At 37.3% G+C, this 144,179-nt stretch overlaps 1 long non-coding RNA gene across 2 annotated transcripts; it reads left to right on the top strand.

Moving 5' to 3' along the window:
* Window positions 1–49,393: 49,393 nt before the first annotated feature.
* Window positions 49,394–118,994, top strand: LOC141580723 (uncharacterized). Of its 2 annotated transcripts, XR_012513014.1 has the most exons (3): window positions 49,394–49,840; window positions 100,907–101,315; window positions 118,888–118,994. It is a non-coding gene; the product is annotated as an uncharacterized LOC141580723 (long non-coding RNA). The 2 variants fall into 2 exon arrangements; XR_012513013.1 differs by lacking the exon at window positions 118,888–118,994 and having other exon boundaries at window positions 100,907–102,160.
* The last annotated feature ends 25,185 nt before the right edge of the window (window positions 118,995–144,179 follow it).

Raw genomic sequence — 144,179 nt, 5'->3', positions numbered from 1 at the left:
TTCATAGCCCCTTTACAGCCCAGGTCTCATTGCCTGTAATTATTTACAGATAATGTTTAGTATCTGATCATTCCCTCCTTTCTACTCCATGGAGTTTTTCTTTTATTCTTCTTAGATTTACCAAGCGTAAAGAAAACATAACTTATTACCAAGAGAGAAAAACATGTATTTCATTTATATAATAGATCATTTATAGCATTAAGCAGAAATGAATTCCTGAATGTGATGGTTTCAAAACACTGTCATGAAATAGTCATGCACCGTACCTATTTTGCTATTGCTGCTCACCGTGGATGCCTCTCCTTCAGACTACAGCTAGGAAAGGGAATTTAGAACCTGACCAGGTGATATGCAGATTCATTGTCCCTGATTCTGAATTTCACCCATCATTATTTGTCTGAACTTTGGTCTACACAAATGAACAACTTTCACCAAGATGGTCTCTGACGACTCACTCAAGGACAACTCTGAGCATGAAAAATAGAAGTGTTTTCTTCAGAATTGTTCACGCTTATTGGAATAGGAGGCTGGATCTGTCCAGTATCAGTTTAACCAGGGATGAAGAACACTCCTTTCATACCTGCCTCTAGATGTCTAGGACAAGATCCCCTACTCCAAGATTGTGACAATGCTGTTTAAAGCTGAAGGAGGATTTGTTCACCAAAGGAACAGATGGGAACTGAACAATGATGAAATATTTTTAAGCTCTCAATCTTCTGGATGATCTAAAGGCAGTGTGGTAGCTGTAAAGATTACTGGGAGTCCTCAGAGTGACAATGAAAAACCAATTTCTGTCCTAAATCTAAGCAGCATATATTCTTTGATCTGGATAATATGGGAGGGAAGACTCTCAGAGTCAAACAATGAGAGTTTCTAGTGCACCCTTTGTAGGATACAGTGTGTATATACAGGGAATCCTTTATACACAGAAATACACGGAATGCGTCTTTTATCCCCTGCTGTTCTAACATGCGTGCATATAGTTCTTTGCTTTTTTTTTTTTTAAACTTAACATTTATCTTGAGGAATGTTTTCTATTAGCATACAATGAATGTCCTCATTTTCTGGCATATTATTTCACATGGAGCCATTAAATAAGACATCTGGTGATACATGTTTAGATTTTGGCTAATTAGATTTTAACACATTATTGTAAATATGCTGTGATATGCATACCATTTTTGGTATTTGTGGGAGTGTCCATTAATGATAAAATTCCCAACATACTGGTTATTAGATGCTGTGTTCTCCAACAATCTGAACATTTTTAAAAGAAAGTGATATCTTAGAGACTTTAAAATTTATCTTCTTGTTATTAGAGACTAAACAGTGTTTTACATTTTAAGGGTCATTGACATGCTTTTACCATTCATTTCTTTTATTGATTTTATTGACATGTTATTCTTTACAAATAAGAGCAATTAGAACTTTGTGACCTTTATTGCAAATATTCTGCACATTTAAAAAAATGTGGTTTTGGCTTTATATATTGTATTTCTTTCCCTAAAGACATGTTTGTTTAATCTTTTATGGCTTCTAGATTTGGGACCATACTTTCTAGTTTTTTACCATATTTTCACCACATTATATTAAAATTTAGTTGTGTTTACTTAATAGACAAAAACTATAATTTTTTGTGCCATACTTTGGGTATCTTTCCCACTCAAGGATATTTTTGTAAGTCCTCGTTGTTTTACTGTTTTATTTTCCACCTCTGTTACGGTGTTTTCCATTTAAATATTTTATCTAACTGTCATTTATTTTCCTCATAACATATGAGATATGAATTTAATTTTTACCCTATATAACTATGACTCTCTTCTGATTATTGTAGATTTATTGTAAATCTTGAAGTCAGGTAATGCAAGTCCTCCAACTTCGTTTTTTTCTTAAGATTATTTTAATACCTGGGGCCATTTTTATATAAATATTAATTTTAGACTTAGATAACCAATTACTACAATAAAACCTTGTTATAAATATTGCTTGGAATTCCATGAGGCTTACAGATCAATTTTGGAGTAATCAACATCTTATCGATTCGGAGTCTCTAAACAATATGTCATTTCATTACTTTCCTGTTTGCTAATCTTTCTGAGTACTATTTTTGTAGTTTGCAGTATATGATTTTTAGATATGTTTCATTAAATGTATCTCTTAATTTAGCTTGTTGACGATATTTTAAGAGAATGAGTGTTTTTGTTTCATATTTGACTTATTTGCTTTGAGTATGTAAATACGGGTATTTATTTTTGTATATTAACCTTGTGTTCTGTGACACTGTTAAAGTGACTTATTACTTAAAGTCATTGTTTTAGAAATTTTTAGGGTAGAAATTTCTAAATGTTGATATTTTCAGAAGTGACTTTAGAATTGGCTATTTCTATCTTTAATTCTATCAATTTTGCTTCATGTGGTTTTACAAATATAATTTGTACGTCTTGAATTGATTTTTTTTTTTTTTTTTTACAAAACAAAACGCTTTTATTTGGTCCATTGGAGCCTGAGTCGGAAGCCACTGTGGAGAATCCTACCGTAAAGGAACCGGCTGACAGTTGATAAAATAGTCTCTGTGTCACAAGAGCTGGCCATATTTACAGGGCTCAAAATATTCACAGCTCGGAGTACAGGGAGGCCAAAGGGGAGAGGGGAATGTTTCTTCAGGTGTCAAAGCCCCAGAAGCCCCTGAGGGGGCAGGGCGGGGGAGTGAGGGCAGGACTGGCCTGCTGCCGGGGGGCTAGGAGGGCTCGAGAGGTCTGCGCGTCTACACTCACAGGGCTGCGGGGGCCGGTGGGAGCAGCTGAGCCCTGCTGATGCCCTCGATGGGCCAGGCCGAGGGATGGGACTGACTGAGGAGCCTGCTGGTCCCCGGCCTGCTGGGCAGCGGAGAGCCGTGCTGAGGACTGGCATACCCACAGCAGGCCTGGCGCCAGCTGCACCTGTCATGGCTTCGATCCTGGCGTGCGCTCCAGGAGTTGCATAGTGTCGCTGGCGGGGAGTGGCTGGCCAAGGGCCCCCCCTTCTGAGACAGGCACAGCCCCCGGGATTTGCTGCTCCACGCCAGGGCTCCAGGGACCCCGCCTGCCTGCGGGGGACAGGGACCCAGGCTCTGGGGGAAAGCTGACCTCATGCCCGTCAGGGGTGGTCCCTGATCCCACCCCAGGGCCTTGGCCTCTGACACCCAGATTTGGTGTGGACAGAGCTGCTGGCCGCCTCCCTGGCAGGAGACCCTAAGCCCACAAGGAGGGGCGGCCTGACCTTGGCCCCCCCGACCCTGCAAGATGCTGGGCTCAAGGCTGGCAGGTCAGCTGGGCTGGCTCACAGCTCACCTGGTTCAAGGTATTCTGCGTGGCGGCTGGGAGGCCTGGCCAGGCGGACTGTGGGTGCTCAGGGAGGGGAGGGAAGGGGGCAGGGTGCCCATGGGAAGCTGCGCCCTGGGCTTGGCAGCTCCCTGGGCAGGGTCCTGAGATTCTGATTCAAGCGTCTTCTGTCGGGGTCTCCCTCATAAAGTGCGTGTGGGGGGTGGGGGTCCATCTGCGCACAGCCCCTGCCCAGGCATGGTGTTTACAGCGGCCGGGGTCCATGCAGACCGGCAATCTCTGGCGTGAGCGGAGGGCTGTGGGTGCCCTTCGAGGCCATCCAGTCGCTGAGGAAGTCCTGGGCTGCTTTGCGATGTGCCAGGCGGTGGGTGATGGAGAAGCCAGCATTGCCCTCCAGCTGGGACAGGATCACCAGGACCTGCCTGTGCAGGGGTAGCACACTGTCCTGGGTGCGAAGGCTGCCGCGCGTGGACACCACGTTGAAGCTGCCGCTGCAGTAGCACTTGAATTGATTTTTCTTTATCATTATAAAGTATTCTTTTTCGATCTCTGTCAGCTAACTTTGCCTTAAGGTCTATTTGATCTGATTTTAATATAATTATTTCAGCCTTTTTATGCTGATTGTCCACACGATATGTCTTCCTTTTATCGTTTATTTTCTACCTATATTTCTTTTTATATTTCAGATATTTTTGCACACAGTATTCAGGCAGATAATGCTTTTATTGACCATTTGACGATCTTGCATTTAAATTCTGTGACATTTAAATAAAATTTAAATGTTGTAAATAACATTTAAAATAATTCAACATCAATAATAATTTTTGATTATTTCATGGTTTACATACATTGTAATATTTATATTATTTTAATTATTTTATGTTAATAGTGAAATAAGCAATAACAAAACATTTAAAATAAATGAGCAATATTCATTTTATTCTTTGTTTTCTCAGATTTTTCTTTTTCTGCTTACCCTTTTTCTGCTTACCCTTAACTGCATTTTGAATTGTTTGACTCTTGAAATTTCATTTTAAATTATTTATTGTATTTTAACCATACCTTTTCACATTATTTTTTTAATTCTTGACATAAACGTTAATATGTGTTAGCCTTTTACAGCTGATTTAGACCTAATAGTGAACCACTTCAAGTAAACAGGGAAACCTTGTAACCATGCATGACCATTTATCTCCCTACAAAAACTTTGCACTAAAATTGTCGTATGTCTTATGTTTACGTAAATAAAATACTTACATTACAATGTTAGTATTATTGCCTATGCCTAGGTATAGTTATTCATTTTATTAATCCTACTTTGTATTCATTAAAGTTTTTTAAATTTGTAAATTTATGTTTTTCACCAAATACGTAAACTTTTTGGCCATTTTTTCTTGCCATGTTTTCTCTTTCCTCTTTTCTGGGAGTCCAATTACCAATATGTTACATCCTTTTATATTGTTTAACCATTACATGAAGCTGTCTTTCTAGTTATCTAGACTTTTATGTTTTATTCTGTTCTTCAAGTTAGATAATTTTTATTTAAAATCTTCAAATTTTCTTACCATTTCTTCTGTCATCATCATTCTGCTGTTTACTTGATCCTAGTGGGTTTCTTGCAGGGAAGACCTTATCACAGAATGCATGGCTCTGTAACTCTTACTCTCTGTTGACTAGGACCTACTCTTTGTTTTCTATTGGCAATTTTGCCTCAAACCCTGGTATTTCAAGTCAGTAAGACTACACATTTTCTATCACAGTTTGAATCACCCTACAAAGAATTGACTGTGGCCTACTCTCAACCAACACTCTGTAAAAAATAAATCATGAAATTTCATTAAATTTCATTTTCTTCTTTCAAGTGCCAACTCTCCTCCAATGACTGCAGTTGGCATAATGTTCTGGTATATTATTATATTTTTATATAGAGCTCAAACCCTACTTTTTAGAGTATATCATCTGCAAATAAATATAAATAAATATAAATTAATGTTTTCCCTTTCTTCCTGTTTATTTTTACCTTTAATTTTATCAATCACCTTCACCATATTAATTTAATCAATGTTCTTAATGTTCTTTTTGTTCTTAAATTTACTCATAATCAATTATTTTATCAGATTTAAATATGTTTTGAGTCCTAAGTGTATTTGTGAGTCCTAAGTATATTTATACTGCCTTTCAAACTCAATTATCCTTTTCTTCAAAACTCATGTTAGGGACAATTTACATAAGTGAAAATGCCTTTTCAGACACTAGACATCAGAAAATGAAGACCAGTGGTCACTAGGAGATGGAAAATAAATGAACGAATGAGTTCTCTTATTGCCCAGACTTAATGCTTTGAGAGTATTTTCATGCCATAGTGAGGGACTGTGAAGCCAGGTATACCAGGAAGAATCATTAAGCAGTGATGAAATTCCGTCTAAGAAAACTATGACGGCTAAAGCTGACTGGACACAGTATAAAAAGGTGACACAGAGCAAGGCTCCATAGAACTGCACAAGGTTCTGCAGAGAATTTTTATATTCAACAAAGTACTGGGTAATATAATACATCTATATGAGAAAATGATCCAACACTGTGGAAAGAATTGCCTGAAAAAATTTAGAGCGAGCTGTACTTGTTACACTAAGAGAGCAAAGACTAATGCCTATTCCCACCAGCTAGACTGGAAATAACGGTGCTGATTCTCACCTGAAGCCAGCAAGTTTCAGAAGCTCACCCAAGACCCTCCACGTTGGACTTGGGTCTTGCTGCTGGTTATTCAGGGCCCAGAGGGTCTTCAGTTTTCAAGTGGTGAATGGTGCCAACACTGGGTTCTTTCCTTCAAGGCAGTGGGTTCCCTTCTAGAAATGTCTGGGAGCTAGGGCCTGAAACAGGGGCCTCACGACTCTGACCAGTGCCCTATCTTGCTGTGGCTGAGCTGGTATCCAAGATGCAAGACAAAATCCTTTCCTCTCTTCCATCTTCTATCCTCAAGCAGAAAGATGGGGTATCTTTTGGAGCCATGAGCTTTGCAGCCTGGGGTAGGGGAGGGGCAATGCCAGCACTCCCTTGGCTGCCCCAACTGGTGTCTCAGTATGTCATGTGCCCCATCAGTCTACTGTCTCTGGGCCTAGTTCAGAACCAGACCTCACTTAAGAGTTGCAGTCCTTATGGCCAAGACTGCCTTTCAAGTTTACTTGGAGACACAGTGCTGTAGCCATCGGTGTCAAGGGTTTGCAGGTGCTATTGTTCTGGCCACTGGTATCAGCAATTCCCCTCTGGCTAGGGCTGGTTTTAATGCTACCTCCATGGACAGGCATCAGCTGAGTCGGTCTCGTTTTCCTTCCTGCTCTATTAGGATGCAGTGAGTTCATTGTCTCACAATTGCTGTGTTCTCCCTCCCCCAGGGCCCAGAGAGGCTCTCTGTACCATGCCAACCACCATGGAGAACACGGCAGGAGGGAGAGGTGACATCAGAGATTCAGGACTGCCTCTTGCAGCGATTTAAAGTTAAAACCAGGTGCTGTGAGCACTCACCTGATTTTTGGTTCTTAATGAAGGTGTTTTAGTCTGTGTAAATAGTTGTTAACTTGGTGTCCTTGCAGAGGAGACGATCAATGGAGCTTTCTATTCCACCACCTTGCTCCATCTCCGTCTGGAAAGTTTTCTTAAATGATACAGTTCAAGATAGATTCAATTTTTAAAAAAAATTTTTCAGTTATCCGACTCATGCATTTTTGGTATATTTCTTGCCTGTTTTCATTTTTAAATAATCCTTTAAAGAATAGTTATTGCCAGGCACGGTGGCTCAAGCCTGTAATTCCAGCACTTTGGGAGACCGAGGCGGATGGATCACGAGGTCAAGAGATGGAGACCATCCTGGTCAACATGGTGAAACCCCGTCTCTATTAAAAATACAAAAAATTAGCTGGGCATGGTGGTGCGTGCCTGTAATCCCAGCCACTCAGGAGGCTGAGGCAGGAGAATTGCCTGAACCCAGGAGGCGGAGGTTGCTGTGAGCCGAGATGGCGCCATTGCACTCCAGCTTGTGTAACAAGAGCGAAACTCCGTCTCAAAAAAAAAAAAGAAAAAGAATAGTTATTTATATCCATTTCATTTGGTTGCCTTTTAAAATCCTGTCCTTTATAACACTTCTATTTAGCAATGCATATTCTCCTATTGCTATTAATAATTTTGCCTTCATATCTGTAATTGTTCTTGTTCTTCTGTTTCTTTTCCTTTCTTTTCTCATGTTTTATTATATTCTAGTTTTGTCATCTTGTCCTAAGTTTTTGTGTCTGCCTATATCTGCTTGATTTTATTGACTTAAATTAAATTGCACGGTGAAGTACTTGTTTAGGGCTCTCTGTGTTGTTATTAATATTGTTATGGTGACTATCCTTCCTACACACTTTAGCTTTACTTATTGTTTCTTGTGACATCTTTCATCCCATGATTGTTCTTTTTTGAATACATATTTCTGAAGCAAGCAATTTATTTTCTGAAGCCATTGTTTTTACCAAGTTTATTGAATGAAAGGCTAGATCTGTGCCTCATATTAACAGACATGTTCTTTGAAAATCAAGACATTTCACGTGGCTACTTTTGTCTTTTGTGTGTAGCCAGTAGATGGAAACAGGTAGAAGGCCGAAGGACTAACCAGAAACTTTTTCTTGTTTCTTCATTTCTTTTGACATCCTTTCCACAACTGTCAACAATTTTGGAAGATGGTATTGTATTATTATTCTCATTAACTTTATTGTTTCTGAATGGTTTCTGTTAGACAATAAAGAAAAGGCTATTGTATATATTCAACTTCAAATTAGAAGTTCACAAGAATACATTTACAAGTTTGGGGAATATTATCCTGTGTTCTTATAAATGTTCTGTTCTTACAACTAGACCACAGATTTTGCAACATAAGAAATACAGTTTTGCTGTTATGGCATTCTAAATGTTCTGAGTATCCTTCCAAAAGAAAGAGGGAATGTCTCACTGGCCTATAGACAGGAGAATGTGTGATATCAGGTAAACCTACTTGCTTGTCTTTTAAAATAATTTCTCACTTAGTCTACAATCCCTTTCCTTTTTTCCTTCAACTTTTATTCTAAGTTCCAGGGTACATGTGCAAGATGTGCAGGTTTGTTACACAGGTACACCTGTGCCATAGTGATTTGCTGTACAGACCAACTCATCACCTAGGTATGAAGTCTAGCGCTTATTAGCTATTCTTCCTGATGCTCTTCCTCCCCCACCTGCCATACTTTTACTTTTCCAAGAAGTGACGTGCAAGAGAGCTAAGGGGAAGCTGTCTCTCTAGGCTCGAGCTCGGGAATAAGGAATATCAGATTCCAACATGTGTTGATATCACAAGAACAACAATAAAAAAATCAGATACTGGCCGGGTGCAGTGGCTCACGCCTGTAATCCCGGCACTTTGGGAGGCTGAGGCGGGTGGATCACGAGGTCAAGAGATCGAGACCATCCGGCTCAACATGGTGAAACCCCATCTCTACTAAAAATACAAAAAATTAGCTGGGCATGGTGGCGCGTGCCTGTAATCCCAGCTACTCAGGAGGCTGAGGCAGGAGAATTGCCTGAACCCAGGAGGTGGAGGTTGCAGTGAGCCGAGATGACGCCATTGCACTCCAGCCTGGGTAACAAGAGCGAAACTCCGTCTCGGGTGGCGGGTGGTGGGGAGAATCAGATACTTAAAATATTGTAGTAAAGGCCCCAGGAAATGATGCATCATTCTTATCTTTTTTTTATTTATCTTCTTAAATTTTGTTGATATATCTTCTTTTGGTTGAGATCCAAGGCCAGTTCTGTGGCCACAGATACCAATTTACCAGAGCAAATAGCTAGCTGAATGCATCATATTAGGCAATCAAAATGGAAGGCTTTGCTATGCCTGCGTGTGGGGGTGTGTGTAAGCCAATCCGTTGAAATAGGCCTTGAGGGATACTCTGATAAGACTCTAAAGAATGTACTGATGGATAAGATGTGGGTGGAGAAGGAAAATTACAGAATGATGCCAGATTTCTTGTTCAAACAGCAGAGTCAATAGTTATATCTTTTAGTGAAATCAGAAATAGAGAAGTGGCAGCAGGTCTGAGAGTATGAAAAAATGAATAAAGCTTTGGACAAGTTAAATTTTAGGTGTCTGAGGGATATCATGGTGATGTCCAGTAGGCAGTTGGATATATGATCAAGGGCTCAGGAGGGGGCTGTGGGCTGGAAAAGAGATTTGGATATTGTCAACATTATGTCAAGGGCTTGTCAAACAGAAAATCAAGCGAAGGCCCCAAGATTCATTGCGTATCCAACAGACTATATAAAACACCAGGAAATTCTTTCTGCAAACAGTGCATTTCTCTCTGAGGAAGGACATTCTAATAGTGGGAAACTTTCGGGTTTTAAAATCCATTGCAGTCCCCTTGTGAGGTGTAGCTTTTGATAAGTGATAATATTATCTCTGTGCCTGTAACATAAAAATCTTTATTTAACCAAGTAAAGTCATAATGCAGAAAATAAAGAGAAACCAGTACACAATATTTTAACTTAATAAAACCAGCTTAAGTATTTCATCCTAGTTTCTCTAATTATTGACAACCTTTAAAGAAAGGAAGTTATGAGAAAAAGTGGGAAAAGGAAGACTTGAAATTTGTTTATATATGTGTGTTTTTATTGTGATAAAATATAAACAACATAAAATTTACTTTTTTAACCAATTTAATGTGTGGTTAAGTATATTCTTAACATTGTACAACTATCACCATTATGAGAAGTTACTGCTAAATGGGTAGAGAGTTTCCATTTGGCCTTCCCCCTGCTCCGCCAAAATAAAGTTCTGAAACTAGATAGTGGTATAAGTATTTTAGGTAAAGTTTTATTTTAACAAGAAGCAAAGTAAAGTGAAAATTTACGGCCTTCAGAGTGGAGAGATTAGAGATCAAAGTTTGCCCTTCCAGATTGGGATCTGGCCCTGTTTGTGAGGCACCTCTCAAGGCTTCATTTTATCTTCTCTAAAAGGAATAGTATCAAAAGTATAGGTTTGTTATAATGATAAAATCAAATTGTGTGTATGTATGTATTTACTACAAAATAGGCATTTAATATATATCAGTTTATTTCAACCACTGGCCTCTGCCCCTAAATCCTAAAGGTTGAGTTGTATGTGTTTCTTGATAACCATACAACAGCCAGCTGTCCCCTGGCAGTGACCTGTTCTTGAGAGTTTGGCATCTCACAGGCAAAAGAAAATAGCTGAATTGAAAGAAGCCATCAAATGAATGGCAGAGGTTTGCCATGCTCTAATAGAAGAAAAGCAAGTTCTAAAATATGTAAATAAAATTTGAAATGTTGCAAAGAGATTTAGAGGATATGCAGAATTCCAGTTGAAGTTGCTAAAGAGGAATGGAGTTTCATCATTAAGATATAATGAGCCTCAATTGAGAAGTAAAGAAGGATTAGATATATTACTGACTAATTAGAAGGAAAACAAAAGGCAGAGAGGGCAGAGAGAGAGAGAGAAACAGAGACTGATTTAGACGGATTTAGGCATGCATGCAGTCTGTTTTTCCAGAGAGAGATGCAACATTATGTTTATCCAAAGGCCAGGGAAGTGGGTTAATCAGGACGGGGGCCTGGCTTTTCAATTTTCTGGGAACACAACTTTAAGAAAGGAGAGGTTTAGAGATCTTGGGGGCTGGGAAGAGGGCGGTGACTGCATCTCCAAGAAACAGAGAGAGAAGAAATGTTACCTACAAACCACAAGAGTGATTTGTTAACAATGCTGCCTCTCACTGTTTGGAGCTAAAAGAGTAAGTTTTAAATTTGGTTTAAGAAAAAGCAACTTTTCTGGTCATTGTTCATTCATTCATTCCTTCATTTACTGATTCATTAATTTATTTGATCAATAATTAAAAGCTGAAAATATACTTTATGGAAGATCAAAGATATTCCAAAACTTTTCTTTAGGGATTGGATAATATTTTAAAAAGGAAGGAAGAAGAACAAAATTTTAATGTGAGAGAAGGGGCTGGACACAAATGTAAGGAATTCAAAAAATTAAATATGTTTTCAGATATACTGAATGTGAAGTCAGGAGACACAATGAGTTTCCCCAAGTGCACAGTTCCCACACAGGTAGACCTTAAAAAGGATAAATTATAAAGCTTGGTTATATGTGTTTTGAGATTTAACTAATATTTCCACAAAAATACAATGCCATGAATGGTAGATCATTTCAATGTTTTCTCTGTAAGTACCTCATTCATCCCCTATGTGTCAGGAAACAAAACTATTAGTGGTTCTGCAAGTTTTCAGTGCATCTTCCTGTGATGTCCCCAGGGCTCTAGTCTAGAAATACTGCCTTAATTGGGTTACGGTGAAGTGGCATTTAACTGTGGAAATTCAACTGAACAACCCACAGGAAAAAGTTAAAGATTGGAGCCGAAAGAGAAAGAAAAATCTTGAACAGCTAGCATTGAGCCCATCTGACATTTTACTGGAGGAGATTATGTCCAAGAATGAGCATGAGATGAAGGCATGAGACTGTAGTACCCTCAGGGGTCTTATCCCCAAGTATCTGTGGTTCATGGAATGAACGACAGTACTTCTACTGTTAAAAGTGATTGCTCAACACCTGCCTATGAGTGAGAACATGCGGTGTTTGATTTTCTGCTCTTGTGTCAGTTTGCTGAGAATGATGGTTTCCAGGTTCATCCATGTCCCTACAAAGGACACGAACTCACCGTTTTTGATGGCTGCATAATATTCCATGGTGTATATGTACCACATTTTCCCTGTCCAGTCTATCATCGATGGGCATTGGGGGAGGGACGGGGGGTGGGGAGGTGGGGAGAGATAGCATGGGGAGAAATGACAGATATCGGTGAAGGGAAGGAAGGCAAGCAGATCACACTGCCATGTGTGTACCTATGCAACAATCTTGCATGTTTTTCACATGTACCCCAAAACACAAAATGCAATAAAAAAATAAAATAAAATAAAATAAAAAATGAAAAAAAATGATTGCTCAGGTAAAGATTTAAGGGAAGCTTTTTAAGACAGAAGTGTGAAGGGAGTTCTCCGGTGTACAGAAGTCAGAGTCACTATCCCATCTCCTAGAACTGCTTCAGTCTTTAAGATTTGTCTTTTGGAAAAATTGGTTTCTTCTGTAATATAGCGGGTTTTCCAATGAGAACACCTCTCTATTTCTCCCTTAAAACTCCCACTTTGCTCCTAGATGACCCAACTTTCCTGATCCTTGTCTCTGGATTCTTAATACAACCAGGATTCTGCTGCAAATCTCTGGGTGGCCCTGCTGTGCTCCCCCCGTCAGTGACAGCAGCCAGAGGTAGGACTGTCCTTGAGTTTATTTTAGAATTTTTTTTTAAACCACGTAGGTACAAATTGATATTATTTTAGTACTAGAGTTTTTATATTATTACTGCATCTACAAGATGACTTTGATAGATCTTTGAGGACTAGATGAAGTTTTTAACCCATAAGGAGTAGCATCTTTTCTATAAGAAAATGCATTCTTCTTCAGGAATTATTTCTACTAGGTGGCAGGGTCCACTTGTAAAGACTTCTGTATGAAGATAGACTCCAGTTTAATCACTGAATTCTTTTGCTCATAATAGCAGAAAAAGTCTAGGAACTATAAGCAAAAGTATAGCCACTGTAAATAATACTGAGAGGTCTTTATTTTGGATTAAATAAAAAGTTTTGGTTTCTGATGGAAGAAAAACACTACGCACAAGTAGATCTGACACATGCTTTGTGGTTAGTACATACTGCATTGAAGGACCATCGGCTTGCATGAAACAGGAAACCCTGGGAGAAAAGAGGCCCACATATTTCTTATGTGAACTACTATTTTATTTGAATTTAAGTTAGGTCGGGTGTGGTGACTCACCTGTAATCCCTTTGGGAGGCTGAGGCAGGCTGATCACCTGATGTTAGGAATTTGAGAACAGCCTGGTCAACATGGCAAAACCTCATCTCTACTAAAAAAAAAAATTCAAAAAAATTATCTGGGCATAGTGGCTCACATCTGTAATCCCAGCTACTCGGGAGCTTGAGACATGAGAATTGCTTGAACCCAGGAGGTGAAGGTTGCAGTGAGTCGAGACTGTGCCACTGCACTTCACTTTGGGTGATGGAGTGTGAGACTCTGTCTCAAAAAAAAAAAAAAAAAAAAAAAAAGAATTTAAGCTACCATCTATTATAGCACCATTATTTTGTGTATTACTGAAGAAAAAAATACAGTTAAATTCTGACACTGTGCTTTTTTATGTAGACATTTTATTTTAAATCTATTTAGACATAGAGTCCTAATATACATCATGCTGCTCAATTCTATAACTTTCTGAATATACAATGTCTTTGTTTTAAGCCTTAGTCATTGTGTATTCTTTTCACAGACATTTTAAATGGCAACTAAGCTCACCACATCTAGTACCAACAATGTGCATAATGCAAAGTCAAAGTGACGATATTGTGAATAGCTATGACCAAGTTGCCCACATCAAGTAGTAAAAACCTACCCCACAAGTAACTTCTTGCCTGCTGCTTGGCTGATGTGGATTGAAATACTCCATCAACTCTAAGGATTATCAGATTTCATAATTTGGTATTATGTAAAAATAATGTCCATCTTGGAATTTTTGAAATAGTATTCATGTAATAGAACAAGCTCTCTGCTTTGATTGGAATGAACTTCATAAACTTAAAGGTAGCTTTGCTCCAGTCAAATAATGTACAGATATGTGGGACAAGAATTAATGCTGAGGAAATTGATTCCAGCATTTAGAAATTTGTCACCAAGACAGGAAAATCATTACCCCCAAGGGATTTGCTGTCTGTACCTGGTAACAGTTACTAAGCTTGCCATTGTAGAGCGAAAACGGTGGTGTAGTGAAATCTTGAGAGCTGAGAGGGCAAGCTGCTTCCTGGAAACACGGATAGCTAACACTTGCTTAGGCAAGGTCTCTCATGCAGTGTTTCTTTTAAACTTCATAGCAATCTTATGAGTTAAGAGCCTTTTTAGTATATCTTATTGGTGAGGAGCTGAGACACAGAAAAGGTAAATAACTTGCCTGATATTCCAAAGCTAGTAAATAGAAATGCAGAATTCAAAATTAAGCAGTCTGATGGCAAAGCTCAAGAGTATTTTCTACTCTTTGATACAGTCCCCAGGCAAGTTAGCTTGGGCCAGTAGCCTTTCTCTTTATGAGCCAGGTGTTCATTAATTAGGCATTTGTGAGTTGGGAAGTAGCTCTAACTTTGGCTTTATATTAGAAAGCATCACAACTCTCTACTGGTTTTGCTGTGGAATCAGTCAATGCAGGTGCACTTGGTATTGGAATAATTGAGAGTGGATACAAAGGACCTGTTTGTTTTTCTTTATATGTTTTGCCTAGAATTTTTTTATGGCCTTTTAGAATTATTGTTTAATTATAAAATTAATAGATTAATTTTGGGAGGCTGAGGCAGACTGATCACCTGATGTCGGGAATGTAATCCTTAGATTATACAATTAATAGATTAATAGACAATACAATTATTGTCTAATTATAAAATTAATAGCTTTTTTTTTTTGAGATTGGCTCTCCCTCTGTAGCTCAGACTGGAGTGCAGTGCTGTGATTTCTGTCCACTGCAACCTCTGTCTCCTGGATCCAAGCAATTCTCCTGGCTTAGCCTCCTGGGTAGCTGGGACTATAGGCATGTGCCACCACATCCAGCTAATATTTGTATTTTTAGTAGAGATAGGATTTCACCATGTTGGCCAGGCTTGTCTCATTGCAAAAATTTTGCACAATATAGAAATATGCAACATAAACATGAGAGATATTCCTTCTCCCCTTCTTCACTATTCCAAAGGTAACTCAATGTTAACATTTTTCTGTTTATCTTCTATGATGACTTTTATATTCAAATACATATAAATCTTAAGTTTTATTAAAATTGTATCAAACTATTTATATTTTTATGAAACTTGTCTTTCTACTCGCCAATATAGTATTGAAACAGAAACTCAGTTGGATGCATTTCAGATAATGGAAATTACTGGTTCATATATTCCGAGGAAAGATTGAATAACTGAGTGATAAGAAAAGGAGATGGAGCTGGGCCTCAATATCTCCTGGATCCAATATCTTGAACATTCCACTCTACTCTCAAATTCTCGAAGATTGTCAGTTTGATTGGTCTCTTTAATGCAAAGTAGATTACAAGCTGAAAAATATGGCTACCAGCAATTCCCAGGTAGGGCACTGAAGAGAGCCAATCATTCTTTCTCAGTTACACTTCAAAAAATCCAAGATATGACTTGAATTCATTCAATTAAGGTTAGGCATTCATCTCTGTATCAATCAAACATATGTAGGAGCCTATAATATCATGACTGGCACACCTTTTTTCAGGTACCCTATCCTGGAGCATTTAACAGCAGCCTAAGGAGAAGTACCATTGCAAATATCCTAGCTTCTACTCAGCATCTACAGATCTGCTCTGCTTAAAAGGTTCTTCTTGGTGTTCATGTATCTGTTTGTCTCCATCATGGCATTAAATAATCTTTACAAGACAACAAAGTGTATTGATTATCTTGTGTTTTATATTTCTTCCTTATATTAATTATCTTGAATGATTCTTCCTCAACTCTGAATCCTGCCTCCAAGAATAACAGCAATAAAAAAGTTAAATAAATTGCTAATTAATTTATTTAATGACCTGTTTATGTATTCAATTTACAGTTAAGTAAATGGCATCAAGAAGGATGAGTACCAAGGCTTTCCTTCTCCTCATTTCTCATGGCTTCAAGTATATGCACTCATTTGGTGCTTAAAGTTCCAAGTTGTCCAGGAGCATTGACATGTAGAGAGATTTGTTTTTATCTGTGAGTAGCTCTTGTTCAGGTCTTTATAGTCAAAAAAATAAAACGAATGTTCTTTACTCTCTGTAATTTATTTCCATGCTTATTCATTTATTTTATCAACAAACATGTTTTAAAACTCCTATCTTTCAGGTGTTATTTTAGATGTGGAACCATAAGAATATAGTAGTTTGTGTTTATTTATTTGTGGTTTTGCTTGCCATAGTTTCAGTTACCTGGTCCACCATAGTCTGAAAACATAAAATGGAAAATTTCATAAATAAAAAGTAGTTTTAAATTGTGTGCCTCTCTGAGTAGCCTGATGAAATCTCATGCCCTGCCACTTCGGTTCACAAGGGAGGTGAATCATCTGTTTGTCCCGCATATCCATTCTGTATACACATTACCTTTTCCTTAGTCACTTAGTTACTTAGTCACTTCCTTAATTCCTTAGTCACTTAGTCGCATTCTCTGTTATTAGATAGATCACAGGAAGAAAGGGGGCAAGTGCAGTACAAGAAGATATTCTGAGAGAATGAGAGAAAAAACACATTCACATAATTTCATTACAGTATATATTTTAAATTTTTATATTTTATTATTAGTTTTTAAAATCTCTTTGCATGCTTAATTTACAAATTGAAGTTCATTGTAGGAATGTATGCAGTCCTACAATACAAGAATAAAGTTAATACACATAGAGTTCGGTACTATCTACAGCTGTAGGTATCCACTGGGGTTCTTGGAATGTATGTTCCACTGCAAAGAGGTGACTGCTGTGTGTATAAAAATGAGTCATTTGTCCTAGGAGCTCGTAAGCTAGTTGAAGAGACCAAGATGGAAACAAATTAACAGGACATGATGATGTTACAGCAGAGGCATCTGCAAAGCTTGGTGGGGCCACGAAAGAGCTAATGTTCCTCCAGATTTGAGGGGAGACCTCCAGTACGTTCTTTTAATAGTGGAAACACATTATATGTAGTCAGGGAATGTTCTTCCTTAGGGCCATTTAATGCTGTTAAGAAAAATTAACTAATGTGACCTTCCAGGATCTGGCTCTCCCACTTCAATCCCCATGCTCTGCTTCTTACATCCTAGCTGTATTAGTTTTCATTCAGTGTACTAATAATTCACTGATTTTGCACTACATGTTGCCATTGCCTGAACAGCTTGTTCTATGCCTTACATTCTTTACTTAATATCTCCACCTCTATATCTATCCATCCGTCCATCGATCTATCTGTTACATTAGTGCTTAGAAGTTCTTCCTCAATAACTTCTTCAGTCTACCCAAATAAGGTAATTCACCTTCTTTTAGGAACATCTATCATGTGATTAGATGAATTATTTGTTCAAAAAGTCTCTTTATCACCAAATCCAAGGCTCTTTGATGAGAAGATAATGTTCTTTTCACTTACCACAGGATAACCTCTGTCAATTATGATGTCTAAGACATAGTAGAATCTCAAAAAATAGTGAAAATTTTAAAAAATTATGAAAAAAATGTGCTTGGTCATATGAAGCAGATAGAAATAGGAAGAATAGTCTAGGGTGAAAAGAGGATGTTATATTCAATGTCTTGGAAAAATAAAAATTATTCTATGTTCTAGAGATTGTATGTAATTTGGCAAGTCTTAAATGTAGAATGTCAAAGTAGAACCAAGAGAAGATAAGACTGGGGTGGGATTTATCATAAAGATTCTTGAATGACATATCAAAGAGCTTGCAATATTTTTTTCTGTTGACAGAGGATAACTACTGAAGGATTTTAAGGAGAAGTAGTATAAACTTATTTGGGCTTATAAAATAATACCATTACTGAAACATAAAGAAATTGGAGGAAATAGAAGACATTTGAAGACTGGTAAAATTATCTATGCAGTTCAGGTGGACTCTAAGTACTTGAATATTTGTGTAGATAGAAGGAATAGATATAGTGTTAAGAAATGGTAAGACTCTATTTTCTGATTTGAATACCTTCAGCCTGATTGCTTTAAAAATGGAATAGAGATTATCACTCTAAAGATAATAGTATGGGTCTTTTCTCCAGCATATGAAAAAATATATTATTGTGTCTTTAATTTACATGAGAAATCTGGGGCCACGAGACATTATATTAAAATGTACTTGTGGAATTCACTTCTCAAGGCATTGTTAGGATTTCTGCTGACCCACTCCCCAGAAAAAAAGTCTAGCAGGAATGTTAAAGCCTTTGGATGTGGTGCCAGGAGCAAACAGCAAAGGAAGAATCATGTATTAAAGAAAATATTTCTAAGTTTAATAAGAAAAGTGGAAGTCTGTAATTACTGAAACAAGATTCCTTCTTTCCTCCTGGCTCATTTGAGATGGAGATCACACTCTAGAATACTGTAGCCAAGAACACAGAACACTGTCCCAAGCTCCCAATCAGACCAATCAGACATTTTTCTTAGGAGGAGCAGAATGTCAGCATTTCTTACTTTTCTCCCAGTTAATCTCTTTCTGAGGCTAAATCTGGGTGATTGCAGTTAAGAGGTGGGGGCTCCCTTTTTCCACCAGCTTCTCAACTTGTGAAATGGAGCCTGCATCTTGAATGCAAGATGCTGAGATGTAGGATTCCTGATCACTCTTGATGCAGTATGTAAGGTGATGGTTCCATGCTAGCAGAGGCAAGCCAAGAAGACTTCAGGCAGCTTCACCCCCATTCCTTCCCAAACCCTTAGGTCCTGGAGTAGGGGCATCAGAGAAAAGTTGGCCATTGTCCCCACTTTAACTTCAGAGCTGGCCAGAAATTTTGATATGGAGGTGTGGAGAGAATCAGACCTTCAAACAGATAGCTCCGGATCTCTTCCACAATAATTGACTTCATTTGCAATAGAATATAGAGAAGTGCACTCTCCAAGTGTATCCCACAGAGGCTATAGTAAAAGGCAACTGAGGTGAGAATCAAGATACAGGCTCAACTGTGAAATGGCTAGTTTTCAAGAGAATACTGGAGAGTAATATCACTGGGAAGAATCCTTCTGAGGTCAGAAAAACATACTGACCATTGACCTCAGAACATATTTCTTCAAAGTGGCCTTAATTTGATTGGATTAGTTTGCAGAGGGGTTTATTTTCCAGAGAAGTGTGGAAAACAGCAGTAGGAATGATCTGACAATTGATTGGAGTTTAAAAACTAGGTGTGGTCAGGAAAGAGGAATAGAGCCCTAACAAAACCACTATATTTCAGGGTAATAGTAAACCACTGTATTTCAGTGGGCAAACAACATGAACAGACATTTTCCAAAAGATATGGCTAACAAACACATGAAAAATTATTTAATATCATTAATCATTAGGAAATGCAAATTAAAACCACAATGAGTTATTATCTTACCCCAGTCAGAATGGCCATTATTAAAAAGTAAAAAAAAAAAAAAAAAAACAGATCTGGCTGTAGATGCAGTGAGAAGTGAACACTTATATGCTATTAGTGGGAATTTAAATTACTATAATCTCTATGGAAAACGGTATGGAGATTTCTCAAAGAACTAAAAGTAGGTTTGCTATTCAATCCAGTAATCCCACTACTCTGTATCTTGCCAAATAAAAAGAAGTTGTTTCATCAAAAAGACACCTGCACTCATATATTTATTGCAACACAATTTACAATGGCAAAGGTGTGGAATCAACCTGAGTGCCCATCAACCAATAAGAGAGAAAATGTCATGTGATGATGTGATGTGTTGTGATGTGATGTGAGGTGACGTGAGGTGATGTGAGGTGATGTGTGTGTATACTTATACTATAGAATATTACATAGCCATTAAAAATAACAAAACAATGTATGTTTTAGCAACTTTGATGGAACTGGAGGCTTTTATCATAAGTAAAGTAAATCAGAAGTGGAAAACCAAATGCTGCATGTTCTCACTTATATTTGGGAGCTAAACTATGTACCCATATGTGCAGGGGCATACAGAGTGTTATAATGGACATTGAGAATTCAGATGTGGGGAAGAGTGGAAGTGGGGCTGAGGGATAAAAATTTACTTGTTGAGTACAATGTACACTCTTTGGGTGATGGGTACAGTAAAAACCCAGAATTCACAATTATATGATTTATTCATATAACCAAAAATCACTTGTATTTCTAAAGCTATTGAGGTTTTTTTAAAGTGCTATATCCATACAGTGGAATATTATTCATTCATAAAAGTAATTAAGTGCTGATACATGCTACAACATGAATAAACCTCTAAAAACTTGTCCTAAATGAAAGGAGCCAGACACAAAAAGCCACGTAATATATTGTTTCATTCATATAATATGTACAGGTCAGTTTAACTTACAGAAACAAAAAGTAGTTTAGTGGTAGTTTAGGACTGGGAATGTGATGTAGGGATGTGGTGGGATTGGTAGGGAGATAATACGTATGAGTCTGAATTTGTTTTTTGAGGTGATAAAAATGTAAACTTAACTGGTGATGGGTGCACATATTTGTAAACATACTTAAAATGATTGCATTATACACTGTAAGCATATGAATTACATTGCATGTGAATTATATCTCATTAAAGCTATTTTCAAAAGTGAGAAAACCACTGTTGATCATCTCTAGCCTACATAGGTTAATTTCATGGTCTGACCTCGAAAGTAGTCCTTGTTTTGCAATTCTGTGTTCCTATTTACTCCACAGCTGGGCCTCATGAAGTTATTTGCTATCTAAGTTTGTAGTCTTTCTAGCTCAAGAAGCTGATCTCCAGTGACCTGAAAAACTTCCAACAACATTAGCTTGTCTCTTTCTTCAAATAAATCCCACTGACATGGTAATATTTTCATGTTTTATTTTACTTTTTTTCTTACCCTGTAATTTTTCCAATTTTTTCTTTTTCTTTGTTCTTTATTTTTTCTGTTTTTCAATTTTCATTTAATTGTTTTTTAATTTGAATTTTTTCTGGAATTGTGTTTTGACTTCATCAGAAAGATCTGTTTGGTAGGCTGGGAAATAATTTTCATTTCAGATAATTTGGACCCAACATCTCACCAGCTTTTCCTAATTTTAAGCCTATCCTGGGACACCTTGACCACAAGCCTAGTAGCAAGTCTAGCATACTGCAGGACCTGCTCATCTATGCTGAGGAAGAGACTATATTGACAACTGTTACTCCTTAATGATCATCACCAAGGGGAACTTGTCTAAGGTAAAGTTGGCCCAGCACATCCTGACTGGAAAAGAGGGACCCTTGACTATCAGCCCCTAGAAACTATCCCATGAAGTGGGAACCATGAAGGCTTTGAATCATCCCAACATAGTTAAATTATTTGAGCTGGCCAAGACTGAATAAACACTGTGTTGCCGAGGAGTACATCAGTGTAAGAGAGATGATTGATTACCTAGTGGTTCATGACAGTCTAAAAGGAGGAGAAAACTGAGTCCAATTCTCCTGGTTACGATCTACTGTGCAGTGCTGTGACTAAAAATGGATTGTTCATAAATACCTAAAGGCAGAAACTCTACTCTTAGAGACTGACATGAACATCAAGTTCGACAGATTTGGGCTTCAGCAATGAATTCGCCTTTGGCAACAAGTTAAATACCATCTGTGGCAACCCTCTGGGAGTTTGCCCCAGAACTCTTCCAGGGAAAAACTTACAATGGACTCGAATAAGATTTATGAAGATTGGGAGTCACACTATATGTACTGTTAATCTGAGTCCTGCCTTTTGATGCACGGAAATTCAAGGAGCCACAGTAGACAGTCCTTGGTGGAATATACCATATTCTCTTCTCTTTGTCCACAGAGGGTGAGAAAACCCTGCTCAAGAAATTTTTCATTCTCAATTTCACCTAAAAGGGCATTTTGTAACACATTATGAAAGAGTCATGGGTGAATATGGGCCAAAAGGATGCAGGCCTTATGTGAGCCACTCCCTAACCACAAGAACGTTCAGGGGACTAAGCTGACAGTGTTGTTGGATTATAACTGGAAGAAATTAAGGGCTCAATGATGGACCAGAAGTACAATGAGGCGACAGCCACCTGTCTGCTCCTGGGATGCGAGACCCAAGTTGGAGGGCTTCCCCGTCACCCTGAGTCCCCAGCATTCTACTCATCTGACCAATAGCAGCACTCCTTCCCTGTCTGATAAGGGACAGTATAGTGTCCCTACCAACCCTAAGAACTGTTATTTTTCAATGAACATGCTAGTCCTGCCATTTCCACTCAAATTCCCGGAATACTAAGAGCAGCAATGCAGAAAATCAGCAGCTGCAGAAGATCTAGAAATCAGAACAGAAGGTCAGCAGCATGGCCCACATACTTGCCCCTCTTTACCTGTCTTGCAGAGGAAGAGGTTAATACCTGTCTCCTCCATGAATAGTGGCCTTTCCACTAGTAAATATCAGAGTATAAATTCCCTGCTTTTAGAGAGGACCATCTTTGACCAGTGCTCCATCCAGACAACAAAAAGCCTAACTGTGCTAGGATCTGGAGCTTCCAGGGCTTCTGCTGCAGTCCACCTGGCCTAACCCCACCTGTACTAGAACTGCTTGGTACAACCCAGCCAGGCCTCTGGGCTTGGTCCTGCAAACTGAGATGTTTCCATACAGCCTCTTCAGCATGTCCCTGATGCCACCTCCCCAGCCTACCACATCAGCAGCAGTGGTAAAGCTCCAGACTGAACACATTTCCATCTGCTTGGCATCCAAAACTTGTTTTTTCACGCTAAGCAGCTTCGACAGGTGTGCAAGCAGCAGAATGTGCCCTATGCGGAGACCCCAGGCTTTCTTTCTGGAAATAGCCAGGCCTAGCAGGGGGGAATTGAAAGAGCTTCTTCAGCAAGTCAGCGTTCAAGTTACATGGAAACATCTGTGTTTCAGGTTGCCAGAGGTACCTAAATGAACCTGAAAGCAAAAACCTAGTAAAGATTTTCAAGCCACACATCATGAGCAGCAGAGACAATAATAAAAGAGAAAAAATGAGACTGAGTGATTTTTTTACTCACTGCACTTTACATGGAATATGAAGTTCACAACCTCTGTGGAGCCTACTGCAAAATCACCAAGGTACTGGACACGAATGGCTGCCAGTGTGAGCTAAACAAAAAGCACGTGCTCCCGTGCCTGCACTGCACACCCACCATTTCACGTGTGGGAAACAGAGTTCTGCAAGGTGCCAAGAAGCTCTATATTAGTCAGCATTCTCTAGACAGACAGAAGCAATGGAATAAATAGGATAGATTAGATAGATAGAAGATAGATGATAGAACGATAGATAGAGATATAGATGATAGGTAGATAGACAGATAGATGGAGATGAGATCAGTTCACATGATTATAGTTGCCGAGAAGCCCCACAACAGGCTATTTGTAAGCTGAAGACCCTGAGATGCCAGTAGCATAGCTCAGTCTAAGGCCAAAAGCATCAGAACCAGGGAAGCTGATGATGTAACTCTCAGTTCAAGCCCAAAGGAGTAAGAACTAGGTGCAGGATTGCAGTGCAAAGGGGAATTGAGGGGCAGAGGTGGTTGGTGCAAGTCCCAGAGTCCAAAGGCTGGAAAGCCTGGGGTTCTGATGTCCCAAGAACAGAAGAAGGGTATCCCTGCTTTAAGAATGAAAGAGTGAATTCTTTCCTCTGCCTGTTAGCTCTATCCAAGCCTCCCAGCCAATTGATTGGTGCTCACTCACATTGAGGATGGATCATCTCCACTCAGTCTACCTACTCACATGCCGATCTCCTCCAGAAACATCCTCACAGACACATCCTGATATAATGTTTTACTGGCCGTCTAGGTTTCCCTTAATCCAAGCAAGATGGTATCTAAAATTAACCATCACAAGATCTCTCAATGGGGTTCCATTTAAGAAAGCATTTCTGTATTCTTCAAAAGGCAATTCTGACTTGTCTCCAAAGTAGTTGCAACTTAAACTTTAAAAGGCTGCCAGCATTGCCCAAGGATGCAAGAGGAGATACCTGCTGGAACTAGCTGCCTGGCTGACCACTTTGCCCTCATCTGAGTGCAACTGCAGAGACTGGACTGATGAAGTTCCCCTGGGCCACTTCTCTCATCCCCTGACCTTCTGTGTATTTTTTTTTTCTCTTTTTGTAAGAAGGAAGACAGTTCTACAGAAATTAAGGCAGCTGATAAAGGCAGGAATATGCACCATATATAGCCTTGCATCCTACTTTTAGCTAATAGTATCTATTGGCATTTTTTTCAAGCTGACTAAAGTAAGGCAGTCTTTATAGCAGACTGCATATTGCATGGTAACGGTATTTTTGCCGTGGCATCTGGTCCAAGAGGGAAGCATATAGATTTAAAATCTCTGGGTCAGATGGTTTAAACTATCATCACTGAAAATTGGGGATGACATGAGAAGACAGGAAAGCACTGAGCTACTGCTTCAGAGAAAATAAATTTCTTTTCTCTGGAATAAGACAATAAGACTTAACCAAATGACCTCATGTACATAAATGTTTTCCAGGCAAACACTGTAAATGGCAAGATGAGCGTATATAACCTGTTGCACTAAAGCCGTTCGGTGGTAAAAGGCACTGGATTCTGTAGCTCTAGGATGGATTAAGTATTTTATCCTCTAAGCAACAACAGTCAGATAGGGAGGATGAAGGAATTGGCTTTATTTGTTATTCAATTTACTTTCCCTGCCATTTCAATAAGTCACCATTTGGTGTTGGTTTTCAATTCAGCTGCTTTTGTAGCACCAGAATCCTGAGTGATGAAAATAAAAGGGCGGCTTTATTTATAAGAAGTAAATATTCCAGTGGTTATGAACCTGGGATTTAAAAATCATTCTAACTTGCTGAAAGCAAACAGCCCCAGCACAGAGTCAAGTGAGAAAAATGGCAAAAATAGCTCTGTGAGTCCAGTCCTTGGGTACGAATATTTGGCTGGTTATTGGATTGCCTCTTCTTTTCTGCTTGTTTCTTCCCTCACATTCTCTAGGATCCCCTTAACCATTGCCTTTCCAACTCTGCCCCTACAGACCAAATTGTTCTTTCTATTCCTTCACTCATTTAACAAATACTTACTGAGTGGCTATCATGTAACAAGTAGTATGCTCATCCATGAAAATACAATAATTAAAGTCATTGACAGTAGGCAAATGCACAGACAAAGACATTTTGCTAAGTACTATTTCAGGGTATCTCCTGAGAGCTGTTGGAACCAAGATAATGGTGCGATTAATTGTAGGTGGAATTATCAACAGATGACAGAAATATGAGCTGCAAAAACATACGGAAGTACATTCTAGGAAGAGAGAGCTGGACAAAATTACAGAGTCTTGGAAGGTTCTTTAAGTTAGGTAATGGCAAAAATCAGTTGTAGGAAACGTGGCAGGAATGGTGGGAGATGATAAAGAAAGATAAATTGGGATCAGATTCTGAAGAACCCTGAAGAGCTGAAGAGTGTGGTTGTTATTGTGGAGGTGAATTTTCAAGGATCACCATCAGATGAGGCATGTGTTCTAGGGTGATCACTGCAGTTCCAGGTGAGGAAAAACTTACATTGAGAATTCCAGTTTCTATATTTTCCCACAATATGTAGAAAATAGAAAAAAAGTTTAAGATCAAAGTTTTTGTACATACATCTCAACTGCCAAGACTATTGCTTTTAAAAGAAAGACACATTTTTAGTGAAATTGCTGGTAAGTAGAAGTCTCCTCACTAACCAATAGGCTATAGGAAAATGGGTTTATTTCCACATATCTTGAAATTGAAGCAGAAGGTAATGTGGTGAGTAGGAAAGCTCTGAATGTCTGACTCTCTTTTGATCCTCAATGATGAAACTCACCAGTAGAGAAAGAGGCTGAACTAAAACCAATACTCAGTGGGAAGTAGCTATCTATAGGAGGCATAACCAGAATGCTGGCCCAATCCTAATCCATTCTTTGGTGAACGTTCACGTATGCAGCTTCTGTGGAAAGATCTATATTTGATACAATAAGGAGCTATCCCCAAACCCTGGCCCAGATAATCAGAACAATGAGAGACACATGACCTAAGATAATGAAGCCACTAAATTGGCCTAGTACACCTATTACCACCCAAATTGTGATACGTGGACAAGCATTTTAGTCATTCCCAGGTAGTTTGTCAGAAATGCAAAATCTCAGACTATCTAAAACCTCCTGAATCTGTCTGCATTTTACCGAGATTCCTAGATGATTCATAATCACATTAAGTTTTGAGAAGTATGACTCTAGACCAGCAGGTCTGACTCTCTTGAGAATTTGAGCAAGATACATGAAAAACACATGAGTTGTTGGCAGAGAAAGAAACAGACATACAGGTGATAACTATTCATATTCGTGACCAATTACTGGAATGGAAACCCCATGGCTCCTTTTGCCACTAAGGTACTTGGAACAATCAGATGTCTAGATTCTCCTTTTAGTTCCAAGTGTTCAGATTGTTCCTGTGATGTTTCTGTTCTTACATTTCTGTGAGAGCACCATCTTTCAAGTGGGCACTTATGATATCCTTTCTCCTTCTTGGAACCAACTTGAGACTTTTCGTTTGCTACAGCAAAAGTTACAAAACTAAAGCACTTCTTGTAGTAACAATCACTGAGGAGGAGTTAATGTGAGAAAATCTCCAATTCAACCCTGCAGCTCTAGGAAGAGCAACAATTTCTTTGGTGCCTAAAACTATATAGTAACAATAATATGCACATTACCATCCTGAGTGCTTCTAGACATTTCTAGAAAGAAGAGAAATCAGAACTGAGATCCTAACATTGAATAAATGTTATGTAGCAGAGTAATCAAAATTTGTACTATGATATGATTTTTAAATTTTTTATTGAAATAAGTACATATAAAATGATAGCTGGAATTTGCTTCAAAATAATTTTGGTGACAAAGAAGTAGGTAAGGGTTTATAAGAAACACAACCAGCCATTCATTGATAATTTTAGTATCTAGGTGATAGGTACATTAAGGTTAATTATACTAGTTTATCTAATTTGATATATGATTTAAATTTTCTATATTAAAACATAAAAACAAGCAAATAGCAAACGTATAAGGTAAATAAAATGTGGAACTCCAATTCAGTAGATGCAACAAAGAAGGAAAAACACTTCATGTTTCCTCAAAATGAACAAAACTTGCTACTTTGTTATCAACATGTTTTTAAAAAATTCCCCTTCTTCCGGCTCTGTAATTTTCAGCATCCAAAACTTCAATTGCATTTGCTTTTCCTCATTTCCCTATCAGAAGGCTAGACAAATGAAGAATCTCAGAAAACTTATTACAGGATTTATGACGACCAAGCTCAAATATCAAGATTTCTGCCTCTTTGCATCCTAATTTCTAACTGGTTAGTTGATATACATGAAGGGCATCAATGTTCTAAGCAAAATTGAAGTTTTTCAGTGGTTTTCTCTGGTTTACTTTTCTTTCTTTTTTCTTTTTTTTTTTTTTTTGAGACAGGGTCTCCCTCTGTTTCTCAAGTTGGAGTGCAGTGCAGTGGCACAATAATTGCTCACTGCAGCCTCAGCCTCCCAGGCTCAAGTATCATTCCGCCTCAATCTCCCAAGTAAACGGGACTGTAATTGTGTATCATTCCACCCGGCCAGTATTTTTTTTTTTTTTTTTTTTTTTTTTCATAGAGACAGGGTCTCACTCTGTTGACCAGGCATGGTTTTCTTTCATAAGAATGTTTTAGTTGATTCTCCTGAATTTCTAAGACACATATTACTGACAACTGCAGTAATAAAATAGTTTTCTTAACTTTTTCAGTATTTACATATTCCATTTTACACATTTCTCTGCTTGAGATGGTGATTGATTTCTGATTCATGTGAAATGTTAGCGGAGACAATAACCATTCTTGTTTGTTCTTCTCTTAGCTACTGAGAAGATAGTTAAGGGAGATTTTTTGAGCAATTGTACCATCTATATTTTAAAATAATATTTTATATTTGAAAAATAATACTATAATAATTTTAACAATACTTTAAAAAACATATGCTTTTTTTGTTTCTGCAAACAGTTTTGTTTTACTAAGAAAAGAATGATTTTCATGAAATGACTTTTTCCCAAAAATGTTATAAAATTTTTTCAAACATGCCAAGAATTGTATATAAATCACAAAAATTGTCATCATCATCATGAAAACACTCACTAAATACCAAACACACAATTAAGAAGTAGAATATTATTTTTGAAGCTATTTCAAATGACGTTTCATCACCTATATGCTGCATTTTCTGTTCTGTTTTGTTTTTGGTTATTGATTTTGTTTAGACTCATTAAAAGTGATCTTTAAAACACTAAAAAATATCAAGAATAAAATGAGCAATGTCAAATATTACCGCCTAGCCATGATTATCCTTAACCTTTTGTGCATGTTCAATATTTATTGTATGTGGCACGTTTATGCATTTACCAAATATAATATTTTAACTTGGGTTTTAAAAAATGCTTATGAATGTTTTACTATTATAAATATTATTATTAAAAGTTGTATCTCTGAAAATCTCTGGTTATTTTCTTATCAAAGATTTTTTATACTGAAGATAGTGGATTAATGAGTGCAAACATTTTTTGGTTACTAAGTGTTCCTACACAGCTTAGTAGGTGGAACACACATTTTATCAAGGATATATTGTGGCATGTATTGTATGCAAATTTCTTAAATATAAAAATATACAATGATTTTTAAGTTTCATAATTTATACATGTAGTGATATTTTAAATAGTCATTTGAAACATTCACACTGTTTTCTTAGGCTATCCACAGATTGCTCTCTATATATTTCTTAGGTTTGTTTTTATTTTACTCTCGTCAAACTTTTTAAAATTCACAGTTAAATGATGTCATTTTCTTATTAATGACTATGCAGTACAAATAAAACTGAAAAATCAGTTAAAGTTTTTATGGTTTCAATGTAAATGTGAAACGATGCATTCTTGATACTTCGGCTGTTTTAGGTCAGACTTGACAAAGTCGATTAAAGTTTCACAGAAGATACCAAACCAGGTGTACTATAATTCCTCAGTATCTGTACTGCACGTCATACTTGTCTGTGTTAAAATTCTATCCCACCATTTTTTCCCTTAATTTTGACATATTGAGAACCACAGAACAAAGTTAAAATGACAGATATTTATTAAACGTCTGGCTGCTCTAGCTAACAGAGCTAAGAATGTATTGGATTTCTAGTTTCAACTGCCAGTCACCAAGCAAGTGATTCTATGATAGAGAGTAGCTTGATGGGGAAGAAGAGAGGAAGGCAATAAGATTTGGGGAAATGCACAAGTTTAATGGAGAGTATTTTTAGAGCTGAAGTGAAAATGCTTTCAGAGCTTATTTGTCCTCTTAAGTTGCATACCATGACCACCTTCCTCATCAAATGAGGCAGGAGGAGGTCAAGAAAAGCTTGACCTCCCAGAGATTCAGAGCAGGCTTTCAACAAGTTGAAAATATGACTAACTTGGCAGGGGAGTTTATATGAGAATATGGGGACAATTCTTTGAAAGGCTCTTCTGACCGCATATTTTTAATATTTTATTGTATTGAATTAATGATTTTTAAAATTTTTCAACTAGGCCCTCTATGGTTCAAAAATGAAAAATACACTGAAAGTCTGACATGTAAAACAAGTTTGGGCAGATTTCATTAAATTTTTTAGCGCAGCTCATATTTAGTTGAATAGCATCTCCTTGGCCATCAGCACATTATAACATGGCCCGTTTGACCTCTTAACAAATATGCTGCCCACCTGGTTCAGTCTTCACACATACCTGAGCTCAGGTCGCCACTGCCGAATTTTTTTGAATCTTTTTCATGAATGCATTCCCCAGTCTCTATTTCTCTGACACTATCCACTTATTTTTTTTCCTGACCCATACTCCAACTCTAAATTTAATTTTTATAGCTATTCTCAACAGTTGTTAGGATCAATTTAACACATATGAGTGATTTTTTTAAATCTCCTTGAAAATACACTTCAATTATTACCAAGAAGAATGGTCGAGAGTGGTATACTTGCAGATCCTGCATTGCCCTGGTGGTTATCTCCCTAGGCACACCTGTAGCCATACTCCTCCTTGACCCTTCCAGGTGTGTGTACACCTACTTGCCATTTGTGGACCACAAATAGTGCCTGCTATGTAAGGGAACACAAGACTTCTCTTTCCCTGTCAGATTTAGCCTGACTTTCCTTCAATGCTTCTGTCCCTCCCCACCTCCTGCCCTTACATAATTTTATGCAGGAACTCAGGTCTAATAGAACTTTCAATCACCTTTTGATTTATTCTGGATCACAAACTTTCTCTGAATATATCTTGGGTTTGAAGATAAAAAAAGATGTGAAGCAACCTAAGAAGTAACAGGGTAGGACTCCGGGTAGGCGAGTCCTAAAAATGAACAGTCAATCCTCTTTCCTTTCTTGACATGTAATTTAGTTCTATTTGTGTGCATCTTTACTTCGGACACTGAGATATCTCAACCGTCAGACTCACCAATAACTGGGACTTTTCTTAGATGACTTGAGTTTAGATGCAAATATATTCAACATATATGAAATAGTTTTATTTCCGAAGACATATTAATAACACAGTGGCATTTTATATTCAACTCGAAGCTGTTGAACAGCATTAGAATTGGATATGATTGCACATTTCTGTTTTTTTTTTTTTTTTTTTTTTTTTTTTTTTTTTGTAGAAGCTCGTACCTTGGAACTTCTAGCCAGTGCTGAGATTTCAGCAAAATTTTTCAACTGAGTTGCAGTTTTAAAAGGACCCACCTAAACTCTAAATCTAGCAAAAAAAAAATAGTTGAAAATTTTTATTTAGTAATTAATTAATACATTTAATACGTATTCAAAATATACTTCTTTTGAAGGCAATGACAATGCAGTAAGAACAATAGGACAAACAAAATTACATTCAAAGCCAGTGAGATGTAATGGAAGGTGTCAGAAGTTCGTTTGTTCATCTACATTTTATATATTTGACCCGAGATTGAATACATGTAGGTATTGTTTAAGAACTACCTTTCTGTAAAAATACTAATTAATATTATTCATAAATCTGAAGATATTTAGAAATCACTTCTAGCCTACAAATAATAAAACGTAAGTGTAGGATGTAGGTTTTCCTCCCAATACAATGGGAAATTTTGTATTTGAACTGTTTCTACATGTACTTAAACTTTGATCAATTATTTCAAATGAGTTGACATTACCCACATTTTAAAAATAAATAAATTACAGAGATGTCCAATTTAAACATGCACACATAACCAATACCATAGGAATGTTACTTTAAAGTGATATATTGATTACCCTGTTAAAAGGAACCTGTACTACATGAAATATATTTTCCTCTCCCTGATCTCTACTCAACCAATAAGTAAAGTAGTAGCAATAAGCGCTCATTGATTGCTTATTATAAGTGTTGTAATATATTATTTTTTAAAGTCTGCACATGCCACAAGCATCAAATTGCTTTTGCCTGAAGTAGTGTTGTTGGGGCAATATGATGATATAGACCTGGGATCATTTCATTTCCCCCCTGTTCAAAGTAATAGATACTGAAGAAAGTAGATAAAGAACATCCTTAAAAAACGATTTTCTCAAGCAATGCCTTATTTAGAGAGGTAAGGCACAAAGACAAGCATGACCCAAGTATAGCAGATAGGGAAAATGCATTAAGTGGCCCAATTCCATTGTGTAAAAGTGAAAATAAGGTCAAGTGCAATGGCTCACACCCCTAATCCCAGCACTTTGGTAGGACCGTTTGAAGTCAGTGGTTCAAGACCAGCCTGGCCAATATAGTGAAACCCTGTCTCTACTAAAAATACAAAAATTAGCCAGGTGTGCTGTTGCACCCACCCGTATTCCCAGCTCCTCAAGAGGCCAAGGCAGGAAAAATCATTTGAACCAGGGGAGGCAGAGGTTGCAGTGAGCCAGGATCAGTCACTGCACTCCAGCCTGGGCAACAGAATGAGACTCCATCTCAAAACAATAAAATAAAGTAAAATGCATAATGTTAAAAAGATATTTCTTCTAGAACTCCATGAATTAATTCAATAATTATTTATTTTGGCTTCTGAACATCACACCCATTTAAGGTGTTTTATGGATTCTTTGGATAGAGTTGAAATAAGAAAATATTACTTATATGGAAGATGCATTTTGGTAACGAGATTATTATTGAATGAAAATAATATATAGATAAAATAATCACTATCTAAATTTGAAATGTATAATATATCAAATATTTTTTAAGCAAATGTGGAAAACATGAACAAAGGAATAGCCATAAAGAATTAACTTTAATAAACCATACGTGATGGCAGATGCCTGTAATCCCAGCTACTCAGGAGGCTGAGGTAGGAGAATCACTTGAACCTGGGAGGTGGAGGTTGTAGCGAGCCAAGACCGCACCATTGCACTCCAGCGTGGGTGACAGAGTGAGATTCCGTCTCAAAAAAAAAGTACAAAAATTAACTTTAATGAACACTACGTACTTCATTTCAGACAGTTAACAAAATCATGTCATCAGAATGTCTGGTGGTAAAATATCCTAAGATATCTGAATATCTTTGTGACTTTTTTGTGATAAAGTAAAATAAAAATGTATTTTATGCTTATAGGAGGAAATAGAGTGATACAGACGCTTAAATTAAGGTATTGCTTAACAAACCCTTAATATAGCAATTTGACAATTCATGTAACATTATTCTTTAAAAAATATAATTTAGCAAGTACAAGGACATTTAAAATACGTTGAAATCAGCCTGGAATTAATTTATAAATCTTAAATCACAATAAATTACAAATAACAATAGTCACCCATGTATTCATTGCAAAAATTTATATTTGTTGACTTATTAATCTTTGTATCATATAAATTTTAAATTAAATAAACAAAATATCACAGATAAATCTGAAGCCTCTTTTTTTTTTTTTTTTTCACTGTTCAAGGTTTATTGGGGGTTTTAGTTGGTGTAACACTTGGATAGTTGGTTGTATTGTTTATATGTAGATCTTTATACATTGTATGGTAATATACACTACTGATATATATAGTTCACAAAATAAGATCCTTTGGAACAAGACATGCGATATTGGATCTATACACTGAATGCCTCTTTTTTATTCTCTCCAGCTGCATTAACTTCCTTCTTTTTCTCAAGAGCAAATATTGCTGTGTACTTGTTTTGCATAATTTTGGTACATGTTTTGAAATGTTGTATATTTGTATTCATAAATAACCTATTTCTGTTTTATTTATGTAATTTTAACTTCCCTTTTTTATGTAATATTGTGTTTTCAGATAAAGTTGAGATAATAGTTCTATTTCAATTATTTCATTTTTTTTGTTTTATGAATACAGCATGTTGATTTATCTATTCTTCTATGGATGCTTTTTGCCCATTGAAATGAGGTTTTCAATGTTTTGCAAGATATAATTTAACAGGTTGGAAAATTTTTCTTTTAATCCTATTTTGCAGAGAATATTTAAAAATAAATGGCTATTAAATTTTACATATGTAACTTGGGCTTCTCTAATTGTGTTAATTTACCAGCAGTTTCATCAAATACAACTGTCACTGATGGTCATTTTCAGTATCATACAGCAAAAGTAATAAATATATACATTATCTTTTGTGCAACCAATTTCTCCAAATAGATAATACTCTTTTTAATTAACAACTTTATTGAGAAAATTTACATACTTTGAAGTTCACAAATTTAAAGTGGTTTTTAATGTTTTTTGATATATTTGTAAAGGAGTATAACCACCATCAAATCTAATTTTAAATTATTTTTATCATCCCCAAAGTAATATTGTGGTTTTTAAGAAATACTTCCCACCCCCTATACTTCCTTTTGCACCCACTCAGTTCCCACCCAGCCTTAGGAAACCACTAATCTACTTTTAGTATCTATAGATTTGCCGATTCTAGACATTTCATATTAATACGAATTTCATATAATGTGTGATATTTTACCTCTGGCTTCTTTCATTTAGTATATTATTTTATATCTTCAAATTCATCCATGTTATATTAGTCCTTCCTTCTCTATTATTTCCAAATGAATTTCATTGTGGAGACATGCTATATGTTGTATAGTCATGGATTCATGAATGGACACTTGTATTATCTTCACTTTTTGAGTGTTTTGATTAGGGATACTAGGAACATTTGTATATAAGGTTTTGTGTGGATGTATGTTTTGATTTTTCTCAAGTAGAGAACTAGGGGTGGAAATGTTGGGTCATATGTAATTCTATGTTTAACTTTCTGAGGAAAAACCAAACTGTTTCCCAAATGGCTGTACCATTTTGAATTCTCACCAGCAGTTTATAAGGGCTCAAATTTCTTGATATTCTTGTCAACAGTTGTTACTGTCATTTATTTGTTACTGTCATTTTAGTTGTAGCCATCTGAGTGTTTGTGAAGCGGTATCTCATTTTGGCTTTGATTTATACTTCCCTGATGACTGACGGTATTGAATATCTTTCCATGTGCTTCTTTGAATTTCTAATCTTCTGTGGAGAACAGTGTACTCACATCCTTTGCCCATCTTTAAATATGATTATTTGTCTTTTATTTTTTCTTCAGTTGTAAGGGTTTTAAAAACAAATACATTCTGAATGCAATTATCATCAGATCGTAATTTGCAAATAGTTCTCCCATTCCGTGGGTTGTCTTTTCACTTTCTTGATAGTGCTTTCTGAAGTGTAAATGTGTTTATTAAGTTCAACTTAATATTTTCTTTTATCATTCTTGCTTTTGGTATCATAACTAAGGTATGACTGTCTAATTCAAGATTATGATTTACTCCTGAATATTCTTCCAAACGTGTATAGTTTTAGCTAATACATTTAAGTCTATGATACACATTAACTTTTATGTATGTGTGAGATAAAAGACCAAATTTATTCTTTTTTATATGGATATCCATTTATCTCATCAACTTGTTTTTTCATATCTTGCCTATGCGTCTGTGATCATCATATTTATTTCCTTTAAATCTTAATGGACTGAATAATATTGATGTTTTCTGGTATTGTACCATCCTTCTACTTCTGTTATAAATCCAATTTGGTCATAATTCTTTAACACACTAGTGAATTTCATTTGTTAATATTGTATTTATGACATTTGTTAATATTTTCATCCATGTTTATAAGTAAAATCATTTTGTTATAATGAAACTATCCATTGTATTTATAGTACTAATCTTCATCAGACATCAATTATAAGAACTCATTAAATAAGGTGGGCAATTTTCTTATTTTTCTATGGTAAAGCAATTTTATTAATTGATATTCAATAAAATGTTAGTCGAATGAAGTAATTTTTCTTCGTGTGTGTGTGTGTGTGTGTGTGTGTGTGTGTGTGTTTGGAGGGGAGATGGAGGGGCTGAATTTTTTTTTAAATAAAATAACTATTAAAATTATAATTCAAATTTTTATTCCATTAATTTATTTTTGTTATGTTTTCCTAAAACTATTCAATTTAATATATTTTCAAATTTATTGAAACACATGAGTATTTATTATTCTAGATGATGTTCATTCAACATAGTTTTAAATATTTTTAAATTTTAATTCTATCTTCAGTCTTCAGATGTTTGTATATTTCAGTTTTTCTCAAGATCCAGCTCTCAGTTTTGTCTATTATTTCTATTATTGATTTTTGTTATTTTGTATTACATTAAGTCCTACTTCTTTCTTTCTTTCTTTTTTTTTTTTTAGTTTTTGAAGTTTAGTTAAGATGATTGATGGAAGTCACTCTTTCAATCTTTCTGAGTTGATTGTTTCAAATGGTACATGATTTCTTTTTTCTTATATTTAACTGAATTTAATGCTGGAATTCCTGTATTGCTTTAGCTGCAAGTCACACGTTTTGACATTACTTGTGCTGCTTTTTAAACTAAATATTTTATAATGTGTATCATATTTTCTTCTTTAAACTATGGGATAATTTCAGTTATCCAATATATAGAGTTTAAATTATAATTTAATTGTTGATATTTATTTTACTCTGATAAAATATGTAGTCAGGATAGTGCTGATTCTTTGAAATTGGTTGAAGCTTCACTTACAGACTACACTGTGGTCATTTCTTAAAGTGTTATATGTTTTTTAAAAGAAGCTTATTCTTTAGGATTGTTAATCGTCTATTTAACTTTACTTTTCAAATCCCTGTTAAAAGCTACCGCAACTTCAAAATATATAAGCCTGTGAGCCATTGTGGCCTCAGCTTCTCATATTTGCCCTAATGTTAATAATTCTCTTCATTTATTATACCTCATTATTCACATCTTTTAACTCTTAATGCTACTATGTACACCAAAGTAACTTTTATTATATTTATCCTGTTATTAGTTGTTTGAGAAAATCATTTTGAAAAATGAAGTTTCTAGAATAATCAGATTTCAAAATAGTCATAGAATAATGAGGTAGGACCTGTTCTCACAGATATTAAGTCATGTTGGGTTTCTCTAATTTGTGTACTTTGAACACAATGATTCCACACACACTGTCACCCTTAAACTGTGACTCAGTGGCCGAATCCACTCTTCCCTATAAATAACATTATGATTGATTGTATAGAGGTATTCTTTGTAGTGTTTTTATCAAGTCTATCAGTATCAACACTTTTGTACAATATTATTTGCACAGTAGTTAAAATAATTTACTTGCTTTTTTGTCTTATTTTATAAAAATTATAGTAGACTAAAAAATTTGTATCTCAGAGCCTTAATGTTGTTAAAGTGATGATGACGATCATTGAATGTAGAAAAGTAACTGACCTTATAGGCATTGGAACTACAGTCTTGATCTTATACTCAGTGGATTGAGCTTGATATACTACTATTTATAAAGATCCAATTTCAAGAACAAACAGCTGGCATGGGCCTTTGCATATACTGAGCCCATGAAGTTAGAGTAAAGCTGGGGTTGGTGCCTCTCTCACTTCTTATGCCTTTACACTTGCTTATCTTCTGCCTTAAGGATAGGGGCTTCGTTTATCTATTTCATATTTCTAGTTCTTGCTCCTGGAATAATGTCAGGCACAGTATGTACTCACTCAATACATGGAAGTGCAGGGGATGGATAACCTACTTGGTGTCTTGCATGGCACCATAGTATGCTGAGAACTGGGGATGGTGCAAAGATTGGACAAAAGTTGAGGGGCTAGTGAGTGAGCCAGAAGAGGTGTGTTGAAGTCCTGGTCTGTGGGAAGGGCCATTTCAGCTCTCTCAGCCTCATTTTCTTTCTTTAGATCAAAGACAGAAAAGCAGGTCTTGCAGGGAAGGCCACAAAGAAGCTGCTCACTGACATACAGCATTACAGTTTGAAGACACTGCCCAGAACCAATCCTGGAGGTGTCCTACCAGACTATAAAATCTTGTATCCATTCCTGGTAGTCCTGATGGTGGCCACACAAAAGTAGCAGGGGAGGATACTGCCCATGGAGTCCATCGCAGTGACCCAGAAACCCGTGGTCATGTGATCGCTACTGACAGTGATTATGTCGGTGTGCAACTGTGAGTTCACCTTAGACCTCCGTGCTAACTGAAGAGGGGCAACAAGAGAAAGCCAATACTTTATCAACCTGGCTGAAGGAGTGATGTGTCGAAGTGCTAACATTTACTGGCTTTTCTCAACCCACTGTATCTCCTCTCTCCTCTAGCCTGGGAAAACAACTGTTATGCTTGTATAGAGCTGGCCAATTTTTTTCTACTTTGTAAATGGAGATACAATCTCCTTTAGCCTTCAGAGTCTACATTTGAAGGGAAATCCCCTGCTTGTTTTCCTCATCTCTGTTTCCATTTCAAAATGTCTCTGCACGTTTTTCCTCCAAGCAAACTGTGCATAAATGAATGTATAGTAGCATTTGCAACACATTAGAGTCCAGGGTATTGTGGTACACATCTAAGAATTTTGCAGAGGAAATCCTCTAGGGTGAAGGCAAGAGCAAGCTAAGGCAGGCTCTGAGGATTAAAACCTGCAAGTTTGTCAGTATCACACTCTGGCTGACCCTGTGGAGCCCCATTCAAAAAGTGAAGATACATTCAAATTGGTAGGAAGGCTTTCCCATTAGGAAGAGATTTCAGACTGAAGGGGAGCAGTTACAGACCAAGTTTACCTTGTTACACATCAGCAGGGCAGGGAAGAATTGCAGCAGCAATTCCTCCTTAACAAATTGGGGCGGGGAAGGAGGGCTAGAGGCAGTTTGGAATATCATCTTTTACAATGTCACTAAAATAAACCAGTAAGAAGAAATTTATTTATAGAATATTAGAGCAGAATGAAAACTTTTTTAGAAAACTTGTTTTATAATATATAACACTTTACAAGTAATTTTGTGATACATAACACGATCCAAGTAAATTTGGTAATTGCAAATAGGAAGAAATAATTGTTGCTACTCTACCACCCATAGCTGACTTTTCTTACATCTTGGGGAATTTTATCTTACGGCTATTCTCTACTGATTGTCTTAATCGAAAAAGCATAATTTATATGTAAAGTTGTACCCCCTTTTAAGCAAATTTTTGCTAACAAATATTTATCTTTATTTCATAAGACGACATCTTCACAGCCATTATTTTAATAGATGTGAATGCTAAAAAACGGGGCAGTGGAGCCTTAGTCCACCCCGCTTCTTTGATAAATGAAGAAGCTTGGTGATACGGTTTGGCTCTGTCCCCGCCCAAACCTCACTTTGAATTGTAATGATCCCCACATGTCAAAGGCGGGACCAGGTGGAGATAATTGAATTATGGCGGCACTTATCCCGACGCTGTTCTCATGATAGTGAATGAGTTCGCACAAGAGCTGATGATCGTAAAAGGGACTTCCGCCTTCCCTCCGCACTCATTCTCTCTTCTGCTGCCCTGTGAAGAGGTGACTTCTGCCGTTAAGTTTCCAGAGGCCTCCCCTGCTATGCGGTACTGTGAATCAATTAAACCTCTTGTCTTTATAAATTACTCAGTCTTGGGTATTTCTTCATGTCAGCGTGAGAACAGATACACCTGGGAACCTTACAGAGCAGTGACCAGCACAAGACCTCGCAGCTAATGACAACTGCAAGCCTAAAGCTCACTTAGGATTCTTCCGTTCAGGTCACATTATCTGAGACAAGTGGGAGGAGAGTGAATAGAGCAGGTGAGATAGTGGCTCCAACAAGCTTAGGCACTCTGCATAAATCAGAATGTGCTCAAGGCAAAAGCAGTGACCACATGTTGCAAAATCTGAAGACACTCAGAGGAATTCAGTTGATGAATATCATGTATTTTTTTTAAGTATTCAGTAAGTGACTACTCTTCATGCTTGAGCCAGATCAAAGGTGATTTCTTAAGGGAAGCCCTGCTGAGCAGAATAATTTTATCCTTCATTTGCATTTCTATATCACTTTGTTCATAACCATATTATGACATTTACCACATTTATTTTAATTATCTGTTCAAATGTCACCCTCTAACTATACTGGGAATATATTAAACAGGGCACCATTTTTTAAATTAGTTTTTCTAGTCCTAATATTTAACTCTGACACATAGTAGGTGATTAATATATATTTGGTGAACTGAATTGTTACATATCATGATAATAGGCAACTTTAAGCATATATATATATATTTTCTTAGATTTTGCAAACGCATGGATTGGTTGAGTTTCTTCCAAAAGAACCAATTAATAAATATTAATGGGCCAGGAGTGGTGGCTCATGCCTGTAATTCCAGCACGTTGGGAGGCTGATGTGGGCGGATCATGAGGTCAGGAGATTGAGACCATCCTGGTCAACATGGTGAAACCCCATCTCTACTAAAAATACAAAAATTAGCTCAGTGTGCTGACCCACGCCTATAGTCCCAGATACCTGGGAGGCTGATGCAGGAGAATCACTTGAACCCAGGAGGCAGAGGTTGCAGAGAGCTAAGAATGTGCCACTACCTACAGCCTGGTGACAAAACCAAGACTCCATCTCAAAAAAATAAAAAAACATAAAATAAATAAATAAATATTAATGTTTGCTCTTTGTTGGGGATTGTGCTAAGACTGAGGATAAGAAAGATAAGCCAGTGCTAGAGTTCTTGTTTTCAGTGGGCTTTCCTTTTAACAAATGTAGAAAAAATAAAGTATGAAAAAAGTATAATAGAAAATATAGAGCCAAAGGACAGGTGCTGATTACACAGGGGAGCTCTTTCAGGAAGCTTTCAAGAAGATGATAAAATATAAGGTGAGCCTTGGCAGCCAGATGAGAAATGTAGTAGTGAAGAATACTTCATACAGGAAAAAATAGTATATTTCAAAAAGGACAGACATTAGTGTGGGTGGTAAGGAGGTGGAACAAGAACATTGAGGCTGGAACAAGTTAGTCTGGGTAGTGAGTGTTAATGGCAGAGCAGAGAAAAATCTTGTCACAATGTGGAATGCAAGAGTAGGGAGTGGAGATAAGTCTCCAGATTTTTGGTAGGAGTGTTGATTTCTAATCTCCTAAAATTAGCTATGAATTTTTCTTCCTAGGAAGGAAAAAAACTTTCCAGAACTTTTTCCTACATCAGTCTGCCTCCATCATAATGTGTGACACCATAATCTACTTAGTCTTGATGGATCCCAATCAGGATCACCAATATCTCACTTTTTCTTAACTACTTAGCCAGATGCCTTAAAGACATTCACTTCTCTGTACCTCCACTGTCATCATTCAGGTCTGAGCATTTTTTCTCTAACCTGGACTACTTTGCTGTCATCCTAACTTGTCTCCCTATTTCCATTCTTATTTTCCTTTAAATAAATTTCTAACACAATACTCATAATAATCTCCTAAAAATGCTAATAGAAAACTGCTTAGCTACCTCTTTGATTCTTTAATGGTTTCTTAATTCTTGCAAAATAAAATTCAAATGCCTTACTTGAACCTGTAACTCTCTGCAGGATGTGGCTCATATATTTATTACCAACTTAATTTCATGGTATTATCTCCCAACTTCATTCTGCTGCAGCAATAGTGACCCACTTTCATACATTTATTCTTGTCCTGTCATATTCTTCATAGGGATGGCTCACTCTCATCCTTCAAATCTCATCTGAAATGTGATACTTTCTGAGATGTGATCAAACATGATATGTAAGGAAGTTTCTCTGTTTTTAATTTTTAAATTTGTTTTTTATCCTTATTTTAAAGTAAAATATAGATACAAAAATGTCTATCAGTTGCCTTCACAGCTTAATTATTAAGAGGCTAACAAATGTTAAAAAAAAAAAAAAACAAACTTCAGACAAATTAAATGTAGCAGAGTTTATCTGAGTAAAAATGATTCATGAATTGGGCAGCACTTACAACCACAAGAGGTTCAGAGAGCTCTGCTTTAGCAGCACGAGCAATGAGTTTTGACACACTAAACACGGAAGCAAAGAAATTACTTGATTGGCTATAGTTTGCCTTATTAGAGCATTAATTGTCTATAATTTGCCTTCTTTGAGCATTTGCCTTATTGGAATATAATATGGTGCCTAATTGGAGGTTAGTTGTCAGTTTATGATTGATTAAGCTTAAGTTTCATTATACTGCTTACATTGGGCTTCGGTTTTCTCACTTGGGAACCCAAAACACTGGAGTTGTCTTAGCCTAATGACCTCCCACTTAAATATTTTCTTAACACATCTTTCTTAACAATTGACCAGTTAAGTAAAGAACTATTGCTAGCCACTCCAGAATCTCTGCAAAATTCCTTGTAAAGCTCTCCATTCTCCTTAAGCAAATATTCACTTCACTTTTAGGAATCATTTCCTTTGCATTGCTTTTGTTTTATCACATATGTATGCATCACAAAAACCTATGCTTTAGCCCTGTCGTTTTGTTACTGTTTATATACATAAATATTTTTTTGTGCATTTTAATTTTTAGATTCTAATTCTACTCTTTTTTTATATGTTTTAATGTTTGAAGTTGAATTAATTTAAGTAAAATAAAAGACACAGATTTTAAGTGTACATATCAGTAAGTTGCTCCAAATATATGCATCTTCGTAACTACTAGGTAATCAGCTCAAAAACTTCTTTCATCCTTTTTCCTATCAATCCCATTCCCCAGAGGCAACCACTGTCTACTCTTTATTATACCATAGATTTTATTTGTTTGTTTGTTTGTTTGTTTGTTTGTTTGTTTGTTTGAGACATAGTCTCACTCTGCTGCCCAGACTGGAGTGGAGTGGTGCAATCTTGGCTCACTGCAACCTCTGCCTCCCGGGTTCAAGCAAGTCTCCTGTCTCAGCTTCCCAAGTAGCTGGGATTATAGGCATGTGTCACCAGGCCTGGCTAATTTTGGATTTTGTTGTTGTTGTTGTTGTTGTTGTTGTCGTCGTGGAATGCTATATAAAGGGATTGATTCAGTGTCACATAAGGGAAATCTTTTGTTTAAAGGTTCTTTCATTCAGCATAATGCCGATTCATGTACTATTAATTTAATTTCATTTACTGCTCTATAGGATTCCACTATATGAATATATTATAGCATTTTAAAATCCATTTCCTTGTTCATGGACACATGCATTTATCACAGCTTTGGGAAAATATCAATAGAATGTGGACATTCTTTTACAGATATTTTTGTGAATATGTTTTCATTTCTCTTGGGAAAATCCATAAGTCTGGAATTACTGAATTGTGTAGTAAGCATATGTTAAACTTTCTAAGAAACCACCAACTGTTTTCCAAAACATTTGTACCACCTTTCCAAACAGTAATTCATGAGCCTGTAAATTGATTCCCATCTTTGCCAACAATTGGGATTATTCATAATAGTCAGTCTAGGGAATATGTGGTGGTATCACATTGTGGCTTATTTTGTATTTTCTTGATGACTAATTAGGTTGAACATTTTATCACATCCTTTAGAGAATCTTATTTGTAAAGTATCTTAAGTCTTCCTTATTTTAGTTAGATATTGGATACTTTGTCTATTTTTATGTTGTAGGAGTGCTTCACACATAACACACATGTCATGTCTTACAAACGTACCCTCCCATGTGTGTGGATGTGATGGTGGGTATGTGTCTGATGCATGTGTTGGGAATATTTTCTCCAAGTCCATGGCATGTCTTTTTGTTTTATTAAAAAAGAATAAACTGCTATATTTTAGAGATATCTAATTCATTTTACTTCTTCTTTGATGTTTATTTATTTTTGTTCATTCAAAGTATCATTGCATATTCTTAGGTCACAAAAACATTCACCTATGGTTTCATCTGAAATTGATTGTTTTGGTTTTTATGTTTATTTATATTGCTAGTCTCAAGTTGATTATTTTATATGATATAATTACAAGTCAAGTTTGGTTGTTTTTTCATATATGTAGATATCTGATGGTTTCAGTGCCATATTTTTCAGAGACTACTATCCTTTCCTTACTGAATTACCTTGGAAACCCAGTCAAAAACAATTGATTTAAACATATGACTGTATTTCTCTAATCTGTTCTAGTATTCCATTTTTTAACCCTTAGTTCAATACAGCTGTCTTGAGACCTCCAGATTTCTTCTTTTATGACTTTTTTTTTTATTTATCAAAAGGCTGCCAGAATTTTGACTGAGAGCATATTATATTTTTCAATTGCTGTTTTTCAACTTTGTTGTTATTATTATCACCTTGTCCCATGAGGAAAAATAAATTCTGCTTAAATTATCTTTAACCAGATAAATTAAAAAATAAGGAAACAACTTTATCAGGCAGGGATGAGTTTTGGAAGGTGGCAAGCCATTATAATATCTAAGTTTTTTTGCCCCCTGAGAACCAATTTTCTCCTTTGGGAGTTGGTATTGTTACTGTTGAGAACACAGGCATTAGATCAATCTGGGAAAAATCTCAACAATATTCAGTCTTCTGCTCCATTAGCTTGCTATCTCTTCCCATTATTAAATCCTTAATTTCTCTTGACAATGCTTTCATGGTTTAGTGTATAGATATTTCACCTATTTTTGCTAAATGTATTCCTAAGCAAGAGATTTAGTTTTCTTATACCATTAAAAAGGTACTAATTTTATCACTTTTTTCTAATTGCTTATTGTTTGTACATAGAAGTGCAATTAATCTTACATTGACATCATAACTTTTATTTTGAATTCTGGTAATAGATTTTATTCCTTTTTGATAAATTCTATACCTCAACTTTGAAGTTGCTGGCAAATGAAAATGACATCCTTTCTAGTCTTTATATATTGTATTTCTGTGTTAATTTAGTAACACCTTTCTGAGGGGACAGTTATACAAACTGAAGTGAGAAAATACTTTATAAAGGGGAAGTATTTTTGTCATTGCTTTCCCCTGTTGGTTACCTCTGAATATAAACCAGCAGTGAACCTGCCACAAACCAGTGCACTCATTATTGTCATTTTTCTTCTCACGAAACAAGATCTCTGCCAGGATGGATGGGGTGAGTTCCTGGACTCTCAAAGGAAAGATCACAAAGGTCTTTCTTTCCTAGAAGCCAGCTGAGGAAAGGGGAGCCTTCCCAGCTGGCCTCCAAAGAGAACACAACAGAAGGATTTGGCCAGTGACTGTTAAGTTTGTGCCAATGGTGCCTGCTTCTGAGAAGCTCCCTCAAGCATTCCTTTGCCATGTGGTCCATAGCCAAAGTGTCTCTCAAGATGGACAGAAGTTTATATCCTATGAGGCACATAAAAACTGGAGTCCTGGCTCAGCTAAGATCAGGAGAAAAAAAAAACAACAAATAAATAGGAGACACATTCTATTTTGTTTTTATCAACTTGTGTTTGTGTATGGCTGTGTTAGCTTCAATATTATGCAAACTTGATAATTAGTTCCTTGGAGATCTGTTGTGCTGCCTTGAATTACATTGAGGAAAAGACTTTTATTACATATTGTCATATCTAGATATAGAGGAATTGATGTGTAATACAGTGGGAAAAAGGAAAAACAGAAGTAAATGAACAAGAGACTAGAAATAGAGAGAGAGCTGGTAAAAGGGAGTATACAAGAGAAAAAAAGAGATAATAAAAATTTTAAAAACGTATCTTGAAAATCTTTTCTGTATCATACACATGTATTTTTTTCCTTTTTATATCATTTTTTAAAAACTTAGAACAAATGTATTATATACTCATTGTTAGTAAGTTTGTTGATTACAATGTTTGTCAATTACAAAGCCATAAAAATTACCAGAAATCCCTGTCATACCATAGTTAATATAATGTTGTATTCCCTTTTACTCACTCTTCAACATTTATCATCTCTAACATCTATCTTACAGAATTTAACAAGAAAGAATGTTATTTCATGTCTTATGTCTTATTTAACATTATACATTTTAATTACTATTATCAAGGTAAAATTTATGTAATGAGAGATCCATTCAAACTCATAGTCTGAGTACTGAAAAATGTTAATTTTTAGTTAATTTCATTAACATCAATTATTGATTTTTAACTAATTTAGGTAAAATTTAACACATTTAAATTTGTTAAACATAGCTTCTTCAAGATACAGAGCATTTCAGTACCGCAGAAAGTTACTTTATGGCTTTTGAATGGACTCATCCCTAATTTCTGCCTTAGACAACTACTGAATTATCTATGAATATATTATGTATATTTATGCTTTAAGTATACATGAGTCATATATTAGTACATTAGTTTTGCAAATTCTACCATTTCATATAAATCAAACCATACTGTATGTATTTTTACATGATTTATTTTGCTCTGCATGCTGTTTTTGATATTCAACTATGTATGGTGCTTGTATGTGTATGTGAAACATACACATGCATTATTTTATTCTGACTTATATTGCTGTATGGATGTATCACCATTTCATTATTTATTCACCTGTAGATGGTTAATTTAGACCTGTCATGAATAAAGCATTCCATAATATGTGTTTTGTAAATGCCACTATTGAGAAACAAAGATGTCTTCTATTCCTAATTTGCTGAAAGTATTTTTTTTTTTTTTTTTTTTTTTTTTTTTTAGATGGAGTCTGTCTCTGTGGGTTAGTCTGGAGTGCAATGGCACAGTCTTGGCTTACTGCAACCTCCTCCCCTCTGGGTTCAATCTATTCTCCTGCCTCAGCCCCCTGTCCTGAGTAGCTGGGATTACAGGGGTCTCTGCCACCATGCCCTGCTAATTTTTGTATTTTTAGTAGAGATGGGGTTTTACCATGTTGACCCCACTGGTCTAAAACTCCTGACCTCAGGTGAACCACCTGCCTCTGTGTCCCAAAGTGCTGGGATTACAGGTGTGAGTTGCTGCGCCTGGCCTGCTGAAAGTTCTTCAAATCATGTTGGATTTTTACATTTCTGCCTCAATTAAAGAATTACATAATTTTTCTCCTTTTACATGTTAAGGTGGCAAATCATATTGCTTGGTTTTCAAATGTTGAACCAACCTTGCATTATTAAGGTTACCTTATGTGTTCATTTTGAAGTATGCTTTTTGTATAAGTATATATTCATTTGCTACTATGATGTTTGATGTGAATTTTTAAGTCTATGATCATGACTAATAGTGGCCTATAATTAAAATGCCATAATGTCTCTCAGTTTTTGATATTAAGGTTGTGCTGGCTTTATAAAGTGATTGGGCAAGTTTTGTTGTGTTCGTGTGTGTATGCAAGTACGTATGTGTCAAAAAAAATTTGATTATAAATTCTTCAATAGATGTGGAGCTATTTTAATTTTCTATTGCTGCTTGTGTTACCTTTTGTAAGTGGGAATTTTTAAAGAATTTTTATTTCATAAGGTTTTCATATTTGAATACGATGTCCCTTATTCTCTTAATAGGTGTAGACTGGAGTGATTTTTTTTTTTTTTTGCTTGTTTGTGGAATTGGTAATTTGTATGCTTTTTCTTGATCATTCTTCTAAATTCTAATAAATTTTATTAACCTTTTTTAAAAATTAGGACTTTTATAATTTTTTTCTTTTGCTTGTCCATTTTCTATTTCATTAATTCATGCTCTACCCAGTATTAATTATTTTCTTCTTCTTACCTTTGATTTAATTTGCCTTTTTTTCTCCTCAGATTCTTAACAGGTATACCTACAGTGTTAATTTTCAATCTAAAAATTCAATCTACATCTTTAAGATGTAGATTTAAGATCTTAAGATTTGCTTTTACTGCAACAAATTAATTTGGATATGATACACTTCCATTATCTTTTAAAGACTGTTTTCTAATTGCTTTTGTTATTTATTTTATAATGCATTTGTTTTTAATTTATAGAAAAAATTTTAAAATATTTTGTGATTTTATATATGTATTATTATTAATGGTTTCTAATGAAGTTTGATTATGGTCAGAAAACATAGTCTTATTAGGTATACCCAGATTTAAGATTACTACATGTTTCTGATGATTTGTATTTCCATCTGTGAAAAGTTTTTCTTTAGCTCTGGTACTAGTTATTTCATCACAGCTTGAAGCAAAAGTCATAATATTTTATTTGGAACACAAACACATTATTAGACCTGTGTTAGTATTCTCCAGAGAAACAGCACCAATAAGAAAGAAGGAAGGAAAGAAAAAAAAGAAAAAGAAAGAAAGAAAGAAAATAAAGGAAAGAAAGGAGAAAGAAAGAAAGGGAAAGAGAGAGCGAGCTAGAAGGAAGAAGGAAGGAAGGAAAAGGGAGGGGAGGGGAGGGAACGGAGAGACTGAATGGGCTTACAAGATTATTGGGGTTGGCAGGGGCAAGATATGTAGGACAAGTCTACAGGGTGGAAATTCAACAAAGAGCTGATGGTGCATGTCAGTCTTGACTCAGAAATCTGCAAAGCAGACCAGGCAGGATAGAAACTCAAGCAAGGTTGCTGTGTTGCAGTCTTGACTCCAGATTCTTTCTTTTCCAGGACACTTCCGTTTTCTCTCATTAAGGCCTTCAACTGATTGGATGAAGCTCACCAACATTATGGAAGGTAATCTGTTTTACCTGAAGTATAATGACTTAAATGTTAATCACATTTAAAAAGTTCCTTCATAGCAACATCTAGGCTGGTATTTGAACAAACAACTGGGCACTACAGCCTAGCAAAGTTGGCACATAAAATTAATTAGCACAATACTCGAGATTTTTTTTTAGCCTCTATATGTGATCTTCAGTTGCCTACAATTTATTTTATTATTATTCACTTCTCAGAATTTTTATTTATTTCCTCCTTTTCAACAAAATAATGGAAAATAGTTCACATGTCTTTGTTCAAAATACTGATTATTTCCTACGGACAAGGTATAATCCTAATTAAAAGTATTAGGTCAAATAATTTAAAGGATATCCATATATCTTGCCATTTGGCCCCCAGAAGAAGTTTAGCATCTTATACATTACCACTAAAAATGTATGATGTCAATATCCTCACTGGTCCATATCCTCACAAATGCTCAGTGGTTTAAATATTTTTGTACTGACTTGAAGAAAATGATATATTGCTGGTATTTGAATTTGTTTAAATGTAATTCCAAGGAATTTACTCATTTTAATATTATTTTATTACCAATTTCAACTCTTAGTTTGAATATTTACATTGGGCTTATCAGTCGTATTCTTGCGAATTTGTAATAGACAGTTAGCTAGTTTGGATAAGTATGTTTTGTCTGCCATCTATATATTTCACACTTCATTAGTTGCTATTTTTATAATTAAAATTAGCAGTAGTCTTTAAGAGAATAATTTTTAGCATGGTAAATTCTGCAATTTCTCAGATACCTGATTTATGAAAATTTTTGTGCTTTCCTATTTTTATGTAATATTTCTTACATCATATTCCATGGTAGAGAAAGATTTTTTAAGAAATTAAATTATTTTTATTTGAAAAATATTTCAAGTATTAAATTTGCCATTTTTTTCAGTTTTTATATTACTTAACAGTAGATACTATTAATAGAATAAGGTGTTTTTCTGGGTCCATTATAATCCATACAACATCAAAAAGAATTCCAAAACCTTAGAAAAATTCCTAAATTTTTTTCCATGTCTAAACCTTAGAAAAAGTTCCTAAATTTTTTTCTCAAAGTACCTCATTGGATATACCCTTTATGTTTTGATATGTAGTTTTCTTACAGTCATTAATTTGGAAATAATAAAAAAATTCACATTGGATTCTTAATTCAGGAGAATTATGAAAATAATTTCTTATTTCCAAGGGCCTGAGAGCTTTGATTTTGTTTATGTTTATTTTTGTATTTACTTCTAATTCTGTCCAGAAAGATGGTGTAATAGCAAGAACGATGTTGGAAAGACAGATGTTGCCTGCAAGAATGCTGCTTTCTTTTCTGCTTTTACTTCAAAATTCTAAACCTGTGAGGAGGTTGTGTTGAACATCCAGGTATGATTTAGGACAGAGTAATTGTCTGTAAGGAGACCAGGAGAGACATAGAGAGAAATTCTTGTGGATTAAAGAGATAATTGGAGCCTAGAAGAAGGGGAAGGAGAGGTCCATGATTCCTGAAACACAAGGGAATGCATCCTGCTGTCTAATGCTGCAGAAGATGAAGAGACATAAGGAAAGGATAGCAGTGCATTTTCTGGTTTTACCTATATATCCTCTTGTCTCAAGCAGAAAGCCCATCGGCTTGAATAAAAAGTTAGAGCGGGGAAAATTTTTCATCTGATGGTTGTTATGCTGACTGATACCTGAGGACCAGTGAAGCCTTCCAAATTTATTGAGAACAGGTAAGTTCTCAGAATATCACACCCTGAGTGCTAGAAGTCCTGTAGGAGTCAGAGGTTAAATGATTAACTTACCATACAGACTAGAGCTAAGAATCAGAATTAGTTAATTCTCTGAAAATAAGTTACTATTTCTTAAAATTTGCAACGATGCACTAAAATTTCTAACCATTTTTATCTAATAAGATTGTTTCTCCATATATTTTACTTTTAATTTGTGTTAATACTTGATATGCTAAAGATTTTGTCGTGGGTTAAGTCTACCACTTTGATGGTGTGTCTGTCCATCTCTCCTTTATTTTCAACACTTTTTTTCTTGTCTTGTTATCTCGTTAAAAGAAAAAGTATCATTACAATATCTTCTCTATGTATTTCACATTTTTGTACATTTGTATGACATTGCTATTTTTGCTAGTACAAAATAACTTTCATTCTTTAATGCGTTAAACTTTACCTTGTTTTTTCTTGCCTGAACTATAGCTGTTTTTGGTCATCTGTTATGTTACCACAATTGCTTTTATACAGTAATCATTTAATTTAGGTGTCATATATAAACAATAGCAATAACTGTTTTTCATTCAAAGCTTGCCTTTTTCTAGGATATTTCATTTTGATTTATCAACTTAACTAATAAGTTTGGATTTTAGCCTCTTAAAAAATTCTCCTATTTCAGGCATCTACACTCTAAAATCTGTAGACCAAATTTGGTGCAGCACCTGTTTTTTTGTGAGCTAAAAATGTTTTTACATTTTTAAAGAGTTATCCCCCCAAAAAAAGGAAGAAGAAGAAAAAGAAAAATACGTGACAAAGACCATATGTAGCACACAAAGCTTAAAATATCTACCATCTGGCCCTTTACAAAAAAAAAAGTTTACTGACCCCTGCTCTGTTTTATTTCAAAACACCTTTTTGGCAGATTCTCTCTCTTATCCAATTGCTGGTATATGTGACTCCTTGACTTAGAGAGTGGGGTTCTATTTGCCACCTTCCATGGCTAGAGCAGGCTGTCAGTGCCAAGGAACGAATGCCTCCTGGCAGCAGTTCTCAAGCAATGGCTGTATAGTTTGATTAGAGGGTACGTATCCAGCTCCTGCTTCTCACGTGGAAGATACCTGAGGCACCTGTACACTGGCTTGTAGAGTTCACCAATGTAATCAAGCCCCAGCTGACTGCAGCAGTCATGTACTTGATAGCACATACTTTATGGCTTCCCCTGTCCTACTCTCAGTGTTTCCTGCTATTCTGTCCCAAATACACTATTTACACTCAATCCTTGCCTAAAAGGAATATTTTCTATTTTTTTCTGCTGCCTTGAATTTGACAGCGGTCCTTAGTTTCACACATAATGCATTCCTGAAAACATGTACTAGTTAAATATGTATCATTTGAAAAGAAGGCCTTATATTTTATACATTCTCAGAGAGCCAAATATATGATTTAAAATTTCTTGTGACATTAGCCTTTAGTCACAAATTTCAAAGACACATGTTAAACATATTATACCCAATTATTAATTTTTGAACTTATGCTTTTCACAATTTTTCACATGAGCTGGCCATGTTTGTCCAAATGACTGATTGATTTTAAAGACTCATCTCATTAGACACAGAGTAGTTTCCATACTTGTCTGAGATTATATTTGTGCTGCCTTTACTGATAACTTCAGTTATATTTTTTTTCTCTCTTCCCACTGTTTCCATAAATCAGGTCAAAATGAAATTAAGTTTTCAAATAACTGGAAAAAACTGTTCAGATAAAGGCAACAGTGCTGTTGCTAAACTGGAAAAAACTGTTCAGATAAAGGCAACAGTGCTGTTGCTAAAATGTACATTTGGCAAACAGGCAATTTTATCCTGAAATACTTCAATGTCTTTATTCATCAGATGAAAAATGAAAGCCATAATTGAGTGGAGAAAGATGTATGAATTTTCTGAAGAATTCCATGCACACACACAGACACACACACACACACACACACACACACACACACACACACACAATGTTTTTAAAAAGTAATTAAGAACTGTCTGCTAGCCATTTTCTCTGCTTCCTCCAGGTGTCCCTGTAGTTTTGAACTGCAGTAGCTCAATTCTGGTGATTTTTCCTGCTCTGCTTATTCTTGCAGAATGAGACAATTACTTACCCAGCATTTATTTATAGCAGTGGTTCACAACCATCACTGCACCATAAAATCCAGGATGCTTTAAAGACAGTAGGGAGATCTGGGTCCAACTTCCAGCAATTCTGATTTAGTTGATATGGGGTATGGCCTGGTCACTGGGAATTTTGAAGTTTCCCAAGAGGTTTTAATGTGCAGCTGAAACTGAGAACCATAGCAAACATCAGGGAGGAGTTCAGATGGATTCGATTGGACTTTAGTATTTCCTTGTTTGAATGTTTTCCCTAAGAAAAAAATGATGTATATAAATGCACAGTATAGTCCCAGTGGGTGTTCTGTTCCTCTTCTGAAGCACATCTTAGTCTTGTGCTTTATTTAGAAGGAGGACATTGCATGTTCTCAGTTCTTTGTGAGATGACCAGGTGCTCATTTGCTACCACTTTGTCTTCCAGGCTGTCCCTGTACTCCTAGTTCATTGCTCAGTGCTGCCATCCTGAGTACAAAGGGACTAGAGGATTCCTAGTGCCACTGCTGTACCACACGAGTTGACCCAGAAACTAAAGAGATTCCAAACTTTTTCCCTCCTCAAGCCCACCATCTCCTCTCTCTCTCTCTGCACCTCATTATTATGAGACAGCTCTCATAGACTGCAGAGTAGAAGAGTTTTGCCAGGTTCATGTCCACTGATTCTTTGATCATTTAAGGCAGAAGTGTTTCCAACCTTTTGTTTTTGAAGAAGTTTAAGGTAGCCATACCATTTCAGAGGCCCCTTTCTGTGTCTTTCTGTACATAGAAAGCATGCTGTTATTACCAGGTTCAAATGTTTATTTGGGATTGTTTTATAGAAGCTCATAGAGATTTCACTTACAGTTTTGGGTAAGGTTGCAGATCTTCTTTCAAATTTAATCTGATCATAATTTTCTAGTCAATATAATTGTTTTGGTACATGGCTGCCAAGATTTTCTCAATAATACAATGAAGATTCCTTTTTTCACCTTTATATTGTTCATTTCAATGGTGACGTAGGAATTGTGAAATAATTGTGGCCGTTATTTTACATTCTGTAAAAAATGTGATTAGTAACTTTTGATGAATCATATTGGGTGGTCAGAGTACTCTCCTAGGGCATGGTATTTTGCCAATAAAGTCAATGGTCTTGGGTCATCCTGAGAGAATATACTGTTCTAAGATCAGGGGAGCTGCCAACTCATCATATACATGTACAGTGTAAGAGATAGAACTTCCACTCCCACCTACTGCCATCTGTGTGGCCCAAGTTATTTCATGTAGCTACCACTGCCCTTCCTACCATCAAAGAGCATATGGCTAAGCAAGCAAGGACAACAATAATCATTTATTTGATAAGCACAGTTCAATGGTATGTGGACAAGAACCTGATCTGAGCTGGAACAATCAGAAATCTCCCCAGGATATTAACAGAGAGGCAGAGCCTTAATCCTAGTCTCTCCAGTGATGAAGCTTGGAAACCCGAGACACATGAGATATCAGTGATCTTACTGCTTGGCGTGTAGATGAATCCTTTAGACAAACTGACTGATGCTCTCAAGCCAAGTGAGAAGGAATAGAACTCAGAGAACATCCTGGGTACGTTCACGCTTTTGAGGCCCAGTCATTCAGTCAAATCTTAACTTCCATCTTCCCTAATTAAAACCAATAAATTCCCCTTTTAAGTAAAATGGTTTGAGTTGGGTTTTTGTCATTTCCAAACCAGCATCCTCATTAATAACAGCATGAAATCTTAATCAGAAGATTTGAGATTTGGCTCTGATCCAGAGAATTTATAGGCATGCCTATGAAATGACAGTAACAATACCACAACATTAAAAAAAAAAAAAAGAAAAGAAAAGAAAAGAAAAAGAGAGAGAAAATTCCTGTCTTGGTATCTGGCATATAATAACTGAATAGAGTAGCACAAAAAATGTGTTATTTTTCTTTTTCTGTCCATTTCTCTCCACTCACCAACAGCAAAATGAGATCCCAGAGACATTAATAAAAGTGTCTCTCCTTACTTTTAATCCTTTATGAAAGGGTCTGGTGTGTATGTTCTGTTTGGGGATTCAATATAGTTTGACTTGAATCAAGCTCCTACACCACTGAAGAAAAATCTAAAAGCAACTATTTCTGACGATTTTCCTTGCCCTAGAATCCTTACATTTTCCTGTCTCTGAACAACTACACGATTTTTCTTAATGTCTGTGATAACATGAATGACACATGTCCAGGGATTTAACAGATCTGCAACTGATTAACCTGCTCCTCTTGACTAGCTGTTCGGAACTGGGAAGTAAGCCATGGTAAAGTTTTAAAATACCTGCAGAAGTCAGACAATGTAACAGTCAACAGAAAAATAAAAGAACATTTCATGTTACTCAGTTTCAACAATCTCTGTAAACATCTTGAGGAAGCCAAAGCCTTCTATCGATCAGTTTAGTATGTCATTCTACTCCAGAGTAAAATGGTAATAAAATGAACACATTAAGTGTTCGGAGACTGCATCACAATATACTATGTGTGACAGGCCCCTCTGTGCTCAGAATGGCTCACATTTAAAGATAAAAATTCTCTTCTTCACTTCCTAAAATCGTTCTTTGTTATAAAATTATATCCGTGTAATTTTAAATTTCAAATTCTTACTTTGTTCTTATTTGTGGATTTGCCTCCTGCTTCTACTTTGGGGAGGGTGATATATTTATATCCACACTTTCAGTTCAGAGACAGCAGAGAGAATTGGATAAACACACCAGGGGCCTGGCAGGGCCATGGAATGCCTCACTCTGTTCCTGTATACTCATCTTATCACAGAAAGGCAACCTGTCCTTGGAAAAGTATCTGTTTGTGTCATACCTTTGGGCACCTCAATGTCTTCACACCACTCTATTAACAAAACCCCATCAGATTAAAAATATCTAAGCCAATGAAAACAAGACAGGCCTTGGTGTCTCAGAAAACATGGTCAATTAACATGGACCGTCATTACTCTGCATATGAATATAAACACCCTGTATTTAACCTGCATTTTTTGACTACTCATTTTTTCTTTTTTTAAAGAAAAAGTGGGGGCCTATGGTCAGTAGATAATTTTGTTTATTTTCTGTTGACTGATTATTTTTCTCTAAGATAAAACAATTTATCCTTCTGAGCTTACACATCTACCTTTCATAAAATAGGATTAATAATAACACATAACAAATAGTTGGTTTAACTTTAAAATTAGATAATGTATGTAAAATAAAACACAAAGCATTTTTTTCAAATATTACACTTTAGAATCGAATCAACTCAAGAAAAATTTCCAGAGAGTTCATTGCTATTGTCTTCAGGAAAAAATAGCCCCGACAAGATAAATGTCAAAGTGCTTCTTCTTTGAGGGAGAAATGGGAAGTTAAAACACACAATTAAACATTCATGTGCTCTTTGTTTTGTTTTGTTTTGTTTTGTTTTGTTTTGTTTTCCATCACTCTTATTTTCCAGTAATATTTGAATGACCTAAGTAAAATCACCTCTCAATTGCTAATGGAAGACAAGTATTGAGATGACTGCAGTAAAAACACCTGCTCATCCCTCTGCATTTTAAGACTGTGACAGAGCTGTTACTCATAATGATGCCAGAATCAAGAATAAATACCCTGTGTATCCGTCAGATGGGATTCTTATTTGGCATGGAGTTAAACCAATGGAGCTCTTGAGAATTTTAAGTAACCATTTTAGAATTTATCACATGCAGGCTTGACAGTCTGCAACATAGGATAGTGGAAAGTCAGAATGGTGCTTCTACAACCCAAGTACTAAGCATGCTATTTATCTGTTCTGCACTTGAAGTGACACCCCATGATTCTACTGAATGATATCCACACCCTTTTTATTTGGCTTTATTCTCTATCCTTTCATGCCTTTGTTTCTACACACCTTCACTCTGTCTGCTACACATTTATTTCAGTGCTCCTCACAGTCTAAGTGATGTGAGGAAAAGAGACTGGTTTTTGTGTGTGTGACACATAGCCTGTATTTTAGTATCTCTAAAACTATATTTCCCAGTAGAAATTGACTAAGTGCTGATGGCGGAAACTGTGAGGGCTGTATATTCTGTTCAATGTGAAAAAAAACAATCTCTTAAGAGCATTAAGATTAGATTGAGCACCTATTTTGATTTGCTTTTGCCATGTGGCTGTCACCAAGGTCATTTGGGCTCTTCTAGCTTTCAGTGGAAAATAACTCTCCATCAGGCAGTTGTCATTGACTTCATGATCCTTTCTTATGCCATAATTTTAACTATCACTATGCAGCAAAAGCCAGGGATAAACCATTTCATACCAAACCGAGCCAGGTAGTCATTTGTAAAATGTGAAAGGCTACAAGAGTGGCAGGGTATGATTCAGAAAAACATAAATGTTTGGTTAATGTTTGAAGGATGCCATACATTTGAAAACTGTATTAATTCACTGTAGACTCACTGAAATTTTTGTTCCCAGTGATGAAAAAACAGCAGTGAATACTATACATAAAAGCAGCATTTTGTGAAATAAATAAATGTATTTAATTATCAATGGAAATAACTCAGTAAATTCAGAAATGGTTGTGGAAAAGATTGTTGCTTAGACTGTGGTCATCTTACATTTTTTAATAGAGATATGTTAGTCCAGGGTAGATATGTATTCCTAACTGAAGTATGGGATTAGCAGCATTTGCCTCATAGGGCTACTGATGTCCTGGGAAGATCAATTCTAAATCTAGAATATATAAGCATTTTATTATTTTATGGAATATAATGCCTGTGTTAGCAGTTTTCATACCACATCCTTGTGTTTGTTTCAAATTATTTCTCTCTAAAAGAAGATTTAAATCAATGTATAGTTGAAGCTGAGGCTTATAAAATATATTTGGTGGGCCTTACACTGATGCGAATAAATATGCCAAAATTTACTCAAAGCTGTACGTTTATACGGTTCAATTGCTTTCTGATTGATTAGCAAGAAATCCATTCTTAAAACTACCCAACTGTGGAAAATAAATGATGAGAGAAGAAGTGAAGAACAAAGGACATACAAAAGAACCAGAAAACAATCAATAAAATGACAAGAGTAAGCCTTCACCTATCAATAATAACCTTGAATGTAAATGATTAAATTCCCCATTAAAAATATATGGACTGGCTAAACAGATTAAAAAACAAAAAACCCAACTATATGCTGCCTACAAGAAACTCACCTCTTCCATAAAAGTATGTAGACTGAAAGTGATGGCATTCAAACAGAAACAAAAGCAAGCAAGAGTAGCTATACTTATATCAGATAAAGTGGACTCCAAGTCAAAAACAATATGAGGAGACAAAGAAGAATATTATGTAATAACAAATGAATCAATTCTGAAAGAGAATATAGCAATTGTAAATATATATATGCACTGAACACCACAGTAGCTAGATCTATAAAGCAAATATTATTAAATATGATGGAAGAGATAGACCTCAATACAATAATATTGTGATACTTCAGCACTCCACTTTCAGCATTGGAAATGTCATGAAGACAGAAAATCAATAATGAAACATTGGATTTCAACTACATCATAGACCAAACAGAACTAACAGACATGTACAGCACAATTGGTCAAAGAGCTGTGGAAGGTACACATTTTTTTTTCAACAATACATGGAAAATTCTCTGGGATCATCCATATATTAGAACACAAGACAAGTCTCAAAAAATTTTTAAATTTGAAATCACATCAAATATCCTACCTGACAATAATAGAATAAACCTAGAACTAAATAACAAGAGGAACATTCAAAACTATAAAAAATACATGGAAATTCAGCAACATGCTCCTGAACAAACAATAAGAAAAGAAAAGGAATTAAGGAAAAAAGTTAGAAATTTCTTGAAACAAATAAAAATTAAACACAATGTGTCAAAACTTATGGGACATAGCAAAAGTAGTATTTAAAGGAAAATGTATAGCAATATATGTCTACATCAAAAATAGATTTTAAATAAACAAAATAACAATGATCTTGAAGAACTGAAAAAGCAACAACAAACCAAACTCCAAATTAGTAGAAGAAAATAAATAATAAAAATCAACGTGTATCAAATGAATGAAATTAAGACTAAAAGAATACAAAAGGTAAAAAAAAAAGTTTTTTTAAAGATAAATAAAATTGACAAGCTATTAATTACACTAAGAAAAAAGACAAAATTTGAAGCGGACAAAAGATATCACTTCAGATACTTTAGAAACACAAAGATTACTCAACTGCTAGCAGCATTTATATGCCAATAAATTTGAAAACCTGGAGGAAACTGATAAATTCTTGAACACAACATACAAGTGACTAAAGTGGAACCAAGAAGATGCAGGAAATTTAAACAGGCCAATGAAAAGTAACAAGATTAAATCAGTAAATAAAAAGTCTCCCATAAATAAAAGTCTGGGAGTAGACAGCTATAGCAAATAATTTCACAAAACATTAAAGAATAATTAGTACCAATTTTTTTCTCACACTATTCCAAAAATATTAAAGCAGAGGAAACTCTTTCTAGCTCCTTCTATGAGACCAGCACAACTCTGATACTAAAACCAGACAAGCATACAACAACAACAACAACAACAAAAATATACAGGCTAATATCCTTGATAAACAGAGATTAAATATCCTTAACAAAATACTTGTAAACCAAATTTAACAATACCTCAAAAAGATAATCTACCACAACCAAGTGGAATTTGTCCTAGGAATGCCAGGATGGTGCACCATAGGCAAATCAATCCAAGTGGTACATTACATCAACAGAATGGAGAACAAGAACTATCTTATCATCTCAATATATGCACAAAAAGCATTTGATAACATTCAATGTTTCTTTACAACAAAAAATCTCAATAAATTAGGTATAGAAGGAAAGTACCTCAACACAGTAAAGGCCATATATGGCAAACCCACAGCTAACATCATATAGAACAAAAAGAAGCTAAAAGCTTTCCCCCTAAATACTGAAACAAGAGAAGAATGCCCACTCTTCTCACTGTTATCCAACATAATACTGAAAGTTCTAACCAGAGCTATTAGACAAGGGAAATAAATAAAGCCCATCCAAATTGAAAGGAGGAAGGGAAATTGTTCATTTCCACACAACAAGCTCTTACATAGAGAAAAACCTAAAGACTACCAAAAAAACAGAATTGATAATGTCAGCAAAGTTGCAGGATACAAAACTAACATACAAAAATCACTAGCTTTTCTGTACGTGAACAACACACTAGCTGAAAAACAAATCAAGAGTACAATCTCGTTTAAAATAGTTACAAAAATAAAATACCTAGGGTCACATTAAATTCACTTACAAGGAAAACTACAAAACACTTAGAAATTGAAGAGAATGCAAACAAATGGAAAGAAATCCCATACCATGGAATGTAAGAATCAATGTTGTTAAAATGACCATAGTACTCAAAGCAATCTACAGATTCAGTGGTATTCTTAACAAAATCTATAGCTAACTGATTTTTGACAAAGCTGCCAAGAAAAACTATTGGGAAAAAGACAGTCTCTTCAATAAATGGTGCTGGGAAAACTGGATATCCATATGCCAAAGAATAAAACTAGACCCCCGCCTCTCACCCATAAAAACCAAGTTACTATGTATCAAAGACCTAAATGTAAGATCTGAAACTATAAAACTCCTAGAAGAAAACATGGGAGTAAATGCTTCAGAACACTAGTCTGGGAAAAGATTTTATGAGTAAGACCTCAAAAGCACAGGCAATATAAAACATAAACTACCGGGTTTATATCAAACTAAAAGCTTCTGTGCAGTAAAGGAAACAAACTGCAGTGTAAAGACAACCTACAGAATGGGAGAAAATATTTTCAAACTACTCCTCTGACAGGGAATTTATATCCAGAATATACAAGGAACTCAAATAAACAATCTGATTTAAAAATGGGCAAATAATCTGAACAGACATTTCTCAGAAGAAGACACAAATGCCAATAAATAATATATGAGAAAATGTTCAACATTACTAATCATCAGAGAAGTGAAAATCAAAGCCATAGTGATGTATGTTCTCACCCTGGTTAGAAAGGCTATTAAAGAAAAAAATAGCAAATGCCGGTGAGAATGTAGAGAAAGGGAAATTCTTACACACTGTTGTTAATGTAAACTAGTACAGCCACTGTGGAACAGTATGGAAGTTCAAGAAACTACAGAGTGCCCAGATGATCTAACAATTCCACTACTGGGAATTCATCCAAAGGAGAAGAAATCATTATACTGAAGAAAAATGTGCATCCCTATGTTTACTGCAGCACTATACACAATAGCCAAGATAAGAAATCAATCTAGGTTGATTTGATGCTGAATGGATTAAAAAACAGATGAATGAATAAAGAAAATGTGATATACTACTCAGCCATTTTTTTAAAAAAATGAAATCCTGTCTTCTGAGGCAACATGGATGGAACTGGAGGACATTATGTTAAGTGAAATAAGCCAGGAACAGAAAGTAAAACACCGCATGTTCTCATTCATATGGGGAAGCTAAAGAGAAAAGTTGATTTCACAGAAATAAAAAGTAGAACAGAGGATACTAGAGCCTGGGAAGGGTAGGAGAAGTGAGGGGTAGAGAGAGATTTGCTAAAGGACACAAAATTTTATCTAGATAGAAGGGATAAGTTTTAGTGTTTTATATCACTATAGTATGACTATAGTTTCTAATATGTTACAGAAGCAGGGTATTGAATTTTTAACAAATAAATGACAAATGTTTGTGATGATGTATATGCTAATTACATGGATTTGGTCACTATACATTATATGTACTGAAACATCATCACTATATACCCCGTAAATATGTATAATTATTATATTTCAATTTCTAAAGCTAAATAAAAAGAAAAGAAAAAGGAATCCGGTTCTTCCTTGTATCCTGCTCTTTCATCTCTCCCTTTAGGGTAGTATGCGGTGGTGAGGGGAACTGATGATTATCTTTTTAGGGCTCTCACACATCCTTAAATCCACTATGGGTGGGGATCTCTTTGCTTCCCTGTGGCCTGAGGCTTTGCCCACTCTGTAGCTCTGCTAGATGTACAACCCCCGAGTTCTAGGATGCTGGCTGCTCCCCTTTGGGCTGCTGATACACTCCAGCCTCTCTGGCCAGCAGAAGAGTTGTTTGTTCTTCATCTTTTCAGGTATTGTTTTCATAAGAAACTACTTAGGGATAGTTTCCAACAAAGGACTATTGAGTGCACAGTGCTTACGGGTATTTACGAGAAGAGGAAATCGTGGTGGGATGTGGCAAGGAGACTTGGCTGGGCAGAGAATAGTCAGGGAAGCTTTATACTAATCAGAGACTTCTGCATCCTGAGGGATTAACAGCAGAGACCACTGAGTCAAAAGTCTTGGCTTTAATCCTAATTAACAAGGTCTTTATCTCATTTTTTTCCAAAGGGAAATGAGAAGAATTCAAGTTCCTGCCTGATAGCCTAATTAGGGAGGACTGAGCCTCGTTATTAGTACAAAGTAAGCACCCTCTGAAAGCTTGACATAATAGCTTTCAAAAGTCAAGCCCTAGTCGGGCACCGTGGCTCAAGCCTGTAATCCCAGCACTTTGGGAAGCCAAGGCAGGTGGATCACGAAGTCAAGAGATCGAGACCATCCTGGTCAACATGGTGAAACCTCATCTCTACTAAAAATACAAAAAATTAGCTGGGCGTGGTGGCACATGCCTGTAATCCCAGCTACTCAGGAGGTTGAGGCAGGAGAATTGCCTGAACTCAGGAGGCGGAGGTTGCGGTGAGCCGAGATCGCGCCGTTGCACTCCAGCCTGGGTAACAAGAGCGAAACTCCGTCTCAAAAAAAAAAAAAAAAAGTCAAGCCCTGTGATGATGTACCTCCATTTTAACCATTACTGATCCATCAGTAATCCAGATTTGGTCAGCATTTCCTTCTTATAATGGACCAAATATAGCCTTTCATTAAGTTTATCCATGAATTCTGTCCTCAGTTTCTATGGTATATAAGGGTTTATGCTCTTTCAGATTGGCATTTTAAAAATCTAAAGGTAACTGTCCTTCCCTCTTGAGTTTTCACCCTTCTGGGTAAATTGGCCCAGCAATATCAAAGGAAAAATGTCAAATTTTGAAACCCTGTTGTTCTCCTTCATATTACACTGTGGTTTACCAGTAACTTACTAGAGGGTATTGCTCAGAATACTACAACTGTGCTTATAAACACAAAGTTCAACCAAACTTCTCAGAGCATATTGGCTTTTTCAGTACTCTTGGCACACTAATGATGCAAAGTCAGTTTTAACTCATCTAACCTTCTGGAGTTGTTTACGCTCCTGTATATCTTGCATTTGTGCAACCAGTTTTTTGAATTTACAAGCTGAATTTATACTCACGTTGGTTAAATTGCATTTGTTAAATTAAGTAGACTCAGCTCCATAATTTCAATGCTGATAACTTTTGACTCTCTGGTTTGATTATTCAGTATTGTATGCTTCTCCCACCTTTGTGTTGCCTTCGGATGTTACAAACATATCATGCATTTGTCTTATGCCATTTATAAAAATGTTATTTCCTATTCCTGGTTAAATCTGATGAATTAAATAAGATTATTTATCTCAGCTCCTTTGTAAAAATCTGCTATAATGTCAGTTGATGAAGAAAATATATTAATCCATAGTGTAAACAGAATGAAAGAGGAAAGATGTCAGCAAATTTTTGGAAGCTAAACAGTGGATGGAAGAATGGAAGAATGGTAGCTGACTCAAAGGGAAGAAAGCAAAAACCGAACTGTTTTAAGAGATGGTTGCTTACGAGAAACAAATTTATACCTGCTGCAGAACCTCAGAAAAGCTCTGGAACTGGAGACATCAGATAATCTGGAAGGCTGTGGGCAGGTTATGGGCTAGAATACAACGAGTTTTTTTTTTTTTTTTTTTTTTTTTTTTTTGTTTGTTTGTTTGTTTGTTTTTTGAGACAGAGTCTCGCTCTGTCACCCAGGCTGGAATGCAGTGGTGCAATCTCATCTCACTGCAAACTCTGCCTCCCAATTCAAGGGATTCTCCTGTCTCAGCCTCCTATGTAAGTGATACTACAGGCACGCACCACCATACCTGCCTAATTTTTGTATTTTTAGTAGAGATGGATTTCACCATATTGGTCAGACTGGTCTCGAACTCATAACCTCAGGTCATCCACCCTCCTGGTCCTCCAAAGTGCTGGGATTCCAGGAGTGAGCCACCACGCCCAGTCAGCAGTATGGTTTTAATTCCACATAAGGGTCAGTGTGACTTTCAGATCTTCCTCCTTCTATCATCTATCCTGGTGATTATCTCTCCACCATCCATCGCTTGTTGAAGCAACTTCTCTTTCTCCATAAAACTCCACTGCATCAGTAACATATCAAAGTACATGACCCAGAAAACTCCAGTTCCAAGTCCAATAAGCGTTTCAAAGAACACTTACTTTTGAAGACACAGAATCGAAGTGGTCCTGAATTTGGAAATAGTATGGGCAATTAAGGGTGAAGGTAGGGTGCCATACTGACAGCAGAAAGATACTGTTAAAATTATTAAACTAAATGATTAAAGTATCCCCCAACCACCACCCAGTCATCATTTTTTCCCTCAGGTTTAAAATGTTGAAGTGAGATTTCTCTCTAAGCAGAAAATTAGGAGAATTTTCTACAGAGTACTAACTACCACAAAAGAAAAAGATTTAGAGACCCAGAAACATAAAGTACCCACAGTGCTTCCCAGTGCCTCACTTTGATATGAATTAACAGTCTAGAACAAAGTGTGTGCAGAAAATGATGGCATGAAAGACAAGGATCAATAAAAGCTTTGAAAAGAAATAAATGTAACACAAAGAAAACAGAAAATACAATAATAGCATTTTAAGTATATTTTATTTATTACATATCTATATTATCTATAATGATGATACAGTGAACCCATAAAACAAGAAAATACAGGATGTTAGAAACAAGAAAGAGTTCTTGCCAACACAAACACACACACAGATATATATATATATATATATATATATATAAAATATAATATAAATATATAAATATGTATATACACACACTCATATATAGAGACACAAAATTTTAAATTGCAGTAGAAAGTTTGAAAGTTAAAAAAAATACGTACCTAAAAAGTAGAACAAAAAGACAAAATATGTCCTGTAGTTAGCAAGAGGTCCACGAAGATAAGAAAAAAAGGGGTAGGGTGGGGATTTTAAATAAATAATACAGGATAATTTCCCATTAATAAAAAAAAACCCTGAGATTATTGTGAAATGACTCAAAAATTGTCTAGCTCATTAAATAATTAAGTGTAAAAATAGCACATCAAGATACATTTTCATGATATTTCAAGATATATTATCGTGATATCCTAGGAATGCACATCTATTCAAGTCCCAGAGAGGGAAAGAAAAGGCAGGTTTCCTAGATCAGTGTCGAGGTTCGTGTCACTGAACATCTCTGTACTAGATTTTCTGGAACACTGGAAGTATAAGGATGATAAAGCAACACCTTCAAAATTCCAGGAGAAAATGATTTCCAAGCTAGAATTCAAATTTTTAAAAAACTGACCCCCAAAATGAATATAGTCTTTCTCAAAAAACTACCAGATGATAGGCTCTTGCCAATGGAAAGAATAGCCCAAGAAAAGGAATCTGATGGAATTGGCTGATGTAGGCTGGGCTCAGCAGGCTAACTCTGCTGCAAGCTATGGACTGGTCTCAGGTTTGACCTTTGTGTGTTCACTCTGAAGCTCAGGGTGAAGGAGGAGACTACCAGGGAAGGTCTTTTCGTGCTTCGGTACCATAGTGTAAGAGAAATAGCCTGATCATGCAAACAAGTTTCAAGCCTCTAATTATGACAAGTCCATAACATACCATTAGACCAGTGGTTCAGAACAAGGTAAATTGTATCCCCTGCCCTAGAGGATATTTGGCAATGCCTGGAGACATTTTTGGATTGTTACAACTTGGAGGGAGGCAGGGGTGCTACTGGTAACTAATGGGTAGAGGCTAGAGGTGATGGTAAACATCAGTCCTCCACAGCGAATAATCATCTGACGCAAAATTCAGCTTAGTGCTGAGATTGAGAAAAATTTATTAACCTTATCAAGCCAGATATACAAGTAAAATGTTAAGGGGTGGGGAAATACTGACCAAGAGGTTAGGGTAAGGACATAAATGTATAACACAGCCTCCAGAAAGTGAAGAATCGGACAAATGACTTGATCTGATATAACAGTGATAATAATGTGGACAAATTTTTCCTAGGAAGTAGATGTGGCCTATATTTTCTAGAAAGGAAATGAGTGGTGAATACTGCATTTTATTTACTCCAAGATGCATATTTCTTTTTCAAATTCTTACATCTCTGACATCTTAAGATCAATGTGATAAGAAAGTATTGTATTATGTTTTAACTGACCTATTAAAAAATTTCAGTAGAACAAGAAGTAATGGTGTCTCTTATTCTTGATGATGTGCATATTTAATGAAACACATTAAATGCTTATTGTATACTTGCCCTGTGAGAGAAGGCAGTTTCAAAAGTACTGTTGGAGGTAGAAATAATTGTATTTTGCAGATAAAACCGAGGCTCAGAGCTCCACCACCACTGAATCTCTGTGTATAAACAAGAGCCTGTTCTTTCACGCAGCTTTTAAGAGACAGAGTAATGAGGCCGGGCACAGTGGCTCACGCCTGTAATCCCAGCACTTTGGGAGGTGGAGGCAGGCAGATCATGAGGTCAAGAGATTGAGACCATCCGGACCAACATGATGAAACCCCATCTCTACTAAAAATACAAAAAAAATTAGTTGGGCATGGTGGCACGTGCCTGTAGTCCCAGCTACTCGGGAGGCTGAGGCAGGAAAATTGCTTGAACCCAGGAGGCGGAGGTTGCAGTGAGCCAAGGTCGTGCCACTGCACTCCAGCGTGGCGCCTGGTGACAGAGGGAGACTGTCTCAAAAAAACAAAAGAGAGTAGTGATAAAGACATTGCTCTATCAGCTCTAGAGCTGCATTTAGTAGCAATTAGGGACAGTAGAGCACAGTAGTAAATAATATGAGTTTTGGCTTCTGAGGTTAAAGGGAACAATAAATAAAAACATGTAATAATATTTGACATATAATATATACACAATAAATATTTATTCTCAGCACTGTATACCTGGTAGATATTTTGATAATTGTTTCATATGCATTATTTCATTTAAATATCCATATAGTCTATGATATGAGTAATTTATGTTTTCAACGATGGCACCCGGATAGCTAGAGATTAACCCAAAATGACACAGCTGACAGTGGTGTGTTGGGAGTAGGTTAGTTGGGCACTGGGATTTGAAAATCACATCTGTGATCTTAATGACTGTGCACTCCTCCCCTTCTTTTTCTTTGTGTTACCGTATTTCCCCTTTGTACCTTTCATTGTGCATAATTAATACAGGGGAAGTATTCTTCAACTTTTACATATAATGAAAACAGCTGTATCATTGGTTTCCTGAACAGATTTCTTCATTCACTTATGTAGAGAACAAAAAAGGAGATGACAGTGGGCCATACAAAGAAAATAAAACAATTGATGGTGTCCTTTCTAAGCGTTGTAATTTACAAAACATATTAATGAAAATAATAAGCACCTAATTCTTTCTCATTCAGCTTCTTAGTGAAATGCCCAAAGTGCAGCTTGAAAGTATCTATTTAAGGAAACCATGAGACATCTTAGAAAGTATATTTAATCTAAGAAAAATATTAGCTAAGCATAACATTACATTGGCTAGTCCTCAGCATTAATTTAGGACTAGATAATTGTGCAACATTGGGTAGATAAAAATGTTCTCTGTTCCATCAATATAAAGCGAAGAATTTCATTTATTTTCTAGCTTTAACTTTCAGTGCTTGGCAGGTGGACAACTCTGGAGAGGAGCTCTACTTTTAATTTTATTTGATACATCTTACTAGGCACACTGATAGTATTGCAGTATTTTTTACTTCATTAATATATGGTCAAAAGTTAAACCTGGCCGGGCGCGGTGGCTCAAGCCTGTAATCCCAGCACTTTCGGAGGCCGAGGAGGGTGGATCACAAGGTCAAGAGATCGAGACCATCCTGGTCAACATGGTGAAACCCCGTCTCTACTAAAAATACAAAAAATTAGCTGGGCATGGTGGCACGTGCCTGTAATCCCAGCTACTCAGGAGGCTGAGGCAGGAAAATTGCCTGAACCCAGGAGGCGGAGGTTGCGGTGAGCCGAGATTGCGCCATTGCACTCCAGCCTGGGTAACAAGAGCGAAACTCCGTCTCAAAAAAAAAAAAAAAAAAAAAAAAAGTTAAACCTATGACTTCATAAAATCAAAACGATAAGCTCAGTTAATTATTAGGTGGAAAACATTGAAGTCGTAGAATCTCTATTTGGTTTTCTCACCTACAAAACGAGGACACTGGCTTCTGTACTACTAATCTTACATTATGTAGAATAATACCTGCAAAATCACTTACCCTTTTTGCACAGAGAATATACTTGATAAAGTGCTACTGAGCTACAAATCACATGATTTGGACCCCTGACAACTTTTAACTAAATTTAGTAGTCTGATATTTTCATTTGCTTATAAGTCTTGGGCTTAATGCACATTTCTTTAGCATCTATAAACACAGTAAGCTAATCATTGCAGCTCTTTTGAAGTTCAGAAACACATTCATAAAGTAATGGTGGAGTCAGCATTTGTAAAGGGAGGCTAAAAAAATCTTGTGAAATATTTAAAGAAGACAAATGAGTAACACTTTAGCTGGCTTCAATATTTATTCCTCCAGAGAAAAACTTACATCAAATCTCCCATTAAAATTTCCTGTGAGCATCTTATGTATTTGTTAATATGAAAACACAATATTTCCTTATACTCTAAATTGTCATGAATATAAATACATGTAAGTGTAAATAGATAGACCATGGAAATTGACTGCATTTGTAAAAGGGAAAATGACATAACAATAACCTCCTATTACTATGGCTGTGGAAGAAAGAAAATTCTGTTACTTTGGTAAAAGAGTAAATTTATATTTAGTGATGAAAGATAAATGAAGTCATGAGGGGAAGCTGCCTCTTTCCTCTCATGATGGATCTTCCAGCCATATCTTATGTTTGTGTGTTTGCAAGATCAAATTCACTTCCAGCACATTTCTGTTTCTGAGTTAACATTTTAAGATTGACTGTGACATGGATCATCTGCCTTTCCAACTAGTTCTGGAGTGTGCAGATGCATACCAATGAAGACTGACAATTCCTTTCAGTTAGGCCCCAGGTCATGACAGCAACAGTCCAGAGCCATCACAGAAAGTACCCGTCCTCTACTGGGATCATTCCCTATGTCAGTTGGCCACTGAGTTACGATCAGTACCATGCACAGATTCCTGGCATGGTGGAGAGTGAGAGGAAAACATGGCTGGCACTATATTGTGATTATTGGAATGTAGCCTCAGTTCTTAAGAATACAATTTTTATTGGTTTATCTTTATATGTTGAACTAGTACAGTTTGCCAACTTAAGAAGGATGCTCCTAATAATTAAATGATGCACCCAGAAATAGTTTCTTCAGAGCTTTCTTTCAAATTTCAGAAGATACTGTAATGTCATAGTATCCTAATTTTGGCCATGTAATTATAATCAAGCTTTCAAGACAGACCCAGAGATAGTGTCATTGAATAGAGAGAAAGAATCATAAATTAAGAGAAGAAAGCTTGATTTTACCATTCCATGCTCATGGTTAGGAAGAATCAACATCATGAAAATGGCCATACTGCACAACATAATTTATAGATTCAATGCCATCTCCATCAAGCTACCAATGACTTTCTTCACAGAATTGGGAAAAAAAAAACAACACCTTAAACTTCATATGGAACCAAAAAGAGCCTGTATAGCCAAGACAATCTTAAGCAAAAAAAAAAAAAGAAAAAAAAAAAAAAAAAAAAAAACCAAAGCTGGAGGCATCACACTATCTGACTCCAAACTATATTACAAGACTACTATAATCAAAACAGCATGGTACTAGTACCAAAACAGAGATATAGGCCAATGGAACAGAAAAGAGGCCTCGGAAAGAATGCCACACAACTGCAACCATCTGATATTTGACAAACCTGACAAAAACAAGCAATAGGGAAATGATTCCCTATGTAATAAATGGTGCTGGGAAAACTGGCTAGCCATATGCAGAAAGCTGAAACTGGATCCCTTCCTTACACCTTACACAAAAATTAACTCTATATGGATTAAAGATTTAAACATGAGGCCTAATACCATAAAAACTCTAGAAGAAAACCTAGGCAATACCATTCAGGACATAGGCATGGGCAAGGACTTCATGACTAAAACACCAAAAGAAATGGCAACAAAAGCCAAAATAGACAAATGGAATCTAATTAACCTTAACAGCTTCTTCACAGCAAAAGAAACTATCAGTAGAGTGAACTGGCAACCATCAGAATGGGAAAATAATTTTGCAATCTACCCATCTGACAAAGGACTAATATCCAGAATCTATGGAGAACTTGAACAGATTTACAAGAAAAAACAGCCCCATCATAAAGTGGGCAAAGGATATGAACAGACACTTTTCAAAATAAGACATTTATGCAGCCAATGAATATATGAAAAAAAGCTCATCACTGGTCATTAGAGAAATGCAAATCAAAACCACATTAAGATACCATCTCATGCCAGTTAGAATGGTGATCATTAAAAAATCTGGAGATGGCCGGGCGCGGTGGCTCAAGCCTGTAATCTCAGCACTTTGGGAGGCCGAGGCGGGTGGATCACAAGGTCGAGAGATCGAGACCAACTTGGTCAACATGGTGAAACCCCGTCTCTACTAAAAATACAAAAAATTAGCTGGGCATGGTGGCACGTGCCTATAATCCCAGCTACTCAGGAGGCTGAGGCAGGAGAATTTCCTGAACCCAGGAGGCGGAGGTTGTGGTGAGCCGAGATCGTGCCATTGCACTCCAGCCTGGGTAACAAGAGCGAAACTCCGTCTCAAAAAAAAAAAAAAAAAAAAAAAAAATCTGGAGACAACAGATGCTGGAGAGGTTGTGGAGAAATAGAAACACTTTTACACTGTTGGTGGGAGTTTAAATTAATTCAACCATTGTGGAAGACAGTGTGGTGATTCCTCAAGGATCTAGAACTAGAAATACCATTTGACCCAGCAATCCCATTACCGGTTATATACCCAAAGGATTATAAATCATTCTCTTATAAAGACACATGCACATGTATGTTTATTGTGGCACTGTTCACAATAGCAAAGACTTGGAACCAACCCAAATGCCCATCAGTGATAGACTGGATAAAGAAAATGTGGCACATATACACCATAGAATACTATGCAGCCATAAAAAAGGTGAGTTCATATCTTTTTTAGGGACATTGATGAAACTGGAAACCATCATTCTCAGCAAACTGACACAAGAATAGAAAACCAAACACTGCATGTTCTCACTCATAAGTGGGTGTTGAACAATGAGAATATATGGACACAGGGAGGGGAGCATCACACACTAGGGCATGGGGGTTTGGTGACTAGGAGAAGAATAGCAGGGGATGGGGGGATTCGGGAGGGATAACATTAGGAGAAATACCTAAAGTAGAGGACGGGGTGAGGGAGGCAGCAAATCACCACCATGGCACGTGTATATCTATGTAAGAAACCTACACAATCTGTACATGTACCCCAGAACTTAAAGTCTAATAAATAAATTTTTTTAAAAGGGTATGCCAGCCATTATAGCAGAGGAGAAAAAAAGGAGTGGGGGCTCTCATTTTCTTCGCTGGAAGCTCATTTAAACTTGGTTAAAGATGTTAAAATGATATGAAACATAAACATTTAACAATAGCTGGGTTTGGACCCCTGGAAATGTTGATCAATGTAAAAAGGCAGAATTGGCCTTCAACATTTATGGAGTGAATTTTCATGTTAAAGAATAAAAGCATTTCCTAATCAAAAAAAATTAAAAATGAAAGAGAGAAAGCTTGGTTTTAGTTTTGAATGTGTGGCTCAGGACCACAAAGCTCTTTTAATTACTTAACCTCTTGTGATTTCCAAAATTGGGTTGACACAGTGACTATTCATTCTGGGTGCATATTGCAATCACTATAAAAGTCTGTAAAAAATGGTACTGCATGGTCACTTCCAAGCTATTTGGTGAGAAGCCTGTGGAAAAGTCCTGAGTGTTCAAATTCTTCAAACACCCCCCAGGTTGTTCTAATGGAAAGGACGATTAATACCACTTTGCTAACTGACTCTTAAGATCTTTTTCAGGCTGCTCAGTGTGTATGTGTTTGTGTGTGGGTGTGTGTGTGTGCGTGTGTGTGTGCGTGTGTGTGTGTGTGTGTGTGTGTGTGTTGGGGAGGATTTACCCTGTCTTCTTTCGTTTTTCTGCCAGTTTTATTTCATTCTTTACTTTTCTTTTTCTTCTTATTTGACTTACTCAGCAACCAGAAAGAAATAAAACTATTTTATCCCAAAGAATATTTCTTTGACATATTTTGAGATGGCTGTCAGAGAAACAGCAACAGATGTAGCCCTGAAAAATCTGTCTTTTGTGGAGGAAATTAGCATCTATATCCTCTATAGATTAACATCTATATCCTATATAGATTAGCATCTATATCCATCTATATTCTCTATATAGAGAATCTGCATGATGCGGCCAGTCCTTCCCTTGTCTGTTTCTAGGAAAGATTAACCAAGAGTCTAAGATCTCTAAACAACTGAAAGAAAAATGCATCATTTATTCTTCCTGAGGTCTGCTACCTGTAAGGTTTCATTGACCTATCAAGAGCATCTTTGGTAGCCAAGTGTTCTCTCTCTCCCACAACCTATTTGCCACTATAACCTAATTTGCCACCATAACTTTTGATATTGTTTGGATGTTTGTCTCCTCCAAATCTCATGTTGAAAAGTGATCCCCGACAGGGTGCAGTGGCTCACGCCGACAATCCCAGCACTTTGGGAGGCCAAGGCAGGTGGATCACCTGAGGTCAGGGGTTCAGAACCAGCCTGGCCAACATGACGAAACCCATCTCTACTAAAAATACAAGAGTTAGCCAGGTGTGGTGGTGCATGCCTGTACTCCCAAATACTCAGAAGGCTGTGGCAAGAGAATCGCTTGAATTCAGGAGGCGGAGGTTTCAGTAAGCCTAGGTCATGCCACTGCACTCCAGCCTGGGTGATAGAGTGAGACTCTGTCTCAAAAAAAATAAAAAGAAAGAAGAAAGAAAGAAAGAAAAGAAAGAAAGAAAGAGAAAGAGAAAGAAAGAAAGAGAAAGAAAGAAAGAAAGAAAGAAAGAAAGAAAGAAAGAAAGAAGAAAGAAAGAAAGAAAAGTGATCTTCAATGTTGGATGTGTGGCCTGGTGAGAGATATTTGGATTATGGAAGTGGATCCCTCACGAATGGCTTGGTACCATTCTTGCAGAAGTGAGTGAGTGCTCACTCTCATAACCCATGAAAACTGATTCTTTGAAAGAGCCTGTCCCTCACTCTTGCTTTCTCTCTCTTATTATGTGAAGCCTGCTACCCTTTGCTTTCCATCATAATTGGAAGCTTTCTGAAGTCCTCACAGAAGCAGATGCTGGTTAAACCACCCATGTAAATTAATAACAATGAGAGAAACCTAACATAACTGACTCCATCTTACTTCTAAAGTCACAAGATAACTGCCATTGCTTATTCTTGTACTTAGGTTAGGCTAACTATGGAAGGAAATTAGTTTATAGTTTAGTCTTACAGCAAGAGGAATAGTAGTCCCTTCCCAAAACTAACCCTATAAACCTAAATTCTCCTGAAATATAGGTATGGTTAAGCAGTAAACAACTGTTGTTCCCTAAATTGCTCATTTAAAATTGCTTATCACCCAGGAGTAATGTAGCCAATGGTCATAGATCTGTAACTTCCCCATTTGCTCTTATAGATAACATTGCTGTTGTGAAACTTAAGACTGGTGTTTGAGATATTTTTTAAAATATCCTTATATTCTTGTGGACCAAGTGACACTACTTGGACCAGTGACCCATACCCAGAAACTAACTCAACTTGTCCTCTGACCCCCATCCAGGTACTGACTCAGTACATGAAGACAATTTTGATACTACTGTGATTTCATCCTCAACCCAAGCAATAAGCGATGTTCATTACCTAGCTCCCTCTCTTTTAAACAATCCTTAAAAATCCTAGCCTCCAAATTCTTGGAGAGACAGATTTGAGAAATATCTCCCATCGTTGTTGCTTGGCTGCCTTCCAATTATTAAATACTTTCTTTGCTACAATATCTGCTATCTGAGTGTATTGGCTTTTTATGTGCAGTGGGCAAGAAGAACCCATTGGTCAGTGGTGTAGGTTAGATGTTTGTTTTCTCCAAATCTTATTTCGAAATGTGATCTCCAATGTTTACGGAGGGGCCTAGTTAAAGGTGTTTGGGTCATGGGGTGGATCCTTTTTGAATGGCTTGATGCCCTTCCTTTGGTAAGGAGTTCACACAAGATCTGGTTGTTAAAAAGAGCCTGGCACCTCCTTGCTTTATCTCTAACCATGTGACTTTCCTCTTCTCCTTTCACCTCCTTCCATGAGTGAAAACTTTCTGAGTTCCACCAGAAGCTGAGGAGATGCTGGTGCCACACTTGTACAGCCTGTAGAACAATAAGACAAATAAGCCTCTTTTCTTTATAAACTACCTAGTCTCAGATATTCCTTTATAGCAGTACAAAATTAACTAATACAAAAAATTAGTACCAGGAGTAGGGTGTTGCTATGAAGACACCTGAAATTGTAGAAGTGGCTTTGGAACTGGCAGATGTCACAAGAGTTTGCAGGGCTCAGAAGAAGAGAGAAAAATGAAGGAAATTTTGAAATTTCTTAATACTCGTTGGCTGTGACCAAATGCTGATAGAAATATGAACAGTGAAGGCCAAACTGATAAGGTCACAGGTGAAAATGAGGAAGTCATTGAAAACTGGGGCAAGGTCACCCTTATTATGGCCTAGTAAAGTACTTGCCTACATTGTGGTCATGCCCTAAGGATTTGCAGAAGGTTGAACTTAAGAATAATAATATAGGGTATCTGGCAGAAAAAATTTAAGAAATAACTTAAAGTTGGAACTTATAATTAAAAGATAAGCAGAACATAAAAATTTAATTAATCCACAACCTGGTCATGTGGTAGAAAAACAAAGAGTAGTTTCAGATGAAGAATTCAGGGGGCCTACAGAGCAACCACTTGCTCAAGAAGTTATCATGACTAAAAGGGAGCCAAGAGCTAATATTCAGGATGATGGAAAACAGGCCTTAAGGACATTTCAGAAATCCTTATGGCAACCTATTGTATCACAGGCTGAGAAGGCTAAGAGGAAAGAATTGTTCCTGGGGCCGGGCCCAGGATACAACTCCCCAGTGCCACCTCTGGACACTATTCCCTGAATCTTGGTTGTTCTGGCTCCAGCAGGGGTTCTAACAGCCCCAGGTGCAGCTCAGCCTGCTGCTTCAGAGAGCAAAACCATAATCCTTGGGAGCTTCTGTGTGGTATTAAGTCTGTAGGTATGCAGAATGCAAGAATAAAGGAGGCTTGGCAGCTTCCACATGAACTTCAGGGCATGTTCTGGAAAGCCTAGATACCCAGTGAGCCTCTACTAGGGCAGTGACAAGGAGAAATATGGATTAGGAAACCCTATAGAGAGTCCCCACTGGAGCACTGCCTGGTGATTCTGTGGGAACGGGCTGCTGCCTTCCAGACCCAGCAGGGTAGAGCCACAGTCAATATGCTCATGCAGCCTGGAAAAACTGCATGCACCAGAGTCCAACCTGTGAGAGCAGCAACAGGGGCTGCATTCAGCAAACCTATGGGAGTGGAGGTGCCCAAGGCTGTGGGAGCCCACACCTTATACCAGTGTACCCTGAATGTGAGACATGGAGTCAAAAATTGTTTTGGAGATTTAAGGTTTAATGTTTTTACTGCTAGGTTTCAGATTTGCATGGAAATTGGCCCTTACTTTCGACTAATTTTTCCCTTTTGGAATGAGAATGTTTACCTAACACCTGTACCATCATTGCATCTTGGAGGTAAATAATTTGTTTTTGATGTTACAGGCTCATAGGTAAAAGGAGCTTGAATGAGAGCTGAAACTTTGAACTTTGAACTTTTGAGTTGATTCTGAAAAATGTTAGGACATTTGGGGACTACTGAGAAGGAATGATTGTGTTTGACAGCACAAGGAGGATATGAGATTGGAGGAAGGGGTGAAATAACATAATTTGGATGTTTGTTCCCTCCAAATCTCTTGGTGAAATGTGATCCTTAATATTGGAGGTGGTACCTAGTGGGAGGTGTTTGTGTTATGAGGGCATATCCCTCTCAGATGGTATGGTGCCCTTCTTGCATTAATAAATTCATACAAGATCTGGTTGATAAATCAAGCCTAGCACCTCCTCCTCCACCTCCTCCTTCTCTCGCTTCCTCTCTCACCATGTAACACACCTGCTCCCCTTTCACCTTCCTTCATGAGTAAACATTTCCTGAGTCTATCAGAAGCTGAGAAGATGTTGGTGCCATGCTTGTACAGCTTGCAGAGTCACGAGGTAGAAAAACCTCTTTTTTTCATTATGAATTACCCGGTCTCAGGTATTTCTTTATAGCAACACAAATGAACAAATATAGTCTGTAACACTGGCATCATGCTTCTTGTACAGCCTGCAGGACCATGGGCCAAATAAATCTTTTTCCTTTATAAATTACTCAGCCTCTGGCCAGGTGCAGTGGCTCATACCTGTAATCCCAGCACATGGGGATGCTGAGGAGGGTGGATCATGAGGTCAGGAGTTCAAGAACAGCCTTGGCCAAGATGGTGAAACTCTATCTCTACTACAGATACACAGAATTAGCCAGGTGTGGTGGCCCGTGCCTGTAATCCCAGCTGCTCGGGAGGCTGAGGCAGGAGAATTGCTTGAACATAGGGGGCAGAAGTTGCAGTGAGCAGCGATCGTGCCATTGGATTCCAGTCTGGGAAACATAGTGAGACTCCATCTCAAAAAAAAAACAAATTACTCAGCCTCAGGTATTTTTTAGCAATACAAAACATATTAAGGCAACCTGTTCTTGGCCATGTGCCGAACCTCGGTTTATTCTGTTAATCTCATCATAGAACAGCTTCCACACCACCTCAGGAGGTAGGCCGCCACTCTGCGGTTCTCCCGTGTACACTTTAGTAATTTAGTACACTTTGTAACCAATTAATCTGACCTTTGTGAGTTGATTTTTCAGCAAATTTTAAAGGGCAAAAAAGTTTCCCTTGGCCCCTGCAAACCTAAATCCTAAAGTTTTAAGTCCATTTTCATGATGGGTAGCAATATAAGTCGAATGTGCTGTAAACTCAGGTAAAGCTTTAAAACTGGTATTTTCTTCATATGAAGGCGGAGAGCAGAGCCAAGTTCAGTCTAAGAGAAATCATAGTTACCTGGCAGCTGGGAAGACATAACCATGGTTGTCTTTTGGGTGACTTCTGAGTCTTCTGATGGAAGAATTTCTTTGGGAAAAGAAAACAGTATGTATTTGATAGAATAGCTATTTCTTATTCAAATTTTTTTCTACTACTTAAAAACATTCTACTCCTTAAAATGAATTATTCTGGATCACTGCACTGCTTATGAACTGTGCTGGTGAAGAGCGCAAGCCCCACACAAGAGGGATTTCTCAATTTCTCTGACTAAAGAAATCCAGGGGCACATATCATTTTGTATTCTGATGGTGAGAGTCTGAGTTGACAGTCTGGATTAATTCAGCTTTCAGCATCCATCTCAGGAGATTAGCAAATTGTAGGGAAGCTGTGATTGGTGGATAAAACATTGCTATCTGATGGGCTCAAATTGACACCTGGTGGATAGATTCTTTTTCTGTGTCATTGCTTATAAAAATTGTGTAGATAAAGACTCTAATAGAGAACTCACCTTATTATTTATTTTTGCTTGACTTTACCAAATTTACTGCAACCAGGCATCATCTACTTCATTTATCTCTTTGCAGCACAGAAGGAATAACCCAAAATTAATCAACTGATTACAAATTCCTTAATTCTATGCAGGCCATTTCTCATTCTTCTCAGTTCTTTTTACAAGAATTAAGAATTAGACTCATGGGTCTATGCTGTCAGTACTGGCTAGTTGTTAAGTAGAGACAAGCCTACATTGCTTCTCTGCCTCTGGGGAGTTTCCAGGGAGGACAAATTTACATTCATTAAATATCTGAATTACTCGGAAGGTGAATAGGATTCTGTCTAGCCTTCCCCTTGAGAAGTTCACATTTTTATTGTCTAAATTTCTCTTCAGTGGTTCTTTGAAAAATCAGAAAAAAATCCAGTGTATCAATCCTCTCTTTGGGTTGCATAATCACATAAAGCGTCAGGCAATTAACTCGTTTATTCATTCATTCAAGGAATATTTATGAGCTTTTTTCGTGTATAAGGCACTGTCACGTGTCCTGAGGGTAAGAAATAAACAAAACACTTTGATTCTGGGATTCTGCTGGTAGAGAGAAGTCAAGCGGTGCTGAGTACAATGGAATGAAATAAAGAAGGCAATGATGGGAAGGAGAAGAAAAGTGCTGTTTCTTATATACAGTAGTCAGGGAATTTTTCTCTGATGTGGTGACCTTTGAGAAGTATTTGAAAGAAACAGAGGGATAGCTCAAGCTGATATCTGGGGGATTTCAAAGCAGTGGTAATAGAGAGTGCAAAGGCCCTGAGGCAGGACAGTCCTTGTATGTTTAGAGAACACCAGTAAAGTTGATGTGGCTGGAACTGAATAATGAACGAGGTTTGCAGCAAAGAAGGTCAGATGGTCAGTAAACGACAGGTGTCTTAGAGCCCTGTAGGCCATGGTGAGAACTTTGCCTTTCATTCTGAAAGCTATTAGAGGTTATTGAACAGACCTCATGCCTGGTTTCTGAGATGAAAATCAGCTTTGTAGGCAAACTTTGGGTCAGGAAAACCAGTGTTCAGGCTTCTGACATAGTTCAGGTATGAGAAGATAAAGATCTGGCTTGGGGATGTGTGATGGACACTGTATGAAGTGGTCACCATCTGGCTCATATTGCAGATAGAACTAAGAGAACTCATGAACGGTTTTGGTTTGGCATGAGACAAGAGTGCAATGGCACCATCTCGGCTCACCGCAACCTCCACCTCCTGGGTTCAAGCAATTCTCCTGCCTCAGCCTCCCGAGTAGTTGGGACTACAGGCACACACCACCATGCCCAGCTAATTTTTTTTGTATTTTTAATAGAGACGGGGTTTCACCATGTTGACCAGGATGGTCTCGATCTCTTGACCTCGTGATCCACCCGCCTCAGCCTCCCAAAGTGCTGGGATTACAGGCGTGAACCACCACGCCCGGCCGGTTCTGAGTTTTAGAAAAAACTGCCTTGACGGAGGTTGCAATGAGCCGAGATCGCGCTATTGCACTCCAGCCTTGGTAACAGGAGCGAAACTCCGTCTCAAAAAAAAAAAAAAAAAAAAAAAAAAAAGAGTGAGAGAGGATAGGGTTCAAATTCTTCTGCTAACTGATTGACTGTGGATACTTTTCATAAATGCTATGAGTCTCAGTTTCTTCAGAGGTATGTTAATAATAATTATATCTAGCACGTTAGTGTATCTTCAGGGTTTAGATTAAGTCATAACCATGGCTATTTTACTCTATTTTTACGTCTTAATTTTTTTTTTTTTTTTTTTTTTTTTTTTTTGAGACGGAGTTTCACTCTTGTTACCCAGGCTGGAGTGCAATGGCGCGATCTCGGCTCACCGCAACCTCCGCCTCCTGGGTTCAGGTAATTCTCCTGCCTCAGCCTCCTGAGTAGCTGGGATTACAGGCAGGCGCCACCATGCCCAACTAATTTTTTGTATTTTTAGTAGAGATGGGGTTTCACCATGTTGACCAGGATGTTCTCGATCTCTTGACCTCGTGATCCACCCGTCTCGCCTCCCAAAGTGCTGGGATTACAGGCGTGAGCCACCGCGCCCGGCAGCTACGTCTTAATTTTTATAACAACTCTGTGAGAGAAGTGATCATGTTATCCCACTCATATGGATCAATAAACTAATACATGGTAACATTACAGTATTTGCTCAAGGTCACAACAGAGCTGAATTTGGAACTGAAAATCACGTCTGTTTGGCATCAGAATCCAAGTCCCCAAACACCATGTTAACAATCACAAAACAATAGTAGTACTAATATATAAATACCAAACATCAGACAGTCTGCCATGCTTTTTGTTTAATATCTCATATATACTATATATTTTTTTAATTTTTAAAACTTCCTTGCAGGTCCAAATATTATCTTTATTTTACAAATGAGGAAGTAGAGGCTCAGAGAGGTTAAGTTATTATGTGCCAGACACAGAGGCAAGCAGCCAGCACACCTCGAAGCCTGATTTAAAACTTGGGTCAACATCACACACAGCTGTCTATTGACTAATGCCCAAGGTGCCTCTCCACACCAAGGAATTCTGTGTGTCAGGTTGTATCCCTCCTGGAGATGTGGGTTGGGGCAGGGGTAGTGGGTAGGGCTGAATCCAGAGATTATTATGACGGCCCCTAGAGCACTGAAGAACAGTTAATGTGCCTCCACATCTAAGATACCAGAGCAATAAGGAAGAACTGACCGCTTTCACTCTCTGGTACATTTCTCTGAAGTTAATATTGCAAGATGTTAGTCTGCTTCTTCCTCCATAAACAGAATTTATTGCATTTTTTTATTGCTTTCATTTTTCAGAGATGATGAAGTATTTATCAGAAGGCACGCTTTTGCAATTCATAAGTACTCTTCTTTCACCAGCAAATTCAATCATTTCATGTTGAAAGGAAAAAAAAAAAGAGTACAAGTAACAATCTGGCTATTTTTGGGTGTTTTTTTCCCCTCAGAGAAATGAGGGCAAAAAAAATGTATCAGCTATTTTGAAGACAAAATCTGACTGCATATTGGAGGATTATAAAGAAGAAAAATGTAATTTATTATCAAATAACAGTGATAGATTGGTTTTCTTTTGTTTTAACTTCACTGGCTAAGAAGTCCCAATATAGATCAAATGGAATGCTTTTTCAGGGATCTCGTAGTTTATTTTTGTCAAAATCTGGTCAAAAATATCAAAGAAGTTAAATCAGTCCTTTGTAAGCCCACTTTTAGAAAAACAGAGAGATTCGGCAGTTCTAGAGATAGCAGTGGGCTGAATTTCTCTTTATAACTGTCCTTAGTAATTTAAGATGGAGAAATTCACTGGTTTTGGTGGTTCAAATCTAGGACACTATGAGCTACAGGGCTATTTATGTACCTTCTGCAGCACTGTGGAAAAGGCTACAAAGAAAATAGGCAGTATGCCTAATGTCAGTCAAATTATGATATTGATTGTTAGAAAATTAAGAGTGCAAACGTTTTTTGAACATCCTCAGTGTGCCTCAATGTGTGACGTATGGCTAAACATTCACATGTGCTAACTAGTCCTTACAACCTCTACCTGAGCAAGATAGGTCTTCTCATTCCCATTTCACATACAAGAAAGCAAAGTCTCAGATAATGTCTAAAACTTGTATCTAATACATGGAGGAGCTAGTGGGATATACACCCATATCTTCATGATTCCTATTCATGGCTACTGTATATTACATTGCTTTCCCTTAGCATCACAAACCTCCACCTTCTCTTCTGTAAAACGGGAGTGTGCGTTTTCTAAAATAATTCAGTTTTAAATAGCATTTATAAAAGCATCTAGTCTATTGCCTGGCATATTTTAGAAAGTTACTTCTTTATTCCATTTTCTAAGAATGCTTCTTTCTATTTCACAGTTATTCAAATGAAGTACTGAAAGGCCAACCATCAGAATTCTTAATGGTTCCTGATGCTGAAAAGTAGTATATGTATATGTATGTAGGTAGACAGAAAGATGGATAGATATAGATACATAGATAAGATAGAGATAGATAGATAGATAGATAGATAGATAGATAGATAGATAGATAGATAGATTTTTTTTTTCCCAGAAAAATTGGCCTACATAATTGTCAAGGCTGGAAAGTCTAAAATTCATGGGGTGTGCAATGGTCTGTCCCTGAGGAAGAATAAATTCTGCATGTGAATTGCAGCCTGAAAATTTCTTCTTCCTCAAGGATACCTTACTTTTCCTCTTAAGGCCTTTCAACGTATTAGAATTGGCCTCCTCAGGTTGTCAAGGATAAATTTTTCTTAAAGATGACTGATTAAAAATGTTAACAACAATTACAAAATACCTTCATCGCAACACCTAGATACGTGTTTGACTAAGTAACTGGGTGCTATAGCCCAGCCAAGTTGACATGTAAGGTCACCAATCACAGTGCTTATTTGCTATACTGTGCAACAGCAAGAAACTTGCCTGAATTATTTTATCATATTTGATAATCAAATATTCAGCCTATGATTATTTCTTTGATTATTTCTAGTGAGGGTGAAAAAGGTAATGGATGAGAAGCACCTGGCTTTCCCCTATGCCTGCACATTTTTTCTAAAAATTAACTATTGTAGGATTTGTTGCTGTTATTGAATTATTTGCAAGAAGCCCTGAATTCAATATTTTCCTGAGGGCAAACACTTGTTAAATTATTCATAGTGCTACTTTCTAAGAAAAATTAGATTACCTGCTGCCTACATCAGCTAGGAGACTGTAGCACCAAAATGAGAATTTATAATGTTTTATGTACATTTTTTCTTGATTAATCTAGCCTGTCCTTGAAAAGGGGGGTAGGGTCAACTCTCAAAGCCATTTACGAAGCAAGCTTTCTGGTGATGAGAATTAAGATTTTTGAAGAGTTGATCAGGAAAAGGCTTATTGACAGGTTGACATTTGAATAAACATCAGAAGGAAATGAGGAGGCCAGCCATGCAGACATCTGAGCAAAAAGCATTTCAGGCAAAGTCCATATGATATGAGCATGTCTGGTGTGCTCTGAAAAACATGAGGCAGCAGTGTGGGTAGCAGGGAATTAACAAGATGACGGTGGTAATAAACAAGGGAAGAGAAGTAAAGAAAAACTTGATTCAGGTAGATATGCACGTCCCATATTGTTTAATCAGATGATTATTATAATTTAAACTCTGAGATACACATGCAGAACATGCATGTTTATTACATAGGTATATATGTGCCATGGTGGTTTGCTGCACCTATTAATCCATCATTTAGGTTTTAAGCTCTGCATGCATTAGATATTTGTCCTAATGCTCTCCTTCCTCTTGCCTCCCACCCCAAAAGGGCCCTGGTTTGTGATGCTCCCCCTGCTGTGTCCATGTGTTCTCATTTTTCGACTCCCACTTATGAGTGAGAACAAGTGGTGTTTGGTTTTCTGTTCCTGTGTTAGTTTGCTGAGATGATGGTTTCCAGCTTCTTCCATGTCTCTGCAAAGGACATCAACTCATTCTTTTTTTCTGGCTGCATAGTATTCCATGGTGTGTATTTTCCTTATCCAGTCTATCATTGATGGACATTTGGTTTGGTTCCAAGTATTTGCTACTGTAAACAGTGCTGCAGTAAACTTGCATGTGCATGTGTCTTCACAGCATAATGATTTATAATCTTTTGGGTATATACCTAGTAATGGGATTCCTGGGTCAAATGATATTTCTAGTTCTAGATCCTTGAGGAATTAATTGCCACACTGTCTTCCATAATGATTGAACTAATTTACCACCATCAGTGAAAAAACATTCCTATTTCTCCATAACCTCACCAGCATTAGTTGTTTCCTGATTTTTTAATAATTGCCAGTCTAACTGGTGTGAGGTACTTTGTCATTGTGGTTTGGATTTCCACTTCTCTAATGACCAGTGATGATGAGCTTTTTTCATATGTTTTTTTGCCATATAAATGTTTTCTTTTGAGAAGTTTCTGTTCATATCCTAGCCTACTTTTTGACGGGGTTGGTGTTTTTTGTTTTTTGGGTTTTGTTTGTTTGTTTGTTTGTTTGTTTGATTTATTGTAAATTTGTTTAAGTTCTTTGTAGATTCTGGATATTAGACCCTTGTCACCTGGACAGATTGCAAAGATTTTCTCCCATTCTATAGGTTGCCTGTTCACTCTGATGACAGTTTCTTCTGCTATACAGAAGCTCTTTAGGTTAATTAGATCCCATTTGTCAATTTTGGCTTTTTGTTGCAATTGTTGCTTTTGGTGTTTTGGTCATGAAGTCTTTGCCCATGCCTATGTCCTGAGTGGTATAGCCTAGGTTTTCTTCTAAGGATTTTTATGGGTTTAGTTTTATGTTTAAGTCTTTAATCCATCTTGAGTTAATTTTTGTAAAGGTATAAGAAGTGGGCCCCCATTTCAGTTTTCTGCATATGGCTCTCCAGTTTTTCCAGCAGCATTTATTAAATAGGGAATCTTTTCCTCATTGCTTGTTTTTGTCAGGTTTGTTGAAGATCAGGTGGTTCTAGATGTGTGGTATTATTTCTGAGGCCTCTGTTCTGTTCCATTAGTCTACATATGTTTTGGTACCAGTACCATGCTGTTTTGGTTACAGTAGCCTTCTAGTATAGTTTGGAGTCAGGTAACATGATGTCTCCAACTTTGTTATTTTTGCTGAGCATTGTCTTGGTTATGCAGGCTCTTTTTTGGTTCCATATGAAATTGAAAGTAGTTTCTTTCTAATTCTGTGAAGAAAATCAGTGGTAGCTGAATGGGAATAGCATTGAATCTATAATTTACTTTGTGCAATATGGCCATTTTCACAATATTGATTCTTCCTATCTATAAGCATGGAATTTTTTTCCATTTGTTTTTGTGTGTGTCCTCTCTTATTTCCTTGAGCAGTGGTTTGTAGTTCTCCTTGAAGAGGTCCTTCATGTCCATTGTAAGTTTTACTCCTGCCTCATCCTAATACCAAAACATGGCAGAGATACAACAACAACAAAAAACTAAAATTTCAGGGTGATATCCCTGATGAACATCAATGCGAAAATCCTCAGTAAAATGCTGGCAAACTGAATCCAGCAGTACATCAAAAAGCTTATCTGCCATGATCAAGTTGGCTCCATCCCTGCGATGCAAGACTGGTTCAACATATGCAAATCAATACACGTAATCCATCACATAAACAGAACCAATGACAAAAATGACATAATTACCTCAATAGATGAAGAAAAGGCCTTCAGTTAAATTCGACACCACTTCATGCTAAAATCTCTCAATAAACTAAGTGTTGATGGAACATATCTCAAAATAATAAGAGCTACTTATGACAAATCCATAGCCAATACCATACTGAATGGGCAAAAGCTGAAAGCATTCCTTTGAAAACCAGCACGAGAAAAGGATGCTCTGTCTCACTGCTCCTATTCAACATAGTATTAGAAGTTCTGGCCAGGGCAATCAGGCAAGAGAAAGAAATAAACTTTATTCAAATAGGAAGAGAGGAAGTCAAATTGTCTCTGTTTGCAGATGATATGATTGCATGTTTAGAAAACCCTATCGGAGGCGTCCCCAAACTTTTTACACAGGGGTCCAGTTCACTGTCCCTCAGACCATTGGAGGGCCGCCACATACTGTGCTCCTCTCACTGACCACCAATGAAAGGGGTGCCCCTTCCTGAAGTGCGGCGGGGGTCCAGATAAATGGCCTCAGGGGGCCGCATGCAGCCCGCGGGCTGCAGTTTCCGGACGCCTGCCCTATCGTCTCAGCCCCAAAATTCCTTAAGCTGATAAGCAACTTCAGCAGTCTCAGGATACAAAATCAATGTGCAAAAATCACACGCATTCCTATACACCAATAATAGACAAGCAGAGAGACACATCATGAGTGAACTCCCATTCACAACTGATATGAAGAGAATTAAATTTTTTTAAAATAACCCTCCCTTTTGTACTTCCATTGGAAGATATACATTCTGGACCCAGTGATGTTGGCCTGGCAATGTGGCTGGCATTGCAGCCAAGCCAATGTGCTGCTCAGCTCTTCTTCAAAGGAACCAGATGATAGGGGTATAATTGGACTGAGAGCCCTGACTGGTAACCCTCTGATTCATCACCATGTCCAGCTAGAGACTATGTTTCTACTGTGCTACTACTAGCCAGTGATTGAGCATTACATGGGCACTACTGCTCGCACATTTTTATGAAATGTAAGTTCCCTCTCATGAGGCTCAAGGATTTGGGATTGTTATGGCCAAAACTTGCAACTCCATTGCAATCTGAGATTCATCCTACCCATTTCTTTTACCTTTTTCCTTGTCAGCTTGCACTGTAACTGCCCTGAAAGTTTTTCCTGCCTGTTTGGCCTCCCCCTGTTGTCTTTCACTGACGTTTTCCCTTTGAATCTTTTGGATGTCTAATCCTTTTATAGCATCTGTTTTTGTGATCTAAAATGGCAGGCTTGACTTGGTATCATATCGTTGTATTCTACTTCATGCACCTTGCCTTTGATTTGTCATTCAGCATTCATTGGCAATGATAAAGAGTGCAAGAAACAGAATTGGACCCAATCTACAACTTGAGCCAAGTGGAAACTGAACTTACATGGTCACCATCGAAGCTATGAGTATAAATAAAGTACTGTAGTTTTAAGTTATTGAGATTCTACATAGTTTGTTACACAACACGATTATGACAGTAGGTAATGATTACAAATTGTAAAAAATTATTGATTTTCTAAATTAGATGAAACATTATTGGGGAGTTTTGAGCACAAGATGCTATGATCTGAGTGACACTATTTTAATAGATTCACTTGTTAATATGTTGATAATAAATGGAAAGAGATTTATATCTATTTTAGAGCAAAAAAGAGAAATCCATTATTTGGCTTCTTAAATAATCCAGTCAAGACAAAATGGCACTTTTAGCCAAGATGAAGAAAAGCGGTAGAAATCTATCTTTTTCAAAGATAGAAAAGACAGGATGTATTGATAAGATGATGTTTAGTGTGTCATAAAGAGGAGAAAATGACACCAACAGTTTTGACATGAGCAATGGGAATGATTGAATAATCTTTTTATTGATTGATTGATTGATTGATTGCACTTTAGGTTCTGCGGTACATGTGTAGAACATGCAGGATTGTTGCATAGGTACGTACATGGCTATGTGGTTTGCTGCCTCCATCCCCCTGTCACTGACATCTGGCGTTTCTCCCCATTTTATCCCTCCCCAACATCCTCACCCCTGCTACTGTTCCTCCCTTGGCCCCCACCAACAGACCCCAGTGTGTGATGCTCCCCTCCCTGTATCCATGTGTTCTCATTGTTCAACACCTGCCTATGAGTGAGAACATGTGGTGTTTGGTTTTCTATTCTTGTGTCAGTTTGCTGAAAATGATGGTTTCCAGGTTCATCCATGTCCCTACAAAGGACATGAACTCATCGCTTTTTATGGCTGCATAGTATTCCATGGTGCATATGGCCACATTTTCCTTGTCTAGTCTATCATCAATGGACATTTGAGTTGGTTCCAGGTCTTTGCTATTGTAAACAGTGCCGCTATGAACGTATGTGTGCATGTGTCTTTATAATAGAATGATTTGTAATCCTTTGGGTATATACCCAGTAATGGGATTGCTGGGTCAAATGGAATTTCTATTTCTAGGTCCTTGAGGAAGTGCCACACTTCTTCCTCAATGGTTGAACTAATTTACACTCCCACCAACAGTGTAAAATTATTTCTATTTCTCCACATTCTCTCCAGCATCTATTGTCTCCAGATTTTGTAATGATCGCCATTTTAACTGGCATGAGATGGTGTCTTAATGTGGATTTGATTCGCATTTCTCTAAAAATCAGTGATGATGAGCATTTTTTCATATGTTTGTTGGACTCATATATGTCTTCTTTTCAAAAGTGTCTGTTTATATCCTTCTCCCACTTTTGGATGGGTTTGTTTTTTTCTTGTAAATCTGTTTAAGTTCTTTGTAGATTCTGGATATTAGCCCTTTGTCAGATGGGTAGATTGCAAAATTTTTTTCCCATTTTGTTGGTTTCTGGTTTATTCTAATGATTGTTTCTTTTGCTGTACAGAAGCTCTGGAGTTTAATTAGGTCCCATTTGTCTATTTTGGCTTTTGTTGCCAATGCTTTTGGTGTTTTAGTCATGAAGTCCTTGCCTATGCCTATGTCCTGAATGGTTTTGCCTAGGTTTTCTTCCAGGGTTTTTATGGTGTTAGGTCTTATGTTTAAGTCTGTAATCCACCTGGAGTTAATTTTAGTGTAAGGTGTCAGGAAGGGGTCCAGTTTCTGCTTTCTGCACACTGCTAGCCAGTTTTCCCAACACCATTTATTGAACAGGGAATCCTTTCCACATTTCTTGTTTTTGTCAGGTTTTTCAAAGATCAGATGGTTGTAGATGTGTGGCATTGCCTCCAAGGCCTCTGTTCTGTTCCATTGGTCTATATCTCTGTTTTGGTATGATTACTATGCTCTTTTGATTACTTTAGCCTTGTTAGTATGGTTTGAAATCAGGCAATGTGATGCCTCCATCTTTGTTCTTTTGGCTTAGGATTGTATTGGCTGTGCAGGCTCTCTTTTCGTTCCGTATGAAGTTTAAGGTGGTTTTTTCCAGTTCTGTGAAGCAGATAATTTGTAGCTTGATGGGTATAGCATTGAATCTATACATTGACACTATGGCCATTTTCATGATGTTGATTCTTCCTAACCATGAGCATGGAATGTTTCTCCATCTGTTTGTGTCCTCTCTTATTTCCTTGAGCAGTGGTTTGTAGTTCTCCTTGAAAAGTTCCTTTACATCCTTTGTTAGTTGTATTCCGAGGTATTTTATTCTCTTTTTAGCAATTTTGAATGGGAGTTTGCTCATGATTTGGCTCTCTGTTAGTCTATTATTGGTGTATAGAAATGCTTGTGATTTCTGCACATTGGTTTTGTATCCTAAGGCTTTGCTGAAGTTGCTCATCAGTTTCAGGAGATTTTGGGCTCAGATGATACGGTCTTCTAAATATACAATCATGTCATCTGCAAATTGAGACAGTTTGACTTCCTCCTTTCCTAATTGAATACTCTTTATTTCTTTTTCTTGCCTGATTGCTCTGGCCGGAACTTCCAATACTATATTCAGTAGGAGTGGTGAGAGAGTACATCCCTGTCTAGTGCCAGATTTCAAAGGGAATGCTTCAAGTTTTTGCCCATTCAGTATGATATTGGCTGTAGGTTTGTCATAAATAGCTTTTATTATTTTGAGATATGTTCCTTCGTTACCTAGTTTATGGAGAGTTTTTAGCATAAAGAATTATTGAATTTTGTCAAAAGCCTTCTCTGCATCTATTGAGATAATCATATGGTTTTTGTCTTTGGTTCTGTTTATGCGGTGAATTACATTTATAGACTTGCGTATGTTGGACCAGCTATGCATCCCTGGGATGAAGCCTACTTGATCGTGATGGATAAGCTTTTTGATGTGCTGTTGCAATTGGCTTGCCAGTATTTTATTGAAGATTTTTGCATCTATGTTCATCATGGATATTGGCCTGAAGTTTTCTTTTTTTTTTGAGTCTCTGCTGGGTTTTGGTATCAGGATGATGTTGGTCTCATAAAATGATTTGGGAAGGATTCCCTCTTTTTGTATTGTTTGGAATAGTTTCATAAGGAGTGGTACCAGTTCCTCTTTGTACGTCTGGGAGAATTCAGCTATGAACCCGTCTGGACCTGGACTTTCTAGGATTGTTAGGTTATTAATTGCTGCCTCAACTTCAGCCCTTGTTATTGTTCTGTTCAAGGTTTCAACTTCTTCCTGGTTTAGACTTGGGAGGGTGCAGGTGTCCAGGAATTTATCTATTTCTTCAAGGTTTATGGGTTGATGTGCATAGAATTGTTTGTAGCAATCTCTGATGGTAGATTGTATTTCTGTGCAGTCAGTGGTGATATCCCCTTTATCATTTTTTACTGCATCTATTTGATTCTTCTCCCTCTTCTTTTTTATTAATCTGGCAAGTGGTCTATTTTGTTCATCTTTTCAAAAAACCAGCTCCTGGATTTATTAATTTTTTGAAGGTTTTTTTTATGTCTATAGACAGGCACCCTATTGTCAAGATTTAAAGAGGTAGAAGAGCAAGATCAAAAAATCTCAAGGTCAAAAAAACCCTCAAAAGGTAGAGGAAAACAAGAAATAACTAAGATCAGAGCAGAACACATTTTTTGAAGGATTTTTTATGTCTCAAGGGGCAAGAGGTGGCTTCAGGGACTTGAGGGAGAGGCAGCCCATGCTGACAGTGTCCCGGGACTTCGGCACTTCTGCTGCTAGCCCTGGCCTCCCTATCTTTATTTAGAACTGTGATAAATTAATACTGTCTTATACAAATCTGAACACAGAAAAATTAAATACTGCAAATGTGACAGGTCTTTAAACACTTTTTGACATGTTAATATTCTACAGCAAAAGTTAACAAACTTTTTTTCCTAAAGGATCAGGTAGCAAACAGTTTAATTTTAGTAAGCCACATGTGATCTATATTACACATTTTTCTTTGTTATTTTTTCAACCAGAAAACATGTTAAACAAATAAATACACAAACATTCTTAGCTCCTTTATACTGATCCAATATAAGAACATACAATAAACCTTTAGGCCCCTCAGATAGAACATTCAACATACTTAGTGACCGTGATTGTTTTATAGGCTTTATTTTTATAAGCAAAACTCCTCCAAGTTCAAAATGGGAACTATTCATGTCAGTTTTCACAGAACATACGTTCAACAATCATAACAATTTCAAATAAATAACCATTGTCCCTTTTGTCTGATATGTTATATAAAATGCACTCGACTTGAGAAATTACGATCTGAAAAGTACAATATAAGGTCCTAGCATATTAACTACTGCTAAAATAGTTACTTTTACCTTTTCAAGTTCTCTTTCTACCAGCTTTATTCTACTCAAAACCTTTTGTCTGACCAATTTAACAGCACCAATCCCTTCTTTACTGGCATCATTACAATGTTTCCATGTGTCTTCTACACTATTTTAATAAAAAGAAAGAGATAAACATGAATGGTGAGACAAATTTTGATCTTTGCCCTCCATGAAGAACTTACCAGTGAGATCTTGGGATTTATATTTTCTAAGGTGGTTAAATATTTTGTAAGTACATTCATTTAATTAAATAAAACCAATGATTATGTAATGTAAATATAGAAAAAAAAGGTTTGGGGATGTATTATTTAAATTATATTTTGCCAGTCCACAGAATATCTCCAGACCAATGGCAAGACAATTAATTTTCCCATTAGCTAAAGAGAGACATATTTAATGCCTACCAAATATTTCGGGAGATTTTTATATGGATTCTCACTTGCCCCAATGACAGCTCATGAAATTGGCATTATTAAGGTATACCATGTCTGACAGCTGAAGAAACTGAGTTTCCTGGAGGTTAAGTAACTTGACTGAGGTCTCTCTGCCTCTTAGACTTTCTTCTCAATGCAGCATCAGCAAAATATTCTGTACATGGTTGAAGCTCTAAGGATGGAGATGAAACTCAGAGGTTTAGTGCATTGTGGACCAGGGGACAAAGTACAACTTAAAACTCCATAAAAAATAAGACAGGGATAAAAATCCATATTCCTCATTATATAAATCTCATACTAAGTCAATCAATAAGTAATGTTGCATTAGTACTATATTCTAGGACAATGTTAGACTTCAGCAAGAATAGATAAACACTGCCTCTGACTCAAGGAGTGTATATACAATCTGGTAAGAAAAAAACAACTAACATAGACAATGGATAATTCAGAGCATGACAAATCAACTTGGTTGGAAATAAAATAAATGCTGTATGTTCAATTAGGACATTATACAAATTGCCCTCTGAGAATAAAACTTTCACATCACTTGCTCTTTGCTATGTCAATAGACATAGAATTTTTTTTTTTTTTTTTTTTTTTTTTTTTTTTTTTTTTTTGAGTCACAGTTTCGCTCTTGTTACCCAGGCTGGAGTGCAATGGCATGATCTCAGCTCACCGCAACCTCCGCCTCCTGGGTTCAGGCAATTATGCCTCAGCCTCCCAAGTAGCTGGGATTACAGGCACGTGCCACCATACCCAGCTAATTTTTTGTATTTTCAGTAGAGACGGGGTTTCACCATGTTGAGCAGGATGGTCTCTATCTCTTGACCTCATGATCCACCTGCCTTGGCCTCCCAAAGTGCTGGGATTACAGGCATGAGCCACTGGGCCAAGCCCCTAGACATAGAATTTGAGCAGAGGCAAAGTAAACTAAATGTCTGACATTCAATTAAATAATAGAAAATTGTCCCTTTGGAGAGCGGAGAATAATGTTGCTATTCAGCCATGTGTTCAGAAAATATTTAATATTTGTTGATGAGTTATTTTTTCCCCACATCAATGAATTCTCGGATTTTCCAAAATCATCTGAATATCCACAAATTTAATTTAAATCTGGAACTAGCTATCCAGAGTTAGAAAAGACCCCACAGCCTAAGGCCTGAGTCTCACAAGACTGCCTCAATTTCAGATACAATCCAAAAATGGAGTTCCCAAGCTACCCACATTTTTGGTGTAACAACTATAAATTCAGAGGTTCTCACAACCCCTCATCACTGTCAGTGATTTCTAGCACAACTCACAGAACTCAGGAAAACATTTAACTACCATTGACAGTGTATTATAAAAGATACAACTGTGAAATAGCCCGATGGAAGGTGTATTAGTCCGTTTTTGCACTTTATAAGGAACTACCCAAGACTGAGTAATCTATAAAGGAAAAAGGTGTAATTGACTCACAGTTCCCACATAGCTGGGAGGCCTCAGGAAACTTAGGATCCTGGCAGAAGGCTAAGTACAAGCAAGTACCTGCTTCACAAGTTGGCAAGAGAGTTGGAGAGTGACCAGGGAACTGCCAGACACCTTTAAAACATCAGATCTCCTGATAACTCACTATCAGGAGAACAGCATGGGGGAAACTACCCCTTCGATCCAACTACTCTCACCAGGCCCATCCCCTGAAACGTGAGGATTACAATTCAAGATGAGATTTAGGTGGGGACACAGAATCAAACCAGATCAAAAGAGACGCATAGAGCCAGGCAAGGGTTTAGAGGGTATGGGGCTTCCATGCCCTCTCCAGACGCACTCCCTTCCCAGAACTTTCATGTGTTCCCCATATTGGAAGATCTCCAAACTTCACTGTTTAGGAGTTTTTATTGAAGTTTCATTATGTAGGCACAACTGTTTAAATCACTGGTCATTGGTGATTGAACTCAACCTCCGGCCTCTTTTCTCTGGAATTTGGGATGGCAGGGACTGAAACTTCCAAACCTCTAATCACATAGTCTGTTTCTCTGGCTACCAGTCCCCATCCTGAAGCTATCTTGGGGCCATTAGCAAAAACTCAGGTATGGTTGTTAGGGAACTCATTACCAATAACAAACAACACTCTTATCACTCCAGAAATTTCTGGGGTTTTAGGATCCCTATGACAGGAATCAGAGACAAAGATCAAGTATTTTTTATTATACCACATGACTGAATAGTATCTTTAGATCAACTCTTTATTGATTGTCAAATTTATTAAACAGTGCAGAAACAGCTAAAGCCTAGAAGACACCCTTTGTGATAGCTAATGAAAAGAAACTTACAGCTCTTATGGGGCCAGGCAAATGCATTCAGATTTGAGTTTGAGGATGCGGTGAAGTGTCCCTATCTTATATAAGTCAATATGTGTGAGGCAGATACATATTTTTTTGTGTGGATTTCAAAAGAAAAACTTTTTGTTCATAAGTTTTTGCCTCTGGACAGCCTCTGGACAACTTTCACTAATGGAAAGTTAAAACATTTTTGCAACAGAAAAGTAAAATGTAGAACTGGTAAATCAATAAGATTTATGTGCTACAATATCCATGTTATTCTGGATAAATCTCTGTACTTTCTTCACTGCGACTATGCTGAATAGAACACAGATACTATTTAACATTTTTGTAGACTGCCAAGTTTACCAAATTATAACTGAAAGCATTCTTTCTCTCCATGTGACAAGTACCTAAGTGAGAAAATATTTTTCACCTAGAAAAGTGTTTGAGATTTATAGTAAGATGTTTAAGAAAAGAGGTAAACAATTTTAGAAAAATTAAATTTTTCTGTTTTATTGTTTTCTCATTATCATTTTTGTGGGTTTTTTTATAATGTGAGTCTCAAATTTTAAAACAGATGGGGCTGCATAATGACCCTAATAAAACTCCTGTTTCAAAGACTCATGAACTCTCAATTCTATTAAAAATTATCTATCATTTCTAATCTGACCTATATCAATAATTGATTTTATATGATTCAAAGCATGTAAACATTTCATAAACTTGTTGAAAAGTATCTATTTGTCATATTTGGTGCTCACTAGTTGGAAGGAGGTTAAATTTCTAAGAAAAATACAATTCTCCTATGCTGTGAAGGGAAGGAATTTTGTGCTATGCCTAGGTGCATGGCCAGATGAGAATGTCCAATTCCAGGGAAGTAGCCAACTATAAGCAGGACTGAGAGCCTGGGTTCAGAGACTGAGCTTCTGGATGCTGAGTACCGAAGGGTTTAGGCTAAGGTGGAGTTTGGTAGAAAATAGTGAAGGGAAAGAGGTTTAACCACAGAATCAGACAAAATTTTCCAAAGTTTAATTAGAATAGGACCTATCCTAGGAATTTCATGAACATATTCCAAAGCTGAGACCCAAGACAACAAAACCCACTTAAAATCAGGGAGAACTAGACATGTTCAGAGTGAGTTTCAGAAATGAATCTTTCTCAGAGAAGATCTGAAACCCTCACTGACAAAGCTTCATCATAATTTGAAATAGTATATTGTCAGACAAGTCTACAAATTTTATCACATTCAGAAATTAGGATAACCAACACCAAAGTTAGAATAAAGAAAATACTCATCATCCCTTAAAATTCTCTCATACAGATCCTATGTATTCAAACACTCTCAAGAAGGAACATAAAATCAGAATAAGCCTGTATTCAATAAGATATTGAATCTATAATTTTCTTCTAAAGCATATTCTGTATACATGTGGTCTTACAATAGATTTCAAACATGAAATAATGTTAATATCACATAAACTCTTCTAAAGAAGAGAACCGAAAAAAGCTCTTTAATGAATTTTATGAAGTCGAGCTAACCTTGATAACATTGCAACCCAGGAAAACTGAATGAATTACCACCCTGGGCTATATGTAAACACTACAGAAGTATTATTATCCCACCAAGTCTAGTAACAGTACAAAAACATTTTACATTTATTTATAAATATTTAATATAATAATTCTAGTAAATGAACTTTATATGACAAATTTTTAGGTTGATTCTGGCCCACCAAGTTTGGTTTAACACTTAAAAGTAGATCACAAAAATTCATGCATTAACAGGACACACAGAAAATAGCATAAGCTCGTTAGCAGCCAAAAAGAAACCCATTTTTTGTTAAAATTCAATATTCATAATGAGAAATATTAGAAAATAAGAAAATTAGGACTAGAACAGAACTTTCCTAATCTGTTTTTTTTAAAAAAGTATGCATTGACAATATTATCCTTAAGTTTAAAATGTTGAAAACTTTTTTTCTGAGTCCAGAAATAAGGTGACATATCAATGTTATCACTTTAAATTAATAACCTATTAAAGCATACAGCTGGTGCATTAAGACAAGAAAAGAACTAGAAAGGAAGAAACATAACTCATTACTTTTAGACTATACAATTTATTATACATAGGAAATCAAATAATTTATATCTACATATAATCTATTATAAATAATCAGTGAATTTAGCATGATTTATAGATTGAAAGTCATATCAAAGTCAATTTTATAGTTACATAAGCAAGAAATATTTAGAAATCATTTTTAAATACTTGTGTTCTATTAAAATCTGCTATTATTAAAATTGTGAATTCTGCTTGAAATCATTTAGTAATCTTAATAAGTATGTTCATGTGTTAATAACTTTGTGAGGGAAATACTGGGGGGTTGAGATTTGAAAGATGAAATTTCAGAATCATCCATTGTGAAGTCCGATGACATAAACCTATCAACAGAGTGCAATACAACAACCACTGAGTGATCACAGACCCCATGAGGGTACAGTGATAAAATCAAAATGAGGGGTTGCTACTTCTGTCCTTTTAGCTTGAGTATCCTTGAAATCAAAATTTAAGAGGGAAATTAGAATATATGCGTCAGATTATGTGAGGCATCCAAAATTTGGTTGTACTTGTACAATTTCTCCTTATCATCTTGAAATCTTACTCTTTGAGTATTTGTTCTCTTAATGAAATTGATGACTTGAGCAATTATTACCCCTGGACGTGTGAGGAGCTGTGTCTTCCTTCTTAGCAGTTACAGCGTAAAAGAAAAAAACAGGACGAGACTGTGGCTAAAGTGGTGAAAACAGATTTCACTCAGCACTATTGCAATTCAGGGAAAGAAATCTCAGTATAGAACCAGGCTCAATTCTCAATACAGCCTGGACAAGTGCAGGCTGAGAGCCAAGGAGCAGAGTGAGGATCAGTAGATAAAAAATTATCAGAAGGAAACCTCAGGGGGAAGAGGGATTCTGGATAAACTGACCTAACAGGATTCTTGCCAAAGGCAGACCAGAGTGGTCAGACATCACCTGGAAAATGGTAGAGGGTGAGAAACCTGATTAGATATTGGGGAGGTAGAGGTTGGAGGGCCCTCGTTAATCTGACTTAGCACAATTTTAGTTAATATTGGCCAATGTAGATATGATCACAGAAGTCTAAAAGCTGAACCTATTTGAAAAGTTCAAGAGTCTGAATAGAGTTTGGTCGAGGAAAGCATTTTGGTAGACAGGCTAGCAGAGGTGCAGTAATAAAAGCAGAAAAAAAATCTATTTCATATAATGCCGATTTTGTTCATTGATTCTTTAACTAAACATGAACGGTACAACTATGTGGCAAACACTATTCTAGGTGCTAGAGATACTACAGTGATTAAAAACAAGACCAAAAATAAAACAAAACGACAGCAAAAAACCCCTCCACTTCTAGGAAACTTAAATTCTAATGGTAGGAGACAGAAAATAAACAAAATAAATATGTGATTTTTTTAGTGTTGGAGTTGGTGACAATCCTACATTATTTTTCAAGCCGTTTCTACAGCTTACTCACGTGGGAACATAGTATTAGACTGATGCAGCCCAATTGAACATTATGAAAATTCAATCATTCTGAAGCAGAGAAAAGCAAAAACAAAAAATCCCAATTATTGCACCACCTCATACACAGTTTATTTACTTATGCCAGTCATCAGAATTCAGTAACTAGAATCATCAAGGACTTTACAAGCCACAGAGATTAATTTTAGAAGTGAATTTTATATATCAGTACCTAATAATTAAATAAGTTTAAACCATGACAGAAATGCCTATGAGGAAAGAAGAATTTGACGAAGGCACACACTACTGTGGGTATAAAATCAGACCAAATATGAGACTGTGAAGAACGTAAGTTCCCTCTTGTATAACTTTTCCCTGGAACAGGATGGCAAATCACTTTCCTTTTTTTTTTTTTTTTGGTCCTGATTGCTCAAAGCACTGCGTTTGAGGAGTCTGGCCCTTGGTTGAAAACATTCGCTTGAGGTGTTTAAATCCTGACCATTAGCAATTACAAAGGCGTATCTATCAAGCCTCAGGAGGGGAAACTGCCCTGCTCTTCCTGCCTTAGGCTTGCTCACAGCCAGTGTGCTGCAGTCTCTGAAGCCAGCTGCAGGTGAGAGCACAGGGCCTTTGTGCGGCTCAGGCTCTTGGCTTCTTAGCATTCCGAGCCTCGGCGCCTATATTCCTACGTCTCATCACGGGAGGCTTTAAACAGAGGTCCTCTTCAGGAGCCTCTTTTGAGACCGACTCATGGGATGGTGGGGAATCTTGAAGATGCCACTCTGACTCAGTACACAATACTTTTCTAAATCTACTCTTCTCCCCTTTCCTTCCTCCCTGGCACGTCATCCATAAAACTGCAAGAACTTTTGTTTGGGATTCCTTCAACAGTTAGGTAACTCTCTCCTGGTTTTTGATAAGAGATCCTTTTCAAGGAGAAAAATGAAAAGGAGGCAGAGTTGGGGGGCTGGGTGCCTTTTCCAGTTTTAGCCTCTTGCTCACACTCTTGTAGTGACTGAAAGTCTTCACAGTAACCTTAATTGTGGTTTGTTGTGGCTTTCATTGACCGTTCCAATACCCAGCAGCAGAGGCTGTACAGGTTTATAGCCCAGGAGTAATAGACTGTACCATACAACCTAGGGGTGCATAGGCTCTGCCATCTAGGTTTGTGTAAGTACACCCTACGATTGCACAGCAAGGAAATCACCTAATGACGCATCTTTCAGCACACATTCCCTCATTATGTGACCGTTCCAATACCCAGCAGCTCTACTGAGATGTTGTCACTGTTTCAGGAGTGTGAGGCCAAAGCTCCCTCAAGCAAACAGTAGTATCTTTTCCGTGACCAGCACCTCCCTGAATCAAGTCTTGGGTTCAACCTGTGCCAGTATATCAGACCATTCAGGTGGCCCACCAGAGTGACGTGGGAATCAGCCAGTTACCACTGTCCGCCCATCCACATGGTCTCAGCGCTACCTTTACACCTTATGTCTGCCTTGTTTGCATCTAGTAAAAGGTCTCATCTGGGGTTCCTCAAAGTTCGACCCTATCCAAAGTCATACGCTTCTCATTCAGAAGGAGATTGCAGAAAAAACAAGTTCAATTACCCAGTATTAGCAAGAATAATGAGGAGATGAGTATCAGAAAATAGAGAACTAGTCCTGTGCCATACCAAGCTCGTAAAATGACATTTGCTTTGCCTACATCTATACAAATGACCCCAAAGCGTCACCTACTATCACATAGAAGATGACCGCTGGCTGCAATGTGCCCTGGGCTTTCCCTTGTAAGGGGCTTTGACCCCTCTGGGTAGCTCTGTGCTGAGAAATCAGAGCAACCACAGCAAGACTGACTGTTTTATTAATTGCCTAGACCTCAGACTAATTTACAGATTAGAATGACTAGGGTGGTGATTTACCTGGATGTAGACAGTGAATGTTCTATAATTATTATTACCAGATTAAGAAAGAAGATAATTCCTTAAGGACAGATCATTGGTTTAAAAGTCAAGCATACCCAAACTAAACTCCCAGCTCTGTCTCTGTGTAGCAATGTGTCTTAAGCAAATTACTGTTTCATAGCTGCAAGCCTTCATGTCTATAACAAGAAGAATGCATACAGTACCTACCAGGCAGGGTTATTGGTGATTTTAAAAGTTCATGTATTCAAAAGTCCTAGTCCCCAGTTGTCACAGAACAGGAATTCAGCAAGAAAAGGCTACCTTCCCCTTGTCAGAGAAAAGTCGAGCTGGGGCTCAAAAAATGATACCCCAAAATGAAGACCTAAGAAGCCGAGGCTTCCTTCCGAGTTGCTCCTCTCCTCCTGCCTGTGGCCTCTCATTCTGCCCTGAGGTTAGCTGTGGAAGCCAAAATCTCCTTTTCCAAGGTAGTTCATAGAAAGCAGAATTCCTTTCCCTCAAAGCCAGGCATAAAATCTAAAAATATTACTCTAACATTCCCCATGCCTTTCTGTGTAAAACGGTCCCTAAAGAAATGATCTGACCTATCATGTTTGGCTGTCATCAGACCCCCATTCCAGAGAGGATACTGCCCCATGCTCAAAGGAAGGGATGCTGCACAGGAGAGGCCAAGAAAAATCTAAACAAGAAGCCCTCGCTGGGTTTCCCCACTAAGCCTACTCACATTAGATCATACCCCTTTTGTCCAATCATATTTCTACACAGCTGTCCATACTTTGTTGAATCGAAGCATAATAAAGGACAATTTCCCTGTATTTTGGGTCTTAATTCTGAACGCTACCAAGTCACATAAAACTGTGATCAAATAAATTTGTCTGCTTTTTATTTTATTACTCTGCTTTTGGTCAGTGATTTTTAGTAAACCTTCAGAGGGCAATGGGGAAGTTTCCCTTGGACCCTATAATAGACATGGAAGGGCAGTGACTGGTCATTAGCAGAGGCAGCTGAAGAAGCTGAGTTCATCTGGAAACTCAATGGAAATGTACAGCAGTCTCCCCTTATCCATGAAGGATACCTGCCGAAACCCCCAGCAGATGCCTGAAACCATGGAAAGCACCACAGCCTCTGTACATTGTGCTTTTCCTGTACACACAATGCTATGGTAAGGTTTAATTTATAAATTAGGCACAGTAAGAGATTAATAGCATTAATGACAAAATAGCACCAGTAAAGCGATATATTGTTCATACATTCAAAGATAGAAGACTTATTTTTACTATAGATCTTAGCAAACCAAACACCATATTTTTCTTTCCTTAAGTTGAGAATTTTCACCTTTTCACTTAAAGGAAACATTTTATGACTTACCTTTGGCATATTCGAATTGCCAACATCATTACATTACATTAGGTTTACATATGTGTAGATAAGTCCTTACCATTGGCTTACAACTGCCTCAGTGTTCAGTGCAGTAACATGCTGTACAGGTTTATAGCCCAGGAGTAACAGACTATACCATACAGCCTAGGGGTGCATAGGCTCTGCCATCTAGGTTTGTGTAAGTATACCCTACGATTGCACAGCAAGGAAATCCTCTAATGACGCATCTCTCATCACACATTCCCTCATTATGTGACACATGACTGCGTGTTTTTTAAAATTGAGAAAATGCTAAGTGTACATTTAAAGAAAGGATGGTTTGCCACCAAATCAAATTGTGGATATGTTAAAAGCAAACTTAACCTCCATGCAATTCACTTATTGATGCTGCTGTTAAAGAAAATCACATCATGGAGTGAAGGTCAAAGATAATAATGTGATCATCTTCAAAGGCCTCTACATACCTGTAGAAAAATATAATTTTGCACCAGTACTCACTTTATCATTTTGTTATTATTTTAACAAATATGTATGTGCATGTATATATACATGTGATATTAAATTGTATACTTTATAAACTTCTCGTTATACATATGAAAAATATTCATTGGGTTTAAAAGGATGTAAAATATTTAAAAATATATATAATATAGTTATGTGTGTATGTATTATATAAAATTACATAAATAATAAAGAGTTTAATTTCTGAAAAATAAGCTTGAACTACAAAATGCAAATGAACTTTCCAGAATAGTATCTTGAATTAAAGGCAGTGTTAAATATCTCAAGGTTTCCTCCATGTTATGAGAACTTGGATATTCCCTAGGACATTAAGAATGCATTCTTTTATTATTAGTTAATTAAATTTTTAAAATGCCTAATGTTAAAGGTAATATCATCTTTTCTCTTAATTAGGCTTGCAAGTAATATATTTTTATTAGGCTAGTTTTCTAAATAATATGCTCTGGGTATTTTCATAAATTCTACTCAATATCTCTTTTCTAATTGCTTGTGTTTTGCTCTTAATGATTTCTTCTGATTTCCATAAAAGTATTAATTTTTATTTTACAAAAGCTTTACATCAAATTCCTTGTTTATTTAATTTTATTTTTCATATTTAATCATAAACAATTTATAGATATGACTTATCCACTAATGAAAAGTTGGGCTACATATCTTACATTTTGGTAGAAAGTGTTTTTATTCTTTATTTTGTAAATATATTATAGTTCCTGTTTTGATTATCTTTTTTTCCTAAACTGTTTATAAAACATCTTAGACAATATTATAGCATTCAAAATTTGTTTAGATTCTTATTCTGATTCTTAGCTTTATTATATTTTTTTATCATTCAATATGGCTTTAAAATTTAATTATACTGATTAAGACTTTGTTTATGTCTTAATATAGAATTGGTGTTGTATTAGCAACTGGACAGTGAAATACCCACAAAGGATGGATTTATGAGCAACACGGGAATTCGAGTAATAATCTTCTTACCTGAAAATGTAAAATCATCCAGAATCGAGAAAGACAAAAATCAGCCCTGTTGAGAATCAGACTGTAGCCGACACAGCAGACGCAGACAAAGCAGCTGGCAAAGCCAGCATAAAACAATACTACTCCTAAGGCCACTCTACAGCTGCAGAATTGCTTCATGAGTATACCCAGTTCAAAGCTGATCCTCCCATCTCTATTTCAGAATTACCCAGGATGAGCTCAACCATGAAAATCTCCTTCCTATTGAAATGCACCGTGATTCTTTTGTCCATTCTCCTTTGTCACAGCAACTTAATCAACTCAACTCATTCAACTACAGGTTTGTTCCTGGTGTTCTTTATTTGATGGCTTGACCACTCTTGATTCCACAAAAGCACTGAAATTACATATGATAAAATTATTACAAAATATAGAAATATAAATAAATTTGAATAGGTACTTTTTTTTTTTTGAGACAGAGTCTCACTCTGTCGCCAGGCTGTGGGGCAGTGGCACAATCTCGGCTCACTGCAACCTCTGCCTCCCAGGTTCAAGCAATTCCCTTGCCTCAGCCTCCTGAATAGCTGGGATTACAGGTGTGTGCCACCTCACCCAGCTAATTTTTGTAGTTTTAGTAGAGATGGGGTTTCACCATGTTGGCCAGGATAGTCTCAACTTCTTGACCTCCTGATTGGCCTGCCTCAGCCTTCCAAAGTGCTGGGATTACAGGCATGAGCCACTGTGCCCAGCCATATTAACTATTGATAGGGACAGAGGGCAGAGAAATTCTAGGCAGAAAGGGGGAAGTTCCTGGCAAAGCTTCACCCTCAAGCCAAAAACCCTGAGACTATGGCCCAAAGTGAGAACTTATACCCCTGTTTAGCCAGTTGAATGTCGCCTTTTCCTCAACTACCTGTGACCTGCCCCACCCTCCACTGTGTGTCTGTGAAGACCCCATACTCATCCTGTATGCAGAGAGAAGCAGTTGGATGTCAGGGAATATGGCTGGACATCAGAGAGAAGCAGCTTGACTTCAGAAGGACAGCTTGACAGCATAACTTTGGAGAAGAATCTAGACAGAGATAGCCAGAAATCAGGGGAAGATTACCTTTCTGCCCCATCTGCTGTTTAGTTCCGCTTCCACTTTCATTGGCAATAAAATCCCCCACATTTATCATTCTTCAATTCATTTGTGTGAGTTCATTTCTCCTGGATGTAAAACAAGAGCTCAGGAGCCATGAGTGTGGATACAAAATGATGTCACACTGACCCTTCACCCTCGCTGGCAGAGGGCAGTTGCCTCACGTGAAGACAGAGGGCCCACTGAGCTGTTAACACTTAAGCAGTGTGCAGACAGCAGAGCTAAAAGAGCAGGGCAACACTCCCTCTGGGGCTTCAGGGGTTGCAGGCACTCCCCCTAGATGCTGCTGCAGGGCCCACGTGGAGTTCACTTCCGCCAGTGCCCCAAACACTCTCTTCAACTCCTGCACCCACTCACCTGTGCGTTTCCTCCCATGAGGGGTGAGGTGCAGCAGGTCCACGTGAGTGGAGTTAGCTCCTGCTAGCATCGAAGTGGCCAGATGATTCCAGCACTTGTCCAGTTCCTGCCTCATTCCCTTGCGCACTCCCTCTCATGAGAAGTTGAGGGCTGCAGGCTGAGTAAATGAGGCATCTCCTTTGTGAGTCCAGCAAAGGAGTCAGGGAAATAACCTGCTTCATCTGGGGGCCTGTCTGAAGTATGTCAGAAGGGTGAGTAAATGCGGATCTGCTGGATCTGTCCCTTCGCTTTTTCCCAAGACTCCTTGTCCTCAGACTTTCCTCTGAGCTACGCCACTTGCACAGGTCAGGATGCAACCCTGCCACCTCTTTCTTTCTTTCAAGTGAAAGGAATGTTGGCTCTGTTTCCCATGCAGAGGTCTAGCCATTACGTGGGACTGGAGTAAAGTCCTAGGGCAACTGATGGCATCTGGCTGAGACCGCTCCTCAGTGTTGCCAGAAAGTGCCTGGACTGGACCCTGTCCCTAACCTACCATTATAGGGTCAGCCAAGACCCCCAGACTTTTCTATGGTACCTTTCCCTTTCTTCGTTCATGGTTTGAAATGTCTATTTCTTCTTTTATAAGGGTATTGCTGCAAACTGCAGAAATGTTACTAAGTAGAATGAGCCTTTGGCCCAACCATCAGATACACAATTCAGAACAACGTGATTTCCATCTGTTCTTAGAGGTGCCATCCACACTCCGACCCCAAACCCACAGGTGCACAGCACACAGCAGCTTCCCTCCTCACCCTCTCCCTTCCTGGCTGGGGCACTTGAGCACGTCCACAGCATGCACTTGCCACACCCGATGGCCACGTGGGGACAGAGAGGCCCCCGGCTGCTGTCCAGGCCTCAGAGCAGTCTCGGGCACCAAGGGCCTCATGTGGCCAGTTGGCCAGCATTTTCTGCTTGTCATTCCTTCCCACCATGTGCCCATGAAGTCCGTCCTCCCCTGGCCAAGGGTTCCAGTTCAATCCAAATGAGAGGAAGTGAATAAAGGAATCCATTTGCATAGAGCAAGATGTTCTTCCCTTCCTTAAGCTGTTTTTTTTTCTTGTTTTCTTTTCTCTGTAAGAGGGTCCATTTTCTACCTCAGCTCTCTGCTTATGATAGGGAAGCAGCAGAGGCATGACCCCACTTGCAAATAACTGAAAATCTGGCAAGGCCTGCGAGAGATTTCATCTAAATAAATCCATACACCCCCTGAGACACCCTTTTGTCCCAAACTCAATCCCAAACTTTAAATTGAAGCCCTAGAAAGAAAAACCAGATCTAGGGGATCCAAAGAGAGGCAACAGGCATGGTGCCAATGAGCAAGAGTAATTACTGTTGATTAAGTCCTTGCTTCAAGGAAGGAGGCCATGCTCCATGGCATAGATAAGGCCCAGGGAACTCAAAGGTTGCCAACAGTTGTGGGGATGGAGTCACAGGTGAGCACGGATAATCCCTGTTCTCTAGGCCTTCCCTTCGTCATGGGCTCAGACCACAATGGTTTCCATGGGTGGTGTCCATCTAAAGAAACCATCATTGATAACTTAAGGTTGCAGGGCTTCCTTAAACCCTGCCACAGCCCTCCTCCACTGATCTGAGAGGGCCCCATAAGAGAAATAAAACCTCAGTATTCTCCTACGGAAGCAGAATGGGCCACCTTGCAGGGATAAATTCTTTAGACCTCAGGATAGCTACAATCAGAGGACAGCAAACTTCATCTACCAGCTGCCAACCAGTGGAAAGTTCTTAAAAGTCTTCAGCAGGCCTTCCACCAAGGTAAAGATAAAACCTATCAATTGGCCTAGAGAATATTCTCAGGTAAAAACCTCATACAAATGGTTAAACAGGTTGTTAATGCTTGCAAGACCTGCTTTAAAAATAATCTGCGGGAATGCTGGGAAGATGGCCGCCTAGGAACAGCTCAGGACTTCAGCTCCCAGTGAAAGTGCAGAGGGTGAGTGGACGCCACATTTCCAGACGAACTCTTATTGCCCACAGACCAGGAGATACCCAGGCAGAGGGGTCGCCAGCGTCGCAGTCCCAGCCGGTGCGGCTGTTTTGGCCCCCGCGGGGCTGATTCCGCCCGCGCAGCTGCTGTGACCACGCCCTGTTGCTGCGGTTCTCCGTACAAAAGCCACTGGTCTGGGAACCCTCTTAGCTGGCGAGCAGAGCCCTGAGACGGCAGAATAGCCCATTCATCTGAAATAGCGAGTCAGGCCAGGAGATTCCTAGGCAAAAAATCCGCCAGGAGCCGGCGCCGCGGTTCGAGCCGACTCCGTGAGTCGCAGCACGGGAGATCCCGGCGCCTTTTCAACAAGCGACCGGAACGCGGGGTCGTTCAACTTAAAAGAAAAGACTCTGAGTCAGGGAGCCAGATGATCAGGCTCGGTTGGTCCCACCCCTCCACCCCCAACAACAACCAAAACAAAAACAGTAATTGGAAACCCTCTGGGTTGAGCCCTTCAAACCAAGCACAGCTGAACCGGGACGGTCCGGCTCCGTGGGGGAGGGGCTTCCGCCATTACTGAGACTCTCCACCGCTACGGAGGCAGGCTGCCATTGCCGAGGCAACCCGCCGTTGCCGAGGCAACCTGCCACAACAGAGAGAGTCCACCATAACAGAGGCGGGGCCACCATTGCCGAGACAGTTCTAACTACGCCCTTATAAAAAGGACTACAGGGAAGAGCTCAGGGCAGCTGGGCAGAGCCCACAGCAGCTCAGCAAAGCCCCTGCGGGCAGGCAGAGGCTAGGCCTGCTGCTAGCTGGGCGGGTCCGACCTGAAAGAAAAATCAAAAAAGGCAGTAGTGTAAGGGAAACTCATAAAGCTCCAACTCCCTGGGACAGAGACAGACAACAGGTGGATAAACGCACAAAAATGGGAAGAACCCAGCGCAAAAAGGATGAAAACTCCCGAAACCAGAACACCTCTCCTCCTAAAAGGGACCACAACTCCTCACCAGCAAGGGAACCAGACCGGATGGAGAAGGAGGGTGATGAAATGACAGAATCAGACTTCAGAAGGTGGGTAGTAAGAAACTACAATGAGCTAAAAGGACATGTTCTAACCCATCGCAAAGAAAATAGCAACGTTGAAAAAAGATTGGACGAACTGCTGACGAGAATGGACAGCATAGAGAGGAGTATAAATGAATTGATGGAGCTGAAAAACGCAACATGAGAACTTCGTGAAGCATGCACAAGCTTCAACAGCCGAATTGACCAAGCAGAAGAAAGGATATCAGAGGTCGAAGATCAACTCAATGAAATAAAAAGAGAAGGCAAGAACAGAGAAAAAAGCGCAAAAAGGAATGAACAAAATCTTCAAGAAATGTGGGACTATGTGAAAAGACCTAATCTACGTCTGATAGGTGTACCTGAATGTGATGAAGAGAATGAATCCAAGCTGGAAAATACTCTTCAGGATATTATCCAGGAAAACTTCCCTAACCTAGCAAGGCAGACCAATATTCAAATCCAGGAAATACAGAGAACACCACAGAGATATTCCTCAAGAAGAGCAGCCCCAAGGCACATAATCGTCAGATTCACCAGGGTTGAAATGAAAGAGAAAATGCTAAGGGCAGCCAGAGAGAAAGGTCGGGTTACGCACAAAGGGAAGCCCATTAGACTCACAGCAGATCTCTCAGCAGAAACCCTACAAGCCAGAATACATTGGGGGCCAATATTCAACATCCTCAAAGAAAAGAACTTTCAACCCAGAATCTCCTATCCAGCCAAACTAAGCTTCATAAGTGAAGGAAAAATAAAATCCTTTGTGAACAAGCAAGCACTCAGAGATTTCATCACCACCAAACCTGCTCTACAAGAACTCCTGAAAGAGGCTCTACACATGTAAAGGAACAACCAGTACCAGCCACTCCAAAAACACACCAAATGGTAAAAAAGCATCAATACAATCAAGAATCTGCATCAACTAACCAACAAAACAGCCAGGTAGCATCAAAATGACAGCATCAAATTCACACATAACAATACTATCCCTAAATGTAAATGGACTAAATGCCCCAATCAAAAGACACAGACTGGCAAATTGGATAAAAAGCCAAAACCCATCAGTGTGCTGTATCCAGGAAACCCATCTTACATGCAAGGATACACAAAGGCTCAAAATAAAGGGATGGAGGAAGATCTACCAAGCAAATGGAGAGCAAAAAAAGGCAGGAGTTGCAATTCTCATATCTGATAAAATAGACTTTAAAGCAACAAAGATCAAAAGAGACAAAGAAGGACATTACATAATGGTAAAAGGATCACTGCAACAAGAAGAGCTAACGATCCTAAATATATACGCACCCAATACAGGAGCACCCAGATACATAAGGCAAGTTCTTAATGACTTACAAAGAGACTTAGACTCCCACACAATAATAGTGGGAGACTTTAACACCCCATTGTCAATATTAGACAGATCAACCAGACAGAAAATCAACAAGGATATCCAGGACCTGAATACAGACCTGGAACCAGCAAACCTAATAGACATTTATAGAACTCTCCACCCCAAATCCACAGAATATACATTCTTCTCAGCACCACATCACACCTACTCTAAAATTAACCACATAATTGGCAATAAATCACTCCTCAGCAAATGCAAAAGAACAGAAATCATAACAAACAGTCTCTCAGACCACAGTGCAATCGAGTTAGAACTCAGAATGCAGAAACTAACTCAGAACCGCACAGCTTCATGGAAACTGAACAACTTGCTCTTGAATGTTGACTGGATAAACAATGAAATGAAGGCAGAAATAAAGATGTTCTTCGAAACCAATGAGAACGAAGACACAACATACCAGAATCTCTGGGACACATTTAAAGCAGTCTCTAGAGGAAAATATATAGCAATGAGTGCCCACATGAGAAGAAAGGAGAGATCTAAAATTGACACCCTATCATCAAAATTGAAAGAGCTAGAGGAGCAAGATAAAAAAAACTCAAAACCTAGCAGAAGACAGGAAATAACCAAGATCAGAGCAGAACTGAAGGAAATAGAGACACAAAAAACTCTTCAAAAAATCAATAAATCCAGGAGCTGGTTTTTTGAAAAGATCAACAAAATAGACAGACCACTAGCCAGATTAATAAAAAAGAAAAGAGAGAATAACCAAATTGATGCAATAAAAAACGATAAAGGTGATATCACCACAGATTCCACAGAAATCCAAACCATCATCAGAGATTATTACAAACAACTCTATGCACATAAACTAGTAAACCTGGAAGAAATGGATAAATTCCTGGACACCTGCAACCTCCCAAGCCTAAACCTGGAAGAAGCCGAAACCCTGAATAGACCAATAACATGGTCTGAAGTCGAGGCAGCAATAAAGAGCCTACCACCCAAAAAAAGCCCAGGTCCAGATGGGTTCACAGCTGAATTCTACCAGACATACAAGGAGGAGCTGATACCATTCCTTCTGAAACTATTCCAGACAATCCAAAAAGAGGGAATCCTTCCCAAATCATTTTACGAGACAAACATCATACTGATACCAAAACCCGGCAGAGACTCAACAAGAAAAGAAAATTTCAGGCCAATATCCATGATGAACATAGATGCAAAAATCTTCAATAAAATACTGGCAAACCGATTGCAACAGCATATCAAAAAGCTCATCCACCATGACCAAGTAGGATTCATCCCGGGGATGCAAGGCTGGTTCAACATACGCAAGTCCATAAACGTAATCCACCACATAAACAGAACCAAAGACAAAAACCACATGATTATCTCGATTGATGCAGAGAAGGCTTTTGACAAAATTCAACAACCCTTTATGCTAAAAACCCTCAATAAACTAGGTATTGAAGGAACGTATCTCAAAACAATAAAAGCTATTTACGACAAACCAACAGCCAATATCATACTGAATGGGCAAAAACTGGAAGCATTCCCTTTGAAATCTGGCACTAGACAAGGATGCCCTCTCTCACCACTCCTATTCAATATAGTACTGGAAGTTCTAGCCAGAGCAATCAGGCAAGAAAAAGAAATAAAGGGTATCCAAATTGGAAAGGAGGAAATCAAATTGTCTCTATTTGCAGATGACATGATTGTATATCTGGAAGACCCCATCATCTCAGCACAAAATCTCCTGAAACTGATAAACAACTTCAGCAAAGTCTCAGGATACAAAATCAACGTGCAAAAATCACAAGCATTCCTATACACCAGTAATAGACTTCAAGAGAGCCAAATCAAGAACGAACTGCCATTCACAATTGCTACAAAGAGAATAAAGTACCTAGGAATACAACTAACAAAGAACGTAAAGGACCTCTTCAAGGAGAACTACAAGCCATTGCTCAACGAAATAAGAGAGGATACAAACAGATGGAGAAACATTCCATGTTCATGGTTAGGAAGAATCAACATCGTGAAAATGGCCATACTGCCCAAAGTAATTTACAGATTCAACGCTATTCCCATCAAGCTACCAATGACCTTCTTCACAGAACTGGAAAAAAAACACCTTAAACTTCATATGGAACCAAAAGAGAGCCCGCATAGCCAAGTCAATTCTCAGCAAAAAGAACAAAGCAGGAGGCATCACACTACCGGACTTCAAACTATACTACAAGGCTACAGTAATCAAAACAGCATGGTACTGGTACCAAAACAGAGATATAGACCAATGGAACAGAACAGAGGCCTCAGAGGAAATACAACATACCCACAACCATCTGATCTTCGACAAACCTGACAAAAACAAGCAATGGGGAAAGGATTCCCTGTTTAATAAATGGTGTTGGGAAAACTGGCTAGCCATGTGCAGAAAGCAGAAACAGGACCCCTTCCTGACACCTTACACCAAAATTAACTCCAGATGGATTAAAGACTTAAACATCAGACCTAATACCATAAAAACCTTACAAGAAAATCTAGGCAAAACCATTCAGGACATAGGTGTAGGCAAGGACTTCACGACCAAAATGCCAAAAGCAATGGCAACAAAAGCCAAAATAGACAAATGGGACCTAATCAAACTCCACAGCTTCTGCACGGCAAAAGAAACAGTCAGTAGAGTGAATTGGCAACCAACAGAATGGGAAAAAATTTTTGCAGCCTACCCATCTGACAAGGGGCTGATATCCAGAATTTACAAAGAACTAAAGCAGATCTACAAGAAAAAAACAAACAAGCCCATTCAAAAATGGGCAAAGGATATGAACAGATACTTTACAAAAGAAGACATACGGGAGGCCAACAAACATATGAAAAAATGCTCATCATCACTGGTCATCAGAGAAATGCAAATCAAAACCACATTGAGATACCATCTCACACCAGTTAGAATGGCGATCATTAAAAAATCGGGAAACAACAGATGCTGGAGAGGATGTGGAGAAATAGGAACACTTTTACACTGTTGGTGGGAATGTAAATTAATTCAACCATTGTGGAAGACAGTGTGGCGAATCCTCAAGGACCTAAAAATAGAAATCCCATTTGACCCAGCAATCCCATTACTGGGTATATATCCAAAGGATTATAAATCATTCTACTACAAGGACACATGCACACGAATGTTCATTGCAGCACTGTTTACAATAGCAAAGACCTGGAACCAACCCAAATGCCCAACGATGATAGACTGGATAGGGAAAATGTGGTACATATACACCATGGAATATTATGCAGCCATCAAAAACGAGGAGTTCACGTCCTTTGTAGGGACATGGATGAACCTGGAAACCATTATTCTCAGCAAACTGACACAAGAGCAGAAAATCAAACACCGTATATTCTCGCTCATAGGCGGGTGTTGAACAATGAGAACACATGGACACAGGGAGGGGAGCACTACACACTGGGATCCGTTGGGGGGAAATGGGGGAGGGGCGGGGGGTGGGGAGGTGGGAAGAGATAGCATGGGGAGAAATGACAGATATAGGTGAGGGGACGGAAGGAAGCAAAGCACACTGCCATGTGTGTACCTATGCAACAATCTTGCATGTTCATCACATGTACCCCAAAACCTAAAATGCAATTAATAAAAAAGGAAAAAAATAAAAAAATAAAAAATAAAAATAAAAATAATCTGCTCAACCAACAGCATGTTTCCCCAAGAATCCAAAGGCCAGGAGGCTACCCAAGGCAAGACTGGCAAATAAATTTTATGCCAAAGTCAAAAGGCATCCAGTACCTCCTAGTTTGGGTAGAAGCATTTCCATGTTGAACAGAGAAAGCTTCTGAGGTGATAAAAATACTAGTTGATCAGAAAATTCCTTGCTTTGGAGTCCTTACGTACCTCCAGGGTGAAAATGGCCCCTTATTCAAGGCAGCTGTCACCCAGGGGGTCACTAGGCATACAGTACCATCTTCATTGTGTTTGGAGACCACAATCCTCAGGACAGGTAGAAAAGACAAATGATATTATCAAAAGGCACCTCAAGAAATTGTCTCAGGGGTCTCACCTCCCCTGGAACTACCCTTCTTTCCATAGTTCTATCATGTATCAGAAGCACTCCTTGAAGGCTGGATTTGAGTTCCTTTGAGACAATGTATGGATGGCCTTTCCTCACCAATAATTTCTTGTTAGACCAAGAAACCTCTGATTTGATTAAATATATAATGTATTTGGGCCATTTTCAATAGGAACTGAAACATCTTTCAGAGGCCCAATTTCATGAACTACAACCCCAGGAGAAGTACCAGTAAAAGTACTTCCTTCTCTTTCTCCCTCTGTAAACCTGGGTTGGGAGGGACCTTATCCTGTACTTCTTTCTACTCCTATGGCAGTGAAGGTCCCTGGAATTGATTCTTGGATTTATTATACCTGAGTACAGGCCTGAGAAATCGACAGAGTTACCTTAGTCATCCCAGAAAACCATCCAAAGTACTGTGAAGGGATTGGAGACCTCAAGCTAAAAATCACAAAAGGTTAAGTGTTAATAATTAACCCTCCATGAATACCCCATTTATAGCCTTACCTAGGCTTGCTGTTTCATCTTCATTCTGTGATCAGTATATTTCACTTCTTATTGCTGTCATCTTTGGACCTATATTCTTTCCTTTTTAACCTTTTTTATATAATGGACATTATTTGATCTGTGCATACCTAATATTGTAAAATTTATTTCTTCTTGCCTAGGGGCCAAGAAACTCTAAATGTTCAGGCAACTGGAGCCTTAGAGAATGGCTCCATTTTGCTGGGGAATCTTAGGTAGACCTTCGGGAGAAATCTGACTGCTGTCCTCCCCAAACAATGACTCCTGTCAGCAGGAAGTAGCTAGGACTGGTCATTTTCCGTATATGTCAGTGAGATGTGCCTCTTCACAGTGGGGAAATGAAAGAGAAAGGAGGTAGAGAAATTCTAGGCAGAGAAATTCTACGTAGAAAAGGGAGGGTCCCTGGTGAAGCCCCACCCTCAAGCCAAAAACCCTGAGAATGCAGCCCAAAGTGTGAGCTTATATCCCTGTTTTCCCACTGGAATGTTGCCTTTTCCTCAACTACACGTGGCCTGCTTCCACCTCCTAATCTCTGCCTATAAAGACCCCAGACTCAGCCAGCAGAGAAGAGAAACAACTGGACATTGGCGACTATGGCTGGAAGTCAGAGATAATTGGCTTGACTTCAGAGGGACAGCTTGACAGCATAACTTTGGAGAAGAATCTGGCAGGAGATGGCCAGACTTCAGGGGAATATTATCTTCCCTCCCTGTCCGCTATTTATCTCCTCTTCCTGCTGAGAGCCACTTTCACTGGAAATAAAATCCCCCACATTTATCATTCTTCAATCTGTTTGTGTGACCTCATTTCTCCCAGACGCCAGACAGTTTGGGAGACACAAGTGCAGATGCAAAAGGCTGTAAACTGACCTTTTGCCCTTGCTGGCAGAGGGCCATTGCCTCATGTGAAAAGGCCAAGGGCCCACTGACCTGTTAACCCTTAAGCCTTCTTTTAAGCGAAGCTAAAAGAACACTGTAACACTCTCTCTGGGGCTTCAGGGGTTGAGGGCACCCCAGGTAGAGGCTGCTGCAGGGCCTGCACAGAGTTTGCTCCTACTGGCACCCAAAAGCACTTGCCCTGGCTCTTACACCCACTCACTTGTGAGCTCCCTTCTGTGAAATGTAAAGTGCGGTGGGTCCAAGTGAGTGGAGTCCGCTCCTGCTGGCATTCATGCACTCCAGTTTCTGCCTTATTTGCTAACACACTCCCACCCACAAAATGTTGAAAGCTGTGGGCTGGGTAAACGAGGCACCCCCTCAAAAGTCCTGTGAAGAAGTCACAGAAACATCCTGGGTCACTATGATGAAGGGTACCAATAATTTAACACACTTTAGAAATGTCTACTCTATAACATAATGGAGGAATAAAACTACAGGAAGACAGAGTGCATGTTAGTAACTCTCCTTGCTGTTTCCCTTTGGTTTCGTTTTGAGCATCATAAAAACTCTGTATGGCAGCAAAGGTGGTGTGTCAGTGGTTGTCTCCGAGCACAGTTTCTTCTTTGTCTGTTTCTCTGCATCTGAGTCTCAGCTGTGCCCTTTACCTTGTAACCTTGTGACTTCAATTCAGTTTTCTCAACTTGAAGGGATAATACCTATCTCAAGTTGGTTTTGAAATCAAAAGGAAATGTAAACTTTCAAATTGCTATGCGACGTGTCGATTGTTATTATTTCTATTATTCTTATTTAGATTATATAGACACAGGAACTAAGGTCCAAAGAGGATGAGAGACCTTCCTGTTTTCTTACTTATCGGCATCATTTGCGTCGGAAAAACGATTTTCCTTTTTGTCTCTGAAATGAGAAAATAATCCTGCCTAACCCATAGGAGCGTGAAAGGAATTACATCACTGGAGCTTCATGCAATGCAGAGGAACTGCCTGGCCACATAACAAGTGCTCAATTCACCTTAGCAGTTATTGCCAGGCAAGGGCATCTTAGCATCGGATTTTGATTCCAAATCTGGTTCTCGTCTGCTAACCTTGTACCTCACTTTGGAAGTGAATGGAAATAGGTAACACATTAAATTATAAAGTGTCCTACACTGGTAAACATTGAAACCATGGTAGGTTAGTGACATCTTTGCTGTTATCATATTTGTTTGGACCCTACTCTATGCAAATAAAATTTTTTGTCTGGTAGAATTCATTTTTGAGTCAATTTTTTTAAATTTAATAAGACACTGTCATAAGATTGAAGAACTTAAAAGGCAGCATTTGTTCTCTTCAGAACCTGGACAGTCTCTGGTTTAGCTGGCTCTTAGTATCACTTCTCCTGCTACGGAGATGTCTTCGCTTCTCCTGGCAGGACTTCTCAGCAAATTTCCTAACAGTTATTTTCCAGTGGTTTCAAGACCTTAGCTAACAGATAGGAGTCAAGTTAGAGTAATCCAGTATCAGAAGAAGAAAAACAATTTTTGCCTGTACCGGGCAACTTGTGAGCAACATAACTGTTAATAAGTCATAATATTTACTATGGTTTTGCCTCTTATCAAAGTTCCCTAACCATTCAATGAGTTCTTGTTACACAAAGACAAATTTTTCTTTAAAAAATCTCACAATTAAGGGTCACTTAAGGTTCCAGGCTTTCTTTCTCACATACATTTTGCTGGTCATTTAGATATTAAGCTCAAACCAAACAAAGTTGGCTTTGCTTGCACCACATTAAATGAATAGGCAAGCAGGGAGATACGTGGGAGAGACATCAAAGAGGAGCACTCTGTTCAGGCACATTTGGCAATGTGGCAAAATAATTCTGGCTGCAATTGCCCTGTGAGTTGCAGATATTTTAGGTAGTTTTCTTTAACACCAGCAGAAGACATTCTTTATCTGGAAATAATGACAAACCAGACCTCAGTAGTTAATACCTGCCTCAAAAGTAATGAAATTAACTGAACGTAATCTATTTCAGTTAATTTCTACTTCAATAATGTATAACTAAAATGCATGTGACTCTAATATTAACTCCACCCCAACTTCTTTGGGGGATTGTGAAAATTCTGAGCCTGGTGTACCTGAGGGAAATTCCACTATAATAATCATATTTGGGTCTTCACTTTAAAACTGACTCCTCACTGACTTTTAAGACCACCATGATTGAAGGCTCAATCACCAGGCTAATTTTTAACGTTTACCAACCAACACGTCCCTTTCCTTCCAGATACTCCCAAGGTTCTGCCTTCCAAAGGCCCTGACCTATCTTCAGACTGCTTTCTTGTTCTCTGCCTGGCCCCTCAATCCTACGGAGGGAGTTTTGCAGGCCAGCTGGCCAGATTGAAGCCTGGATGCAGACTCCAGACCATGATGGTATATTCAATATGTGTCTCACTCCTCAAGGTGATCTCTCTTCTCTGAAAGCCACCACACAGGCCTAGACCTCCGCTTGCCTTCTCTTCCACCATGACAGTCTTCAGAGGCCCCTGCCATTCTGCATTCCACACTGATCCATGTCAGGTTTCTCCCTCATGTGGAGGTTTCTCAGTCTGACTGCAGATGCCCAAAATTCAGATGAACTATAAATAGGATTGCTAGATAAAATCAGGATGCCCGGTCAAATTTGAAATTCAGGTGTAAAATATTTTCTAAATTCTTCACTGTTGAACTGAAAAGTTATTAGACACTTACTCAAATTTTGACTTTAACTGTATTTTGACTTGCTGGATATTTTATAATATCCCTGATTCTATAGAACTGGCTACTGCTCTCCCAAATTGCCTCTGGGATCTGGACACTAAGGAAATGCAAGTCTCTCGGTTCCACACAGCAGGTCATTGGGACTGGCAGAAGTTGAGTACCTGTTTACAGACTGTAGCATGGTTTATGAGGGATTCTCCTACACCTTTCTGGATTTTTCTCAGAAAAAAAAAAATGTTCATATATTTGATACCTCCCTGCAAACATCTGCCCCACTGCACAGAATATTTACTCTAAACTTATTTCGGTGTACCATCATATATCTGTTATGTTCTAAAAGTTTATTCCTCCCCCTCCTACATTCATATTTTGAAATCTAACCTTCACGGTGACAGTATTAAGAGAAGGTAGGGCCTTTGGGACGTGGTCAGGTCATGAAGGCAGCTCTCTCACGAATGGGGTTACCCTTATAAGAGAGGCCGGAGGAAGCTTATTCGCTCCTTCCACCATGTGAGGACGCAGCAAAAAGACACCACCTATGAACCAGGAAATGGGTCCTCATCAGGCGTTGAATCTGCCAATGCTTTGATTTTAGATTTCCAGCTTCCAGAACTGCGAGAACTAAATTTCTGTTGTTTGTGAGTTACCCAGTCTATGGTGTTTTGTTACAGCAGCCCAAACACTATGACATGCTCCAATGTCACCTTCACTTACCATCTTAGAATGTGTAATGCGTTAGGGCCGCGGTGTCCATTCTGAACTCACAGGGCAGAGATGGGGATCGCAGTGAGCGCCTCTGACTCGCCTGTCCGTCAGCGCCGCCTCAGTTCAGAATAGCTGTAAGATTGGAGGTTTCTTTCTTTCTAAAATTGAAGGTTTCTTCATTCTATTGTCATCTCTCCTTGCTGCTCAAAGGCTTTTGTTTGTTTTGTTTTATTTTCATTTCCTGGAACAGACATATTATGTTACAGGCTTCTGTATTTCTATGTATTGGGCACACAGCCTGACATAAATTTACTATTTTGTTGTTTCTTACCTTTCTTTAACCCTGATTAAAGTAGAAGATCTCACTCAAGCTCATGGGATGATTTCTCAGTCTCACTACTGTCCTCTCTCAGCTACACGTCTTCCTTCCCCTCCACTTCTTTTTCTTTTTCCCTCTTTCTTCCCTCTACTCTTCTTCCTCCACCCAAGAACTAGGAACAGCAGGAAATTCATGGATTTTTCCATAAGGGATATGAGTGTACATTTTTGTTCAATCACTTACTAAACAAGGCCGTGGGAACATTGCCTGGTTTATGTCTTCCATGCGGAAATGAAGATAGGAGAAGCACACAACTCTCACATTGCTGAGAATATTAAATGAGATAATATGTAGATAATTTCTTGTATGTAGTAGATGCTAGATAAATACTGCTTTCTTTCCCATCCTCTGACCAGCAACACACAGAATAAATGATATTAGCATAGACAAGTGCTTTGCATACTAATATGTGAACACAGCTAGGTAGCTCTTGGGCATGTTTGCTCTTTAAGGATATAGTTTGGATTCCTGTGAATATTCCTGGGGTCTCCACTTTGTAGTTTCCAAATCATTTTCCTTTCAATTAGACAATCCTTTGCCCTACCACTATTGTCTCCTAAGTGCTTTAATTACTGCCACAGGTGAGGCTTGAACAGTATATGAAGGCCATTAACTTCCTTCGGTCCTTTCATTCTTTTGGGGTTTACTGTCTAAAAGTTCTGTCTCTTTGCCTCCTGTTACTCCAATCATATCCCTACTTAGAAAACTTTACTTTTTCAGACTTGCCAGTGTGCCTGGCACCTCCAAAATTCAGAGATGCAAAAAAGAGTTTGCCTTTGGGTGTGAACCTGCCTAGTAGGATATCTGTACCAGACAAACTGCTCAGTAAATATATCTAACACATGAATGTATAAATGGCTATGCCCTCCATTTAGAATCCTTCAGCATCTTCTTATGACTCTTAGGATAGAAACAAGTTTCTAACACAGCCTACAGAATCCTGAGTTGTTGGGGCCCTGGGACCTCCCAGCATCACCTTATTCATTCAGTTATCCGGCTAATAAATATTTCTCGAGCACTTACTGGATGTCAGAAAATGTTCCAGGGCTGAGTGTGGTGGCATACACTTGCAGTCCCAGCTACTTGGAGGCTGAGGCAGGAGAATCGTTTAAGGCCAGGAGTTCAAGACCAGCCTGGGAAATATAGTGAGATCCCTTTCTCTTAAACAAACAAAAACAGAAAATGGTTTACGAATTGAACGTAGAAGTATGTGTAGCAGAGAAATCAATTTTCTGATAGATCTTAAGTATAGAGAGGATAGATAAGTAGTAAAACACATAATTAAATAATAATTGTAACATGTTAATAGTGTAATGTTCTGAAGAAGAATGAAGTAGAAAAGGAGGGGTTTATAGTCCTGTTACACTGAAGAGTATAGGCTTCTGGATCCTTTTGCAACATCTTTGTCTGTAAATGTCATTCTCTTTGCTTGGAATGGCATTTTCTGTAAGGCTTTGCCTAGTTTTTTTCTACTCCTCTTGCCTTATTTCAGCTCCTGGGTAACTTTCTCATGTCCTCAGATAAACCTTCCCTAAGTGTCCACTTCGCCATGCTCCCTCTCACCCTCCCATGTTGCCAGCTGGAAATTCCCAGTGTTCCGTGCTTTCCTTGGCTATGATAGGTTTTTCCAGAGGACTTTGTTTTTCAGTTTGGAATTATCTGTTCTTTGCTTCATCAGTTATTTAATTTTTGTACTCACACTAAAATATAAACTTTATGAGAACAGAGACAGTGTCAGTTTTTGCCCCTACCTTTATCCTCGAAACCTAGAACAATGACTGACATGCACTAGGAACTCCCAAATGTTCTTGGAGGGAAGGAAGGAGAAGGAGCTCCCTGTGATGCCAAGCAGAAATCATGATGTTCGCACTCCAAGAGTCAGATTCATGATGAAGCAGCAGAGCAGGGATGATAAACCACAGAAATCAACACGGCTTTACTTCCTTCACAGTTTTGTCTGGGGTTAAAGCTGCTGTAAATGTTGATGTCCCACTACTTTCCAGGTAGACTTTTTGATATATGGTCATGTGCATTTAATGATATTTTGACCAACAAGGTACCACGTATGTGACAGTGGTCCAGTAAGATTAAGATTATGATGTCGTATTTTTGCAGTGCCTTTTCTAAGTTTAGATAAATAGTTACTACTGTGTTACAATTTCCTACAACAGTAACATGCTGTACAGGTTTGTAATCAAGGAGCAATAGCCTACAGCATATAGCCTAAGTGTATAGTACTTTATACCACCAAGGTTTGTTGAAGTACACTCTGTGGTGTACATACGATGAAATCATCTAATGATGCATTTCTTGTAATGCATTTCTGTCACTGAGCACCACATGACTGTACGTAAGTTATAATCAATAAAGGACCGGAAAATGTCTTTTTCACTTACTCTGCAGATCCAAGAATTGAGATGAAATAAATATAGCATATATATACTGTTGTTATGACCTAAATTTTCTGTAAAATTTTCTTACATGGAAATCAAGTCCTTGACTTTTTTCAGTTGTATCCAAATGTCTAAAAACAGGTGTAAATTTCCCATCTGGAATTTTTGCCTAGTTCGTGTGGTTGATGAAATTTTGTTTTGCTTTACCAAAAAACTTTTTCCACCCTGGCCTGTGCCCTCTGTGTATTGCCGAAGTTGAAGAATGTATTGTGCCTTCTGCTGTTTTCATCTCCCAGGTTCCAAATCCTGTCTCCAGAATAAACTTTTTATTTGATGCAAAGATGCTGGGAGCTTGAGTGGTGCTGGCAGATTTGTGATTCGTGCAGAGGAGGAAACAGCCATCTTTCCCAGGTAGGACAGCAGCTGCCCAGGATGGCAAATCACCCTGACACCATCTGCTTGGCTGACCCACTAATCTGCCAGCCGGTTTAAATGAACACCAGAATCGTTTTCCGTTGGAGATTTCTTCAAACATCTCTTACATCAATTAAAGACTAAAGAACAGATGGTGATTTCTTGAGGCAGTGAAGGATTTAACCGATTCATTACTCACGTAGGGAACAGTGACAACAACCAATTCGGCATCGTATGGTTTGGCTTACTTTTCTTTTAGGTTGTCAATTCCTGGTGTGTTAGGAGATTACAGGTTACAGGAATGCAGATGTGCTTCAAATTATGAAGATTTATCAGGGTACTCCAGGAAGTCAGCAAACACAGGGATCTGTCCCAATACTTTCAATGTCAAGGCCTTAAATCAGTGGAAAGGGTGACCATCACCATTCAGATACCAAAGCAGCACCAAGCACACTCAGCAAAACTAGTGAATGCAATAGAATCTGATAATGTTTGACAAAGCATAGCGCTCTGCTTGGCACACGGAAATAGCTCAGCAAACTATAGTTGATATTATACTACTAACAATATAAATTCTAGGAATTTAATGGAAGTTTTGTTGACCTAATCATTCTGGCATAGCATTAGATAGATGTGCCTATATTCCTCTAATAATCTTACCATACTCCTAACTCTATTTTTGACCCTAACTTGGTGTTCCTTTTGGTTTTCTTCCCTTTACTCTTTACCTATCTCTTCTTTCATTTACAACCAAAACTCATCAAGAGATGTAATTCGATGAGACATATTATTCACTCTTTGCTGTTAGAGCACACTGACTGAGCATTCTTGTGCCAAGCTACTCCTTACGTTGGCCCTTAAAACGAACCAGTCACTACTTCTTTTTTATCCAAGTGTGGACTCCTGGTGCAATGCATTCCAGCCAGTTTCACAGGTTTGTGCTGTAGAAAGCGTGGGGAATTATGTCTCAGGATCACCCTGGGGCACTCTACTTAGAAAGAGACTAGGTGTACAGAATACACTGAGGGGTATGGACTATTCAATACACTAGTAATTCAATTTTCTTTTTTTCTGGAAACTGGTAATAAGGTGCTTTTTATATTGCGTTTAAATCTTTAAAAATCTTTCAATGACCACAAAAGGTTTCGCTCAGAAAGTGGCTGAGTGATGATTTCTTCAGAGCTTATGAAGCTACTTGGAAAATTTGCAATAGTTTTAAAAGAATCTTCCCATCACATATGTCTTCAGGCCTCTGGGGCCTGGCTGAACAACGCTAGTTCAGTTTGGAAGTAATTTCATGACTAAGTAAATACTCACTGACTTCCGGCAAGGTAACACGATACAAGGGAAAATTAGAAAGTAGATCAGCCATGGTTCAAATCTGTCAGCAACTAACTAACATGTCACTCCACCTCTCTGTGATAAAGTGCACTCATCTGTGAAAAGGAAATTAGTATACAGTTTGTATGAAATAATGTATACAAAACACTTGGCACAGAAACTGGAGCTATAAATATTAGTTGTTGTTCCCCATGAGGCCTATTCTGAACTCACTGAATAGGTCTTCTAGCCTCCCTCTGCTGGTTAGGCAGCGGTGGGTTGTTTAGATGTTTGTATTTACCTGGTTTATGCTCTGAGGATGCTCTGTGGAGATACACATTCACACTTCATTTTGAGAGGCTGGCAGTGCAGTTTCTGCTGCCAGGAAGTCAGTACACTAAGCTGCAAAGGAGCAAACACCGAAGGATCCATGTGATGCATGTATGGAACCCTGGTGGAATGTGGGACCAGATCTCGGTGGGGTCTGTCCTTGGACCATCCATGACACACCCCTGCATTAGTCTGGACTCTCCAGAGAAACAGAACCAATGGGATACACAAATACACACACATGCACACACACACACACCCACCATATACATCCCACACACACACATCCTCTCTCTCATGTTTGTGTGTGTGTGTGTGTGTGTGTGTGTGTATCTCCAATAAGATATATATAGAATGTGTGTGTATGTATCTCATATTGGAAAAATAAGATTTTATATGGTGATTATATATATGTATACACACATAGACATATATACATATGAAGTTGATATAGACATATATAAAGATAACTATATAAAAATTTTCATAACCCCATGAGCCTCCATAATCTCATGAGCCAATTCCCATAATAAATCTCATACAGGCACACACACACACACACACACACACACACACACAGATATAGATCAGTGAATAAATATATAGATATAAATATATGGAGAGATATATATTTGAAGCTTATATGCCTATATCACTCCATATAAATATTTTTTATGGCTCACATGATTATGGTGGCCAGAAAGTCCCCTAATCTGCCATGTACAAGCTAGAAAATCAAAAAAGCCAGTGGCACAATTTAGTCTGCATCTGAAAGCCAGAAAATGGAGGGGAGAGAGATGCTGACAGTGTAAGTCTAGGATTGCCTCTAGGCCCAAGAACCAGGAGTTCTGGTGTCCAAAGAAAAGAGAAGGCCAGGCCGGTGCCTGAACCCAGGAGGCGGAGGTTGCGGTGAGCCGAGATCGCACCATTGCACTCCAGCCTGGGTAACAAGAGCGAAACTCCGTCTCAAAAAAAAAAAAAAAAAAAGAAAAAGAAAGAAAGAAAGAAAGGAGGAGATGAATATCCCAGCTCAGGGAGAAAGTGTGTCCTACCTTTACTGTTTTGTTCTATTCAGGCCTTCAAGGGATTGGATAATGTCCACGCTCATTGTGGGCTCTGGGTCTTCTTTATTTAGTCTACTGATTCTAAATCCAATCTGTTTAGGAAAACTCTCACAGACACATAAACCATGTTTTATTAACTATTGGGGCATCCCTTAGCCCAGTCAAGTTGGTACACAATGTTAACCATTACGCTCCATTGTTGATGCCGTAAGACCCAGCATAAAAGTCGCAACATGAGCCGACAGCATGACCTTGGTGACGAATCACTGACTTTCTATACCTGCTTGGAGCACTTGATCCCACGCTGACTGTGATCCCGCAGGCATGGACCTTGATGATTCGAAGCCTATGTCCTGCCTCTGAGTCTTTCCTCTTAAAAATAAATTGCATACTTCAGTATTAAGATTCCTGATGACCCCGTCAACCTCTAAGTAGCATAGTTTCAGGGATCAAAACTTCGTACAGCATTCCCAAATATCAATGTCTGATGTTAACGGCTTTGTTTAAATAAACAGAGGTAGCCTGTTTAAACTTCAGCTTATTATATGCTAACTCCTATTAGAGTGTATTTATACATATTCCATACTAAGTGTTAGCTGTGTATAAATAGAATACAAATTAATAGATTTTTTTGATGATATAATTTTAAATTTCCCTATTAAAAATACATTTCTTTAAAAAATTAGACTATTTCTTACATATATTTGAATTTTTTTATTGGTGCTAGAATAAAACATATTAGATTCTTGACATGTATTTGTTTAATGAGTATACTTGGACATTTTAGAAATCTATGGCAGTTCTTGGTGTTAATAATCACCCCAGAATATTACTCCTATACAACACCATCTGCTTCAATTACAAGGAATTCTGATTACATCTTCCTGGGTCATCTAAGTCTTATGTTCATGAAAATTTTAAAGTACTTATTCTGCTCCAAATTTTAGGCCTTCTTACTCTCAACTTGCCTCTGAACTTAAAACTGCAATACACCCTCGTGAATCTGTGAACAATAAGGCTGTTTACTAAAAAAGTAAACAGGAGGAAATAACACAATTTGGATGCAGAATATCATGAACGAAAAACATAGAGAAAGTTATAGATAAATATAATTACTATTCATTTGCAAAACCAGATAAAAAACATTTATGGAAACTATTTTAAAATAAACAAATAACAAAAAGGGAAAAAAACTCAGAAATATAAATGCTCTAAGGAGGAAGGAGTAAACAGACATAAAATAGATAAAGATACAGCATTTTGAAATTTCTTTCAAAAAACACTAAAACTGTAAATGGGATGAAGACAGGAAATAAGAAAATATAAGACCAGTTTTCTTTTATATCAAGATACAAAAGTCTAAATAAGAAAATATCAAATATTATTCAGCATCTTGTTTAAAGAATAATGACAAATGAATTTTATTTCAAGAGAATGCACATATGGTTTGATACTATTATATTAATACAACTAATCACAATTATGAGTTAAAGAACCTAAAATTATTAATGTAACCCCAATCTCAGAAAGAAATAAGCATCACATTAGAAAGTACATGACCCTTGAAGATATTGACAGAACTGACTGCAAATTTAAAATATCCATATATTTTCCCATAGTAATAATCAATATCAATTTGCTGTGCATATTTTTAGAAACGTTTTGTGCAACATACATCTATTCACATAAGTTCATGCACCTATAGCAAATCTGGTCAATTGTTATGTATTATTTAGCATTTAGTGTCTTAAAAACACTCCCATACTTTGTTTTTAAAACGTAATACACGTTTATTGTTGCTCAAGAGTCAACAGGCCCACGAAAAGTAGGGAGGTGGCACTGTTGAACTTACTGACGCTTTCCTGAATATGAAGGAAACCAGAATATGTCACCCTAAAATATGTCTTATTGACATAAAAATTACCTTTGAGCTAAAGGCAATTAAGCCTTCCCCCTTTTCTGCCCGAAGAGAGAATATAAATTTTCCCTTACTGTAGACAACTCATCAGCTCAGAGATGGCACCAGAGGAATCTACAAACAAATCTTACCCCTTAGTTTCTTCCCAAGCATTTACCTTCCGCAGTTTCCTGCTTTGGGAAGCCCCAAGCTGCTTTTCTTTGTCCTGTCATTTCTCCACTCATTTATTGTTCTTTGTTGACAGTGCTACAAATGCCAAGTTTCTCAGTCACTGTTTTGAGTTAACCTCCTTTGAGGTTTCTCCTATGTGTTGTGCGTTTCACATATTAATACATGTATCTGTTTTTCTCTTGTTAATATGTCTTTTGTTACAGGGGTCTGTCTCAACTGCAAATTTATGAAGGTTGAAGAGAAATTATATTTCCTTCTGGACACACATTCAAGGATTGCTTGGTTGTAGACTGGTGTAAGATTCTCTTCCTTGTGCTCTACAAAGTTACACTGTAAAGAAGGATCCATAATGAGGCGGCGGGGGATTGGGGGTTGTGATCATCACAGGCATCTTTTTTAAAAGAAGCTATCTAGCACAAGAGCCAAGTAAAATACTCCTAACATATCCATGTATTCTGATAAGATTTTCATGAAATTCAATATCCATATGAAGAGAAAAATAATGCTTAGTGAGATGGCAAGAGAAGTGTTTTTTAAAATAATACAAGACATAGAACTCATGCCAATAATAAATAATATTTTTCTGTGGTAAAATAATTTCATGAATTCCTACTAGAGTCAGCTTAAGACAGGGATGCTCTCTATCATTATTACAGCAGAAACAGGCAGGTCAATAGACCGCCGGAGCACACCCTCTACTTGCCTCTCTTACCTACATCCTAAGGGCTAATAAACAATGATTTAAATAGATTATCTCCAGTGCCATTTTGATTAAAGACAGTAAAGGAGACTCCCAAATGGTGAGTTATGAGTCAGATGCCAATAAATGGGCGTGGCTCTTGGGAGGTGGTTCCATTAGCAGAATGAGAATTAAAGAATAATGGTACCAGTATTACAGCACTGTCAGCAGTTGCTTCAAATAGAAAATTTGTTCATTCTAATGACGGCTTGATTTTCTTATTCAGTATATGGTATTAGAGGAAAGACGGGAATTTCATTCTGTTGAATATGAAACATCTGACATTATTGTTTATCGTATTAAAAATGCAGGTTAAAAAGTCCTACACTGAAGACAGTGTGATTGATTTGTGTTGATGATGTAAATATGTACCTTGGTGGAGCCAAGATAATATTGGTACAAATATTTTGTACCAATATTATGGTACAAACAAAGCTCTTACTTAATTAAGAAACTTCTCGATTGAAAACATATTTGGGGTTGGCTATGGTACACATGTAATTTATAATTGCATCCAAACAAGCTTCAAACTTGTAGCAATCCAAATAGGAGTTATAATTGTAGAAATTTACATATATTCTATATAGACACATTTAGAGTAACTGTACAACTTTTATAATGATACAAATTTGAATATACAAACATATGTGAGCAGCTGAGTACATGACTTCTGTCTTTTCTGCCTATTATCCCTGGGATGCCAAAATTGTTAGACGCTTTAAAAATCTACTTTGTAAATCAAACTAAGTTTCTTAAATTGGTACTAAACTAATTTTTGTTGTCGAGCCGTCTACGCTTTGATAGCAATTTCCTTTAAATCTATAGAAAATGTTATTCAAAAAATACTGAAAATAATTGCTGGAAATAAAGCTGGCAAACTACAATATATCTCCCTTAAAGCACTAAGAAGAAAATGAACACATGAAACAAGGAAAGCTCAAACAGTTTACGAGATTTTGAAATTTTATCATTACGTATTTTATTAACTTAAATTTTTTATTGCATTTCTATTTTAATTGGATTAATTTTTATTTTGCATCATATTTTAATGAATTGGGAAGTGCCACAATTTTGCATGCATTTACATTTGATAAAATATTCCAAGTAATAAGTTCTATCAACACTGTAATTATTGAGATGGCTGAAGAAAGCAACTCTGAATGGAGGCAAAAAGTAATTGTTTTTCAAAATACTTGGGGAAATGCTTTACATTTACATAAGGAAATAAAATTGAAAATATTTTTTGATTAATGAAATTTTATTTGAACTCACAAGGTTTCTTAGCATCTACGTAGAATGTTTTCTCAATTCAAATAATCTTCAGACAGGTTGCCATAAAGGTGCTGACAATTTTACATTTACTAACAATAAAGTAAAACTTTGAAGATTTCAGAAAATTTTATTTAAAATTGAGTAATAATTATCGCAGTAAGATTTTTTTTTTTTTTTTTTTTTTTTTTTTTTTTTTTTTTTTTTGAGACGGAGTTTTGCTCTTGTTACCCAGGCTGGAGTGCAATGGCGCGATCTCGGCTCACCGCAACCTCCGCCTCCTGGGTTCAGGCAATTCTCCTGCCTCAGCCTCCTGAGTAGCTGGGATTACAGGCACGTGCCACTATACTCAGCTAATTTTTTGTATTTTTAGTAGAGTTGGGGTTTCACTATGTTCACCAGGATGGTCTCGATCTCTTGGCCTCGTGATTCACCCGCCTCGGCCTCCCAAAGTGCTGGGATTACAGGCGTGAACCACCGTGCCTGGCCGATATTTTTCAAGACATATAATTAACAGAATACTGAAGTTAGATACATCTAATAAAAGACAAAAGTATATTATATGCATTATTAAAAGATTTTTTAAAATTCTAATTTTCATTAACTTTTATTTCAAGTTTGGGGGTACTTAACGCTGGTTTGTTACATAGGTAGAGGTGTCCTTTTGAAGATGTCTGTTCATGTTCTTCACTGACTTAAAAAAAATTTTTTTTTTTAATTGTAAGTTAAGTTCCTTGTAAACGCTGGATATTGGACCTCCGTCAGATGCATAACTTGCGAATATTTTCTTCCATTCTGTAAGTTATCCATTTACTCTGTTGATCGTTTCTTTTGCTGTACAGAAGTTCTTTTGTTTACTTAGGTGCCATTTGTCAATTTTTGCTTCCATTGTGATTGCTTTTGGCATCTTCATCATGAAATCTTTGCCCATTAATATCCAGAACAGTATGGTCTATTTTTCTTCCCGGATTTTTACCGATTGTGGTTTTACATTTAAGTCTTTAATGCGTCTGGAGTTGATTTTTGTATATTTAAGGAAAGGTTCTAATTTCAATCTTCTGCGCATGCCTAGCTGATTATCCAGCATCATTTGTTCAATAGGGCATCGTTCCCCATTGCTTGTTTTTGTCAGCTTTTTAAAAGATTAGATGGCTGTAGGTGTGCATCTGCCTGTTATTTTAAATTTTCATTTAATCAGCATAAAAATACTTTAAAATGCTGCTTTACCTTATAAAAAATTTTATTCATAAAGATAGTTTTTGAATAGGAACAGCAAGTTCCACTTACATAGTAAAGACCAGTTTGTCATTAAATAAATACACATTTCAAGAAACTAAATAATTTAAATTGTTTTTATACTCCCTTTTATTCCTAAAGTGTCCTGTTGGGGAAGATAAATTATATGATTATCGTTATTCAGAATGCCAAACAGTGTAATTAAGAGAAAAAGCCAAACGGAGATACATTGCAATAAAATTCAAACATCCACAATTATATATTTAAAACATCTATTATCTAAATATGAAGGAACAAGAAACATATTCTTCATGTATAAAATGCCACATAGATTTTGCCACAAAGAAAACAAAATTAAAGGCATTATCAAGTGGGAGAATCTAATAACCAGAAATACAAATTATTCGTGTTAGGAAAGATTTATAAATCGATAATGAATCAACAGTAAAATTTATTTTTGTCTTTCAAAATAACAAGAAGAGAAATGAAAAAGTGCTATATTTCAGAAAGTGTAAGATTAAAATATTTTTCACATATCAAAGTTTCTGAAATTTTAATAAGTCTCATAATCGCTTTTATCCAGGAAACAGCCATTATGTAATTGTCACTGAGCTTATGTGCTTGGACATAGCTCTTCATGGTATCGTCGTATCAGTTTAATTATGAGCATTGTTAATGCTACACATGCAAAGTTAAACTGTTGTGGCGGGGTACAGTGAATCCCAGAGGAGGAGCCACTGGGAGGCCAAGGTGGGCGGATCACAAGGTCAGGAGTTCAAGACCGTCCTGGCCAATATAATGAAACCCCGTCTCTACTAAAAATAGAAAAATTAGCTGGACATGGTGGCACACACCTGTAGTCCCAGCTACTTGGGAGGCTGAGGCCAGAGAATCCCTTGAACCAGGGAGGTGGAGGTTGCAGTGAGCTGAGAATATGCCACTGTGCTCCAGCCTGGGTGACAGAATGAGACCCCATCTCAAAAAAACAAAATAATAAAATAAACTTTTGTTTAAAATGGCTTCTAACAGGATTAACATGTTTTTAAGTCAAAATGAAAATATGTCATATACTCAAAAAGGCATAGAAATACAGTGTTAGCTTATAAATCGGACATTGTTAAGGAAAATATTCCTCACTGGAAGATGGACAACACTCTCATACTTAACTGCTGTTTCAAAGCAGCAAGCAAGGGCTTTACAGCAAACAAGAAAGTAAGCCGCCCACTAGCAGAAGAAGCTGTATTACTTTTGCTCCTGAGATGCATGCAGATGATTGACTAATGCAGTATAAGTATGCAATTAAAGCCTGAAAACTTATCAAATCTCTGGAGGTACTGGATGAAATTTCAAATTAAAGAGACACATTAAAGGATAAAGAAGAGAAAGAACTGTAGAATGTTAGGGGAAATGTATATCAGTCACTGTCTTTTACAGAAGACTGGCTGTTGACAAGTTTCATATTAGAAATGTACAAATATAACAAAAATGAAAATTTGAGGTTAATTTTATTAAGTTTTAAATATTTTAAAATTTTACATTATTCTTTTCTCTATAACCCCTGAATACTCAGAATTTTCAATTTTATTATATGAATGTATGAAATTGTGTGAGCCAGGGTCCTGGCTACAAAGAGATCACTCACAAGGAGTATTTGGAAAGAATATTTAGAATTGATGATTTGGAAATAAAGAGCCCAAAAGGTTTGTTGGTAAATTGGCTTTAAATTCTGAGATAAAATATTAAGGATAAATCTAAAGTTATATTTTCCTGAGAAAGTAGAAGAATGACATTGCCAGTATGTGAGATAGTGAGGAATAAAAGAAAGCAGGTTTTGAAGAAAATTCTGAATTTTAGTTCACATCTACTAAATGTGAGATATCTATTAGCTACCTACATGAGTATGTCATAGGCATCAGATACAGAAATCTCACAGAGGAGCACTTTGAGATGGTGACATAATAATTAGCATCTTTCTGGTTGCATTGGTTTTATCATTGTTATATTTACTACTTTCCTTTGGCTGATAAAAATATGTCATATGTGGACAATAATACATACTTGAGAATATTTTTGTGATGCTTGAGAATATCGATGCATCACAAAAATATTCTCAAGTATGTATTATTGTCCACATATTACAGACTTTAAACCAACTTTAAACCATGTAAACAGACTTTAAACCAACAAAGATCAAAAAAGACAAAGAAGGGCATTACATTATGGTAAATGGCTCAATTTAACAAAAAGATCTAACTACCTTAAATATATATGCACCCAATACAGGAACACCCAGATTCATTAAACAAGTTCTTAGCAAACTTCAAAGACCAACATATGCAATAAATGTGAATTTTTAAAAATTCTTCTCTTTTTTTCTTTCCTTTCCTTTTCTTTTTAAATCAAATAAAGAGCAAGTCTCCTCCACAGTGAGATTCAGCTTTCTTATAGAAATTTTCAGTCTGGACTGAGAACTCATCCTGCTCCTCAATTAGTGATGCTTGCCAGGCAAGTTATAATTAAATGCATACTCCCCATCACTTGCAGGTTAAGTAGGTGATTCATGGGTCAAATAGGAGGAGGCACTTTATAAATGGTGCTTCGAAGTATAGTGTGTTTCACCATAGAAATTTACTGCTGGGATGAGATTGCTCCTGGTAACATAATTATAGGTTAGAAAGAAATGATAGGGCAAACAGCTAAATCTAGAGCATATGCCATTACTGGCGTAATCAGGGGTTGACATCCTGGCAGGTATCTCTACTTGTATGACTGAAGTCCCCTGACCTCTGCTGCCACTTTGTCTCACTTGTAAAATCATTTCACCAGTGGTGACTGGGTGATTAAATTCTTCCCAATGAGCAATGACCTTGCTCTTTGAATAAGGGTCTTAATTCGAGGAAAGTGAGTCCCCAATGCTGAAAAATTGTGTCAAGAAAAAAAATTGTTATTGGGGCCCTCTTCCTATACCTAAAAATTAGAAGTGCTTCAGAGGAGATCCATTCCCTGGCTCAATTATGTTTAAGAAGTAGAAATTAGAGAGGAGAAATGTATGTGGCAGGGTATAATTTTCTTTCATCATGTAGATAGCAGGAACATCAGAAGAGAGGGCAGACAAGGGCTCCATTTTTGACAGTGCAGACATACTCAAGCATGTTTTCAGTGTCCTAGCTACAATTATAAGAGGAGGAGTCATTTAAGACAGTGGCAGCCCTAGTCCAATGAAACAGAAGAAAAATTGAACCATATCCTCATTTTACAATCTTATATTCATAGTGTGCATAAGAGCTCTGGACTTTCTAAAGAGGACCTGTTCTTCTGGGTACTAAGTTAGACCAATAATTACATACTGTACACCTTTACCTCAAACTCGGTGTGACTCAGACTTCATCCAAAACATAACACCCCTTTCTTTCTAGTATAAAGTTTGGATTTTGTACTTATTAAAAGCACGGACAATGATGCTTATGAGCTTTATGAAAGACCGATGTCAGAATTCAAATCTGGCTCAGGTATTTGGCAGAATGTAATAATTTTTAACATTGACTAATACTCTAATAGGAGTAATTTCCAACCCAGGAAAAAGTGTGGAGCTAGTATTGTATATGGTGTACTAGTTGTAATGGAAAATTATAAGAATGTCTTAAGTGACATCAGGCTAGCCGTTTAGTGCTCAATATAAGGGAGATCATGGTCAAATTCCATCAGCCCTTAGAGGACATTCTTCCTGAATGATTTCATTATATCTTTGTGGCACCTCAGCTGAATTCCAAGGACATTATATTGACTAGTTAACATAATGATGCTTTATTTTTCTGACTTTTAGACTGTCTGTAACAATGGTTTATCATGATGACTGGTTCAAATCCATGCAAATGAATACTAACCTTACATGTAAATAAGCTAAATGTCCCAATTAAAAGAGAAAGAGTGAAAAGCTGGATAAAGAACCAAGACTCATCAGTACGCTGTCTTCAAAAGACCCATCTCACATGCAGTGACACACATTGGCTCAAAGTAAAGGGGTGGAGGAAAATCTGCCAAGCAAATGGAAAATAGAAAAAAGTGGAGATTGCAATGCTAGTCTCTGACAAAACAAACTTTAAACCAACAAAAAAAAAACGACAAAGAAGGACATTATATAATGATAAAGGATTCAATTAACAAGAAGATCTAACTACATAGATGCACCCAATATGGGAGCACCTAGAATCATAAAACAAGTTCTTAGAAATCTTTGAAGAGACTTAGACTCCCAAACAATGGTAGTGGGAGACTTTAATACCACAATGAAATTAGACAGATCACTGAGACAGAAAATTTACAAAGATATTCAGGACCTGAATTCAGCACTGAATCAAATGGAGCTAATAGATTTCTATATAACTCTCCACCCCAAAACAACAGAATGTACATTCTTTTCATCACCACATGGCACTTATTCTAAAGTTGATCACATAATCAGAAGTAAAACACTCCTCAGCAAATGCAAAATAACTGAAATCATAACAGACACTCTTTTGGACCACACAGAATAGAAAATAGAAATCAAGACTAAGGTATTTAATTACATGGAAATTGAATAAGATGCTCCTGAATTACTTTTGCGTAAATAATAAAATTAAGGCGTAAAACAAGAAGTTTTTTGAAATGAAAGAGAACAAAGATACAACATGCCAGAATCTCTGAGACAAAGATAAGGCAGTGGTAAGAGGGAAATTTATGGCACTAAATGCCCACATCAAAAAATTAGAAAGATCTCAAGTTAACAACCTAACATCACAACTAAAAGAATTAGAGAACTAAGAGCAAACAAATTTCAAAGCTAACATAAGATGGGAAATAATTAAAATCAGAGATGAACTGAAGGAGAATGAGACACAAAAAAAACCATTTAAAAGTGCCACAAATCCAGGAGCTGGATTTAAAAAATAGTAATAATAATAAAATAGACAATAAGCTAGACTAATAAAGAAGAAAACAGAGAAGAATCAAAGAAATACAATAAAAAATGACAAGCAGGATCCCACCACTGACCCCACACAAATAAAAATTATGATCAGAGAATATTATGAACCCCTCTATGCACATAAACTAGAAAATCTAGAAGGAATGGATAAATCTTGGACATGTACACCCTCCCACAAAACATCCAGGAAGAAATTAAATCCCTGAACAGGCATGTAATGAGCTCCGAAGTTAAGGCAGTAATAGCCTACCAATCAGAAAAAGTCCAGGACAAGATGGATTCACAGATGAAGTCTACCAAATGTATGACAGATATACAGAGAACAGCTGGCACCATTCCTACATAGACTATTCAAAAAAATCGAGAAGGAGTTACCCTTCCTTAACTCATTCTATGAAGCCAGCAATATCCTGATACCAAAACCTGTCAGATATAAAACAATAAAAAAGGAAAGTTCAGGTCAATATCCTTGATGCATAATGATGCAAAAATCCTCAAAAAATACTAGCGAACTGAATGTAGCAGTATATCAAAAAGCGAATCCACTATGATATAGTAGGCTTTATCCCTCGGATGCAGGTTGGTTCAACATAAACAAATCAATAGTGTGATTTATAACATAAACTGAACTAAAAACAAAAACCATATGATTATCTCAATAGATGCAGAAAAGGATTTCAATAAAATTCAGCATCCATTCATGTTAAAAAAAAAACAAAAACAAAAACACTCAATAAACTAGGTACTGAAGGGCCATACCTCAAAATAATAAAAGCCATCTATGATAAATTCACAGCCAACATCATACAGAATGGAGAAAAGCTGGGGAAAAGTCCTCTTGAAAACCGACACAAGATGATAATATCCTCTTTCACCTCTCCTATTCAACATAGTACTGGAAGTTCTGGCTAGGGCAATCAGAGAAGAGAAAGAAATAAAGGGCATCCAGATGAAGAGAGGAAGTCACTCTCCCTGTCTGCAGATGACACGTTCCTATAACTAGAAAACCCCGTAGTCTCAGGCAAAAGCTCCTTAAGCTGATAACTTCAACAAAGACTCAGGATACAAAATCAACATGCAAAAATTACTAACATTCTTATACACTAACAACTGTCAAGCCAAGAGCTGAAATCAGTAACACAATCCCATTCACAACTGCCACAAAAAGAAGAAAATACCTGGGAATACAGCTAACTAGGGAGGTGAATGTCTACAAGAAGTACAAAGCACACTGCTCAAAGAAATCAGAGATGAAAAAAACAAATGGAAAAACATTCCATGTCCATGAATAGGAAGAATTAACATCATTAAAATGTCCATACTGCCGAAAGAAATTTATAGATTCAATGATATTCCTATTAAACTATCATTGACATTCATCAATGAACAAGGAAAAACTTTCTATTTTAAAATTCAAATGGAACTACAAAAGAGCTCAAATAGTCAAGACAATCCTAATCAAAAAGAACAAAGCTGGAGGAATCACACTACTTTACTACAAACTTTACTACAGTGCTATAGTAAACAAAGCAGCATGGTACTGGTACAAAAACAGACACATAGACCAATGAAACGGAATTCAGAATCCAAAAATAAGGCCACACACCTACAACTATCTGATCTTCAACAAACCTAACAATAAACAATCAATGGGGAAATGATTTTCTATTCAATAAATGTTGCTCGGATAACTAGCTTGCCATATGCACAAGATTGAAATTGGATTCCTTTCCTAAACGAATTATTTAAAAAAATTAACTCAAGATGGATTAAGGACTTAAATATAAAACCCAAACTACAAAAACTCTAGAAAACAACTTAACAATATAATTCAGGACTTGGGCAAAGATTTCATGATGAATATGCCAAAAGGAATTGCAACAAAAGCAAAAATTGGCAAATGGGATCTAATTAAACTGAAGAGCTTCTGCACAGCAAAAGAAACGATCAACAGAGTAAACAGACAACCTACAGAATGGGAGAAAAATTTTGCAAACTATGCATCTGACAAAGTTCTAATATTCAGCATCTATAAAGAAACAAATGTATAAGAAAAAAACCTCATTAAAAAGTGGGCAAAAGACATGAACACACACTTTTGACATACTATGCAGTCAACAATCATTTGAAAAAAACTCAACATCACTGATCATTAGAGAAGCACAAATCAATACCATCTCATGCCAGTCAAAATGACTATTACTAAAAAGTCAGTAAATAGCAGATGCTGGCAAGGTTTTGGAGAAAAAGGAAAACTTACACGTTGTTGGTGGGCGTGTAAATTTGTTCAACCATTCTTGAAGACAGTGTGGTGTTTCAAAGACCTAAAGACAGAAATATCATTCGACCCAGCAATCCCATTACTGAATATATACTGGAAGGAATATAAGTTGTTTTATTATAAAGACATATGCATGTGTATATTCACTGCGGCACTATTCACAGTAGCAAAGACATGGCATCAATTTAAGTGCCCATCAATTATAGACTGCATACAGAAAATGTGGTAAATATACACCACAGAATACTATGCAGTCATAAAAAGAATGGGATCACGTCCTTTGCAAGAACATGGGTAGAGCTGGAGGCCATTATCCTTAGCAAACTAACGCAGGATCAGAAAACCAAACACTGCATGTTCTCACTCGTAAGTGGAAACTAAATGATGAGAACACATAGACAAATAAAGGGGAAGAAGATATACTGGGGCCTATCATAGGGTGGAGGATGATAGGAGGGAAAGGATCAGGAAAAATAACTAATGGATACTAGGCTTAATACCTAGGTGATGAAATAATTTGTACAACAAACCCCATGGCACAAGTTTATCTATGTAACAAACCTGCACATGTCCTCTGAACTTAAATGTTAAAAAATACGTATTTTTTTATTGAAGATTTCCGATTTTATCTCTGACTTTCAAGGAGCTCAGAACTTGTCATTCCCGTATTTGGAAGAAAAAACCTGAGCAAACTGAAAACCACTGATTTTTGTCTTAGACTCATCTGAGAACTGAGGTTTCAGGGCAGATGACTACTCTAAAATCTGGAGAGATAGGCTTACCCAGAGAGGCACAGTTTAGATCCATGTACCTTGAGAAGAAGCTGCTGAAGCCATAACTCCATGTTGCAAACACTAAATGTTTATTTAAATGAATTTCTGGATGCTGAAAATGAACTAATAAGAGAGTGATAAACTCCTTGGGGACTATACTCCTAGGAGACGCCCCATGATTTTGTGGGTTTTACCTCTGGGAATACCACCAGATTCTCACAGTGAAGATCTGAAGAAGATATCCTCCTGGATCTGGCAAGATGAGAAGAGTGAATAATTAAAGTTACATAAGCCCAGAGCATTCTCCACAACAAAGGCCTACTCTGCAGGGGAAAAGACTTCACAGATCCTCACTCCACCAGAGGGAAGGACACTTACCCAACTCCACTTTCTTACGGTACCTAAGAGGTGACAAGGGAAATATACTTACAAAGTTTACAGCTCAGAAACACAAGAACACTAAACACTGTGTTTAAATTACAAGGTTATAGAACCCTTTGTCCCTATACACTTAGCAACCACCACACAAGCCTCCAGTCTGATAAAGGTTGATTATAACCGAAGAGTTGCTAGGTGCAAATTAAGTAAAGAAAGTTCTTAAGGAAGCCCAAAGATACCAGAGGAGACAATAGCAAGGACACTAGGAGAATCTGAATATTCTAGTGCTTACAGATACAGAAGCACTAAACATAATCCAACTCTTAAACAGATTAATATAAAGCCTCTTACTAACAGCCTATTTATCTCAGTTTCTATTACTTAGTACTTCGGGCTTTCAACCAAAATTTGGAAAGCATGATGAAAGTCAAGAAGAAGAAAGCATCAGAACCAAACTCAGATCTACACGGATTATTAAAATAATCAGAGAATTTAGAATAATTATGATTACTATCTTAAGGGCTCTAATAAAAAAGAAGACAACATATAGGACAGATGCATAGTATGAACAGGTTAATGAAAAGTTTGAGAAAGAATGAAATGTGAATTCTAGAAATAAAATATGCTACATTGTAAAGGTAAAACTGTCTTAAATGTGTTCATTATAGGATTGGACATAATGAGAGAAAAAAATCACAGAACTTAATGATAGGTTTACTCAAAACTTCCAAAACATAAGTACAATGAGATAAATGAATAGAAAAAGAAAAAAGAAAGAAAGAAAATAGAACATCTAAGAATTATGAGATCATTATACAGAATGTAACATACATGTAACTGGAATGATGGAAGGAAAAGAAAAAGAGGAAAAAGCAAGAAAACAAACAAAAATGAAGAAGCAATCATGGCTGAGAACTTTCCAAAATAAATGACAGAAACCAAACCACAGCTCCAAGAAGCTCAGAGAATACCAAGTCTAATACATAACAAAATAGCTATACTTAGGCTTATAGTCAAACTGCAAAAACTAAAGACAGAGAAGATTTTTAAACGAAGCTAGAAGAAGAAAACTATCTTACTTATAGAGAAACAAATGTAAGAATTGTAGTGAACTTTTCATCAGAAACTATGCTAACAAGAAGAGAGTGGGATAAAATGTTTAGAGTGCTGAAAAAAAACCTTAGAATTCTATATTCAACAAAATTATTATCCAAAAGTGAAGATTGAACAAATACATTCTGAGAAAAACAAATCCTCACCAAATTTATTGGCAGCAGATCTGCACTGAAGAAGAATTAAATAAACTTCTTTAGGGGGAAGAAAAAGGATATGTCAAAAATTTGAATCTATATAAAGAGATTAAGAGCATTGGAAAAAAATATATAAGGTTATAAAAATATTTTATTTTTATTACTTATAATCGATCTCAAAAATGATAACTCATCCAACAATGTACTTTGATATATACAAATTAAAAAAATATATATTTAGAGGGTCAGGGAGAATGTACAAAAAACAACATTGTTTTACAAAGCAACCTCAATGAATGAGTAATATACAGGCAGGCAGGAAGTTGCTGACCTCAGTAACTTTGGAAATGAGAAGAGTTTATAAAACTAAAGGCAAAATACACTGCACACAAACCGTGTATTCTAGCTGATAAAGTTGTTTTCCACACATGTATGGGTTAACATTTCTGTATTAGTAAACAATGTGCTGGATTATAACACTTAAGCAAATAGAGGGTGAAATAGGAGCCAAGCATCTGGTTATTGCAATGCATGTTTAGAGATAAGCAAGAGGAGGAGGCTAGACTAATCAAAGTTGTTCATGAAAAAAGTCAAACTCTGTAAAATATTTAAAGAGGTTTATTCTGAGCCAAATATGAGTGATCATGGCTTAAGGCATAATCTCAAGAGGTCCTGAGAACATGTTGTACCTGAGGTGGTTGGGAACAGCTTGGTTTTATACATTTTTGGGAGACATAAAACATCAGTCAAAACATGTGAGGTATACATTGGTTCGATATAAAAAGGCTGAGCGTTTCAAAGTAGAGGCTTTCAGGTCATAGGTGAATTCAAAGATTTGCTGATTGGCAGCTGGCTGAAGGAGCTCAGCTTAAGATAAGGAGGGTCGTGGAAGCCGAGTGTCTCTCTATATAGATGGAAACTTCAGGTGGAAGGCTTCAGAGAAAATATGTCAAGCTTTAAAAAGTGTTAGACTTTTAGTTAAATCTCTCTTGTGTCAGAAAAAAAAAAAAAAACTGGAAAGGGAAGGATATTTTTGATAAAATGTAAATTTCCTCCACAGAATCTCTTCTGGTGAAGGTGCTTTGCAGCACCATTTCAAAATAATGTTAATGCTAATGCTAGTCATTGTAACTGAACTTCAAAAGGAGGAGAGTATAATGAGACATGCCCAACTTCTTTTCTGCTTCTGTCATGACCTGAACTTGTTGCTCAGGTTTCTTTTGGTCTCCTTGGCTGAAAGGGGGGCCCATTCAGTTAGTTGGGAGGCTTAGAATTGCATTTTTAGATTACAAAGTGGTCATGGGTTAGAATTACAAAGATCAGTATGAACCCATATTTAGCTTGTGGGGGTTATAGGTTCTTAGGCCCCTAAAGCTTCTCTAAAAAAATAACTAACACAAGGCAGATTGATTCAATAGTATAAAATACATCAAATTTACTTAACTTGTATACTCAGAAATCTTTCCACTAAGTTACAGAAATGTGTATACCATTTTGAGGTTACAGAAAGGATAGGGCCTTAGATTCTGGTAAAACAGGTTATGGAAGGCGGAAAAGAGGTTTGGCTAACAAAGATGACCTTGTTATGTGGGTAAAGACTCCCTCAGAGAGAATGGTGGTAAATGTTTCCTTTTCAGACTTTTAAAGGAATTAGACTCTCAATCTCTCCTGGATCTGTGGAAAGTCAGAAAAAAAAGAAGGGTCACAGCTGCATTAGAGCTTTCCTAGATTCAAATTTTCCCCACTTAAAACAACTTTGCAAGACCACTTCTGCCTGCTGGTCAAGCAGCAGCCATTTCAATATATTATAGAAACATATTTTGGGGTAAACTATTTTAATTTTCTTTAAACTTGATATAGATACAGATGGTTACATGTAAAATTTTTATAGATGTAAATATATAAACATGTTAGTATACATACATATATTCCATTGCATTATCAACAGACGGAACCCAGGAAAAATGACACCCTAGTAGCAATAAACACACTTAATGCTCACCTCTTGGTTTCTAATACAATTTTCCAATAAATGGAACCAAAGATCATTAGATAAATAAATGCCTGATTCTGGCACTGGGGCAAGAGATACACAAGATGAATATTGAGCATTTTATAGTACCAGAAAGTAAGGAAGTGTTCAAGGAGAAAATAATAATCCATGGTAATGAGACTTTTTCAAAAGGACACAGAAGCTAAATAATAGATCTCCCAATAGAAAAGCTAGAGAAATTGAGTAACAAAATTAAAAAGTAGTATTGGATATAACCCAAAGTATAAAATACTTATCCATGAGTCCATGTTGCTAGAAATAAGTGATTGAGTGGGTAAATAAGAAAAGAAAAAAGACACATTTCTCATGCAAGAGAATTCCAAATAATTTATTAAGATGCTACATTCTCCAGAAGATGGAGCTTAAGCTCCCCCTCCTTCAGTGTGGGCTGTGGTAGCAACATTCTTCCAAAGAGTACAATATAGGAGGGAGGAAAAAGAAAGTGACTTTACAATGAATAAAACTGACAAACACTATCTCAAGCTAAGCAATCAAGGTTAACATCAATATCAGTAAGTCATGCTGATATGTACTCTAGATACAATGTGATGAAAACAGCACTTTACATCTGAGGTCTTTCTCAGAATAAGCCACCACCCTCATCTAATCACGAGAAGAGGATCAGACAAATACCAAGAGAAGAACATTCTACACAATACCTACCCAGTATTTTCTCAAAATTTTCAAGGTTATTTAGAATAAAGAAAGTCTGAGAAACTGTCACAATTTAGAGAAATCTAAGGAGACATGAAAAGTAAATGTATTAATAATGTGGTGTCTTGGATGGTATCCTGGAATAGTAGAAAGGCATTAGGTAAAACAAAGGGAATACAAATAAAATAGGCATTTTAGTTAATAATAATGTATCAATACTGGTTTATTAATTTTAAGACACGTTCCATAGTAAAAAGTAAGATGTTAATATAGGAGAAACTGGGTACAGGGAATATGAAAACTCTTTGTACTACCTTCTCAATTTTTCCATCGTTAAATCAAGTTTAGCCTAAAGCTGTTTCCTTACATATTTTAAGTTCAGCCTAACGGTTTCTTTGTACATAGTGAACTACAACGTAAGCAAAGATGTCAACAGACTGCCACCTACTCTTGTGCCAGTCACTGAGTCTTGGCCAATCAAAGGGGGCCAATTGTTCAAACCCTGTTGAAATAAGGCAAATGCCAAGGTGTAACCCATCTGGCTGTTTCTGCATCTCAGTTCCGTTTTCTGCACGGAACTTTCCTTTTACTGTCCATAAATCTTCCACTACAGGATTACATTGGAGCCCTACTCTGGCTCTGGAGTCTGCCTGATTTGCAAATCTTTCTTTGCTCAATTAAATAATGTTAAATTTAATTGGGTAAGGTTTTTCTTTTAACATTGTAAATCTTATTTTAAAAAAATAAGTCGATAGGAATGAAATGTGATCAATTTGCACAGGAAGGCAAAATGTCAAACATTCTGATATGTCAATATTAAGCAACTTTTTGTAATTTCTGACAGAGGTTTTAAAAAGTATATCCAACTGATCACACAATCAATTTCATTAGAAATTTTTTCAGATTCTGGCTGGGCAAGGTGGCTCATACCTATAATCCCTGCACTTTGGGAAGCTGAGGCAGATGGATCACCTGAAGCTGGGAGTTCAAGACCAGACTGACCAACTTGGAGAAAAACCCTGTCTCTACCCAAAAGACAAAATTAGCTGAGTGTGGGGGTGTGTGCCTGTAATCCCAGCTACTTGGGAAGCTGAGACAGGAGAAACACTTGAACTGGGAGGCGGAGGTTGCAGTGAGCCGAGATCATGCCATTGCACTCCAGCCTGGGCAACAAGAATAAAACTCCGTCTCAAATAAATAAATAAATAAATAAATAAATAAATAAATAAATTTGCAAATTCAAGAGTTTTTTTGAAAATCAAAACATATAGAAGAAAGGTTTTTTAGAAGCAGGTTTTGGCCAGGCTTGGTGGATCATGCCTTTACTCCCAGCACTTTGGGAGGCCAAGTTGGGAGGATTGCTTGAACCCGGGAGGTCAAGATCAGCCTGGGCAACTTAGGAAACCCTCATCTATACAAAAAATGCAAAAATTATCCAGGTGTGGTGGTGCATGCCTGTAGTCCCAACTACTTTGGAGGCAGAAATGTAGGATGGCTTGAGCAAAGGAGGGGTAAAAGCTGCAGTGAGCCAAGATCACAACACTGCACTTCAGCCTGGGCAATAGAGCAAGACCCTGTCTCAAAAAAAAACAAAAAAAAAAAAACAAAACAAACAAACAAACAAAAAAAAAAACGATTGTGAATCCTGAGCATTTGAGAGACAGAGAGAGAAATGAAGATGACCAAAAGTAGTTTGTTAAAATAGCTAGTATGTATGTGTTTAGATATAGATATATGAAAAGATAAACCTTTTTTATAATTCTTTAATTTTCTAATTTGTATTGAAGCCATGCTTCATATTTTCCTATCTTGCCTAAGAGATTTAGAGTTCCCATGCTTACCACTAGAAAGTTCCAGAAATGACATGTTGAGAAAGTTTATATAAGTATACAGCTTTTTTTCGTGGTGGTGGTGTTGCATTTCCTTGCCTTGCAAGGAGAATTAGAGAAGTTGATGTAGCTTCTGCCACTTACCAGCAGCTCAGTCATCATCAACAGTTCCATAGCTGCAAGAAGAGAAAATAGTTTGTATCCTGCTACCCAATAGGCTTGCTCTGAGGATAAAATGAGTATACATATGTACGTATATGTGTAATATATTTATATGTATTAATATAAATGTGTGTATACACCATGTGCAACAAGAACTGAATCCATCTTTGAAAGCTAATTGTTTTCTTGACCCTCTAATCTAGTTAGAATGATCTAGATACAGCTTCAACATTATTCAAAATACTATGCAAATCATAGCATATTTAGAAAATGGTGCAAAGCTAATATTGAAGGCTCTTTAGAAGCAATGTATAAAGCTCCTTTGTCCTACGGGTCCTAGGGCCTGAAAAACCCAGGCCATCCTCAAGTGTAGCTAAAGAGCATCTGGGCACACTTGTCAGCCAGCCTTAGGCTGCCAGGACGGTGAAGCATGCTGGATAAAAAACTGCATCCTTGAACACCTTGAATTTCTCCCCATTCCTCAGATGTTTTATTAATCTGTTCCCTTTGCCTAGAATGCTTTCCTCTACTCATGGGATACGAATATAATATCCACTGCTAAACTCCAATTTTTATTCTTTTGTGTTTCTTCCTGATACTTAACCAAATACACTTTATTTATTTTCTAAATTTCCATAGTACTGGCAAAGATCTCACTAATTGGCCCTCATATATTGACTTTTGTTTTCATTTTTCTTCTTTGTAAGCACATAGTTTTAATTCTCTTAACTAAGCAAATCTCCTAGAAGAAACAAAAGTTTGTGTTTATACGTCTTTAGTTGTTCACAGGGCTCAGCCTATAAAAGACTTGAAAAGTTTTTGGAGGTTATTTTAAATATAACCTCACTGTCTTAAACTTGTAGCTGTGTGTGAGGGATATTTCTATGAATCCAGGCATCATTATCTATACACAGAAATCTATAACCTATGAATTGCATATGTGGACAGCAACTCTGCCTTCCACCCTTGCTCCAATAAATATCATATCAGGGTGTGTTTTTTAAATCTCTGCCTGCTAAAATCTTTTACTATACAAGAGGGATCAAAAGGCTTTACTGTATGACTTTTATCAGAATATGTGATTTTGATTTTCTAGATGAGAGATGAATCATATGCCAAAACATGTCACAAATTGTCTTAATATATAAATTTAGATAGCACAGAGAAAGTGATATTTTACTTGTTGCCCAGAGTCCCCAAAATCTGACAAATGAAGGACATGGCACGTTTACAGATTAAAGTTATGACAAAGTGGAAGAAGCAGCATGGGATGTATTTAGAACACATGTTTATACTTCCATCTAAGTTCAAAAAAAAAAAGAAAAAAGAAAAGAAAAAAATGTAGGGCAAAGCCATGGCATTCTGTAACTGGAATGTGGAAATCAGCTTTCAATTAGAGACTTTTTTGTTGAAGTACACACACACAAAAATCATATTGGCATTTGCAGCATGAAATGTTATTGAAATGAAACCAGATGTTACATTCATATTCAAAGCTGTGAAGTTTTCCTAGCAGTGACAGTGCATTAGCAAACAAAGTAAAATAAACAATATGATAATGCGGGAATGTTCAGCTTGCTGCCAACAAAGGTGAAACATACTCCCAAAGAAAATCACCCAGAATAAGAAAACCAGGGAAGACTGTTATTGGTATTTAACTGAGGAAACCTAGATAAATTGAATATAGGTATGACTCCAAGGAGAATGTTCTCTAAATTCAATCCCACCAAGATATCGAAGTCGTGTTTTATTTTGCTTTCTCACATGAATGTTCGGAAACCTTTTTCCGTGGCCTGAGACTTTAACTTAGCCCCTAAGAACAAGTAAAATTAAAGAATGTGTTTCATAAGCAGAGGTCAAAACATTAAAATGCTTTATTTATCTATTGTACTTTATTTTTAACTAATATGCTATCTGTATACCTGGGCCTGGAGCCCGGAGGGGAAGATATGGACTTTGGAGTCAGTTCTCAGTCCAAATCATAGTCTAAAATGTGGTAGTAAAGTAAATCACGTCTCAGTGGTGTTCTTATCCTTAAAATGGAAATAACAATTACCTTAGAGAGGCCAGACGCCTCTATAAGGCTCACGCCTATAATCCCAGCACTTTTGGAGGCCGAGGTGGGTAGAACACCTGAAATCAGGAGTTTGAGACCAGCCTGGCCAACATATTGAAACCCCGTCTCTAGTAAAAATACAAAAATTAACTGGACATGGTGGCAGGCACCTGTAATCCTAGCTACTCGGGAGGTTGAGGCAAGAGAATCGCTTGAACCCAGGGGTGAAGGTTGCAGTGAGCCGAGATCACGCCATTGCACTCCAGCTTGGGCAACGAGAGCAAAACTCGGTGTCAAGAAAAAGAAAAAATAGTACCTTACAGAGTAGAGTGAAAGTGTCTGAATATGATGATACATATAAAGAAGGTCAAGCCAGATGCCTGGCACTCAAATAATGCTAAATGCTGAGTTTATTATTATTATTATTATCATCATTTTTCAGTAAAAAATTAGAGGCAAAGAAAAAATCGCAAGAGAAGTAACTTAGCAAGTAAAAAGATGTAAACACACAAAACTCTTCACTGTCAACCAATTTTCTGTGAGGGGTCCCTGGTACCCTACTGGGAATGTCTCCTCTGGAACAAGGGCCCGAAGCTGGGTTATACTGTTTTGTAAACTGATACCCATTTTGTGTGTGTTGTATTTGGAAATATTTAGTGATTTTGTACTATGAGGTTAGACATTTATTAAACCAGTACCTTAATATTTAACTTAAAGTAAATCAC

This window comes from Saimiri boliviensis, chromosome 12 (assembly GCF_048565385.1).
Source record: "Saimiri boliviensis isolate mSaiBol1 chromosome 12, mSaiBol1.pri, whole genome shotgun sequence".
NCBI classification, from domain to species: Eukaryota; Metazoa; Chordata; class Mammalia; order Primates; family Cebidae; genus Saimiri; species Saimiri boliviensis.
This window is presented reverse-complemented; position numbering and strand designations above follow the sequence as displayed.